Source organism: Neodiprion lecontei, chromosome 3 (assembly GCF_021901455.1).
Source record: "Neodiprion lecontei isolate iyNeoLeco1 chromosome 3, iyNeoLeco1.1, whole genome shotgun sequence".
NCBI classification, from domain to species: domain Eukaryota; kingdom Metazoa; phylum Arthropoda; class Insecta; order Hymenoptera; family Diprionidae; genus Neodiprion; species Neodiprion lecontei.
Window position 1 is genome coordinate 19846907 of NC_060262.1, and position 139730 is coordinate 19986636.

At 37.5% G+C, this 139730-nt stretch overlaps 1 protein-coding gene across 1 annotated transcript; it reads left to right on the forward strand.

The window, feature by feature from the left end:
* The first annotated feature begins 253 nt into the window (after positions 1–253).
* LOC107222865 (ras-specific guanine nucleotide-releasing factor 2-like) lies at positions 254–113682 on the forward strand. The gene is made up of 25 exons (XM_015662387.2): positions 254–1045; positions 7906–8036; positions 19008–19124; positions 58195–58301; positions 67315–67462; positions 74773–75095; positions 80967–81196; positions 84183–84379; positions 85000–85125; positions 85266–85368; positions 89245–89499; positions 90669–90838; positions 90938–91320; positions 92243–92355; positions 93285–93401; positions 94907–95122; positions 96250–96432; positions 97171–97463; positions 97781–97920; positions 99264–99284; positions 102142–102538; positions 102857–102954; positions 103027–103309; positions 103529–103726; positions 103905–113682. Exons 1-25 carry the CDS (start codon positions 1018–1020, stop codon positions 104124–104126), a joined length of 4599 nt encoding a protein of 1532 aa, XP_015517873.2. The 5' UTR covers positions 254–1017; the 3' UTR covers positions 104127–113682.
* The last annotated feature ends 26048 nt before the right edge of the window (positions 113683–139730 follow it).

Genomic DNA, 139730 nt, shown 5'->3' on the forward strand with positions numbered 1-139730 from the left:
AAAGGATGAAGAGTTCTGCCGTGGGGCGAATTGCCCTCCTCGCGCAAAGCAGAAGATGCGTGATGGTGAGTCGGGGGCGATTGCGGGGAGGGTTAGATACGGCCGTGTGCGCGCGCTCTTCCCGGTATCAGCCCCCCCCCCCCTCCCCCCCCCCCCTCAGCGCGACATCCCCTCCATCCCTCCTCCCCTCTCCGCGGCCTCGTCGGTTCGTCGCAAGCTCGTCGCTCACCGTTACTCGGATTCGGAGCACAGGCACGTCGCGAGCGCAAAGTTGACGAGCACCGCGACGATGGGATCAGAGAAGAACTCGGCTAACGGTCGATTCCGAAAATCATGGGAAAAAGCCGTCGTAACGCCTGCAAAATCGCTTCCCTCGTCCAGTTTTTAGTTTTTAAGTTAGAATATCCCACCATCGCTTGGAACCCGGCACGCTGGTTCTCTTGAAATCGCAACAGACGAACCGAAAACAAACGTAAACATATAACGAAATACTAGAAACAAACAAAAAACAAACAAACACGTGTATAAAAAACCGTACGAGAAAAAAAAAAATTTCGTCAGGGGTGTTAAAGCTTTCGGATGCAATTACGGTTCTGACTGTTGAGTTTCTCTATACTTTGTAATTGTTTGTTTTTTTTTTCTTCTTTCTCTCCAACGTTATATTCTTCGATCGTTCGTACAACGTTCGCTTTGTAAAAGCTCACCGGCAACGAGTATTTGGCGGGAGAATGAAGCAGACGACGGGGAGTAAAGTTGGCTTGAAATTCTGTGCCGGGAAATTGAAAGAAGGAGGACTGAGATCGAAGTGAATGACGAAGGCGCCGGGGAGAAGAAAACGTAAACAAACAAACGAGCAGGATAAACAGCGTTTGATCGACGCGTACGATGTCCGCGGGAGCTTTCGCTGAGCGTTCGAAAACTTTGACAAGTTAATCACTGACTGATAAATAAATCGATCGATTGATCCGAGTGAGAATTGTAGAATAAAATGAGCCCAGAGAACTACAGCGACTAACGATGCTCAGTCCAAAGATGCAACGGACCGGTGAGTATGTAAAAAGCACAAATTGTGCACCTGCCGCTCTATTTATGCGTGTGTCCATTTGTTTTTAATTTTTCTTCTCTTATTTATGCTCGAAACGGCAACGCGATTCTTGTCAGCGCCATATTCGTGAAACGACAAGAGAATGAAAGTAACACCCATTGAAATATTCACATCGCTCTTTGACAAATTGCCTTCGCTTCTGGCTGTCGCTAGTTTGTCGAATGAATTTTTGACAGAGTTGTAATTTCACCGAGACTTCCGTACCTGCTTGTTTTTGCGCACGAGCCTCTTAGGGGTGTAATATTATTCGGCCTTGAGTGTACGATATGTTTCGATAAGCGATTACCGTCCAGAGAGATAATGACGAGTCGGTGTCCGAAGTTTTATTTGACTAATGCAGCAAGTCACATAATGTCTGGGTTTTTTAATTGCAGAAAAAATATTCAGTCGCATGTACGTCGTTGAGAAAAGTGTGCGTTATTTTATTTTTTCTGTATCGGGCTGCGAACGTGAAAACACTTCCGATATTCCATCTTAGGATACAAATATTTTTTCTTCGTGTACTTATACAACGAACCGTAGAAAAGTCATTTGTTTTAACACGGAAATTTCGTTTATATTTAATCAAATCCTGAATTTTAAAGTTTATCGTTTAAGGTAAATCGATCAAACAACAGACCATTTTATCATCGCCGGTGATTTTTTTTACTGATCACGACGATGAAAACTTTGTGGTAGTAATATGGAAAGGAATTTTCTAATTAATCATGTATCTAAGGTTACGCGGGTAAAAATAATTTGATATTCAATTTATAACATTTGTATGAAATGCCGCTGTGTAGTCGTACATATGTGCCAAGTTAATATCAAACATCCGAACAAATATTTGTCAACTTCGAACCAATTTTTCTTCTCTGCACTCATTTCTCGTTTCTTACAGTTACTACAAAATTCTAGTAAAATCGGTATCGTTACAACAGCGGTTTGAATATTGTTGGAATTACATGAAATTCTACTACAAGTGACTATTTACTATGATTTCGGTTGTCAATACTACATTTTCAAGTATAATTGTGAAGTTGGTTCAATTTAACTACATTTTTCACTGGAATAAAACCTTAACATCAATTTCTTGTTGCAAATTGACAATATCAATACATTCAAACTATTGCTGTAGTTACAAGAAAATATAGTACGAGTGACCATAATCAAAAAGATTAGTTACCCGTAATTATACATATTTTGGTTGCAGTTACAAAACTCATATTAATTCCATAACCTTAACAATGTTTTTCATCTATGTCAATGAGTGAGAACGTATCGATGACTGTACAACATAGTAAACAAAACTAAAAATTTCTCTCGATACGATAATTCTAATCGAAGACAACTCTCCGAATTTTCACAGCAGTTTTGAGTAATGAAGTGGAATGTTTTACTCACCTGGAGTGTAAATACTGTATAAAAAATACAGAAGAGTCCGCAAAAGAGTGGAAAATTATTCTCGGGGAAGACGATGCGATTCTGATCGAATGAAGAAGCCTTTCTTTTCGCCGTGAGATTACACGGATAGAAGCGAGGGAGCGGTTAAGGACGAAAAAAAGGACGCGGGGTTAAGTGATCGGGGAAAACGTTAATCGGAAATTAAGGACCGGTATTTTAGCGACAAGTTGCGAATTCACAGGGTCCGACTGGCTCGACGCGAAGCCATCGGCCTTTCCGTCGGTCCGCAAACGGGACAGGTTCGTTTAATTAGAGTATTCAAGGGAGGGACAAAACGGTGATTACCGTAGCGCCAGTCAGTCGAGTATTTCAAGTTTCGCATTACCTGGCAGCCCACTCGCGTCTCATTTAGTCCATTAGCGTTAATCTGCGAAAAAGGCAACCGTGACGCCTGGAAACTTGATTTAGATTCGAGGCAGCTCTGAATCGCGGACCTCGAGGAGATTACTTTGCATTTATATCGAGAGAGATTTACCATCGTGGTTAATGAACGGTCTTTGGCTATTATATATCATTCCTTGGCGCGGCTGGAGAACTGCACTAGTGATTTGGATAAAAATTAAAAATATCAGTTTTGTCTAGGTTTGATCAGAAAATTCATAAAAACATTTGTCACTATTCTTTTTCATTGTTAAAAATTCCTATACGGAACCTCCCCCGCTGTATTCGAAGTTTAGAAATGAATTCACCGTACGTTTACTGTCAATTTACAAATTCAAATCACTTTTTTGTATTTTTATTACGAAGGGCGTAGCCGAGTAAGCATGCCAAAAGTGCCCTTTATCGAAACGGATTCTGCGGATGACCAACTGTTTTTTGTTGGTAAGTGAATTACCTGTACAAAATTTTAACCTTCTTGTTCCATTTCTCTCGAAATTATCGCAAAAAATATGATTGTCAGTTTTTTCGCGAGAATTCTGCTATTTCTAGCCGCATCTTTTTTTTTAAAAATCACATATCGAGGAATTGTCCAGATTTTTCGGGAGCATACTCGATCTTATAAAATTTTCTGAACAATTAGATCACCGGTTTCCGGTGGATTTTGAAGAGGTACCACCTTATTTTTTCACAGTACGAACACTTGCTTTTATATAATTTTCCGTAATTTTTTTCAGATTTTTTCAAATGGTGCGTCATTGTCAAAAAAATCAAAAACTGACACGTTAAACATACTTTTTCACCAAATGATTCGCGGACGTCGTTTTATTCCGAAGCAAGTGATGTACATATTTTTGCATGTATTTTGATCACGTCTTCTTTTGGTAATTTTTTTGAGGCCATAGCTCTGTCGTTAATACGGGAAAAACTGTATCAAACTTCTATCTTTCGTTGATTTTTCAATTGTTTCATTTGGATTATCATTTATTTTAGCTTAAATCACAATACATTAGGATGGTCCTTATTTGGGAGTCGGAAAATTTTTTATTGGGACGTTTCCCAGATCTGTTCTAAATCATTCCTAAAAAATCTGTGTGAAATTTTAAGCCGTTATGTCAACTGGAACACGTGCCGCTGAGCTCTGCAACTGTTAAATTTAAAATACACGTAGTTTTTATAAACAGTTATTCAGTTTTGTATAACTTTGATATAAATTGAGAGACCGATTTGAAATTTGGCAGAGTTGTTGCTTATAATCATGGGAGCAAACTCTGAAAATTCCGAAATTTTATAATTATTTTTCCCGTTTGTATAATAAAAGTAATGTTACTAAACGTATATATGAAAAGAAATCCATTATAAAATGATGATAAAATTTTGGAAATTTTGAGGGCTTGGTCCTGTCATTATAAGAAATAACTCTGCCAAGTTTCAAATCGCTCCCTCAATTTATACCAAAGTCATACAAAACTAAATAACTGGTTATAAAAAACTACATGTATTTTTCATTTCAAACTTTCAGACCTTGGCGGCACGTTTGCCGGTTGACGTAGAAACTTTACACAGATTTTTATTCAATGATTTGGAACAGATCTGGGGGGTTCCTGCAATGAAAATCTTTCCAACCGTCAAAGAAGGACTATCCTAATGTACTGTAATTTAAGCTAAAATAAATGTTAATCCAAATAAAAAAATTGAAAAATCAACGATAGAAATAGTTTGATACATTTTTCCCATATTAGCTATTGTGCTATGGCCTCGAAAAAAAAAAAAAAAAAAATTCTCAAAAGAGGAGGCGATCAAAATACATGCAAAAATATACGTATCACTTACTTCGGAATAAAACGACATCCGCGAATCATTTGGTGAGAGGGCACTTTTGACATGTCAGTTTTTTACTTTTTTCACAATGACGCACTATTTGGAAAAATCTGAAAAAATTGTTCATACAGTAAAATGAAGAAGATGATACTTCTTCAAATTCCATCGGAAACCCGTGTGATCTAAACGTTCAAAAAGTTTTACAAGGTCGAGGCTACTACCAACAAATCTGAAAAAATTTGAAAACTGCAAAATACTGAAAATTACATTTTTTGCGATATCTGCGAGAAAAATGGAGTTAGAAGGCTAACATTTGGTATAGATCAGTCAGTTACCAACAAAAAAACAGTTGGTCACCAGCAGAATTCGTTTCGAGAAAGGGAACTTTTGGCGTGCATACTCGCCTATGCCTTTTCATCAGAATCAAAAACTGTCAAGGTAAACTTAAGAAATATGCATGGTAATTAGGTAATTTACGTCACTGCGCGAAATTTGTAAATTTGCAACCTGATTTCTTAAATTGAAAATTCTTCTTCACAGTAAATGTGTAGTAAATTTACAATCATTTTTAATAGTGCTCGTTATCGTCACTCGTAACATATTTTCTTAAAACTATTGCGACAATTCAATGCTGGTACACCAATAAATTGATGATAAGACCAAATTTAAATCAAAAAATTTAGGAAACTGTAAAAAAACGAATCAATTTTACAATAACCAGAAAATTCATTATCGAGAACTTTGCATGTAATTACATGCCGAATATTTGTCTTGTTTTGATGTCATTTCAACAATATTTGGACCGTCGTTGAAACGATATCCATTTAACCAGAACTTCCTGGTAACTGTAACAAATAATAATTTTTTCTGGAATTCAGCGTACCTTTTTTCTGGAGGACTAGTTTACTCATGCATCGTAATTATGACCGATTTCTATTTACAGTTGCAAAATTAACCATTTTGTTAGATGTCTGGAATTTGACTTGCAGAAAAATGATTTTGTCGAATGTGAAAATTTCTTTGGGGAAAAGGTGAAAAGATTTTAGTGAAGAGTACGAAACTTGTGAATATTATTAATTAAATTCGTTCATTTATTTCATCGCAATGTTGCAGGGATTCCAGATTACATTTTTTCGTTCTTTTCAATAAATCTTTTTTTTTTTATTTTACGTGGTTAATCCATTTAGTAATATGAACATGAGACTGAAACGTGTGGCATTCCTTTTGTATTACATTTTTCTATCTCCAGATAGCATAAATCCGAAAAATTTAATTACGGAGATTTGCTAGAGAAATCCAATGGACCTGTTTCTTCGAATTATAGTCTTCTTAAAGTAAGATTCAAGCTCAATTCGAAACTGAATCCCATCTACCTCTCTTCGGACTTTTCATTTTTCACTTGCTAAAACCGTTTAATTTCATCCCCCTTTTTAAGAGTAGCTGAAAGCGTGGTTACTTCTCATTTGGAATGATGCACTGGAAATGCGCGACTTCCAATGTAACTGCACTTAATCCATAATCCGCTTTAATAACTCCAAGGAGCCCTCCTTTGCTGTTTATGGCACTAATCTGATTCAGCTTCTCTTTTCTGCTTTGAAATGAGAGATTAGAAAAGAGGGAGCAATGCGGTTAATCCGAACAGACCTATTGTTAACCGTATTGACCTCTTCGATTATTATCTAATCTCTGACGATTTTCGTTGTCAATACAAAAATTTGAATTACATTTAATTTTGCACTTCTGAAAGATTTACTGATATTATTTGTGATAAAGGGTACATCGCAACATCGCGGAAGCTTTCGTAATAAAAATTGTCTACTTTTTCATTCAGTTCAATCCAAGATTTGATACATAATTTCGTAGTATTTCTTTTCTATGGTTCACTACCTTAAATCGAGAGACACGTATTTTTTCAAAAGTGCCGATATTGACGCCGAACAATTTTTCACATAAACTTTTGCGTAAGAAGTGACAATTTCGGAACTCTGAATGATCGTCTTTAATTATAGATTCTTTTTTCAATTATACTTCAATGATGCAGAATATGATTGTTATTTTTAATTTTTCAACATAAACATGAATTGTAACAAAAGTGTTTTCACGATATAATTAATCTAAGAGAAATTGCACTATTCGAAAATAATTACAACAGGCATGCAAATTCAGTGATTTAAAGTTTGTAGCTAAAAGATTGCTAGAGCCTTAAAGTTGGTAAGAAATTGACGATCTATCGAACATGAAATCGGTTGGCGATTTAATTCAACGTGTGACCTGAATAAAGGCATCTGTCGGAAAAAGGGGGAAGGAAAAATTCAAGCAGACTGAATGTATTCATGAAATGATTAATCTTTAACTGGTTCATTTCCATTTTGAAGGGAAGAATTTCACGCACATTTTTCGTGTAAATTGAATACGTAATTATTCTTCCCGGTATATATCTGTATGTACATACGTACATAACTTTACTACCGCCCGAGGTAATGTGTTGAAATATTTCTCTGCATTAGATACTTCGCAAAATATGTACTAAAACCGTTATAGTGAGAGTTTTGTTAATTGCGAGACTGTAAACTGAAATGACTAATATATTTTTAGATATTCTAAGCAGACTTCTAAAATTTCCCGTTCATTAGTATAAATTTCCCTGGAGAATTTATGGAGTTTTAAAAATTTACTGAATTCTTGTGTGTGATTTGAAAAACTCCATCGATCATTTTCCAGAAATATAAGTTCAGCTTATGCGAGATTTGTTGCTCGAAATAAATTCACTAAATTGTGTAGTGAATAAAGTTACCGCGATAAAAACTGGCTAATAATAACACTAATCAATGTTAATAAAATATTTTCAAATTTCGCAGAGAAATGAAATGATATTCTTTGGGAAACTTTCTAGAGGAAAGTTTCACCATGTCAAAGAGTAATTAAAGTAAAAAAAACAAACTAAAGTCATCTTTTTTTTTTTTTTTTTCCTCATCAATTTTTTCGATTTTAGCTAGTAGCAAATTGCAGTATCGAAAGATTTTCGTAGCGAACCGTAATTTGTGTGTCACATAATTTTGAATCGAGCGAAGAGTCGTTCTGTATTTGCATCGTAAATATTGTCGTACGTCCGACAGGTTAATTGATACGAAACAAATCGATATCATTGCTTTTCCTAGTGAGGGTGAACGATGCCCAACTGGTGATGTTGTCGGAGAGGGCACATTTCGACCACTCGCTTGCCGGACACCTTCACAAGCGCACCGCCGATTCCGCCAAATGGCAGCTGCGATGGTTCGTCCTTTATCAGGTAAGCAATTAGCAGATAGACCACTCACTCACTCACTCACTCACTCATTCGACCGGGAGAAAATATTGCAGGGCGTGTCACGTGCGAAGGGGAGTTTTTTTTTTTTCTTTCTCCCAGAACACGAGTTCGTTCGAAAAAAATTCCATTTCTATTCCCAACAGAACCGAACAGATCGTGTGCAATTTAACTGTCTGTATTGAATAAGGTGTGTCAGCCAAATGAAACATGTGCGTGAATAATGAATCAGTGATTTTAGCTGTGGAGTTTACTTTACGTAACGCGAGGATGTTTTATGCGTCATGCGTGTTTTCCGTGCACAAAGTATCTGTTTCTGTGGCGGTAGAGTGAGTTTGCGAATGCGCATGCGCGGAGTACCGAAAAAACAACTTTTCAGTCTTAGGAGATAAAGGTTGTCTTTCTTGTACTGCGCGCACGCGCTGTGCAAACAAGTCTGACGTTACGCGATCCTAACCTCAATTTCGTGCTTCGTGAATAAACGCGTAACATACCCTTGTTATGTAAAGAATCGTGTGTAACAAGCGGGCAACGGTCTTTTCGCCTCGCGTATTTGCAATATTTGCCTTTGGCTCGCCTGCGACTCATATTGTAAACTTACGCTCGGCTCGAAAAGACCGAGTTTGCCTCTTTGTTACGCAGTAGGTATACTAATGTGCTTGAGAAGGTACATGTGAGTATTCAAGAAACGTTCTGATGCTAGTTTTCGGACCAATCCCGAACGGAGTAATGGATTAGATTTGAGTTTTGACATTCAACGACTTGCAACTGAAAATCAAAATATCGAGCTTGACATAGGAATTAGCAAATATTGAAAACACTTATCGCACAATAGTATATAAATGGCGTATTTTTACAGTGTTGTAATCGAATATGTGTATTCAGCAGCCGTCATTCTATAATATCTAAATTGTGGATCAGTGAGAAACAAATTCCATTTCATTCTTTCGTTCCGGAATAATTATCCGAAAACCTGAAATTTTGGTAATTTACTCGAGTACAGTATCGTTATTCGTTCTGAAAGTAATCGTCGCTTCAAAAGGGAATATTAAAAAACTTTAGAAAGTCAAGCGTCTCCTAAGTACAGTCTAGCCAAAAAAGTCCCAGAATAATACCAAGAAAACGTATGAAAGAAAGTGTAATTAGTAAAATCAGGGTCAGGGATTTTCAGAATATTATTCGTTTTGTTTCAAAATCTCTTACTTTATAATCTCGCATATCTCTCTTCATTTCTCACAGTCAACGCGAAGTCATTGAACTTCGTTGAATTTTTCTCTGTGGTTTAAAATAAGAGATCGATATCCAAGCTGTCGTCTTTGAGTAGAAAGACAAGAAGAGTTCTGGCTCGCTGTCAACCTGCGCATGCGCAACCGCGGGAAATTTGAAATCCCTGATGATGTCACAGCGATTGACCCGAAGGTTAAAAATGTTCAGGAATGTTCTGATTAACCTTGAGCCGCTTCCGGTGCGATATTAACCACCCTACATTCCACAATTAATGGTTCCGAGCATTGCTTTCGTCAAACCGGATGCTGGTGTGACATCAATCGCGAGACATTCTTTTCCCATGATATCAACCACGAAGCACTTTCCCCCCCCCCACCAGGTCAAAACTGGAAACTTCAGCGTTAGTCCAAAGCTGTTCTTCCTGCAAATGAAAAGCACTTTCCAACAATGTAAATTGAAGAACTATCGATGAAGGATATTGAAGAAGTGAAACGTCTACTGCGAATCAAATCTGAACTGAATCGTCTCACAAGAGAATTTGGTCAGATACATAGTAACCATTAGAATCACGGATTTCTTGAAATTGACCGAAGTGGCACGGTTCGAGACGATTCTTCCTTTTGAAGAAGGTTGCAGATCTTGAAGTCTACTTTGATTATCGAGTGAGCAGAATTCGTCGAGTTAAGACAGAATTTGGGGAAAAAACGGTGACGGATCGGGAGGACGCGTTTACGGTTTTGATCCCAAATCGGTTAGTGAAAGCCTTGGAAAAAGACGAAGGATTGTTCAAGAGGACGATGACGGCTAGCAGCGACAGTCGGTTGCATCCCGCTATCTGAGTGGATCGTACAACAACTTGAATTCGTTTACGTGTGAAAAATTTCAAAAAACCTTACACAACAAATTTTCCACTTGACACTTCTGATATCAAATAAAAACGATAAAAATTGTATGAGTTTGTCAGTTGGCGTTAAACCATCCAGTCCACCGTTATCTTACCACATGTATCAGTAAATCAACGATCCGAAATCTATGCAGGTTCTATTTCGTAAAATAAATTCAACTCCAAATTGAGTTTCAAATCTACGAAAGTATTAACAGCTAAAGTAAGGTGAGAAATTAATTCATGAATATTTTTGAAAAAAAGCTTTATTGAAAAATATTTTAGGATTCAGCTGAAATTACTCGATAACGTGAATACAATAAGTTTGTTTTCCTCAACACTATCGTAACCAGCTTCTACACAATTACATCAATCGCTCAGCATCGCCTTCCCAACAGCATGTTAATTCGGTAACCAATTTTAAAGTAAGATAGCGTTTTGAGCTGCACAGCTTGAGTTGGGTATTGTAAGCTCATCGCATCGTACAGGTGCAGCTGAATTGGCTTGCATGGCTTGGAGCGATGAATAGCCCAAGTCCAGTAAATCGATGTTTCGAACTTTGGGTACAATTTTGTGTAGCCAATCGCTTTTCTCTGCTCATTTCACGCACACAGTGTGAGCTTTGCACAGCTCGTATTCAATTGTCCAGGCGACTTTCTCGAACGGTATATTTCCACAGCTTCGAAGGAGACCGTGAGAATTGCATTGCAGGCATGAATCTTGGGTTTTATATTTAACGTGTAGACAATCCTATTCGTAAGTTGGCTTGAAAAGAAACGTCGAAGGTTGTACATCCGAGTCGAGTGAAATTACAGTCAATTCTTTCAACGCAAAGGTGTTGTTATTGGGTCTACGGAAGCCTTGTACGTAGACGATAAGCTCCATCTTTGAACTCTGTGAGATTGCAAGAATGGGTCAGCTTTTCTAAACGTTAGTAAATCTTTCGTAAACCTTTTCGGATCTTTTTATGACTTTTGAAAACTCTTATGAATTTTTTGGAACTTTTGAAAACTTCCGAATTACCGAATTATCATGCTGTGGGGAAGGCGATGCTGAGCGATTCATGTAATTGTGCAGAAGCTGGTTACGATAGTGTTGAGTAAAACAAACTTATTCTATTCACGTTATCGAGTAATTTCAGCTGAATCCTAAAATATTTTTCAATAAAGCTTTTTTTCAAAAATATTCATGAATTAATTTCTCACCTTATCTTAGCTGTTAATACTTTCGTAGATTTAAAGCTCAATTTGGAGTTGAATTTATTTCACGAAATAGAACCTGCATAGATTTCGGATCGTTGATTTACTGATACATGTGGTAAGATAACGGTGGACTGGATGGTCTAACGCCAACTGACAAACTCACACAATTTTTATCGTTTTTATTTGATATCAGAAGTATCAAGTGGAAAATTTGTTGTGTAAGGGTTTTTGAAATTTTTCACACGTAAACGAATTCAAGTTGTTGTACGATCCACTCAGATAGCGCGGATGCAACCGACTGTCGCTGCTAGCCGTCATCATCCTTCTGAACAACCCTTCGTCTTTTTCCAAGGCTTTCACTAACCGATTTGGGATCAAAACCGTAAACGCGTCCTCCCGATCCGTCACCGTTTTATCCTCAAATTCCGTCTTAACTCGACGAATTCCGCTCACTCGATAATCAAAGTAGACTTCAAGATCTGCAACCTTTTTCAAAGGAAGAATCGTCTCGAACCGTGCCACTTCGTTCAATTTCAAGAAATCCGTGATTCTAATGGTTACTATGTATCTGACCAAATTCTCTTGTGAGACGATTCAGTTCAAATTTGATTCGCAGTAGGCGTTTCGCTTTTTCAATATTTTTGAATAACAGTTCTAGTCACTTCTTTAATTAACGCAGTTGGCAAGTACTTTTCATTTGCAGGAAGAACAGCTTCGGACTAACGCTGAAGTTTCCAGTTTCGACTTTAATAACATCCTCACCCCATGCATTTGAAACCTGGTGGAGGGAATCTATATCAGGAATATCACTTAGTTGATATCACATCGGGCTTTCGACTCAGAAACAGTTCTTGGAATTAAGAGGCGTAGGAACATAATCTGGTATTGTTGATATCAGACCAGCATCCGGTTCGTCGAAAACAATTCTCGGAACCATCGATCGTGGAATATAGGGTGGTTGATGCCGCACCGGAAGCCGCTCAAGATTAACCAGAACATTTCTGAACGTTATTGACATTCGGGTCGATCGCTGTGGCGTCACTACGGATTTCAAATTTCCCGCGCATGCGCGGTAGGTCGAGAGTGGGCCAGAACTCCCCTTGTATTTCTACTTCTATAATTTTAGTACGTGTTATTTTTGTACGTTTGTAGAAATCATTCTGGATTACGAATGTGTCGATTCGTTGAATTCTTAATCCGTGATTGTCTCGCGGTAAGATTAATAAAACGCGTCGATTTTTGCTTCCACTCTCGTCCTGCTCATTTCTTGAAAATTTTCTCCATCGCGAAACTGGCAGTGGATAAATCGGGGTATCTAATTCGCGGTTATAAATTTCCGCGAACATATTTGGCACGTCAAGGTATCTGGAGAGAAAGAGTTACGATTACTGCATTAGAGGGGGGAGGGGGGGGGGGATAGAAGCCACTGCTGAAACCGAAGCTCGGATGAGAAGGGAAAGTTTGACGCACTAGTTACACGCGGAGCACACACGTATATAACGGTATAATACCGAGATATTCCACAATGGGAAAAGTTGCTGACGTGTTTCAAAGGCATTCATACTGTCCCTTTGGAACGAAGTCGAACCGCGGACAGAGAACGTTATGATCCACGCTTCCACTCCATAGTCCTTAGAACTAAGCGGTAATAGTGGTTTCACTGCGGACTCCAACATCGTGGATGTGAGACCGCAAACGATCGTTAAACACCGAACAATTCGGTCAGAGGAAACTCGAGGTAACGGAAACGGCATTAACAGAGAGAGTGAAAACCACTCGTGTTTTTTTTTCCCCCTTCTTTCATGCTGGTATGCAAAGAACGTGCTTTTGAATTACGCACAATTTCCATTTAAAAAAATTATGCAATTATTGCGCGATAAACGAATGAATTAATCATGAATCAAGTCGCTTGTGTAAAATTGTGTAGTAAAATTTCCATTACGCCTGGTTGAATATCTGTCGAATTAATTAACCAACTGACCTCGAATATTTGGCAAACTGATCAGAATGTCGTTGGTAATATAGAACGTGGGTGGTATCGTTCACCGAAGAATTAAACGCCATATGCATCGTGATGATGGCTGGGTAAGGGAAACAGCAAATGGACACTCGAAGCAGAAGTCAATTCCCAGTAAATTAACATAAAGGTTTCTGCGGTGAGTGTAGGTACAGGAATGTTTGTTCACTGCTCGGTGTTCATTTACCGCAGCCCTTATTCGACCGTGTCTCAGATGAAATATTCGAGTGATCGTGGTTGGGGATTTAGCACATCTGGCTGCTTCAGCTCCGTAATTGTTATTCAAAATTCAAGTATAAACAGCGTACTTCATCCCGTTGTCTCCTCGTCGTTATGCTTTACAAGTTCGCGAGTTTTCTATCTACTGCTTTTTATTGGCAGATATTTTTACTTCAAACGGCAGATGTAGCCGGTTCCGGCAGAACCTGGTAAAATTACACTGGTCTGCAAAAAAATTTTTATTCCATTCGCATGGGATGTTTTTGGTAAATATTACACTCTTATAAAATGGTTTTCGAATGTGCTGAATATAAAAATGACTTCCATTTCTCTCCGTCACGTACAGTATTTTTGTAAAATAGAAAGTGTTTGCGTAAGAGGAGCATAACAATAATGAAAAAACCAACATTTCATTACAACGAACTGTGGAATATTTCTTATAAAATTAAACTAACAATTTCGTCGTGAAACGTACGTAACATTCCGTGTTTATTCCTTTTGTCTATGAAACCCTTTCTTATTCTCTTTGATACTTCTACGAGCACGTTTAACTTTCCATTTTCTGCTCCACTGTTTGCATTTATTCTTGAGTCTTACTCTGACACATATTAAATGAAAGTAAGAAATCGCATTTGCATAGGATTTTCAGGATCAAGAATAGGATACCATATTTCGAGTTGAACGGGAGTTTCACTCTAAATGATACTATAAATTTATAAGATTTCAAGAAAAAACCTGACGTGATGGAATTTCTTGAGGATTTTTTCCCGGATTCAATGAGTGAAAACTTAAAATAAACAGTACAAAAAACCTGGGCAGTTTTTTGGTTGCAGATCTGTATTATTTTCAGAAATTTTTTCAAATGGCGAGAGAAAGAGAAAGAAAAAAAAAGAAAGAAATCTACATTGCAGCGAAGATTCAAGAATTTCCAATATCTCTTAAAATTGTAGGAGAAAAAAACTCGACTGTATCGTTAGAACATAGCAAAGTCTACTTTTTTTATTCAATCAAGCTGGTATTCAATTTTTACGAAATGCGAGAAAACGTTATTCACATTACTCGATCACGCCGTAAGAAATTGAAAGTGTTTTATGAAAGCTGATTCCGTAGTCACCATCTTGGAACAAAGGACAATTTCAGGGGTTCATGGACGATTCATTTCCATTTTTTTTTAACAAGACGGTCGGGTTCAATGATATTTATGGTTCTTGAATTTATATTATGAAGTATAACAGTATTATCTTCGTGATTTATCATAGAATGGAAGTCATTGTTGATTCAGCGACCCTTGATTAAGCTGTTCTCTGTAACCTCTTTTTCCCCTTTAATTCTAGTGGTGGGTGCGGGTCAAAATTCAGTTCGATCATAATGACTTCGAATTTTGTTTATCCGAAGGGTCGAAACTCCGAATGTTTTCAATTAGTTAGAAAAGTTTGCGTAACGCGTGAAGAGTGTGGAATTTTCGTGAAATTTAAAAAAATTGGAGCTTCGATTATTCGGAATTTGGATAAACTGGGCACGTGAGATTTGGCATCGTGGTCAGTTTTAGTTGAAAAAAGAATCGTTATTTTCGATGCGAGTGAGGTACAAAAATGCAAAACACCAAAAAGTCGACGGTATGAAATCCCGAAAGTTAGATTACCGATAATTAAAAACACAGAAAGATCGTAAATACGAAAAGTTGTCGTGTAGAGAAATAAGAGTTGAGAATGCAAAAATGTATGAATAAATTTATATCGATTTTTTCATTCGAAAACGGGCAAGACTGCGAAGTTCAAAATATTGAATTGCGAAATTACCGAACAGGCAGAAAGTCGAATTTTCAAACGTTCAGGCTCGGGCCTTTTTATAAAATTCACGAATCCGAATTTAAATCCGAAACGAATATGAACAAAGATTCGAAAGGTTGAAATTCCGAAACCCACTAATTGTAAGACAGAATGGACAAAATACCGAAAGCTTGCAAGGCGTTAGAAACACATTTATTCTTTCCATCGTCACCAGTTGCAGCTTGTTAAGTGACACGAGGGCGCGTACGTGAATGTGGAACAGGATTTAATGTAATAATGTCTTGAATAAATTGAACGTACGGGAAAAAGATGTACTGTATGAATATTATTAAAAATATGTTGCCTATTCCTTTGCGTTCTTGTTTTCTTCGATGACATTGACGATTGTTTAGACAATACAATGAGATAATTTTGATAAAACTAGCATCGAGTTGAAGAATTTCACAAATTCGAAATTTTCAGTAGATTCGGTATTTCGTCTTTTCGAAATTCTGGTCCTTCAGCATTTTAGGAATCGAAATTCGGCTCGTTCTGAACTCTAATTTTCGACAAGTAATTTTTGTGGTTTTTTTGTCTGTTTGAAGTATCAGCCGCACTAAATTTTTAATTTCGAAACTTACGTTTTTCCATGTCTCGACATTCCGCGCTTTGTTCATTCGGAATGCAGATTGTTCTAAGAATACTTGTTCGGTTGAAAGAGCGTTTGGTTAGATAAACTTTCAGGAAAACAGTTATTCCACTTGTTAATTTATCGAAAATCTCAATTTCCATACGCCGATCATTCGTTATTTCAAAAATCGTATATCGAAAATTTCGGTTTTGGACCGGTCAAATTTTTGGTATTTCATAATTTCCACCCCCACCCTTCGATGCCTCGGCTGCCGCGTTTTCTGCCAATCCGCATCTTGATTATAACTTACAGAAAAATGTCGCGTCGGTCGGGTTTCATCATCCACGGTATTTTCAATCGGATGATCGACGTCCCTCCATTTGACCACCGGTAAAACAACCACTCGTGTTTCGCGTCCGGATTGTTTCGGCTCGGACAACCGTGCGCGAGGCACTCGTGGCTATTTTTGTTTAGAAATTTTTCCCCAGGGGTCGTGACCCGTGCAAAGCGAGGGTGACGTAGGCGCGTATGTAAGCGCCTGACGTGTGCGGGGATTTCAAAAAGCGTTCTCCCGATGTATTCAGCCGTCTTTAGGGGCGAATATGGATCCCCTGAATGGCGGAGCACGGAGCGAGCGGATTTCTTCGGCACAAAGCCGACCGTCAAGCCTCTGCCTCAGGCCCGGATTACGGGGGCTGTTCTACAAAAAAATGCCGAATGTCGGTCCTGCAATATAGTTCAATAGGTTAGGTTTGAAAAGTGTTGACGGAAAATTATATATTATATAGTTGGGAAACATATTTTCTATTACGACATTGTGTAATTACATTTCATATTTGTTTTTTTTCTCACCTCAACGTTGGCAAAATCTTTTCATAATAAATTCAGGGAAAAAATTACGCGATTTTTTGATATTTTCTACACGTGTGTACAAAGTTTTCGAACTTTGTACAGGAAATTTTTTCGAATGGGATTGCAGCGGGACATTGATATTTATTCGATCCCTTATCGGTAAAGATAACGAGTTCGTATACCAGAATTTTGGTAAATTTAAGCGGTATTTTGAGAAATATGATTTTGATAATTGAAGACCCTTTTCACCCAACGCGAAAACGTCCACGCCTTCTTACCGCTCCTGCAGGACGTGCTCTACACATTTTGGCGCATAATTAAGAACGATGGGACGTAGAGTCGGGTCGAAAAAATGGGTGAAACGAAATTAGGACAAAAGAAAGGCTTAGAAAGTCTTACTCGAGCTAATCTCATTACGTTAATGACTAAAAAAAATTCTGGGACGCAGGAAAAACTATCTGAAACGTTGTAATGTGAGCTGAAACACGTTCTTTTTATTTTTATTTCTCATAATATATAATTTTACAACATTGCACTGATATTGACGTAGTATATTGTATCACGAGTGCGGAAAGTCGGCGATTTCGGACGAGTTCTGTATTCACACGAGACAGATATCGCGCATATGCGCGTGTGCACAAGATATTTTTTCCAACACCTGTAAAGGAACGTTTTATTTGCGAAGCAAACTAATGTGATATAATAATTTAAATCATCAAGGGAAATCAAGAGGGCCAGAGGCACAGGCCTTCACGAAACTGAGCCTGAATGCGCAAACTTTAGATCGAACTCAATGACGCCATTCGCTGTAAATAAAGTCCGAGCGTAAAAGTAAGTTATTGGAACGTGCGCATGCGTCAAGGAAGCTCTAGTGCGTAAAATTGAGAATTTGAGCCAAGCGCATACGCTAGCGTCGTTTTACCGCACTGTTCAGAAACGGGGCATTTCGCTTCGAGAATTTAACTTACTAAACAGGTGTTAAAAAAAATCTGCTTCGGTGAGTTTGTCGAAAATAGTCTTCCGAATAAAACGACCCGTCGTGGATATGAAATAGAACAAATTTACTATATCCCAAAGAATTTTGAAGTGTTTCGGAATGAAGCATCGGTATCCAAGTTTTTGTTTATTATTCCGGTACGATCTATTTTCACATATTTAAAGCGATTTTCGAGTCTCGCGAATACAATAGTCTTGTAGATATTTAATATACGACTATCTCGTGATGAAATTAATAAAAAGTATCGATTTTTGTCCCACCAGCCTCCTTAATATATCCTTATTAACGGGCTAAGGAGTAAAGCGTGCAGTTTTAATTCTCCCTGTAGCTTTTCCTCGCAAATTTCCACTAGCGTAATTTGACGAGCGTCAGCTTGCAGCTTACGGGTTGCCCTCGCTTCGAGGGGGGCAAACGGGGCAAGTTCACGACCTTGGGGAAATTCAGCTCCTTTGAGTAAGATGATGCTCGTACTCCAGAAATTTGTTTCTCGTCGTATGTTCGTATGGCAACGAAGTTCTGAAACTTCAAATTACTTGATCCTTGCGGTGTTTCCTTCCGAGCAAGCAAGTCAGGTTCGAAACTAGTTTATAATGATTGACTACATATAAGATTAGGTACTGTAAAAGTTTTCTAAAGTGATATTTTTTTGTAAATATGTTACACGGTTTTTTATTTCTATAATTCTGTTACCATTTTTACCGCGCTTAGTTAGGAAGTTTGTCGAGAAATTAGTCAAATCATTTCGATTTTTCTTAAAGTCTTTTTTTCCTAAATAACAGGTCTATTATTCTAATTTTTTTTTTTTTTGTTGTGAAATTTTGTTCCGTGAGCGGATACGCATTTGTCTTGATATTTACACTGAATTTGGAATTGGAATCGTACAGTCAAAAAATACCGTCTCAACGTTTCTCCAGGAAAACTTCTTTCCGTCCTAACTTGGTTTCCAACCTACCTCCCGTATTTTTATAACGTTTTTTCGCATCCGCGTACTTCTCTCACATCTTGTTCTTCTTTTCCTTCTCATCCATTTTAGCAAACCTCATTTCCCAGAGACTTTCCTGCGTGAGGCGGCACCGGCTAGTCATGCAACTTCGGCCGTCGTCCCATAAGCGATTTGCCGAAATTTATTCACGTGCGTTTATTCCTCTTCACCTTGCAGAATCTCCTCTTCTACTACGAGAGCGAAAGCTGCTCACGACCCAGCGGCGTCGTTCTCCTCGAAGGATGTTACTGCGAACGTCTTATCACAGCCAAAGGAAAGGAACCGGATAAACAGGTAAGTTCGTTGCAGTTTCACGTACTTTGGAAGGCGGTTAAGGGATACGTGCGAGCGTACACTCCGGTAAAAAATAAATCGTACCCGAACATTTGATACGACCAATTATCAAAACGATACGACAAAGGAATGAGTTGTAAACTAGCAAATTGGAACAGAGAATGTTCAGCTCTCGAATTGTTCGTAATATGTCCTTTGTATTTTCAAAATTGTGATTTGCTTTTGTAATTCTGATGGATCTGGGTTGATTTCGTTTTATCAATTACTCCAAATCACTTTAATCAAATTGTCACTTTTCTGTTTGGCAAAACCTAATTTTTATCAAATATAACCTACGCAATATTTGGTATTAAATGTGAGTGCACGGTACTTTGTAATCCGTTGATTGCTTGAAGAAAAAAAAATTATCTATGGCGATTTTATTTCAATTCAAGTTCAAAAAGGACAGTGACAGTTTTTGAATTATTGTTTTGTCTATTCTGTTCTGGTTCGGTACCATTTTTGTTCTGACTGTACGCCGGGGATACATCTTGAAGCCCATCGAATAGAATCGCGTGCGTGACAAGTAAAACGTCGATAACGAGCTGCGTGTGGCTCACATTACTGGATTTCAGCCACGATACGTGACCACTTGATGTGTTTACAAGATCCTGGAAAAGACGTGCCGAAGTCGGTTTCTCAAGAAAAATTTGCGGGATAGTGTTGATTTTTTTTTTTATCCCAGACACAGAGAAACGGTTCGTTTACTTTGGTAAATATGGCCAAAGAAGTGTATTCTTGATTCAGAGAAACGTCATCCTCTAAAATCAATTACAACCAAATTCATTTTAATTGATAGACATTTTTTTGCACACATTTTTTTCAGTCGCTTTATTACCTCTTCGGAGAAACATCCTGTTTCACTGGCCAATTTCTTCTGTAAGATACTTTTTCACATCGTAAATACGTCCTCGATTTATTGTTAGTCATTTTCCCGAAATAATCGCTCTTGTAGACAGAATTAATTGAAATACACTTTTCAATTAACTCGGATCCCTTTGATCGTAGGAAAGTGTACAAGGAACCTATAGAATGTTGTTGAAAAATTGTGAATGCGGTAAAATCAGAAAGATAATTAAAATCGTAGAGAAATCGGCATTTATTTTTATTTTTTTTTTTTTTTCCATACCTCGTTATCGACAATTCCAGAAAGCTTTTCGATTATCTTTGGAATTTTTCTCTTCGATACTTTTAATTCGTTACCAAAGTTCTTTGAAAAGTATTTTGCACAACTCCGTACGCGGATGAATTTTACGAGAGGAAAAAACTTTATCACCTTTCCTTTGAAGACGGAAGTGTAGGACAGGCGAGAGAAAAAGGATGAAATTACGAATTGAAAAGAAATTTTGTAGCAGGTATTATACGAACGTGATATTCTTCGTCGCGTAAGAGCTTTCGCGAAATTCTACCACGGCTTTGCGATGCGATGGTTTTAGTTGATGAATATTACTCGTCGAATAAGAGAGGAAAAGAGACGGAGAGTGAGACGGGAACGAGAGGAAGAATGATAACTTTCTCGGGTACATCCAACTAATTTACTTAGGAAAGTTTGCTCCGACTTGTTGAAAACTTTTACATCGTGCTTGCCTTATATCGTATATAACCTTGTGGTCGGTGACATCCATCGTTGCGGTAGCGTTATACGCGTGTATATATGTACATATATATATATATATATATATATATATATATATATATATATATATATATATATGTATATATATATATATATATATATATATATATATATATATATATATATATATATATATATATATATGTATATACTCTTATCTTAATTTTTAATTTTTAATTTTCAAAGAAAAAGAAAAAAATTATACCTAAATGAAATTTGTTTGGCTATATACGTAATCATGTAATGGGTATGTGATGGCATATACACGATACCCGAGCAGAGAATTTGGACTAAAGAGGGAAGATTTTAACGTAACTTCAATTTGGAATAACTGTATTTAAGGGGGTTTGACGGTTTGATGGTTTATTGAGATCTTTCCCATGGCAATGTTGGGAAATAACAAGAAAAGTATACAAAGTTCAGCTACATTCAGAGTCTCAAATCCAAAAACTTAGCCTAGTTTGATATCTAGTGTAAAGAGGAGCACAGAATAAAGACAGAGAACTACGACATAGACAGGAGTAGAAATATAGAGATAGAAGGATACGAAAATTGGAAGAGTGAAAGACGGTAAAGACAATGTTAGAAAAAAAAAAAACAAATAGAATAAAAAATAGAATATATAATTTGGGGTTGATGCCCAAAATTTGATGCTTTTTATTGATTTTACATATGACACGAGATAGTGTCATGTTGAGGACTCGTCAAATTTTTGTGTTCGTCAGCTGAAAAAATTTCTTCGAAAATACTGAAATTAGGTACAAGCAAAAGTTCAGATACCGATACTCCGTTTCAAATTGTTTGAAAATTGTCAAAAATCTGGCAGATTCGTTCGAATCTTTTCTACGATGACTGATTTTATTCTTCAGAAGATTATTCTGTCGATAGTCAGTGGAATAGATTTTTTTTTTATTTCGATAATAAGTGCGATATCGCTATTTTTTGATAGAATAAACTTTTGCCGGGGTGTTGTGAAATTGAATATTCAACAATGTTAACGTATTGAAAAAAAGCGTTTCAGTGACTTTGCAGAAAATAGTAGTCTGAATAAGACGAACCGTTGTACAGTGAAATCGAACGGATTCAATAAATTTCTAAGCATTTGTTTATAACTTCAAAACTATAGATATTTTACATTTTCAAAGAGATCATCGTAGCTTACGAATACAATATTTTAATCAACAGGCAACGTACGAATATATTTGTGTATTAAATTTCGAAATTTCCAGTACGTTGAATAATCATGATCTAGCATTGTAAATGAAAAGTGTTTTCCGAAATAAACTGTCGGAACGAAAAAAAAGTTTTACCCGGAAATATTAGCAAGTAAATGTGAGAACAGTTCTCTTGGTCAGTACTTTTGAATAATTCAATTTTTTCTTCACTTAAATTGGAGCGCAAAAATGATGGTAGGGTAAAAAATGTGACGTTTCAACAAACATGCAGATTCATCCTCTCGAACTTCCGTCCCTGGAGATTTAAATCGAAGATTCCTTTTGGGGGGAAAACGGTGTCTGGAATTGCACAGGTACTTGAATGTCTGAGCTTAAGGGCATTGGGAGAACACGATATTACGATCTTTCCGTATTTATAATACAACTCGTCCTTCGGTCTGAGATACTGGGAGCTGTAGGCAGGCCAGGCATACATATAGGCAACACATACATCGCTACACGTTTATTATATCCGTCTGTACGTTGCCAGGGGCGAAGAAGCAACGATAGCTAAACACGGGGATGAAAATTGGGAATCAATTCTTTCCCGGGACAAAGCCGAGACGAATGATATATTTTTATACCCCGTATCTCCGACTCCATTCTTGATACTTATTTTATATTTTTTCGAAAGAAATATTTCGTTATTTTCATACTGCAACAGCTATTATACATGCTATTAACCACGACGAATGCTCGAGGGTAAGAAATCCGAGTCGGTTCAGTATAAATCAGCCGGTACAACAGCTAATTAGCAGCGTTATAAAGTTAACGTTAGAAAGTAATTGGCGTAGGAAAACCTAAAATTGTAGCTGGAGAAATATCGAATCACTCACGTGTATGAAAGCTTGAAAGTTTGAACAGTACAAATTTGAAAAGGGTATAATTTCAATAAAGGCACATTTAAACAAAGTTTAGACACATTTAATTCGGTTCGAAATAAGCCAGAAATTTTAGAAGTTTAAATTTGTAATCTTGTAATGTGACAGAATTAGTTGAGAGTCAGAGTAAAAATAAAATAGGCCGGCTGATACGTAAAATTTCATTATGAAGCAAAATATTAAAAAATGGTAAGAATTCAGAATGGTAGTAGATAAAAAAAAAAAAAAAAATAAAGAGACAAGGATCTAAAATATCCAATTTCATAAAATGAATCCAAACGTTTTAAAAGTGAGCGTATCATCGACATGCTTATAATTGTAGATAGATTGATAAGAAAGATAGACTTCCACCATTTTTCGTTATTCGAAATTTGTTCGTAATACTGATATTTTACAATATGAATACATGATCACACGTGCAGTGACTATTCGACTATATCAATCTCTCCAAAATTCTAAGTGCACAATTTTATAGTAGTTAAATTATGTAACTACGGCGTTTCTGAGATCAGGAAGTCTGGATATCGTAAATTCCGTTATTTTCCTCTATTCCAAGCAACGTGAGGTACAAAAAAAAAAAAAAAATCGAAGCGGCGCATGAAATAAGAATAATGGAAATCCAGTGGTATGAAGGTTGAACTCGCTCTGATTTTACACAGCGATTTACGCCGCTCCATAGGACGAAAAGATGCGGCACGACGCTTATAACATGTATATGAGGTATTCCATACCATTTCGACCTGGGTCTGACCCTCGACCCCTCAAATCTGGTTCCCGATTTTTCCTATCATTACTCTCACTCTGTCGAGCAATTACAATTTTTTTCAGATTTTTCAAAATAAATTTGAGCGCGTCATGAATTTTTGAATTTTTTTTCGGAACACCTCGATGGCCGTAATCGAAAAATCTGAAAAAATTCCCAAAAATACAGTGTCAGATATAAAAAATATTGGTGCAAAATTCATAATGTCTGGGCTTTTGCTTCAACCTGTTTCTTAGGGTTTTTGTCAACCATGATAAAAAAAAAAAAAAAAAAATTCGAAAATTAAAATATACACTTTAGAAAAATCGGAGAAAATTTTTTTAAAATCTCGTACTATGCATACAAAATTTCAAGCAACGGTCTATAGTAAATTGACCTCTGCTTCTATTTTTTTACATTTATTTTTACTTAAAAAGCTAAAAAACAGGTTGAAACAAAAGCCCAGACATTATGAATCTTGCACCAATATTTTTATATCTGACACTGTATTTTTGGGAATTTTTCCAGATTTTTCGATCACGGCCATCGAGGTGTTCCAAAAAAATATTCAAAAACTCATGACGCGCTCAAATTCATTTTGAAAAATGTGAAAAAATTTGTAATTGCTCGACAGAGTGAGAGTAATGATAGGAAAAATCGGGAACCAGATTTGAGGGGTCGAGGGTCAGACCCAGGTCGAAATGGTATGGAATACCTCATATTATATACTCCCGAGTCTCGGGGTTGTAATTTCAACTCCTTCATTTCCCGGACGGCGTGCATGACAATTTTTTAATGAAACTTCATCTCGCTCTCGAGTCAACCGGGATAACAGGGAGGAGCGATTCGACGCTATCACATCCGCACCCGGTTCAATTATTCAGCTGGAGCCGAGTGGCAGTCTGTGCGGCGCAACTCGTCGGCCTACTTGTTGTCACTCGGAGACGTTGGGTAACTCGATTTTCCCTCGATTCCCTCAACGAGAACCACTACATTGAATTAACGGCGTCTCTTCCTCAGATATGCTCGCGGGGCTCACGGATTAACCTGTCGAAGCGGGAAATAAGCCAGCCGAGAGCCATTGCGATGTCAACTTGAATTTCAGGCCGTGTATCGATGGTTTTTTTTTGTTTTTTGTTTTTTTTTTTAAAATAAATTCCGCACATTCGGTTACATGTAACTTCTTCTTTTACGGTGAACGTTGTAGTGTGGAAAGATACAAGAAAATAGAGGTTTGGGATAGATCGAGTTTTCCGAAGAGGCGGAAATCTGTTTCATCGAATATCGTAATACAGATGTGTCAGACTTCTGACAATTTTATACTTTGACTTTTTGTACTTCGATCTTTCTACATTTTGACTTTTCTGCACATCGACTTTATGGATTTCTAAATCCTGTGGAATAAATTCCCGTACCTTTGAAAATCTGGTATTGTGACCCTTCTGTTGTACAGCCCTTCTACTTTTTTTTATACCGCACGAAAATTTTTGTTTCGAACGTATCAATTTTTTGATAGGGAGATTTGCATTTGAATTTATTCCTTTTCTGGGGGATATCACGATATCCGTGATCGTGAGAAAAGAGAGATCGAAGTACAAAAAGCCAGAGTATAAAATTGTCAGAAGTCTGACACATTTGTATTACGATATTCGATGAAACAGATTTCCGCGTCTTCGGAAAATTCGATGTATCGTAAACCTCCATGTTCTTATATCTTTCTATGCAATTACTGTTTTTCGTCTAAGTGTTCAAGGGTTTGAAAAAATAAATTTCAGTGTACAGGTGAAGTCTGATATCCGTGAGATGAGATGTAAGAAAGCTTTGCAACGAAATAATATTAATTCGGCATTACAGGCTGAAACGTGAATTAGAGCTTTATTAGGTATCCAAATGTCCGCTTGTTAACCTCTAGTACAACTCCACCATTAGAAATCTCATCGATTTTGTGGCGAAGAAATTTGGATCTCCAATGGATGTCCTTTCCGTCCGTTGTATTCATGTGCACCTCGATCTTATCCACGCGGAAAATTTACCTCCAGTGGAAATATCTTGAAAAATATTAGAAACTAACAGTTGCACATTTTCTTCTGTCCCAGATAAAAAGTCCAGGGCCTAGATAATATAGATTCGGCAGTCAATAACGAACCAAGTACGTGGATACTGGACGAATTTGGAGTAGTCGAAAGGACTGAATTGCTGGGGATTTGTATAATTTCGGTTTCTCTCTCGGAGCTTTCTTTTGTGGCGAGAAAGGTATTTGTCTTATTTATTTGTCTTATTTTCGATATGATTTTTATACGGTTGCATTGTTACGCGCAATTGAACATTAATTTTTCTGAGACCTTTTCAAATTCTACATAAATCACTAAAATCTCTCGGGATATGAGAGTAAAAACAAAAGGAGACGGTACGAAGGAAAGACTTTAAGACCTTTTACGAAATTGGCAACTTTTTTCGTTGTCTGAAAGAGATATTTGCATGATTTATTCTTTTAGAGATCCAGTTAGAGTTTATTCTGAAGTTTGTAGACTTCAAATAAACAAGTTTTATATATTTTTCACCTTCGATCAAAGTTTGGTGATAATAAAATTTTTTTTTAACTAATCTGAACTTCTGGCTAAGCTGTGACACATTTTACTCAAATGTGTTTGTGCATTTGAAATCCGATCCGCGGAAGTAATTGAAACGAGATCTCTTAGCTTTGTAAAATTATTGGATTGTAGTAATTTTAAATCAGGTGAAAGCTTCCGTATTTAAATGGAATAATTTTAAATTCTTTGAAATCTACGTAAGTCACGGAGAAGTTGTTAAAATTTATTCCAATTCCGTGAAACATTCGAAATTTGACGAAATCAGTGTTTTCACGTGAGGTTTACAGAAATTTCATGAATTATGCGAGTATCTTCTGCAACGTTTGAAAATTCCCTGAAATGTTCGATGGCATGAATCCTCGAAATACTGAAACATCGTTACTGAAATCACTGCAGAAAATATGGAAAACATGGCATGGAAGTTTTTTTAAAACATTTTTCAAAATCATTGCAAAGTCTGAAATCATGTAAAATAATTTGAAAATCTATGAAAATTTGCGATACTTCAACGAGATACGTTGATCATCGATCATATTATTATATTCTAATGTAACAAAGATGTTTGCAAGAATACAAAAATACAAATTACGGCAATTATTAACAAAAGCTTGGATATCAATGCTTTATTTGAAATGGATTTAAAATTGTTAAAAATCTAGTAAATAATGCATTCGATATTATTAGTGTACGATAGCTCATTCTATTTAGAAGACTATCTTTTACAAATTCACTGACACGCTTCTTATTTAACATTTAGTGTCGTTAAGTATTCAACTTTACAACATTGCTCCCCGATATCGATTATGATGGACAAATACGAGTAGCGGTATGGAATTGACTACCGAAAATAAAGAGAATCCGTTACATAGCAATTGCGGAAAATAGTGTCCTAAACAAAATTAACTCTCGTAGCGAGAGATCTAACGGATCTAATAAATTTCCAAACAGACTCACAAGAAAATTAATGAAAAGTAGGGATATTTGGCCGATCAACCTCTAAAACTGGCGGACATGAAAGAATTGGTAATTTGCAATTCCGTTCTCCAGTCTCCCGTCTCTTTGTAAAGTTGCCAAGTTATCAAATGTGCGCTTAAGGTCACGGAGTACTCCTACCCACCTTACCGATGGAGCAAACCGCTCCTCGTTCTTTCCAGAATAGCGCAAAGTATCGCAGCTATGTAATTTTTGGCCTGCGAAATGCGGGAAATGTGGGAATAGTAACACGCGTCAAAAAACGACACATTTTTTTTTGACGATTTACGGGATTTGAGTAACTTTCCTGAATTCCGCTGATAAATTAAAAAGTGATTCGCCGCCGTAATTTCAACCCTTTCCTTTCGTTTGCTCATTCAATATAGAAACAAAGAGGGTGAATTTGCTCGGTCGGTAAAGGTAGGAGTATTAGACGACCTCAACGTGTTGCTCTGACAACCAGTGCCGCAACGGAGAAGTTCTAGGCGAACATATGTGCCCGGAGGAACAAACGAACCTCGGGTAGTTAAAACTGTACGGATTATTAGCGAGAAAGACGATGCCATTACGCGGAGCTTAGAAATTCTGAAACTTTGCTGCCCCCCTTCGGCGATGTGGAGCCAGAGAGTGGTTGATCGAGGAAAGTGAGGTAAAAGTGTTGGTTTAAGAAACAAAACTGTCGGCGAACGAGCGAACACCAGGCTAAACAAAAAGTAATCTCAAAGTAAAGCTGCAGGCTCTCCGCCAGACGGTTATTTTACACCGCTTTAGATCCGTCCGCTGATTTTCGAGAGAGAATTTGTTCGCAATCGCGCTTGCGGAATTCCGAGCAGTCTGTTTTTTACGTTCGAAACTTCGCAGGACTCGGAATGTTGATGTTGGAATAATTTTTCCAAACGATTCAAAGACGTCCGGAATTGGAAAACAAATCTTTTAGATCAATGGTCTAGATTTATAGGAAGGAAAAACTGATACTCAAAGTTTTACTCTATTTTACAAATGTTTAAAAAATTCCATTAAATCACGATTCAGTTTGAAAATCATCGTCTGCGATTGATTGATACTGTTTTTGTACATAAGATGTTTTTACATGTAACAGGAAGTCTGAGGAATAATTGGTCAAAAAAATATAATATAAAAAAATAGAACAGATGAATATCCTCGAATATCTGTAGCTACCTACAAACGTATTCGTATTTTCGTCGAAAATAAGAATTTACTTTAAAAATGTTTTCACCAAAGTAGGTTTATTATATCATACATTATATGTGTTCATATCCGGTGTCGGAAACAACATTTAACATTACGTGGCCATAATCTTAATTTTCTGTTTTGTGTAAAAACGCGTAACAAACTCTTGTTATATAAAGAATCATGCGCAACAAGAAGGCAACGGTCTTTTCGCCTTACATTATATTTGCAATATTCGTTTTTGGCTTCCATACGACTCATGTTGCAAACTTATGCTCGGCCCGAAAAGACCGAGTTTGCCTCCTTGTTACATAATCTACTATTATTAAATCATTGGGAGAGGAAAAGCTTAGTAATGGAGATTGATTAAAAGAAGGACGACTGAAGACAAGGGTAGCTGGGAGGAATATTTTTTTTATTTACAAATATTTTGCAGCTGCAGAGTGCCGTTAGAGGATTTTTCCTCGTCGCCTGAGAGGCGCTTGTATCTTAAGTCACGTTAACGCCGTTGTATTGTAACTTTTTCCTTAGTTAATCTTCCTAATATTTACCGAAGCAGAAATTCCCATCAGGCTTGTCGATATAAATCTGAAGAGGGATGCGGAAGTAACGTGGGGGAATGGCTGCTTCAGAGTAGGTTATATATTTCTTCTTCGTGACTGTATTTGTTTAATTTTCTCTTGGTACCAATCCGAAAAAAACACTTTTGAGTCTACAGAGGCTCGCGTTTTTCGCTCGTGAGTCCGAAGAAGGGATGGAAGAGACTTGAACACTGACGAATTTTGTACCTTATCCGGGATCGGACTTCTCATTGTCGCTCTGATAAGAATTTTCTCTGAGCTATGTATTACAGTAATAGTTACTATAGATATATAGTTAGAACCAAAAAGAATAGTAACACCTATTACATCTTCTGCAGGTTGAAGCTAGAAACCTCACATTCATTTTCGACCAAGAACTACGTTTTTCGGTAATGCAAAAAATAAAAAGGATTCAAATCTCACCACGCGTGTTCGAGGCAAGCTCATCGGCATTTTCTTTTCCGGTAGATCTTAATGGCTCTTGGAAGATAATTCATTAAGGAACGACGAACCGCTCTGAACGAATTGGAAATTTGGTTTCGGCCTCGAGAATTGGCTCATTTTCGCCAAAGGGTTGCCTTTCTCTCTCTCTTTTCGCGTTAATGTAAAATTCGACTTCGGGGTCTGAAATAGAACCGAGGGTCTGACGCTTTGAAAAACTTGACTTTACCGACTGACGAGAAAATTTAACGACATTGATGAAGGACCTATTCATCCTCTGGTGAGAGAAATTCGTTTCGATGTTTCTTCCCTCAGACTCGACTTACTGCCATATATTTCAACACAAGCCAAGTTCGAAATACAGAATGACTAGACCGAGAAGAAAATGAATGTTACATCGAGGTTAATTGGTTTGATCACCGAGTTAATTAGCTGCTGTAAAATCGATGATAAAAATATGATCCTAATGATAAAGATGAAATATTGATGCCCAATGACAGAGAATTTTGTTTCGCACACATTTCTGTTGTTTTTTCATCCGAGTGTTATTTTCTACACCGAATCGGTGGAATTTTCTGCCCCACTTTGTTACTTTGATTACGGAAACTCCGAAGGATAAAACGAATCTGTAACCAGAAACCGCCGTCACGTGTAGCGAAAAAAAAACTCACTGTTTCATTCCCTCTAATTTCAAACACCGTATCTAATGTATCTCGCTTCGCTGGCAGTTCGTACATTTTAACAGTAATACCCAAGTCTCGACTCAAACTTCAAATGCGAATTCCCTGCAAACCTTTTCAGTGTCGACAGAAACATCCCTCCTTTACTGATTTGATTTCGTTTTCTCCATAATATAATAATATGCACTACAGATGTGTGTATTATACCCGATTGTAATATCATACAATATATTATACGGGTATGTAGCAAAATTTTATACAAAAAAGAGACGCGTCGACTTGAAACGTTCCGAAATCGTCTAATTCCGAATTATTTGACGGCGAAATTTGAAGTAAAGAAATCAAACTTTTACGAAAAAACAAAGTCTGAATGGTCGGAAAATCAAGTAAAAAAATCAAATAGAGCAAAATTCCGAAAATTAATGTATACTCATACAGCGAAGCGTACTCAACGAGTAGGTGTAAAAAATCAAAGCAATCGAAAATTACAATGACCAGGATTCCGAACGTGAAAATATCGAAAATCCGAAATAAAGAAAAATCAAAATGGAGAAATTTTATCAAGCCAGAAATTCGCAGAACTGAAAATCAATTATCATTCAGAATTTCGATGTCTGAGGTTTAGATTTTTAAATTTTCTTATTCTCGCACTTTCGGAAATTTGACTTGTCGGAGTTAACGCCCTTTTGGCATTTTATTCTTTCGGAATTTTTGCCTTTCGGAACTTTACACTTTCAAACCCTTGAGTTTCGACCCGTTAAGAATTTTGATGTTTCGTCAAACTTTGGTTTCTTTACCTTCGATTTCGCCACCAAAACATTCGAAATTCGCGGTTTCCTTATTCCAGTGTCAAAAACACATGTTTTGACGTCTATCTGTTCGAAATTGCATGTAGAATGGCGCTCTTATGCCCCATTCCGGATGAAAGATGCCTGGACTCGGATCCTAATGAACACACATGACACGCCCACATTTTAATATTAACACGATGCAAAATATCATCGATTTCGACCGATTTTACAATTTTATTGGATTCTATTCCTCAAGAAACCTGCAAAGCCGCAGGGACAATCGATTTGGATGCACACTGAGAGAAATTTTTAGTTCCGGCTACCGCTCAGTCCTTAACCAATTTCAATTCCTACCACAATCGAAAAATATAGTTCTAGGTAGAATATGAAAATTAGTTTTCTAGCTGTTACCGGAAAGTCTAGTATCCGTTACTATTCTTTCTCATTACGATCACCGTTACTGTATTTTCTTGTATAACTGTTGCGAAAATTTAACGCTTGTGCAACAATAAATTGAAATAATTGAATTGGCAAAATGGTCACGCGTATCTCGTTTTTCGTAATCCCAACAATATTCGAACAGTTTTTTCAACGATACCTGTTTTACTGAATTTTTCTAGTTACCGTAACAAATGAAATCTTTCTCAGTCCACCGTTTCGGTGATACTCGAAAAAATTGTGGGCCAGTAATTTTCGAGCCTGACACCCTCCTAATTGGTACGCTTCGGGCGATGAGCCAGGTGCGATATCCCAGAGGCAAATTTCAGGTACAGGGATCGCGATTCCAAATTTTCGGATGGCAGGCGAGGTTTTGCACAGACACGAGTTCATGGCCTTGACGTTTAGCGGCTGAGTGCCTCTCTAGGCGGTGTTAATTAACAACCCCAGCACGAAATCGTACGAGTCCTTTACTGTTACGCGTTAATTACACATTGTAGCGATTGTGTCTTCTGTGTTGTGCGAGGTCAGCCAGTGACCGGTGGCTCTTTTGTTCTCTGTTCTTTGTTGCAGATCGAGCTTTGTTCCTCGCCGTTCGTTCGACAATGAGAATGATTTCTCGAACGCAATTTTCCCTTCCCAGATAATCGTAATACACTCTGAGTTTCCTGCAGTGATCGTGGGAAAAATTTCATTTGTTTTCGTTGCTGGAGAATTCTGATAAAATTAGTATCGTTAAAGCAATGGTTCGAATGTTGTCAGAATTTGACAGTTGTGGAGATGGTAAATTTTCATCTTCAATTTTCGATAAATAAACGATCATTGTCAGTATTTTATGCAATGAGATTTATGGTTAAAAATTTGAAATTGTAGTAGTTGGGAAATTCGAAGTGCGCAACGCGAATTGTCAACAATCGAATGATTAAATCTGCGTTTGAGATGTTCAGTGAGAATATTGGAAAATTCGTAGATTGTTTTAATGAAAATCTTTAGAAATTTTCTGTAATGTTTAAAGAATCGAAAATTTTGAAACCTGTCAATGGTTATCAAAAAACTTTTCTACGTTTTGAATATAAATTGGAAATCAGATTACAAGCATGAAAGCAAGAAAATGGTAACGGAAAAAAAATCATGCAGAATTCAAAATTATTGTTACAGAACGCGTAGATTCTAATCGTTGTATTAATAAAATATCTTATGTAATATTGAGAAGTATGTAATATTGTTCTCGAAATTTTTATACAAGTCGTCTATTGTTAACATAATTCATTTATATCGTCGTTGTGTACATATTTGTTTTCGGTGATGCCAAATTTTTTAAGTAAAACAAAAACAAAAAAAAAATAGAAAATATTTGGCGCGTTTCTTTCCAAAGTAATTAGAAAAACTGAAAAGGAGAAATACGTAGAAAAAGACTGAAAGTCTATGGCCATAAACAGGGTTCTTTTCCGAATATGAGAGAACGAGGATATTTCGCGTTGAACGCGTGACAGCTTCAAGCATTTGTTGCGTGTATAAGGTCCTCGAAACAGTCCTCAAGAGAATTTCAATCAACGTTATAACAAACCGGTATGAAATTGCTTCGCGAACATTTCCACGTTTCCGGAATTCCGAGAGGTTGTCATGCGAATACGCAATTAACGTGTATCCGGCGTAAACGATGCACCTTGATATTTCGTATTTATGCCTGAATAATTGCCTAACTCCGTTTCCCATTTTTTATGCGATAGCTGCAAGCGCCGAAACTGCACTGAGAAAAATTTCATTTGTTACAGTAACTAGAAAAATTCAGTAAAACAGGTATCGTTAAAAAAACTCTTTGAATATTGTTGGAATTACGAAAAACGAGGCAATCGTAACCATTTTGCGCTATTCTCGATCCTTTTTTGGCAATTGCAACGAAAAATCAGTTTGTCCGGTTTACTCTACTTTTTTACTTAAACAAATTTTTAACGTCAATTTATTGTTGCACAAGCGTTAAATTTTCGCAACGGTTACAACAAAATATAGCAACAGTGATCGCAATGAGAAAGAATAGTAACGGATATTAGACTTTCTGGTAACAGCTATAAAACTAATTTTCATTTTGTACCTAGAACTATGTTTTTCGATTGTGGTAAAAAAATGAAAATATTTAAAGACTGAGCGGTAACCGGAACTAAAAATTTCTTTCAGCGTGCGGGAAGAATAAGAGAGGAATATTCTTACAAACGAAAGAAGTTTAGAATTTGTCGGAAAGGGAAATACATAGAAAATTGGATAAAGTAAATAAGTTCTTGGGGAAAACACTTTCTGCAAATGAATTGATCGATTTGAAGCAAAAATTGAAAAAGAGTTAACGATGTGATGTACTGAGCGGCAAAAAAGCGAAAATTGAACTCACGTTAGTCAATTTTGAACTGAACAAGAGTATAATGATATGAAATCTCCGATATTTACGAAATTCTTAAAAAAATTTCAGGCAATGTTATTGCGTAAGCCGGATGTATCATTAATTATAAAACAGAGTAAATTCTATGCCTGGAATCGGCACCAATATAATATCGCTACTGAATCAACGGAATTTGAAGGTTCATTAGGTCAACAAACATATTTCAACCTAAAAATAATCCTCGAATAACGAACTATTTCAATAATCTATTGGATTTGTAATACAGCTGTGAAGTAAGCATAAATTTCATGTTCGAACGATATTATGTGAGTGATTTGAAAAAAATGGATAGTGGGAAAAATGGAAAGCTTTTAGTTGGAAAGTATTAACGTGTAATGCATCAATATTGACCCAAGCATCAGAAACGAACACGTCTGCGTGTTGTATTTTCATGTTTTTTTAACAGTTGGATATTACCCTTGAATCAATGCGGTTTATCCTCCGTCTCGTGACGTTTTTTTATAAAAACTTTTGTTCGATCAGCCTTATTTCACTGGCTGGAATCCCATTTTCAGTTACACAAGCGAGACCCTTTAATCACAACTTATCACTGTACACGTATTAAATGAGCTTTTTTACCGATACCAAATCAATTTTATTTGCGTTAAAAAACTGTCTCTTTATCGGAGAGAATGAATAGAATGAAAATAAGACGAGTAATAAAAGCAAAAAAGTGTAAACTTGCCGGCAGCAGCGAGATGGATGCTGAGGAATCATTCGTTTCTTGGATTTCAATGAAACGTAACAAAGACAGGAGGGAAAGTGATGGTGGTACGTTTTCAAGGGTGGCTGCATTTTCACCCTCAGAATCAGGGATCTGTGCGTGCTTTGAACCCAGGTGCAGAATAGCGAAGAGAAAGGAGAGTGAGGAAAGAAAAAGAAGGGACAGACCAGAAGGAAAGGAAAGAGAAACGCGATCGAGACTAGAAAAAGTAAAAGGAAATTCCCCGTTGAGAAGCGAAGAATGACAGAGTTGAAGTTCTGCGGAAACTCCGAACTTGACTCGATGCTACGGACGGGAATATGAAATAACAAACTTTTTATAAAAGTATGAAATGTTTCGCAGAAGCTCTTGACATTCCGTTTGAATTCATTGTATTCAATACGTGTTCTCGGACATAATAGAGATATAATAATAATGTTCAACATATTGACGGTTTTTGGATTTCAACATTTTTATACTTCAGTCTTATAATTATTTCACGTAATTTCAATGATTTCTTGGGACTTTGTGGGATTCTCAAAGATTTTCCATCACGTGTGTTCGAGATGTTGCTGAAGATTCGATCTCGTTTGGATAGTTCTTGCAATAGTTCGAGAAATTTTACCTTGTTTCAATCTAAGATTTCTAAGATTTCAGGTGATTTTCTGGGATGAGATTTTGAAATGCTTCCAAAAGATTTTGTGTGTTTTTGAAAAGGTTTAACCAGACTTTAAAAGATTTCAACAATTATACGCATTTCAGAAGATTTGATAAAACTGCTTACCGTTCAATTAGTCGATTCCAAAAGATTTCGTACGATTTCAAATGATTTTCTTATTCTTCGACATTCCGGATGGCGCTTGGAAGGTCTAATGCGATTTCAAAGGATTACTCATGGGATTTAAAGAAATGTTTCTTTCGCTTAATTATTCATTTTTAAACTCATTTCTACAAGTACTTAAAAATTTGTTGAAATTTTACAGTTTGGGTGCCATAATCTGCGATTAAGATGTGGCGATTGTAGCTGTATTTTTCGAGTTACACTTCCGACGCTGTTAAAAAACGAGCACATTTGTAACCCTGAACAAAATAAATCCTACTGTAAAATTACAGAAGGGAAAATTCTTTACGCCAGAAAAGGCCAATTTTTATCCACGCAAAATATTCAAATCCGCGAGAGCTAATCGATGAAATCGTCCAAAAACTAGTTGAGTCATCGGTTAAATTTTAGAACATATTAATCAGTCAGTGCAAATGAATCGGAGTTCAATAAAAATTCCATCGATTATACTATTGATTAATTTTATTGCAAGATATCCGTATATCAAGTATTCATCAAATCATTACATTCCTAAGTTACAGAAAACTCTTTATAAACACAAAAATATAAAATACTGTAATTTTAACCAAAAACTGTAATATCGATGTTTCATTTCAAATCGCCTTAAAATAGTTAAGAATGATTAGTTTTATTCTGAAAACCATTTTCTTATACAAAGTCACTTGGGCAGATTTTCTTTTTTTCACTGTCAATTCAATACTGCTATTTGTTGATCAAAATAAATATCGATGCGACAGTGTCAAGTCTTGAAATAAAATTAAATATCCAACGATGCCAAGATGGGAAAGAAACGTGCCTCCTCGAATTCATAAAGAATAGTATTCAGAATGAAAATAACCAGCATAGACGAATTTTCTAGACGTTTAACAATTTCGAAGTGACTTGAAATCAAGTGCTGATATATCCGAGCTTTTGCTTATATTTTCAATATTTTTTATTTTCGTATTTCTCAGGAGATCTTGATCGTGGTTTCGAGCACAATAATATCACAATTAATACTCAACATGCGACTATCCGGTAACAAAATTATTAAAAAGTATCGATCAACCAACTTCCTTAGAGCTCGAGCGAGCGAGATTATCTATTTTTGGAGCGAAGAATTAATCAAATCAGGCGTGCGGAAGGCTATAGCTACTGAAATATTCGGGCGTTGGTTGGTAACGTCGCGGTGACGTGACGGGGATAAACTCTGACGGCGCGGTGATAACACCATAGCGATAAGAGAGCGCCCGGCAGTGGGAACGACAAACGGCGATAGCGACGCTCTGGTGGTTTTAATTCGCCGTATCGTAACGTGAAAATGATTGTCCCGGCTGTCGCTTGGTATTCTCACAGATCCGATCATTGATCGCGGCCGAATTTTTTTTACCGATTTTATCTCTCCCTTTCTCTCTTTCTTGACTGCCTATTTTTCCTCCTGCCGCACGAATCGACATCCCCATATTTTTCTTCGACTTTTCATCAAACGTGAAAGAAATAAACGTTAAACGGTCACACGGATAAGGGCTCGCTAACAAAGATTGTATTTTCTCGGGGATGCTTCAAGTTCGGTAATTAGAGGAACGAAAAAAAATTGGTGTCGATTTTTCTCTAGCTTCGCATTGCGACGAAGGTTGCAAGGAGCAAGTTATCGATGAGATAACTTTAAAACCCTGAGAACTGAAATCAGACCAACGTTCGAGTTGGAAATTGTCGATTTGTTTATTCTCACGCTGTTATTCTTATCATCGATTTTTTCCTCTTCCAGATCCTCAAAATTTGATTTTCTGATATAGAATTTCAGTGCGATTGAATCTGTTGGCGATTTTCACACGCATAAAACTTGACCGATAGTTTATTCGACGCATCAAAATTTGAACGGTGCTTAAACAAATAAAAAATAAAAATTCAACTTCCTGTTAATTTCTCTTTCGACTCGTTTGCAGGATCGATGATATCACGCTAAGAAATAACGATAACGATGAAAACAGCAATGATAATTTCTATGGACAGTAATTAATTTCCCTTAAGTATGAGGGCCACCGGAGATAATTATTAGGAAATAACGAAACAAGTGACGTACGAAATCATACCGCGCAGCGTATTACTCAGCGTATACGAAAATTTCCTACGTGTGAAGCGATGTGATTGATGATTTGCGAGATACGTCAGTGCATACGAACGGTACACCTAGGTAATAGATAACAATAATAAACGATCGTTTAACGAATCAGCCCTGAACAAATTTTACCGATTTCCCAGAATTTTTCATATCATATTGAACAGGTATATCTGGGCAATGAATTACAGGCGTTTAATATCCATTTCATTTATGGTTAGTTTTCAATATTTTTTCCTGACTGACGGAGAGCGCTTATATAACGATGGACCTTTCAAATCGGACGAACACTTGAAATAACGAGGTGACACCATCACGGCGCCGGAGTTTCGTTTCATTTACTTTTAATCTTCCGTCGCGGTAAATGAATTCCTATATTTTCTCGCAATTTTGTTCCGCCCTGCAGTCAGGGATTAAAAAGGTAGTCAGGATAGCTTATGTTTTGCTCTCGCAGCAATCTCGATCGCGTTTCTCTCTTTCTTGAAATTCGGTGAGTAAATACCTTTTTTTTTTGTCTCAAACAGAACTAAATCCTCAATAGCGTTTCACGGATTGCAATTCAAACACAAAAGTTTCTGATTCAACGGTCAGGCGTCCGATGGCGCTAAGCGATCGATTCTCTCGCGATAGAAGGGGTTTCCCCTACTATCATAATGTGTGTCAGATCGATAAAACAGAAATCTCTCTTTCCAGCTGTACAGAAATCCAAGTTTTTCGACAAGTTTTCCGGTTTCCCACTTTTCAATCTGCGGATTCGATGTACGTCCAATATGCAATAACCGTTAATAAAGGAGAATAATTCACGATGCCTGTAGAATCAGGGTCAGTCCTTTTCACAGCGTTAGGCGGGGGTCCGTTGGATCAACTTTTGAGCGGAGCTTCTCGTATTGAATTCTCGAGGTAGTGGGCGTTAACAGTTGGCACAGTGGCAAGGTGTTGCCCTGATTTGATTGAATACACGGTCCTGGACGATTTGCAGAAGCCGAGCACTCTCGGTTTGCCGGCACGTGCTGAGCACGTTTCCATCCTGATTGATCGACGAACTTTCGGGGCTGACAGGTGGCTCTCGCTCAGCTGGACCCGTTCTTCTGGTATGTATGTATATATTGTACGTACGTATGTTTTCAGCGGTTTCGTGACTCTAAATGATTCCGGGCCATTTCACGTAATTTATATTGCGTTATATATGGAATAACTACGCGTCTCCGAAACTCTCTGCGGTTACCTACCCACATTACACGGGGATCCCTGTACCTTGTATAATATATACATACATACATACATACATATATATATTATACATATACGTGTATAAAAGTGACATAGAGAAGGGGGAAAAAATGCGACGAGGGAGTGAAACCGGAGGAGGAGAAGCTTTTCTACCCCGGATTGACCGTAATGCCTGTCGTTTTCTCCATCGTTTGTTCGGGCAATTTTCTTTACTGTTTGCGTACGCGTTTGCAGGAACGAATCGCCGAGCGGAATACCTGCGTTATACGTAGTATATTACAAAGACTCGCGAAAGTGAAATATGTTGATTTAAAGGTAATTTTTTCATTTGGTACATGGTATTGGGTGTGTGTTTTTTTTTCTATTTTTTTACTTTATATTTGTTCTTTTTCCGGGTTTTATACTGAATTGTTGACGTATCATAGATATTCCGAAATTTGGTAAAATTGAAATGGTAAAATGACAGTCTTAGCACTTGATGTTATGTATAATATTGGGAATGATAAATCACGTGTGGAGCTGAACAACCCTTTCATATTCCTACCTTTAACCCTAGTCATTTACACATATGGAAAATTCCACATTAGTTACACGGGGTTGCCCAGATCACAGCCAATTTTGGAACGTTATGACTGTACACAACATTACGTTATGCATAATTATGACTTGAACAAAATTCCGAGACAATATTTAACCATTCAGAAATAGACTGCAATCTTAGTTTTAGCAAAACACGATGTAGGATGTGGGAAAAATTCGTGAAGCAAAAAGAGTAAAACAATATGCAATCATACACAGGGTCTATGAGACCCAAAAGTTTGTTCAATCATTCTTCATTTTATTTGCGCAAACAACCCTGATTCAAGCACGCTGACTTTAAAATTGTACGTTAAAATCGGTTCTGGGGTCAACTGAAACCCTTGTTAGTGACCAAGAACTTAGAATTTCTACCATCTTGAAATTGTGTATGTAGATCGAAATAATGATACATACAATATAACAATGATGAACTAGATATTCAAAAAATTAACAATTTGTTCTGAATTTTCGACGAATCTTCGTAGAGTTTCAGGGCTTCGGGGTAAACCTTTATTGAAATTGGGATGGGGTGATGAATTGTTCACTTACTGGAAGAGGGTGTTATAAGAATCAGCGTTCTGACAAATTTAGAAGTGTTGTGAAGTCATTTGAATCTGAATAAAGTAAGGAAATATTATATACCTCAGTTATGGTCATGAAACGTTCCGAAAAAATACCATGTATAAGTACAACTCAGCATTTTAGTGAAATTGAATATGATGGATTTAGTAACTTCAAGCAACAAAAAGAATAAGACTACACGGTGATATTAAAATCCTTAGTGATCTGAAACATTCAAAATCTTCAATAAATTTTGCAATTCGCGCGCACATCTCATTTTCTAGGAGTTGGAGGAAAAAATGATATAAATAATATGTTTGAAAGCTGGCAAAGATTTGAGTTTTACGCTCAGCTTGTGCTGAAGTTGAGTAAAGTTCAGTGAATTTTATTGAAAATACATAATCAGAAATGTAGCATTGATTGTTTGAAATGATATGATGGAAAAGATTAAAACTTATCTGGAGTACCTATAGACATCACGAAATTTCTAAAACAATACTATCTAACAAAGCCAAGTTCAGGTCATATGATTTTCCTTGTCATTTTATATTTTCTGAATCGTTCCACAATATTTCAGGAGATACGGGGTTTCAAACGTAGAATTTATCATTACTCTGAATCTCACCAGTCAACGGAATGCTCGATCCAGTTTGACAAAGCTAAAGGTTTGTTGCTGCAACAGTCGTGACTATTCGGAGATGTTAGAGGATTTAGTGGATCTCGCCTTTCAGGTTTGCACTCAGGCAACGAAATTAACACTTTTTTGGTGGAGCATATATCTGAAACGTAAGCAGTTGCCTATCTCTTGGCGTTGTGCGGTGAGATTCACCGAATCTGTTTTATAGAATGTCAATGTGACTATTAGCCATAATTGACTCGATGATTTTCGATTCCCTACACTTTGCCAGTAGATAGGCAACCGAAGTTAGATTCCAGGTCCGCACTGCCATTTCTGTAAAGATATCTCTCATATCCGATTCGGATTCCGCTAACCTCTGTTTGATGTATAACCTAACCTAAAAAATTGGATGGATTGAAAATAGCAAGAAAACTATCGGAGCGTTGAGTCAGAGTCCCTGTATGTTTGAGAATTTCCCTGTTGCATCCGATTTGCAGAAAGCCATATACTCCTATAATCCCGTGGGGCATATCTCGGTTGTTACTGACGCAAAAGAGTCAAAGCTCACACAGCCGCCGGCAGCCTAGTTTTAACATTTCCGCACCGCGTTCTCAACCGGCGGGCTCGCTCAGCCGTGGATTTATAGTCCACTAGCTGATCGCGAGGCATCAACCGACAGGGTTAATCCCGGTACCGGGCGGGGGCGGGGACGGATCGGGGTCACGGGGTTGCGAGGTCACGAGGGGATCCCGCTCCCGGGTCGGAAAGTGCTGCGCCTGTTGCGCGGCCACCCCACTGCAGGATACCGCGGGGTTCCCGCCAGCGCGGGTTTCGGTCTTGCAGGCGCGCTGCGGGCTTCGGGTGGCGAATCGATTCCACGTTTCGCTCTAAAAATAGCCCATCGCTCGACGGAGATGCGTGCCTAGCACCTGGACCGGCGGAAGAATCGCCGCCTCGAAGAGGGTGAGTGTCGAGATGCGTGCAGCCTCGGCCTCCGTTATGTATCGTTCAATTTTCACCTGATTCGCACGCTCTTATCTTTGTTCAATGGGTCGAAATCACGGCTCGGCTTATCGGCGGTCTTTAAATTTGTCAACATCCAGCGAGAACCGAAAGTTCCGATCTAGATCCATTGCCCAGCCAACGCGATATTCATCTCAAACCTTCAAGACGTCTCACAGCCAATTATATTGGTCACAGACGATTTCGGGTAAGCTGGGATAAATTGCTTTCATTTTTCGCTCTTCTATGTTATAGCTACTCATTCATCGTTCAATGTTATCCTTCGCGCCGTTCAACTAGTTCAAAAGCCATTAAAGCCTGCAGACAATGTTTAGATATGAAATGAGTATAACGTTAACGTAACGAAAAATTTAGAGGAAATCACATTTCGACATTTAAGAATCGATTTCAGGTAGTTGAGATTGCGAAATATGAGTATTTTTTGACTGAATTTCAGATAATCCGAAGGTAATAAAATGACGACTTGCCTGAAAATTGTATTGTGACACTGAAGTTGCGAACGCCGACATCTTAATTTTCGCCTAATTTTCTTACGGTGCCTAGACTATGTTTTTTGTACCAGAATTGGATTAGGCTTGCAAACGTAGATCCAATATTTGGCTGGACGATAGGCTGATGCGAAGCACAAATTCTGATTTCAGCGTATCTAGATAATTGTTGGTATTCTTTTGTCTTGTTATTTTTCATCGAATGCAAGTTTTTTTTATAATATATTGTTTTTTGTTTTCGCACATATCCGTATAGTTTCAGTTGATTATTACTTGCAAAGCTTCATGCAGTCTATGACAGTTCCCAAAATATTTGCAACTTGAATGAATACATCAATAAAAATGTCAATAAGACAAAGTAGGTATACGAAATAACAATAATTTGACAATTACAAGCTTTATCATACATAAATGTTCTTATAGGATCAGGTGTCAGATATTTTTTTATTATATCCAAAACGATTTTACGGGCATCGTGAAAACGTATCGAAATCTGATGCTTGACAAATCGTCCGAAGAACGTCCTATGCTACAACTACATAGATAGTAATATTGTACTGTAAACAGTAAATTTTGTCCGGTACAAGCAGCTGGGTAGTTTCTTATAATGCAGGTTTCTGTCTAGCACCAGAATGTCTCTACTGTAAAGCTTCTATCAAGCTCTCCTGAATAAGAAAGAAAAGAAAATACAAATTGATTGTAAGACGTCGAGTTTCTTTTAACCAAATTTCTGTCTAAGATATTTCCCACAGAATGATTGTTGAAACTAATCCATTGAATATGTTTATTTCAATCGAGTTCTATCGCATCTCGGGCAGAAGCGTTCGATCAACATAATTTGATCGTATAAAATTCAGGAACCTCCCCGATAACCGTCAACCCCTATTGATTCTGAATGGATCCAATTGTACCAAATAGGATTTTCACTTGTTTTCATCAGTTTCGACCGTTTTTCGTTATATTTTTTTTTCCACGCCAATAAGATTCTCCCACGACGAAGGTCGGGGCTCAGCTTTTCCGACTTGGAAAACTATAGGAATATCCAAATCAAGGGCGGCAGGGATCAGGGCGTGAATAGGGTCAGAAATGGAAAAGGGTTGGGCGGTCCTGCAGGTGTGCGCGGGTGTGCAGGGGGGCTTTTTCCCGGGCAGGTTTGGGTGGCCAATAAACAATCGCGGAAGGGAAGAGAGAGAGAGAGAGAGAGTGGCCTTGGCCGTTTAACCTCGGCTTTGGCCCCGGCGCAGGGATCTGCAGGAGATGGTGGTCGTGGCGGTGGTCTTTGCCACGTGTTCCTGCCTCCGACCATCCGCCCCCTCCCCTAATTTGCTGGTATCTCGCTGACGTCACCAGCCCAGACTGAATCACTTCCTCTCCCCCCCCTCTCTCTTCTCATAGGCAATTATTATATCTTAGATTTTCACGATACTCGGCCAATAATCGTTTCAACGTATTTTATTATGGGGATCTCTACGTGTCGTGGAAATTGATGATTATAGGATGCAAATAACAATTTTTTTTTTTCTATCGAGCAATTCAAATGCTGAAGTATTCGTTGGTTACGTTTGTTGTTTGAACATTGAAAACCATATTTTTCATAATTAGCTCATAGACATTATATAGAAAAGTGCTTTCCGAAGTTAAATTGAATTATGCGTGTAACTTTAACTGTACGACAATCATTTGGTTTTGCTGAAAAATGGAGCTATCAGCTAACCTATGTACCGTCTATGAATCTATCGCATGAACTTTAGTAATTTATGTTTAAACAGCGAACAATAACCATGAATTTTCACGAACTGCCAGAAGTTATGTGATTCAGATAAAAAACGGTATCCGTATCCCATAATAATCAGTTTGTGCGACATACTGGTTCCCTTAATCCTGGAGGGGTATGGAATGATTTATTCAAGCTCGGCTGCTGTACTAAAATAAAATGTATTCATTTGAATATGCAAAGCAATGGGGCATTCCACGTCAAACCAACGGATCATAGGCCTGACTTTTTGGGATTCTGATGTCCAATGTACTTTTTTTTTTTGTTTTTTTTCGACTCAAAATGATATTTCTAATTTTTTGATATTTTTTCGCCATTTTGTGAAAACGAGGCAACCTGAAATATCACCGACGTGAATATGGACATTTTTGTAAAATCAGGGATTCGAAAACATCTTTTTGTCATGATTTTTACACTTATGTTGCATGGTTCATTTATGGGTTGGATATAAGACGATGAAACGAAATTTAAAGATCGGGTGGAAATGACAAGAAGCGGTTTGAAAATTGAAGCTCTTATATAACAAGTTGATTGATGTTTTATTTATTCTTCCAGAAAGTTTCTGGGCTATTTTCTTGGTGAAGTGATTTGGTAATTCGAAAAAGCTATTTGACTGACATCAAGAACTACCCAAAGAGTATCCGTTTTCTTGATGGTATTTTCGTAAATCTCTTTGGCTCTTTAGAAAAAGTTATTTGACACTTTTTGAAAGATATTTTAGGGTTCCCAAAAAAAAATTTACTTTCCTATGTATAAAATAGAGGTATTTTACTAGTATAAAAAACTACTTATTGTCTAACATAGGTCTCCATGAAAGTATGTGTTTATTTGAATTTATGAAAGCTGCTTGGCTGATCTAAAAAGAAAAAGCTTTCGGGTAGTAGATTCCCCTATCGACCCTTTGTTGAAACGTGCTTTATATTTTTTTTACTAGATCCCGTTGTCTTCCACCTTTCAATGTTGGGGCTTCTGCTGCTACCTCATTACTACGGAGTTGTTGTATTTTTCATGGTATTTTTGACATAACTTGAGGCGACTTACAATTAGAAAATTAACGAGAAAGAGAAACCCATGTACCCATCCTTTTATCAAAGTTATAACAAACTGAGAAGCTTACAGTTCTCGCGGAGTTTCACGGGGCAGAAGCTGTTGTTGCGGACGGAATGTGAGTTCATCAACTATTCGAAAGGGTCGTTTCAGAAATGGCCGTTACACCGCGGTCTTCCACAATTCTCTGATATCTGGTATCCCATCTACTTACAAGGTTATTGTAAACAAACAAAAGATATACGACAGCTGTGATTTTGCATGAGAGATCTTTGTCATGAAGCCAATTACAAGCAAAATTCTACAACCACATGAAATTTTCTATTGGCGTTGATCTCCTTAAATGAAAAGAGAAATTCAAGACTTTCAATATTCCGCTTGACTTCAACTCAAGTCTTCAATCGGCAACATATATTTATTGATCTCAAACGATGCGATTCTCCTTAACTCAGAACTGATTATATTTTAGATTCCATCGTTCCAGGCGCTTTCGAGTAATTTGATTGTGAAAATTTGGGCAAACGGAAGAATTTATTTAATCAAGTTTTCTTAGCTCGGAACGGTTTTAAACAAGAAATTCTTAAACCAACCCGTCAAAGTCAAGCGAATCAACTGTTCGTTATGATCGAGGTGAAACCTAATTGAGCCCCGACCGGATGTGAGATGAGAATTCACGAGGGACGAGCGCTGGATCCATAAATCATTTCTTATTCGGCAAGCTCGGTCTGAAGATGCGTCCTGTTATATCCGAGGAACAGCTCTCGTGGGACTCCATCAAATTTAATTGTCACATCTAGGCCCAGTCTCGTGTGGCACACTTGTCGTGTTTCGACACGGCTCGGAAGATGCCAGCAAGCACTTGATCGGGGGATCAAACGTGCCAGGCATCAACCCTTGGCTGGAATTGCGGCTGTTGGTCTTTCCCGTGTCGCTTCGTCCTCGTCCCCCCTGAGTGGTCAAAGCGAAGCCTGAAAGCTCCTTCGTTAGGATATTATCACAGAAGGCGGATATGCCGCTTGTAATTACTCGACGACCGAGAGATTCCTCAACTTACCCAAAACTATTCTATTCGTATGCCACGAACAGGTCTTATCAAATACAAAAATATAAAATATCGGAATTATGAACGAAAACTTAGATACCGATCGATGCTTCATTCTACACCGTGTTTCAAAATGATTACGAATATTGTAGATCATTCGATTTCACTCTGCGAAGACTCATTTTGTCCGGAAGAATATTTTCTACCAAGTAACTGAAACAAATTTTCTTTTTCATCCCAGTAGTTAATTCAATATTGATATTTGTCAATCCTAATCAATATTCGTGTACTGTAAAATTTAACATTCAACGATGCCAACGTGATGAAAAAAGTGTTTCAATGAATTTGTGTGAAACAGTTATTTGGATAAAATTCACTTTTATGGAATAAAATAGAGCGAATCTACTAATCTACATTTTTTTTTAAACGGATCTCTGAAGATTGAAAATATAACGAAAATATGAATTGGAAGATTATTCCATTTTTTGCTTGATAACTGTATTTATTTCTGGCACATTATATAATTGTCGACAAAAACAAAGCATTTGTATAAACATGCCAATAATATATTCTAATTTGAGAGCAATATCCTCTTAATTCCGATGGAATCAATCGAATCATGTTTCCTTCATTTGAGATTGAGAATTTCAAAGTCTTCTAGTCTCCATTTTTTTATGACCAAAACCTTTTCAATTTGTAACTCTTCAATTTCGTATGTTGGAAAAGCGAAGAAGAATAAAACAATTCAGTTCTCTTAAAAATTCATACATCAAGCCAAAGTTATAAAACTTTATGTAACTAAATATATATATACGTTTTCTTCGTAGCTGTGAGATGTTTGTTCGAGGATTTCTCGAAAGGTTTCCCGAGGAAACTGAGAGAACCAGTTTCAACGGCACTCACGTTTATTAAACTGTGTACCCTGGGGATATTATTTTCCACGTCGGCATTGGAAATTGTGCCAATTTTAGAAACCTCCGATTTCGGTAAATATCCGCGCATCTGTTTCCAAAATTACTCACCATTGTTCATCAATGTTTGTCGTAACGAACATAACGTTGAATTGATTCGCGACGCGTTGAACGGTATTAAAAAATATTTTCATTCAAGATACTGGGAAAAATTAGGGGTGAAACAAGAAATAAAAAATTGTTCGATTCAGACAAAGAGTGCCAAAATGTTTGAAATTGTTAGTTGGAAAATTGTTGTGTGATTAAAAATATCCCCTCAACAAGATTTGACAATTTTTTAATAACGATCTGCTGTTCACTCAAGGCCGATTTTTGATACATCACAAATCAGCTGTTGAGAAAAAATCCGTCTGAGAATTACAGTGAATAATTTGAGCGGCATACATCGAAACCATACTTCGTTACTAAAACCTATGGGAATACAGGAGGTGATTTTTTAGCATGTCTTGTACATGCCATTAGAGCCGGAGAATTATTGCGCAAGCGAGTCTCCTTCGAGAGTTGAGGGCCATGTCCGTAATTCCGTCGCTAAGCATTATAGATTCTAATTAATTACGGGTATCCGAAAAGATGAGAAAATTGGAAAATAAAATTCCCGCGGGTTGAGGCATCCGGCCAATTACTTTTCTTCCTTCGGTTCCCTACGCCCAAGGGAATGTTATACATGTAGCCGATTTGCGCGTTCCTCTTAAATTCTTAAAGCTTTCAAAGTTACGTCGCGAGTTTCGCCGTCCAGGGAAAAGGCACTAATTAATTCGTAGATAATATACTTGCCACGCGGAGATAATTATCCGCAGGGTTGTATACGGAACGTATGGTTGGGAATCCGTAACTCTCTGGAACTACCGGATATTGTACACTTCTCAACCCCAGTCTCGTAGTTGTTTGCTAAATATTCACACGATGCCTCGATCGCAGACATCTATCATATGTTTCGCTGAATAATTTACTTCATCGGCACTGTTTATTGTCAGATTCGTGTTGCGCGATTAAATTTTCATCAAAATCGAGACTGATTGATGAGGTTGCGACATGTCGAATAAAAACAAAAAAGCCCCGAGGGGATTTCCTCTGCGAATTCAATTAGGGCGGGCTTGTTAATCAGGACAGAAATGTATTTCGTGTTTGGTAGATACATTCGATATTATACAGAGGGAATTCCCAACCAATGCGTGGCCCGTTGTTTGCTAAAATTCAATGCTCACGTACTGGAATCAGAGTGCGGCTGTTCACCAGGGCGACCAACGGTCATAAAAGTAACCTGATAAATTTTTACAGTTTTTGTTCGCAGTTGCGCCGAACAACGTAAACTGTTAAAATTTTTGTGGTTACATATTGGGACAATCTCTTGAAACTTGAAAATCAACTGCGCATGCGCGAGTTTTATCGGCTGTTCGCGCAGGATGGCCATCCCGAGTTTTCAGCTGTCAAACTGTTTCTGGCAGCGATGTAGTTGATACGAATGTTCGAGGTTAGAATCTCAAACAATTGAGGCAGTGACTCGAAAAGGTTTGGGAAGCATTTGTTATCGGGTCGGAAAGTTGATTCTTCAAAGAACGGTCGGAATTTAATGCTTATGCTCTTTGAAAATTCAATCGTACACATTTTGTGTACGTTGGCTCGCCTGCATCGCAGACAAGAATATCGCTGCGGAAAGATTTCGCCGACCAATGAGATTGAATTGTTTGGCGCATGCGCGGTTGATTTCCAAGTTTCAAGAGATTGTCTCGGTATATACAGCGGTGACCTGTCCTCTGAATTTATAACGGTTGGTCCTCCTGGCAAAACACAGCTCTCAGATCGTAACGCGTGCGCATTAAATTTTAGCAAACAAGGGAACGTGCAGTCGTTACAAAATCACTCTGTATACATGAATTGATTGGATCAATACATGTGTACTTTTTTTTTTATTGAAAATCACAAGTTTCGAAGCCTCTCATCTTTACTTTTGTTCTAAAAATGAAAAATTGAATATAATGTGTTTTCAACTAATATGTGAAATTTGATTTCGATCTTAAATTAATTAGGTTGTAATTTTTTTTTTTTAATTTCTCGAAAATACTTAAGTTGGTAAATAAAGAATTAAGTTGTGGGATATTCGAACTGACGGAAGTTTGAAATGTATTTCTTGAGTTTAATTTATACTGCCTGTATAATTTATTACCTGAAGTAAGCAGCAGTGCGGCAAGCAGTTTATTTTTCAAATATAGGTTTATATATATATATTTTAGGAGAAAAGTAGTTTTGAATTTTCATTAGGTTGCTACTCAATAAATTTGCCTACATCGATTTTTACTACCTTTGCATTAAAATGTTTTCGTCAGTCATCTTCAAACTACAAAATATTCACGATTCATCATCCGAAATGAAAAACTTGGATGTGTATAAAAACAGGATATCCATATATTCAATTAATCAGAATTAAAATTTGGCGAAAAGCATGGTAAATAGGCCTTGATGTAATTACACCGTGCGTTGAAAAGAAAAAAAATTTATCAAAGTGATGAAAATTTGTCTGTAAAACGGTAAAGTTGACGTGACATGGCGATTTAAATCTACACAATGTTTTGTTAATTGCAAAATTCCAACCAACTAAAAAATCGAGACCAATTTTTCTATCTACTTTCTTTTTTCTATCAATTTTCATCGATTATTGTTTTAATTGTCATTTCTCTTCTTCATTCAGTTTTTATCAATCAACTCTGCACAACGTTTCGTATGAAAAAAAATTCACCGATCAAGAGTTTAGAGTGGCAAAATTACTATAATTTCGTTACTAAACGTTGCAGCTGTCAAAAGTTACGATCAGAAATTGAGTTGATGTTTTGTTTTAGATTTTATCCGTGTGTAAAGTCTGTATAGATTTAATTTAACTTGTGTAAAGTTAAATTGAGACCGCGTCGATTTATGACTAGAAAGTTTTTCTGCGATGATTTATTTACTTTGCAGGCGGTTCGATGTAGGCGTAGAGTGTAATCGATTCGAATAATTGAGGCTTCCAGGCAAATTGGGAAAAGCCAGATTCGGTAACTTTTATGATTATTTCACAAGCAGGCGATTCTCCGGCAGAGAAAATGAAAAAATACATCGGACTCGTCAGAACAATTTTGTCACACACAAAAGTCATTTCAAACTTCCAACTCAGTGCATGGTAGGTAATAAATTTTTACCACAAAAACGTTTTATTTTTTGGTGCGAACATTTCCGAGGGAACGAAAATCTTTTCTAAATATATTTCTAACAGTATATTGCGCAATAAGAAGGCAAACTCGGTTTTTTCGGACCGAGTGTAAGTTTGCAATGTGAGTCGTAGTTGAGTCGAAGACGAATATTGCAAATACGTGAGGCAGTAAGTATGTTACACGTTATTTCACGAAATTGAGGTTAGGATCGCGTAATGTCAGATTTCTGTTCGCTAGCGCATGCGCGTAGTGCAGAAAATACCACTTTCAACTCCTAGGACTTAAAAGTAGGATTTTCTGTATTCCGCGCATGCGCAATCGCAGATTCACTCGACCGTCATAGAAACGGGTGCTTTGTGTACGGGAAAGAAGCATGGAAAAATGCTTAAAATATACTCACGTTGTATAAACGTCTTTGCCAACATTTTCCAGGGCTGGTTAGTCCTGCTAATACTGGTAGCCCTTAGGGCTCCGTAGGGATCAGTTTAGCTCATTTAATTCTTGTAAACGCACGTGCCTCCTCCAGATGTACGTTTAGCCTCAAGGTATACAACGTATGGGTCGTTCTGATAATTTTCGGTAAAAGACCCGGCATGCAAATTTCTATTTACCTCTTTGACTTTGACAACTTTTATCATGCCCCGAGAGTATCGGAGTTGAATGTAAACACCGAATTTCTCATTCTTTTCGATTACAAGAATTGCGAGAAGATTTATAAATTGAAACCCGGAACTCAGTGTTTCAATTCAGATCAATGCTTTCAGGGATTCAATTTTTTGTGTTTTGGTTCAGCAGATCATTTAGTTGACTAATTTTCATTACCCATCGGAATTCGATTATACATTAGATCGGGCTGTTTCATTAACATTTAAACGCCTGTCTTACTTTTCAAAAACCTTGGTACTAAAATCGCGTAATGCTTATTGTCGTTTTCCTCTCTTCTACAATTTTCACGCAATTAATTGACGAAAGAATTGCAGAACCTCCTGTTTTTATTTTTATTTTTTTTAATTACTAGAATCTGTTTAAAAAACAAATATTGAAACTATCTAGCAGAAAAATCTTGGCATGGAATTTATTTAACGCGAAATTTGTTGCTAGAAAATTCTCAACTTGAAATCTGATCTCTTCTTGAATTGTCGGTAATGAATGACGATGAAGATTTGAAACTTGTCAAACTCATGAAACGGATCAGATAGATTTCTAAATTCCAGATCATTTACAATGAATCTCGGTGGTTTTCTGAGAGTATCAGAAACGTTTTCATAGATCAACGTCACGCGAATAAATCTTTTTACTTTGTAACGGATGCAAAAATAGCAGTACTAAATTAAATTTTGAAACAAAACCGAAGCAAATAAATATATGCGTATATGTGCAGATTCGTGATCGCATAAAAAGCTCGAAACACACAGCTTTCGAAGAGTTAAAATCGACGAGGATCTCATCGAAGCACTTGCTCAAAATTTAGGTAAATTGGCCGAAATAGCTGGAGTCAAAATTTTTGCTTTTTTCAAAAATCTCGGTCCTGAAATTTTAAGGAATCGCCTATACGAAGGTAGAGATTTGAACGTAATATATTATGCAGTTGAAGCCTCTCTGTATCCGCCGCGTTGCTCGTGCCTCTGTTTCTCCATATTTTATTGGTTCTGGTTGCGCTCGGCCAATTCCCTCGAACATTCCATGAACATCACCGCGGGTAATGGGAAAAATAATCGTTGGCTCCACGGCCTTTGGGTGGAAACTGTGAAATAATGCATCGTTTCAATTCCCACCTGCAGTGATTTTGGTAATCAGCCAGCCGCTGGATATTCCTTGCGAATTTCACGTCGGTTTGCCACCGTTTCGCGTTAAGCAGAAATATCGCTGCCTGACAAAAATAAAAGTTGACGGAGGTTGACGGAAATCGGTCGTGAAGGCATTTCAACGCTCGAAATTGGCGGAAATTGAAAGAGTTATTGTTGAAAAGTTATTCCCTCGACGCTGTCAATTCCGAGCAGAAAATTCTGCGCTTTCAGAAAAGGTTGGTCTCCGTATTTGGAGTTTGATCGGTTTACTATTTACGAAGTCAATATTAGCTCATCACTTCTGATACCGTTATATTGAAAATGTTATTTATTGATAATATCAGCATCAGTTTCATTTCGCTTTTAATTACTATAATTTTGTTCACATTAATTGCCGTATTTGACGTAGCGACTTACGATTAGTATCTTTGATAATTACTCATACCGTTGATTTAGTGCCAATTAATTTAATTTAATAATTGCCAATAATTCAATCACAGTGGTTAGAGAACATATTTGAAACAGACAGGCGGAGATGTAAATTACAATTTTCACAGTATCGATGTCACCGTCACATCGTATTAACATTTATACAGAGATATCAAAGGGGCGAAACAGACCTTTTACTTCAACGTGTACAATGTACATACTCCCGTTTCATTGGCAAAACGTTGTATACGTTTAAAATACTCCGCTGAATGGGTGGAAGGGGTAAACAAATTTTCCATACTAAATGGAAACACCCAGCGTAATTGGATCTGTCGAATCTCCGACGGTGTGCAGATCGCTGTTTTGCTTTTACTGCCGATTGTTGTAAAAATTAAATTATACGGTGAATAAATGTGTTTTGAAAATGTTATTTTTTCATGATCAAAAAGCGTGGATCAAAGACTGAACCTTTGAATCGACTGCTAGGCTAATATTTTGTTAAACAAATTGGAAGAGAATAATTAATGAGAATGCACGTAGAGTACCAGAATCGTTGCTGCATATATAAATTTTTCCGCGGGTGGTTTAAATTGTTTTCGAAACCGTAGGATAAACTTTCAAGAAAAATAACGGATGTCGAGGAATCGGATCTGGTTAAGTTAACACACACAGCTTCTCGTATTATTCAAACATATTGCCGGAAGTAATAGCCAAGTAGGCCAATTAATAAACTCGTGTACAGGTAGCGAAAAGTGAACCTGCAAATATCAGGTCTTCAATCTACATTGTATGCATCGTTGCAGGTAAATTTGACTCGCAATTGTAGCGGCGGAGTCGCGTGTGATTTTAATTAACGCATAATTCTTTGGTTAATAACTAAGCAGGCGCAGCTGCTCCGACAGGTGGGAGGTAATTGCCTGGATGCAGTTGCATCACATGCGCGTGAATACAATGCACTTTGACGATATTACCTCGACGCGATACGGACAGACCTGCGATTCATAAAGTGGTTTTTGATTTTCAATCCAATGAGCGTCGGTTGCGGAGATATTGCGATTTGAAATTTTTGGATTTTCGGGCGGGTTTTGGCTCGTGTTTAGAGAATGTGGAGCAGAGCGATTCAGAAAAGGGCCTGTTTTTCAGATTTCGCTCTTATCCGAGGTTCTTACACTTTTCTACTAAAAAATGGCTCACGCAAGAAGGCTGGGTTAAATTTTTTTATTTCTCTCTTCTTGTAATAATAATTTGATGAGACGGTATTTAATATTGGATCACATTCCTCCGCTTTCGCGTGAGTTCTTATTCACTATGAAGCCAGAAGAGTAATAAAGAGCAGTGAAAATTTTCGCTTCAGCCGATTGCATAGTTTAAGGTCCACAGTTTTCGGTTTTGAAATGAACAGAATTATGCGTCATGTTTTCAAACGTAAAATTAAGATTTACTCTGATATTCTGACCTCGTTGGACTCTTTTTTCCCTTTTCCGTACTACTAGAACTTTTTTCAAAAATTACTTCATCACCCGAAGAAGTTTTTGGCGCATGCACAAACCTGTAAGAGTAAGTAAAGTTTGAAAATAGAACTTATATGACTAAAAAACAACTCAATTTGGTATTCCAATAATTACTATTCAGGTCACTTGACACAGCCGACAGAATTAGGTAGTACAAGTGAATTCGCAAATTCCGGTAAACTTTTTATATCCTATTACAATGGCGCAGGTACTCAAGATATTTTCTGGCGTTGTACCAATTATGCAAACCATTGCTTTGAAAGGATCGCTGTAATACCGTTACTCACTTTCGGTAACTTTCCTTGAAAAAATGGGAACTTTGAATAACGTCTTTTCAAATACAGTGTAATTTATTTTAAAGCTCACAATCCGCATGCGGTGTTATTGAAAACCGAAGCAGCCTGCAATCTTCGCAAAAAATTTCACCTCCCAATTTTTGCTGCTCATTCGAAGCAGACCGACGTTTTGTCGATTCTTTTTAAAAAGCACAAACTCTTTTGGCTCTTCACTGATCTAATTGGCCGCTGGTTTAAATTTTGAAGAATGTACAGATTCTTTTCACCGGAAAATAAATGGAACACTTCTCTTCAATACCTTAGCGAAATAACTCAGCCTTCCGAATTATTGCGAAATTTGATTTGGGAATTTAGAAGGCTTAACAACACAATACATGTGATGTAAGTCTGGTAATCCAGATACCTGCCTCCTATTTTTACTTTCACTTTTTGGACCATCCTTGTAAAGTTTTTTTCTTCTCCCCCTTGCCGGGACAGAGATTGTTGAATAATGAAACGCTAACAGAGGATAAAGGAAGCGCCGGAAAAGCTCCTTGCGCTTCGATCACATCGCTGAATTATTCACCCGTCCTTCGAGGAATGTAAAACAACGACTTCGGACCCGAGGATAAGTATAATATTCGAAGACGTCTTTTCCGCTGATTTTTTGGTAATTCTTTTCATTCTCCGCTTTGTCCTTGTGACGCTGTGAACTTACGTGCAAAACGAGTACTCGTTCAGTAACTATGTTATATTAGTATCTTTTCATAAATTTGGGCCGAGGGATTTATAATGAGGGTTTGAATTTATAATTTGTTTGAAGTTTAGGTATTTTGTTTTTTGGTATAACTTGACTAAGCGGGGTTTAAAAAATGATATATCTTGTCAACTTTGATATTTCAGTAGCCCACGGAAACGCGATCGGAACAGAAAAAAATGGACAAGTTATAATTTAGAAATAATAAATTCCTCCGATGACGGATTATATATTACGAAGGCGACAAGTATTTCATTTGCATATTCTGTTCAATACACGATCTGCGTCACTCGGATTTTCCGCACGATTTTCACCTTGTTGAATCGCCTCTCTCGAAATTGGATCACAGCATCGAATTTAGGGCTTTACTCCTGCAGTCCGGTATAATTATTTTATATATGACGTGCCGACGATGCGTCAACCGCGGAAATCGCTTCGGATTTTCTCGGATCATTATCCCTCGTGTCGAAATAATTTTTCGATAAACTATCGACGCGTATTCGACGGTGGATATTTATTAAATGAAAATTTTGAATTATTTCTGAACTTGGCAAAAGAACGTTTCGTCAAATATTTTCCGATTTTACACCCGGAATCAAACGAACATCCGCAATAGATTCGCAATTTACGGTGTGCGATATTAAAAGCCGAATGAAAGGCTTTTCGGACTGGAAAATTTCAATCTCGTCATATTCATCACAGTTTCGCACAAACGAACAGTAATTTTGGCACAAAAATTATATTGGAAAAAAGTTATTTCTTCTCTTTTTAAATTCTATTCTGACAATTTGGCGGATAGTTTTTTCTTCAAATCTTCCACTGTTCCTACAATAAACAGAGCGCAATAAAAATAATTATCGTTCATTAATGAGAAATTTTTAGAAAATATTGAAAGTGTGGTGGTTTCGTTTTCGATCAACGTCACTACAAAACTTGTAAAGAAAAGTTTTTCTGTGTGAAAAAAGCGTTTTCTATTTTATACAAACTTCGAAAGTGTTACAGGTTAATGGTTCATGTTGCAGAAAAACGATTAAATGAAAGGTATTAATCTTGGAACGGATAAACTCGCTTCCAAAAACTCAACAGTTTGTCTCTGAACCAAGCTTGAAATGTGTTAAAGCTACAAAAATTTACAATATGGCGATAACCTTATTTCACATTTTATTATTTTTTCGACGTTATTCCGAAAGCATTTTTCATTCGTGTAAGGATAAAAAAAATTTATCGACGCTAAGAAAATCGTTCAACGCGTTTATACTAGAATAAATCATTTTCTCGATGCATAAAGTCTGTAGATTTATTTTGCGTTTCTACAATTTTGCAAACGACACCGTCGAGGAGACAGAATTATTGGCTTTCAGCGATATATAGACATCTTTTTTGAACTTTACTCATAGTCTGATGAATTTCTTGTACAAAATACAAGGAATATAGTTGTTAAAAGTTTCGTGCAATTTAAGATGTAACTTTTTCTTTTATAAATTTTTGAGTTCATACAACATTTTTTAGACTTTGTATTAATAAGGTGGTGTGAAATTTGAAAAATTTAGGCTTGTTTTGAGTCGAATTCAACAATACCTCGAACATTTTTAACCACTTGCGTGGTAAATATTAAAATGGTAAGATATTCGCAGATATTCTTACAGTTCGCTAATTAGAACGAAAATTGATTCTTCATTTATTATGTTTGATTTTGTTTCTTTATTTTTTATATTTATGTTGTTCTTTTCTATTATTACCTGGAATCCTTCATCATTCTCGCGTGTAATTATCTTCTACTCAATTATAACATTTTTTTTTTTTTTTTTACCAATATGCAGATAGTGTGAGAAATAAATTTGAATTTTAGTGACTCCTATTTGTTCGTACATTTCTCAGTATTCATGTTTGACATTTTGTCTTGATTTTATACAGTTAAGAATAACAGAAAAGAAAAGATTCAACTTGTTACATGCAGCCAGAAGACAATGTGCTCGAGATGTCAAATTGAACCCCATCGAATCCCTAAAAATGAGATAAATTGAAAATTTCGCCTAAAATTTTTCCATGTACGGTCACGATGAATAATCAATTTTTTCAAATTCCAATCCAAATAACGAATTTCCTCCCAATTAAATATTCGCTTATTCAAATCTTTTTAACAGATATCACAGCATCTTTGGAGAGGAGTGTCTGGAGAAGGTCGAAGAAAATTTTTTTTCTTGATCTTGATATTTGCATTAGAGCGCAAGGCGTATGTACGATTAAAAATGAAATCTTACTCTTAGCTTTTACGCTGCCTATTTCCGGTAAAAGTAGAGGGGTGACCGAGCCGAGGTTGCACTGATCTGAAATGCAGATACCCTTGGCCTGGATCCTCGAGAAGACTTCGCTGCTCGCGTTCTCGTCAAAAGCGAGATCGAAATCCCTTGTGAATAGCCCCGCGCATCGTGGAATAAGTCTCTTGAGTCGCTCTCTCTCTTTCTTCAACATTCTGGGTAAAAAAGCGCTACCGCGGCCTCTTCACTCACTTAACTGATACCGAAGCGGCAAGGAATATATTCTGAATGATTTAACACCGCAAACGAGGTCCAGGGGATGCAGGAAATTTCGTTTTTAGGGGTCTAATACCAGGAAAAGCATGATTTTTTCAATCGTCGTGCTGTTTTCAACCTTCGAAACATTATACAAGCTTGCAGGTCTCGGAAGATTTTCATCTCGGAGAAGAGTTGAGATTTTTAATTTCAAGTTCTAAATCATCGATGTGTGAAAACTCCATATTGATTTCGCCGTCTTCGATCCCGTAGAAAAGTTTTCAACTTCGCTATCAGAGAAATTTTCAGGTTTCAGACAATTTAGTCGAACTTTTACATTAGCGATCTTGGAAAATACAAATTTTTTCGCCCAATGCTTTTGAAAAGAATTCAGAAATCCTTGTAAGTAAGTCCGAAATTTATAAGGGTGAAGGGACAATCCTTTGATTCTTACCTTTTGAGTACGTTTCGCGCAAAAAAAGACATAGTCTCGAAAAAGAAGTATAAGTACTTTGTTTTTAATCCAGGTCGATCTACAAAAACGTTTCTGAAATCTATACGAACTTTCAAGAGCAGATTGTGTTATATTGGCATCAGGTAGAGTTGGATTGACATCAGATAGTGTTAGAATGACATCCTGTTACAGTATTAAATCGATATCAAACGGAGAGTCTACCGTATGAGGTTGACATCGAATTACAGTGTTAGATCGATATAATATAATACCAGATTTACATTAGATCGCGTTACATTTGTAAAACTGATACCAGATAGTGTCAGATTGGCATCAGATCGTGTTAAATTGACATCAGATTAAAGTCTTATATCGTTACAATAGATAGTATCATATTAACGTCAGTCGGTCGTGTATTTACATAAAATAGTATCATAATTAATGGATTGGCTCTAAATTATGGTTAACGAAATTTGACGCCGCACGTTTTTCTTGCAGTGTAAGAATGATAAACGAAGTGTCAGCATTAAATATCTGTATGAATTCTTCTGATTCCAGCACTGTTTCGCCATCTCGTATCGTCGAGAAAATCAGCGTCAATACGAGCTTCGGGCAGCCACGGAAACGGATTGCCGTTTGTGGATAGACGCCATCCGTGAAGCAAGGTAAGGGGATCTTGAGGTGTTTACCACGTTGCGGCGTACACGTGAACTCAGAATCCGTGTGTAAGCACATCATATTCGATCTGTAAAGATTGTTCAGCCATCAGAAAATTCGCCTTGAATTTGTTGTGTCTCGCTGCTCAATTCGGTAGAAAAAAAACAGTCGCTTTTCGTTCCCATGGCTCGAGAAGCTCTGTTAAGCTGGTATGGAAACCGTAATGCCTTTATTTTCTTTGTTCCTGGAGGCAGACGGTCGACCCGATATAAGAGAAAAAAAAAAAGAAAAAAAAACGAAAAAGGACAGAAGCGGGCTAAACATTTTGTCGAAACAATTTACTCTCTGTTTCAGTCTGAACGAATCTTTCCCGACTATTCCCGCGATTTGGGTGCAGCTTTGCGTGCGTATTCGTCGATCCCACATTATATTCACCCGATCGGCCTCAGGCTGTATTGAAACTGGTTTGTTGTATTTAATATTAAAACAAAATAGCGCCTCGTACCGGCCTGGTTAATTACTTCATTAAATTGCGAGCGTGATCAAAATTCGCAGGATTCGGTAATTGAACGGTTTTCATGATTGTTTAAGCGGAGAGCAGAAAATTGTCGAATCGAATTACCCTGGTCTCAGAACGAGGGCTGGTTGATTGCTAATTACGATATTTCACGGTGGCAATTAATATTGTCGAAATATCGGGATGAGCTATGGTCCAATTCAAAATTTACTGTAATTGGTACGATTATTTTTGTGACGGTCCAATTTGCAATCCGCCGTGAACTGCGTACCGTAATGCACAGATTTCTCGTACAGCCCTAATTCGCGAAGCGTTCTCGATGATCATGATAATGAAACTTCAAGAAGGTGGATAGTTCAGGCTTTCGCGGCTGAAGATGCGAAGTGTTGTGCCAAGTTGTTCGTGTACAAGGCTCGGGCGCGCCTTCTTTGTATCTACACAGAGCTTAGTCGTCAAAAATGTTCAACGACATTCTACGATACGATGTCTAATCATCGTTTTATCAACTTTTGTAAAAACAAACATATTTACTTGGAAAACTTGGTAGATTTTATTTTATTTATCTTACTACAACTTTGAATTTTGCATTTTCATCGTTTCATCGTTGAAAAAAAATGTTCTACGAGCACATAGTGTTCATTTTTGGAGTTAGTTGATAATGTTTATTGCGATGGGTGTCAAACGACGGCTACTTTTTTCGCACTACGACTGTGTCCAATTCCAATTCAGTGTATCTATTCGCTCTAAACTCAGTTTATCTCTAGCGTTGAAAAATAGTATACATGCAAAAGTACTTTTCGATCAGGGTGCTTGAAACCGTGAAATCGAAACTCCTGTTCGGAACCGCGATACCAAGTGAGTGGAGACGTGCTTTCAGCTTGAAGAAGAAGCCTTTACCATCCAACCGAACTATAAGTTACACGAAATTTCGAAGAGGCCGTTAAAGCTAGCACTCGCAGTGACTCTGGGAAGGCACTTTGAGTTTGTACTGGCGTCGCAACCACGTATAAAGCATAACGTCCAATATCCATGGAGCATTATTTTGGGGGTGGCCTAAATAATGTACGTACACGTAAAGCGTGCTTTATAGGCTTCCATCGAAATTGGTCTGGTGTGGCTGTTCTCTGAATCCCAAGCTACACCTTGCGGTTCCCATGAAATTCCGGCATTCAATACTTGGGCTTCCAAGCTACGTGTGGCTTGTAGTGTACCGGGAGGAATCGGACAAACTTAGCAAACCGAGTTACCGGCTGAGCATGCGCAGAATAATTGAGCTTTATTGGTCGGTGAGATCGCGCGCCGGTTAATATCTTCGTATGCAAAGCAGGGCAGCCAACTTACTCAAAACAGAGTATGAGACGTCAAACCCACTAGCGTCGAGTAGCGAATTGAAATTATGTTGTCATGGTGACGCGTAGCAGTCATCAGTCGTCAGTTCGTTGACAATAACAGTTTGCCAAGCTTTCTCGAATTACTCCATCAACCGTTCGAGATCTGCCTTCGGTAAAAAAATGAGCATCACTTTCATAACCTTTACAAGATGCGTTTGACGGCTGATGCGTGGGTTGGTCAGCCTGCATCGAAATTCGACAAGGCTCGCGCATGCGCAGTCGAACGCTCAGTCTGCTAGATTCTGCTCTTGATTGTTCCCCTTTGGTATAATGCGCTTAATTCATGCGCTTTCAAATATTAAAATATTTCACTGCTATTAATTCTCTTGTTGCTTTAAAGTGAACAAGAGCTCACACGAAACCAGAGGAATGTGAGCCGATATTAAATACTGTCACATCGATTTATTATTAGAAGAAGAGAGAAATATTTTAATATTTGAAAGTTAAAAGAATTAGTTCTTACGAATATTCGACATATATTTTTCGGTAGTAAAAAGAATCACGCACATCTTAAGTTTTACAAAAACTTTTGTTACGTCGTACAAAACGTAGCCACCGACGGATTTAACGATATCTCAATTTTAAAGTTCCCAAACCTAGAATGTTTGGAAATTTCAACGTCGTTAAGATCGTAGTAAAAATGTTTACAGCCCAGCCCTACGCGTGTACTATATTTTAGTGGAAAAGTGTAATAATCTCGGAGAAGAGCGAAATCTAAGACAAAGACCCTTTTCTGAACTGCCCTACTCTACATACTCTAAGCGTGAGCCGAAACCCGCACGAAAATCCAAAAATTTCAAATCGAGATATCTATCTATTGTAAGTAGTTTTTTACTTCAGTACTTTGGACTTGAAAAGTAAAAATCACTGGTCATAGAAAGTGGTTAATTGTTTTTCTCCTACTGATAGTATGAAGACAAAAATTCATTCTAGACAAATTGTAATCTCATCAATGAATCCATTATTGATATCGGCAATTATTTTCAGCCGTAACAACGAAAGTCGTAATGAGTAGGATTATTTTTTTGTTTTCCAGTATTCAACATGATTTGATCGACCGTAAAATATACCAAAAAACGATCAAGTCAAATATTTCACAAATTCACAGTTAAAAATCAATCAATTGTGATATTTCAATACGATTTTCTTTAACTGATTCTATTTTGGACAGTAATCGCTTTTCATCGTATTTTTTGTTTATTGAAACGAATTCGAATTCATAAAAAAACGTTTGCCTTTGTTCAAAATTCAAATTAGGCTCATTCCATGTTTGTAAAAGATCAATTTAATACTCGGGCTTAATTGTGACATTTATTTTTTTAGACGTGATGTGTAATATACGTGCGTTTCTTTAATGATGGCCCCAATGGTCGATTCGAAGCGCTGAAAAATACGCTGTACAGATTCTCAATTTTCCAGTGGCTTCGTTTAGAGAAGAAAAAAGGAGAAAAAGCGAAGCATAACCTTGTCAACTTGTTGAGCATTCTCACGTGTAAAATGCGTAAAATTCTTTGCGTTAAATATGCTAAAAATAGAACCGCAGGGGGAAGGTGAATTCAATTTGCGATTCCGTTTTTAGCTACACGAGACAGCTAACAAGGGATGCGGGTGTTTCCCGATAATTAATAATTTATCGTGACAGAGTGTCTTTAAAAAAAATTAAACAAATGCCTCCGTTAGTCGTGGTCGACATGCTTTGACGAGGAAACAGATATTTGAAGGAATCAAATAATAACCGACTGCAATGTATCACGATACAGTATTTGAATACACATGACAATTGACCGTAAGTTTTCTGACTTACATTTCTAAAGGTTCTGTATTCAAGCTTAATTTCAGCGCACGCTTAATTTTTCACCATTATTGGTATTCCACACATTAAAAGAATAGACAATTACGGAAATCGAAAACGGAACTTGTCCAAATCGACAATTTCTATCAAAATTCTGGTAAAAAATAAACAAAAATTGGTGCGTGTACTTATGTACGCGCGTGAGAAGTTATACTTCTTTGGCATCATTAAAAAACAATAAAACAAATAACGGATGTCTTACATTATATTTAAATAATCTATTAAATTTTTGTCACGAACTTTTTATTAAATGTTCTATTAAATTTATTTCTTTATTTTGTAAATATTAAAAAACCAATAATAAATATTCAACATTGATAATTTAATAATATTTAGTATTAATTATATTAAATAATGATATTTTAATTTATATCAATAAATAATACATACGGATAACTAACCTCAATTATATTGGAGCACTTGAAAAAGTATTTTAGCACAATTTTTTCACTAATATTCACAAATTTTTCGAGACTTAATGAATTCGGTTGAGTGGGCAACTTCATCCTGTTAATTTTGTGTTACAGTGATGCGCGCGCATCTTGAAATTTCACTCTCATCAGTTTTTCATAACGCGCCTAAAGAAGTATAACTTCAAAAACAAAACATAATATATAAGACATGCACTGTCAATTTTCGTCCAAGTCGTCCCGAGGGAAAAATACAATAGCAAATATTTCAGTACCTCCTTTCTCCCCTCGCATTTAAAAGTCGATTATTCGCGCATCTTTTCGAATCGAAAGAACAAAGGCGCTAGTCTCTCTGTTTAGTTTTTCGCTTAAATTGTCTGGTCTTTTTTATCTAGTTATATTTAGTTTTATTTCGTTTTAATTATTTATTTATTCATTTATGCAATTTTTCTTTCTTTTACTTATTTTTTCACCCACTTAACAACTCGTCGATGCATTCATCTATTCATTTATTTTTTATTTCTCATTTTTATTTTTCATTTTATCCATTCATTTATTTAGTTACTTATTTATTTCTCTTCTATTATACTTTAGTTTTACTTTATTCTATTCGTATTTGTCATCTTTCTCTGTTGTAACATTCTACTTTTCCTTTACGTATTCACACTTTCGATGTCATTTAGATTCACCTCTTTTTATGTCCTGTTACTACTTTACTTGTGTTTCTGCTTTTTGTCCAACATTGCCATGGGCATAATAAACCTTATCTATCTATCTATCTCTCCGAGATATGATTCGATTCTGAGCATTTCAATGTCGGGACATCAGCTCGTTTGACGGCTATCACTTACCGCCGACGCTTGTCACATCCTCGGGCGAGTTTCGAATGGGGTTTACTTCTCCAACAGTAATCAATTCTGTTGCGGACGTTGATTTTTCGATATAATCAGACATAGGCATGGGGCTGGAAGCCTGCAGGATGAAAGTGTACCGTTCGAATAGTTTTTACGAATTATGAATTCAAATTGCGTTGAATGAATTTTATTCCGTTGTAAAATCATTATTATGGGTACTTATCGATGAAATGAGGCTTCGCTGATAAAGGTATTAACGACATGGAAATTAATTTAGAACTGATTTGTAGAGAAATTGATCTATTCACAAAAAAGAGACAGTCTCAGATATGTCGAAATTGGACAAACTACGCGCTCGTGACATGTAAAAGAACGCGATAGAAACGTGATACTTTTGAATTTATCAAAACTCGAACTTACGAGTTTGAATTTGCAATTTTTACAAATAATTAGATGCTTCACGGTATAAAATTCAACTCAATTCAACCAACTTCATTTTCATTTTTCAAACTCTGATTTCATATTATTTTTGCTTCATTCTTTGTATGACTCCTGACGTGATTTTAAGGGGTTTTATACCCAATCAAGAGGGCGAAAACAAGCGACTTTTCAAGGATTTTTCACGAAGAGACATTTCAATTTATTGATATAAAAATTTATACACATATTAGGGTAACATTGAATTTCATTCTGATGTTTTTTATTTCAACAAAGCTGATCCGCGGGAGGGAATAAAAAAAATTTAGTTAATATAAGGTATTATCTCGTCTTTAATCGAAGGAATAAGTTTCAAAAGCACTTTATACGCTGCAGGGCATCCCTGCGAATGTGCGTGCAACTTCGAGAATATTTGCTGGATCGTCATGAAATTTTCTGTGTATATACTCGAATATATGTTTATTAAGAAAATGTAATTAAAAAATCGATTTGTGAAAATTAAATAAAAATATTGGAAATTCAATAAGTTAGCATTTTTTGAGTAGAATGATTCATTTTCTGGTATTTTGTTGTTTAACGATTTTTTTTTCGTATTCAAATTTTCATTCTTCTAAAGATAACTAATTTGCCTTGAAATGTAATAGTTTAAGTGCACCCCGGAATTCCTTCTTTGTCTTCAGCAATCTCGGTGCTACACCAGTGTTATACACAGGAGATGGGAAGATGAGAAGGGTTAAATTGAAACTGCCATTTTTATTCAAAATTATTAGAGTTCAGTGCCCAAGCTTCAGAGAGTTAATTAAAAATCTGAGAAACGGGTTGATTCCTTATTTTCACAATACAGTTGGTCGGATCTTCCGCGCGACGAATTTTCCCGAGCTTGTTTTTCCCTTGAGGAAAACTGGCTAGTTCTAAGAGTTCACGCATGAACCCTGCAAACTTTTCCACACGGCTCAGTGTCTTTAGTTTCTGATAAGTTAACTGCTCACAGTGTTCCTTCTACCTGCTCAAGGAAACTGGTCTCAAAGTTTCAACGAAGTTTGAGCAACGATTGCTACTGCCAATGAATTTCATATCGTATCGCGAAACTTGTTATATCTTCATCCTTTTCCGATTTCAAACTACGAGCAACAATTAATTGCCAACAGCAAGTTAATTTCTCGCTATGGTTTTCCCTCGTCTGCGGGTTGGAATTGTGCAATACTGGCGTAGCTACGAACCATCAAAGTGGCGTTCAGGCTCAATTACACCTGAGCTATTCTATCGTTAATTGACGTAAATCGTCTATTGACCCGCGAGCCACTCTATGGATTCGAGGGTAACGCTGCAGGTAATTAATTTCATCCCAGTTAGAACCCAGTGTATTGCCCCTACGGTTTGATATAAAAATGTATATATATATATATATGCAGGGTGTTTTCGAGTAAACATCGCATTACATTTGGTTGCCTGACACTGAGGGGAACAAATATCGGTACGGTAGGTAGCGCGTTTAAAGTCCTCGCGACTTAACTGAAACTGCCCGTTGTTGGCAACCCATACCAATACATAGACAGAAAACAACAGCTGAAACTAGTGCTTTATGACCTATAATTTCGTAATCGGCCGTTGCCACAGACCGATTATTGCCCCATGTGATTAGTAAGTTATAATTCGATGTTTAACGCGATCTGAACCTGAGAGTGTGTGAAAAATTAAGAAGTGTACTCAATAACACTATAGTTTGGACGAGCATTACTCGAAAACATGTGTAATAACAGAGAGGTATGGTGAGGCGAGGGGATGAACGACCGCTATAGATCAGCTAGAGATTAGTAAGGGGACAGAATGTATTATAATACTACGATGTGTGTGTCAATGAATCCAAGTACGCTAATCTTACGCACACTACGGCGAGTGGTCAACAAGACAATACAGTCCAAAGTTCTCAAAATCACCGCGAGAGCAAGCGAGACGAGAATACGGTGAAGAATCCAAAACCAGATCAGTATTAGTCGAAACTCGGAAGTGAAAACACGTGAGTCTTGTTGACAGTAGCTCGTTATCTGTGCGAGAGTGATACAGTGAACTGTGTGAACGTGCGGATATCAACTCGACGAATCGGGGCTCGTAATGATCGATTTGATTATTAAATGACGTTGGATCGTGTTTCTAATGTATCAGTGATCGAGTAATTAGATGCGAGAGCAGAACTGGGTAGAACCGGTTGGGGATTTTCGCGCTGGCCTTCCCGGGGCCTCATGATTGAGGTTTGGACCGGGGTGGTTGACACGTTGGGAAACCAACGTGATTGTTACAGTTCGCGGATCAAGAACGTTTGAAAATAAATAACAAATCACACAAAATTGGTGTAGCAGCGTGGGCTGGCCTTGCCGGGGTAGCTAAGCTAAGCTACCCTGGGGTGGTTTCCGTGTCTGGAAATCGGCGCGGCTCGCAGTGCCCGGTTGAAATAGTACAGGTATTGACCATCGGGTGAGATGGTACCTGTACACGTCATCCTGGGGCCTACTCCGGTTCTTTGAATTGACCGGATGATGTGGTAAAGTTGAAATTTTGGTCTAGGATTCTTTACCAATAATTGAACAGTAGAATTAAATACGGCTGTGAGTTACAAATAAAATTTCTTTGAACTTGGGACACACATAATTTCTGAAGAAAAATTGACGAAAAAATGGCACTTACAGCGTTTTTCAATTCTTCTCTTCGATTGCTGGAATATGATTTTTAATATTTCATGATCTAGGGCTCAACACCAAAATCGATCGACTCAGTTTTTTTTCTTCAACCGCTTAGAATTGATGAAAAATAAACACTGTAAGTATTACAGTGGGAAGCGACAGGTTGTAAGCGATAAGCTTTATTGGAAAAACCGTGATCTTCACCGAAAACGTGTTTGCGAAGATTTATGAATAATTGCGATCAACAAACGAGACGAGCTGCACGGACTTTTCTTTTTTTATCTCTCCAAAATCGAAAATGCTTTCAGCTTTCCCCAGTAACTCAATTTTGTTCGTATCAGTTTCCTCATTAGGGGTTTTGGTAACGCTATAAAAACGCCTAATGACGCATGTGTGCGTCGCTTGCAATTGTACCGAAGTCTGTAATAAATTGCGTCTTATTAGTTGTAACTCCTACAGTTACAAGGGGAGAATTTGAAGCTTGTATTTTCATCCGCGAATTCCCAGGCGAGGGTTTCTACCGGCGGTAAATCTACTGGAATTTTCTCCTTAATTTTCCACCGTTTTTCTTTCTCTTCTATTTTCTGTTCATACATCCTCGTCTGTTTTATTCAGCCCACGTGTTTTTCTTCCCCGAGGCTTACAAGTGATGAATCTTTTTTCACCAACATAATCGTGGCGATGCTGTCCAATTATAGTTAACGTTCGTTGTTGTTCGTAGTCTTTACTTTTCTACCTTTTTACCCGAATGTCCGGAACTCGTCGAGAGCCAATTAGCATCATATGTCGTGCTTGAGAGATCAATTACGTATTCCGGTTGACAGTTCTTGTATTCGCATAAAAATATTGACTCTCAATTCAAATCATATCTTCTTGTACAGCTTCAACAAGCTGCTTTTGCAAAAGGAGGAACTCGAACAGAAGCATCTCCATCTGCTGCAGATCGTAGAGAGCGAGAAAACTGCAAAGTGGCAATACACTCAACAGTGCGAAGAGCTCGCTTCAGAGATCAAGAAACTGAGGGCTGAGGTACGTGCATTTTCACAAGAAACATTATCTCTATCAATTTTTTTTTCCTCACAAACCTGAATCAAAATTTTACAACTTTGACGTCTTTTGAAGGATTCTTGGATCTTTCGCTCTTCGAAATTTCATATACTTCTCTTACTCACTATCTGTAAAATCATCGATAAGTTCCTTTAATAATTTTTGCTCGTGGAATATGGAAATGTTGAAAGTAAAGTGATCAGATATCAAATTCAACCTATATTTTCCTACACTAAGTTTCAAAGAATTAGTCGGATTTACCAAAAATGTCGATCAAATATGACGATAGAAATATTCTTTCGATTCGAAAAAATCCTATTTGATCGTACGAATCATTGAACAGACCAGTGATTCGTGTTATCAATTGAAACCAAATTTATTTCAATTAAAAAAACATTTTTTTTATCATATTTGATCGCCATACTTCGTAAATTCGATAGATTTTCTCGCGTGTATTTTTACAGTCCTAAAAACAAAGCATTAAATAAGCTTCGATTGTTTTTTCTGTTTTGAATCGACCAACACTGCATTTCCACGGATAATTACCTGGAACCTTGAATCAATGATGTTTGAATCGACAAATATTTTTAAGAGTTTAATGTCATTCTGGGAAAAGAATCGAGGGTAATTACGGAACAAAATGTATTGGGTAATTATAAAACGTACATATCAATTTCCTCAGTGTTCACACCCACGCTTAAACCTTGTAAATTAGTGAGTGGGAGTAATTAGGCATTAAAAATTTTAAGGGTTTCTTCTTTTTCTAACGAATCACCTTAAAATTGCTAATCTTGTCCTATTTTTAAACAAAGAAAAAAGTTTCTTTTACAGAAAATCAGACTTGCTATTAGAACTGAAAAAAATAGATTTTTTAGAAAGGGATTGTAGCAGAAAATAAATATTTATGTTGTAAATGATTTTATTCGAAATCGCATGACGATCAAACAAGTAACGATTTCATCCAAAAAATTTAACTCTTGCATTAAAAATACGTTGGTATAAGGGAATATCAAAATTTTGGTCTCGTTATTGGCTCGTACCGATTAAAAACCGAACCGAAAATTGATTTTCTTAAGCACATTAAATGTAGATGTGTAAATGAAGTCCTTGCTCCCGGAAAGATTGTATTTCAACGTTACAATATCAATTTACTTCAAAGTCGAACGCTTACATTCAAAAATACGGCGTTCACAAGCAATAATCAATTCGTTCAGGTCCAAAATATTGCGGAAACAATTCTAAATGATACAATCTACATCTACTGGATAAGATCTTTTGAAATCAATTGGATCAATAGAATAAAAATGAAGCAAAGTCATCTTTAATTTACTTAGAATGGTAAATAAATATAAATTTTCGGCATGGGTGTTTAATCTTGTTCGGAAAAATGTTAAAAAAATTTGAAAAACTGAAAGTTTGTTTCTGATATCTGAAGCTGACTTCAATAAGGGCCCTTCAAAAAAATTAAATCTGAGATCGTTTGTTGAGAATAATTTAATTTGTTATAGGTATTAGAAAATTCCAGTGAAATCGCACAACGTTACAACAACGTTTTAAATTTTGTTGCAACTGCAAAAAAATCATGGTCAAAGTAGCTGTTTGGTGTCGTTATGGTTCGTCTACTACATTTTCTGGTTATTGCAACGTTAAATGTGTTGGTCTGTTTGTTTTTCATTTGAATAAAGTATTAACATCGATTTACTGTAGCGCCAACATTGGATCATCGCAATAGTTAAAAGAATAAATATATAGTAATCATAACCGTAATAAAAATGGATCATAACGGATAATAGATTTTCTTGTTATAACTGCCAGTAACCTGCACGAATGGGAATTTCTCTAGCAGCAGGATCGAATCTCATCTTCAGTCGAGTTTCCAGTAGGCCGCGATGCTGGTCTCCGTAATGAGTCAGGCTCACCGAACCATAAGCCTCGTTACAACATAACGCGGGTACAATGTCGGTTAATCAAAACTGTTATGGCCTCTAAATTAGAAAAGTCCCTTGTTGTGGCGGTGCGGTCAGGGCTCGTCCTTAAATTACGTAAAATTATCCAGGGGAATATTGTTTCATGAGTATTCACCATCTCTTTAGACTTTGCGGAGTGAAATGTCACGCTTATCAAGTGAAAACCGTACCATTTGGATATTAGCGAGATTTTACTCTAGAGAATTTAGAGTGCCGAGTAAAATTTCTCTCGTACTGGAGTGGCTCCATTTTCACTTCACAAAATTAACGGATATACAAGTAGGTAGCAAAGGCCGGTTCTGGATATAGATTCCTATACCGATATTAAGAAAACATTCCAGAAAAAGGTTTGCGTCTTGGCTAATTGTCGGTAAAATGTCGGTATGGGAATCTGCGTTAAGAAACGACTTGATCGACTTAATTTCACATCGTCGACGCAAATAAAAATACCGAAGGACAATTTCTACACCGAATTTCTTTTTATCTCTTCCTAACTTTCAATTCAATTATACTTATGTCACTTGAAGTTCCTCACGTCCCTCGTTTGCGTTATAAAATTCACTCAGCTCCATCCCTAATACAGATAAATCCAACAAGCTGGACGCAGATCGAATCAATCGAACGGTACTTCATACCTTCGCACGTCTGTTTAATGTTGACCCTGCGGAGGCCGGAAACCCAGTTGAGGGCGCAATCGAATCATGATTGATTATCGTTGAAACGGGTGACGTCCGACACCTCGGTTCACGTCTGGTGCTCGGGGAACCCCGCATCAATTTAACATCACTCACGAGTGACACCAGTGCCAGTCTAAATTTAAGATCCGGATGAAGGAAAGACTGAAACATGGAAGGTCATGATTGACGGCTGTTTATTTGCTTCCGAATTTTTAAACTTGTCAAATTATCGTTTCAGGAATCCGCTCGAAATTTAGTTACTTGTGAGAATTATCAATTATTTATGGTATACCTGCGGATGAAATCATAACTCTTATAAATTGGAGCAGGAAAAATGTATTGATCAGTTTCTTCGAGTGAAGCAAATATAAGTATAACTCGTGGTGATAGTTGAGTTGTTTTGGCATGTGATCGCCTGGTTTTTAGGTGCGAATACAAAGTTTTTCTCACAAAATGATGCAGCAGAATTGAGAGGTCATATTGCCTCATTACTTTATGATGGAAACGCATAGATACAGAGATGTTTACGAAGAGAGTAGGTGTAAAAGTGTGAAAAAAAACGACATGCCATATTTTATATAAGTCCTGTTGCAACGCATCTAAATTACTCCACAAAACATTTTTCCGAGAAGTTGTATAAATTTTCTGTGAAAAATTGTTTCTCGTTACGGGGTTTTGCTGTAGATGAAAATTCGCACACCGTGTTTGCGTCGCAGAACGTCTCGTATATTATTGTTGTGCATTTTATTGCGCCATGCGCATAACAAATTGCTCGTGATATTCCCCGATCACAAAGTGCGAAATAATGAGGGGTGAGAAATGGGTAAAAACGGGCGAGTACACTTTTGCAGCTTGTTTCCATAATCGTGAATCGATAGTTGACGTGAGGGATGGCAGGACAATTGCATTCGATTTCAAACGAAACATTTGAGCTTCTATACTGCAAAATTGAATCGTAATTGAGCCAAGACCCTGCGAACCGTAAAGCTTTGTAAGAAATCTTACGCACGTGTACACGAGGCGCGTATAACGTGAGCCTGGATGATCCTGAAGTTTATTCTCAGCTTGAATTGCCTTTCCACGTGCGAGTAACTCTGCTGTAGTCAATTCGCACAACGAGAGAAATTTCTAGACATGGTTACTATGCAGTCATTGACTATTCTTATTCTTTGTCATAACCGAAAAAGGAAAGCAGTTTTTAAACTGTAAACAGAAAACCCAATCTGTGTTACGATTTCGTTTGATTATGGTTACTCGTATCATATTTTCTTGTAATTGTTGGCACGAATTGATGTTAGTGCGATAATAAATTGACGTTAAGACCTTGTTTAATAAAAAACGTGCGGTCAATCAAACGAAATGCAGTGCTGTAACAAAGAGATAATTTTATATTGTAGTACACCTAGCAATGCGTTGCAAATTGTTTAAAAACCATCCCGACAGTGACAAAAAGAATTTGTTACCTGCAAATGGCTATAACTATTTGTAATTTATTCAGTCACGTGAGAACTGAAAATTTGAATCGGCAGTTCCTATTGTTTCTTCACAGTCGTTTTATCCTAGTTAAACACTAAGAGAGACTACAAATCGAAAATATAAGACGTCGAATGAAAATTCAACATTGAAAGCGCTATCGATCATTTTTTTATCACGTATTTCGTCTAGTAAAATTTTTTTTCGATTTTCTTTCGCCGCTAAATAAGTAAGGCAGCGTGGATGTAAATACAAGGGATTGATTAACGTCTCGACGAAAAGTTTCGGAAGGAGTGTAGCTGCTAATTATTGCCGTTGAACAGTTACTTATAAAGCGTTTAGCTAAGCTTGGCGATAAGGGAGGTACGAACGGGAGTTAAGAGCGAGTTGCGTGTTTATTTTTCCCACTCCCCCGCGGTCGCTGGTTGCCTTTTGCTCGAGACTTGAAACTTGAGTCACATTTTTTTTTACCTCCAACATCGCGCCACCTAATTATCCGGTTGATTAAAAATTCAGCGTCGCCTAGTGCCTCGGCCACTTTCGCGGACGCTAAAAAATTCAGCTCATTTCTCCTTTTAGACGCTGTTCAGTTGCCGAGAATTCCTGAAACTCGTTTCAGCTCATTAATCTCGCAAATTGTTGTTCACCGTCTTCGCATTATCAATATTTAACTAACCTTCTGCGAAGTCATCCGTTTGTATTAAATGTCGAATGGAGGAAACTTGGATGGCAGAGTTTTGGCAAACAGTATGTTTCAGTTTTAATGTAAAAAATATACAAGATACGAAATAACTAAGAAGAATCTCACTTTCTCGATGCGACAACCTGCCAAAAAAATGTTCGATCCATATTTCTGTTCATGTTTTTGCGGAAAGTGAAGATTGACTATTAAGATCAGGCCAATTTCTAAATTTTAAACCTCAAGAAAACAAAAATTTTTCCGTCGAAGAATCGTCGCTAGTTTGTTTTTGTGCCGTCAGCCCGTGAATGATTTTTTTCAATAGAACCCTAGTCAGTCACAGAAATTTTGCACTCAAAGTCGTGAAATTCGATTATATAAATGGTTTACATAAATTAATGAACGTATGTTTTATTAAAACATATATTGCCGATATTGAAAATTAATTCCAGTCAATTGGTACAGAATGTACGTATAATATTCGTAAGCAAAGTTGGTCTTAAGCCATCATAGCATTAAAAACAGTATGATTTTAGCATTGAAAAAATTAGAAAACAAAACGTTCGTTCTGAAGGCATGCGAAGTTTCTTTGATTTAATTTGTGCCGGTGAACGTTTTCTACTTAAATCGAGAGATTTTTCTTTGTTCATATCACATCAGTCAATTACAGTTCAACTTTTTGAGTTTTCGTGGCATCATTTTTTTGCGCAAGTTCATTTGTCGATAAATTTTAGCCAGTTCATCCTCCAAATCGTTATTTATATCCTCTCGGAATCGGAACGTGTGTATCATGCGATCCTCCTGCATTGCGTACCGAAAACTTTCCGAAAGGATTTTGTTACATCACGAAATAATAGCTTTCACGCGAATCGCGAGGGTTTTGGTACGGAGATGGATACATGGATATAGACAGATGGATAGACGTGCCCAGATGGCGATCTACAAAAGAAAGTGGTCGATAGAGCGCAAGAATCGATCGAAACGCAGTGAAAAAGCCATGTTTGATTCAACGGCATCAGTTGAAGTTCCAAATTTGAAAAGTTCCGACAGCGCTTAATTCCAAATTATTTGGTGGTGAAACTTGAACGTAAAGAAATCAAACTTTTACGAATCAACAAAGTTTCGTATGGGTTGAAACTCGACGGCTCAAGGTTCCGAAATACAAAATTCCGAAAATTCAAGTAACGATAGAAAATAGTTCCAAAAAATAGAGTTTCGATAGAGTAAACTTCCGAAAATTACAATATACTCACGCGTCGTAGTTTCTTCTACGAGTAGGTGTAAAAAATTTTAAAAACTGAAAACCAGAATGACCAGGATTCCGAACGTAAAAATATCAAAAATCAAAAACAAAGAAACTTTGATAAGTGTTGAAATTCCACCAAGCCAGAAATTCATCGAACTGAGAATCTGCGATCACTCAGAATTTCGATGTCTCAGAATTTTAAAATTTCTCATTTTCGCACTTTCGGAAGTTTGATTTGTCAGAGTTATACCCTTTCAGCATTTTGTCCTTTCGGAATCCTGAACTTTTAGAACCTTCAGCGTGGCGTTTCGGACCATTCGAAACTTTGATGTTTCGTCAAAGTTTGATTTCTTGACTTTAAGTTTCACCAGCAAAACATTCAGAATTTGTCGCTTTCGGAATGTTAACCACATCTCCGAAATGTTTTAGCTGAACCAACGCAATGACTCTGTAGTAAGTATCAAACACTATCTATCTTGATCAGTTGAAAAATAAATTGCAATGTTTTTGTTAAATAGAGTGGCCACTTCAATTCGTTTTCGAAACTCACTATGTTTTCCCTGACTTCGTTGCTCGAGGCATATGGCATTTCCCAAGAATTTTTTATAAATTTTTAAATTTGCTGAAATTTAATAGTTCATTAGTAAATATAGAAAAAAACAAAAAATAAAATAAATAACAGAAGACTGGAAGTACTATTGAATATAAATATTGAAATTAACATTGATAAAAACACAGACACTTAGGCGCAGTAAATGAAATAAGAATTTGAATAATATTGGAGCCAGCGTAATGATCAAGAAATATTGTTAACAGCTAGTTCAAATTATGAGTATAATAGTTAACAAAATCGAGAGATCATATACAACCCTATATTTCGCAGAACTTTTTATAAGACTGCAAATTATATGTTTGATAAAACTTCTAGATCCATATAGTGAATATCGCTTCCTCTGACAGCTTCTTGCCTTTTTCGTGCCGAACAAAGTTCTCTGACATTCCCCGTTTTTCTAGACGATTTTCTAGGCCACTCTGAAAAAATTGGAGTTTTATTTTTTTTTTTATTTTTTATTATTATAAAAATAAAACTCTATAAGACTTGCTCGAGAACCCAAATAACGCGTTTATCACACTTAAGAAAAACTTTGTGTGATATTTATGACGCTGTCTGCACTTCCGGCGATTGTTTCCAAGTTATCAAAAAAGCTCTGTCCTTGAAAAATGTTCACAAATCAACTCAAACATTGCAGCTATGCGCTCTGAAGAGGGAGTTGCGTCCGGCGACAGTCGCAGCTCCGACTTATATCGGGTCCAGCGAAATTGCCGCGGGACTTCGAGCACTCGCAGGATGCGGAAGTGGCGTCGGAGGGTCAGGGCCGGCTGCTTCCGGGGCCGCATTGGGGTCCGGGGGTGATTCGAGGGGCGGCGAAGCTTCGGAGGAATCTGTTGAAGTACGGAAGATCCTGAAGGTTCAGAGCTTCTTCAGGGGTTGGCTTTGCCGCAGGAGGTGGAAGCAGATCGTCGAACAGTATATAAAGAGTCCCCACGCAGAGAGCATGCGGAAAAGAAACAGGTGCGTCTTTTAAATATTGAGGGAGGTGCAGTTGACTCAGAAGTAATAACCCGGAAGAGAATAACACGTGTGAAATTTAATTTTATTGAATTGAATTTTTTGTCGATTCTTTTCTCATGGGTTATGTATTTCTATTTTTCTTTAAGGCTGCTCGAAGAGATGGATTATTTTTACGGTTGCATCAAAACGCGTTTTTCCGTTGAGTGAAATACTGCGTAGTTTTTTTGCTCTTTGAAACTAGATGACTACAACGTGGAAGCGAACACGCGAACTTTCATTTGAGTAATGTTGGAGGGTCATGTTGTCTGGATGATAAATTGGGCTGGAAATGAGATAATAATTACGCGGGGCAAGAGGCTGAAATTGTGGTTAAATTTGATTAGAAAAATTTCTCCTTGATACCGGGAAAGACTGAAGAACCGCGAATTTAAAGTGGAAAAGTTTCGATATTAACGATTGTGAGAAAGTGACTTTCTTCCCAGGTGAAATCTTGTTTACCGGAGTGTAGGCAATTCTTGAAAAAATTATGCGCACAAGTTGACTGAAAATTGTGCCGAGGAGTTTGGAAGGTAAAAATATTCACCATGGTTGAATTGATATTTTTTAGCATGTAACGTACAAAACTTGTGACAAATGAATTTCTAAATACTTTCGCTTCGTTATGGATGTATCTTGTATTCTAAACGGCAATCATTTCGTATTCGGCCAAAGAAAACGTTTTCAACTTGATGAAAAACCTGAAAATGCATAAAAAGCTGTTTTTTAATAATCGTTGATAAATTCACATATTTCAGCCCCAACATACGATTTTTTTTCGCCATCAACTTCGCATGAGCAAAACGTGATCAGAAATTAATTTCGTTTAGAACTCAGCGGCGAGCTTGAAAATTCTTTTTTTTCTCTTGCAATTTTTGAACGGTGATTATTTTTCTCAGCTGATGTTTTTTATTGTATTCGATGCGCCAGATTTGAGAAAAAATTTCCTGCTTTTTTCCTAAATTATATTTTTTGCTACGAACTATTTATTCCTGTATTATATTATACATTTCGTGACGATCCGAACACGGAGATTCAACTGTCGTACCGGTTTCATTGCACATTCAATAAAAATTACTGTTCAAGGATTAACGACTTGCCCAAGGATTAAACTCGCGCTCCCTGATTTCGCATACGATTCAAACAAACAGTGGGACGAGTTGTTGCGATTACAGATTACGTTTCAAACAACGTGTGCAGAATATATGAGGCATTCCCCATGTAATCGACACACGTGAATTTATTTACTGGGCTGAATTTAATTTAGAAGCTTTGAATTTTTCTCTATCATAATTTTTGTAAAAATTCTCACGTCACGTCACGTTGTCATGAAATCGTACGAAATAGTTCTAAAACATAAATGTTAATTTATTGCATTGCATAATTTTATTTTATATTGTATACTTAACATTTTATAGGTACCTATGTGACAATATTACACTGGTAATGTTTGCAAAAATCTAACGAACTGAGATCGTTTGCATTCTTCCTCGACTTTCAGGGGCATTGAATGTTCTTTCGATACTATAACTTCAAAATTTGTTAAAAACTCAACCTTTTTTGCCCCCAAATTTTCTTCTCATGATTCATAATTTTCAATCTACATTTATTTAAAACTCGGCAATTGCAGATTTTCGCACACATTTTATCAACCCTTCGCATTTAATCTTCTTTGAATAAAAATCTATAAAAAATCACCCACAATTTTATGAACTGACAAAAAAAAAAAAATAGTATACAAAGTATGTACCGGTTTTGAGCGGGTCATTGCTTCGGTCCGGTAATTGATTACACGCGGAATGTCTCATATATGTATACCACAAATAATTGCCAATTATCTTTTCCGATCTTGCGATTAATTTTCAGAACTAGCTTCGAAAAATTTAGTCTCTTTTGTTTTGTTTTTCACACAGGCATAATTGAATCGGCACGTTGAACTCGACACGCGTGAAAACCGGCACGGAAATCCTGTGAAAAATGAATCCTGCTTAATACTTGGAAACCCCGTTTTGCGTTAATCTTGCACTCGCGGGAAATCACACTTCGCGGGGTGAAAGTTGCGCAAGAGTTGTCATTTGCCCTATTCGTACGCCTTATTCGGAGACTTGTTCTACTTCTGCAGTTTATTTGCACCCCGATTCGCAATATAAGCTTCGCGTTATACGTGTGAAAACTTTTTCCTTTAACGTCACAAGTTGCGAACTGTTTTACCGATATACTTATGGATGCTGTACTTTTCTAACAATTCTCGTAATTTTCACAGTTTTCAACACCTGATAGTATAAGACGCTATACCGTAAAAAATGTCCAGTTTATACTTGCGGAAGATTCTCGGGATGGTTTAACTTCTCTCAAAATCGATTTCGGGCATTTCTTCATGGGATCGTAAATTCTGTACTATTTTTCTATAGTTTGTATGCTTATTTTTCATCCGTTTCATAAAAAGAAATTCTCTGTCTTACCTTTGAATTTGAACTTTTGCCTCATTTGCGAAGGGATAAAAAATTGAAACCTGTTTCCAGAGGATAAATAAAATCTTTGAATATCGCTAACGGTGTTCTGAAATGAAATTTTAATCCCCACGGTGGAAGCCATCAATGACGTTGAGGGTGTTAAACGTAACCCTGGTTACAATTTGCCTTCAGAAACCTTAAGAGAAGGGCCAAGACGTTTACTTTGAAATTTTTTTTTAAAGACTTCGAAAAATTATTGTCGGTCAAGAATTGACAGCATTATTCGGAAAAACAGGTATCCCTAAATTCCTGAAACAAAATTTCAGTAAAATTCCAAACTTTTCAAGATTTATAAAATATTTACCGAGACAACTTGAGAAGTGGTAAAATAAATAAATGAACTAAAAACTTTTCGATAAAAATTAGTATCTTCATTTTTTTCAGTATCTGTAGTTGATGTTGTCTCGAACTTTTTCTTGATTAGTGGCACATGGAAACATGAACTTCTACAATCCATGAAATAAGGGTTATGAGAGTGGATGAGAGAATTCAATTTGTAACCTGAAGATTGAAAAGTTGATTTGAGAATTTTCACAATTCATTTGACGTGTTCATTCTTGAATTAAGTGTGGGTTTCCATGCGCTCAGTCCTGCTGGGCCAATGTGCCCGGGCCGTTAGGGCATTCAAAAGTGTAAGAAAAGACGTGAGGCCAGGCAGCTTGGCAAACTGAAGCAACCTGCTTACCCCTATTTTCGCGACTTTCTCCTTGCCGGTGTAACTGGCCCCAAGGCCTTCTTTGCGTGGGTCCTCGAGTTCATCATGCCGCGTGATCAGGTGGGATGAAGTATTCTGCTCTTCTCCACATCTCAAGCACTGGGACTTTGTTCTGAGCCCCAGGTACTCATAGAAGGCTCACGTGATTGTCTTGTGCCAGCTGTGTTAGTAAAGTAACGCAGTTCCATGCCAGCACTAATCTTATGACGTATGCGTCCGAGGATTGTAAGTGCAGACGGGCTGTCACTACAAATGTATATGTGCTTGCCTTTGCAGCCTCTGCTCAGGATATCCCTGGCACAGGCTATTAAAGCATACACTTCGGCTTAAAGTACTGAGGCTATGGGTCCCAGGGCGAGCGAAATGTTCAACCTGGGTCCCCCGCACCAGATGCCGGCCCCAATGTCCGTTTCTGATTTGGACCCTTCTGTGTACCACGCGAGTCCGTTTGGTGAGACTAATTCGTCTGGATTGTTCATCTAGGTCTCTCTGTGGGGGTAGGTTTCTCTAAAAGTTTGGCCAAATTGGAATCTGCTGGGGCAGCGGTCCTCGCTCATGGCCAGGATAGTCCGTGGTGCCCCTATCCGGTATGGTACTACCTGTGCCCTAAACCGATGTATCTCCAAGGCACTAGATGCTAGTGACAGGTCCAGAAGAGCTCCCATGGCAATTGTGTGTGCGGTCCCAAGAGTCCCGTGCTGCCTAGGATCGCCATCCTTTAGATTCGGTTACATGCCTTGTGTGTGTACCTAGAGAGGGTCAGTCTTGACCGGAAGATCTCGATACGTCCCATCGTAAGGTTGCATCTTCGGTGAAGAGTACCATGTCAGTTTTGCTGGAATTAATCCTTAGCAACTGAGATGTGCAAGAATTCTGAACAAAGTCAAGGGCTTTCTGCATCTTGATTGTCATGGAAGGGAGATGGTCGCCTGGCAGTATGAGGCCATCTAGTCGGTGGCCTCCGTTTTTGATCTTTTGATCAGTTTCTTGTACGCTTTTTGGGTAGCCTTGTAGGCCGTCCAGTCCGGAGCCTCGTTTGTCTGAAGGGCCCTGTTTAAGAGTTTACGGGAACTGAATCTGAGTTTGTTCAGCTCTCTACTCCACCAGGAAACCTTGGACTTGCTGATCTTGAGCGTTGCGGGACACGCTGCCTCGAAGGCCTGAATTATGGAGGATCGTAAGTGTGTTATCTCACTCTACACCAGGCTTGTGCTGCTCAGACGGCTACAGGGTCCTTGGAGCCTCCAATCAAGCTACTCCTTGTAGGAGGGCCAGCCTGTAGCCTTGGGGTTCCAGGACATCCATGTCGGTTTCACCTCAGAATCTGTGGCAAGGGAGAACGTGATGCACCTGTGGTCTGAGAGTGTATTCTTTCTGCACCCGCCAGTTGCGAATTAAGTTCAACAGCCTGGGGCTGCAGAGTGTCAAGTTGAGCACTTCCTGCCTGTGGGGGGTGACGAAGGTTTGTCTTGAGCCCTTATTGAGTATATCTACTTTGACTGTTCGTAGGTAATCCAGCAGAGCTGTTCCCCACTTGTTGGTTTCGGAGCTACCCCAGACGGTGTGGTGCGAATTAGTGTCGCAGCCAATCACCAGGAGCAGTTTCCTGTCGGTACAGTACCTAATTAGCTTCCTGGATTCCTTCGTGGGTGATGGTTCCACGGAATCCTAGGGGAGGCAGGCCGAACACACGACGAAATCAATAGTCCTATCCTTCATCCGTCTCAGTTTGATCGATGCAGCTGCTAGGTCTCTGCTACAGAACTGACTGAGCCTTAGTGCGCGATCCTTGTTGTTTATGTAGACCGCAGCCCTGAGGGTAGGTCCAGCCGTGCCTTCCTTGTACACCAGTACGCCGTTCCTTCAGTCTAGTCTTCAAACAAGTCCCTTGTTAATCCATGGTTCATGTATGATTGATACGTCTGTTTGCTCTACCGCTAAATGTCAATACCGTCCGACGCAGCCAAGTTAGAGCCCCTTGTTGGAGCACGAGACCCACAGGACGCCTTAGTCGCACCGGTACTGATCGAAGCCGGGAATCTCTTCCCCTTCCGAGATGGAATTCATCACTTCTTTCAGCATCCATACCATCAGGTCACCCTGCTCAGAGCTGAGAGTGTCTTCGGGGCAGCCAGTGGGTGTAATAACGACCCTCCGGCCCCCCCGTAGCTCCTAGATCTGAGCACTTCCCGGTTCCTTTTCGGGGCCGAATAGACTACCGGGAGCCTGCTGTTGGAGGGCTTGAGTCTTTTCAGACCCATTCCCTCCGCTGGTGTCTGGCCACTTATCTGTCGCACTTCACTGGCAGTTGCTCAGTAATTGAGCCCCCCTTCACGGAGTGCGCGAGAGTGGAAGAAGGCCTCGCCTCAGGGTTCGTCTCGGAGGAGGTCTCCGAGACCAGTTTAGTCTTCCTAGCCCTCCTTCTCGACGTTCCACTACGGTGGGCCCTGCCTCCTGTTGCTGTCGAAGGGACGACAGGAATAAAAGTCGACTTTACTCCCTTGTTACATAATGTAGTATTATTCACGAAAAGAGATGATAAAGATGCGAGGGTAACTTTTTACTAACGATTATGTACAAGTATCTGTAGAAAATTTGTATTCTCAGCCTGGTATTCCAAATGGTCGAGGCTGAGGAAGAATACATGGAACAAATGGAGGCATTAGTTAGCTGCTTTTTGCGCCCCTTCAAAATGGCCGCAAGCTCCAAGAAGCCACCGTGCAGTCACGAAGACGTCAATAGCATCTTCCTGAACAGCGAGACAGTCCTTTTCCTCCATCAGATATTCCTCAAGGGTCTCACCTCTCGAATGGAGAGTTGGCCCACCCTCGTCTTAGGTAAGTAGAAACGCTTATTGTCCGCGAAGACAAAGAGGCTTTGCTTTTTTGAAGGAAGCCCGGTACATAACATTAATGGAATGAATTATTCCAAAAGTCCTGCAAAACTAGAGAAATTTAGTACTCGAGATAATTATATTTTCAGTTGTATCGTACGAAGCTACTAAACATGAAATGACAGTCAAGAAATGTGCTGAGTCAAATTTTATAACGAGATAATATTCTATGGTTTTTGGGATCGCTGTTAACGGATCACAAATCGGATTTAAAGAATTCCGGACCGTGAGTTCAATGTTGCAGATAAAAATTTCAAATTTTACCAAATACAATAAAAAAACTTTAAGAAAGGGTTTTCGGGGTCATTGATTAGATTCGCCATACTAAATTTTGAAAATCTGATTTATTTTCGTAATCAGCGATGCCAAGAACTTATAATTTATTTTTACGTGTAGGGGGGTAACTTTCTCGGAAATCAATTATACCTTCAATTTTCACAATTTTTTTTAATCAATTTATTTCCAACAATAATAATTTGCATAATATTGCAATAATTACTCTTGAGTATTGAAAACCTGCTAGTGTACTACTAGAAATAGCAAAAAATCACAAAGAAACATGTTGAATTTCATTCACTCACATTCTCTAAATATACAAAAAATGGATTTAAAATGGGTCGTAATACTTACCGTTATGACTCAAAGGGTTAAAGTAGGTTTATACATATACAGGTCATATTTACTCACTTCGAGATTTTATTTACCGGGTATCTGTCTCTTGTAATTAATTAATCCGATACGTATAATTTTCTTTTTGAGATTTATCTCAATCGACTGAAGAGCTTCGTCGTTTTGAATACGGCCGAAAACCAATATTGAAATAATCGTAAAGGGTTTTCTTTCAATTGGTGCTCAGAAATCGCGTGACAATTCTTTGGAAATTTGTTAAAAATCGTTGATTACAGATTTCGAATATTTTAGCCACCCACGCATCATTTTGCCGCCAGGAATTGCAGAAAATTGAACTTCACTATTAACTAAAATTTTGTTCGGGTCGATTAAACCATTTTTCTGTTATTCAAAATATACGTAATAATCAATTTTGGCAGTTGAGGCATTTTACATTTTATTATAACCGAAATTGATGTAACAGCATTGCAGAATTGAGAATTCTCCTGAGTAATAATATTTGTTTAGTGAGTCATTTTGCATCCAAATTCGTCCTAATCGGTGTATAAGTTGTTTTTTTCAAATATTCATAGAACTTCATTGATGGATATGCAACAATTTTTTCCAAACTTTTGACACATTGGGGCGGGGGGGGGGGGGGGGGGGAGGACTTGGACGGTCTAAAGTCATGTCTGTTTTTAAGATTTTTTTTTTTTGAAAGAAAATGAAAACAGTTAGAGCAATTTGAGTTTCAGGGCTTTACTAATTATAGTTTCAAGAACATTTTAGCATTTATTCATTAAAATTAATAACAAAATGTCGGTATGGCCCATATAAGTAGCGAACAACTCCGAACTCGGGGGTTTTTGCCGTCGTGCATCTCCTGACGTCACTGTCCATCTTGTAAGCAATTGAAAAAATTTTACGAGCTAAAAATACGTTTGCGGGATTAAGCTCGTGGCCGTAATGTTTTCAAAAATAGTTAAATATATACGATTGTGAACAAAAAATGTCATTATTCGACCAAAAAACTGTTCAACTATTAATTTCAATGAAGAACTTCTAATATATTCTTGAAACTATAAATAATAAAGCCATCGAACTTAAATTGTTCTAAGTGTACCCGCCACCTTAAGAAAAGAACAATATCATATTCAGTTTACTTATTAGAATTTCTCCTCCCATATGCAGTGGGACTTTTCGCAACAGAGGAAAATATTGCTGATATAGCGTAAAATTATACCTGTGTACGTTAAAAGAGCTGCGATGGCGGAAAAATTTTCGGCCGCTTTTATGATGTTACTTTTGGCGAAAGCAGGAAAATTCCGTTCTTTTTCACCCGTGGGATACGAGTTTCGAGTTGGGGTCGCGTACAAGAGCTTCTCATGCTAATCATATGTACACAGGGAATAGTATATGCGATATGTATATACAGGGCGTGTGTCTGTTTTTATTTCATACCTCTTGAATTGGAGGTGAAAGCGAGTTTTGAATGGAATGCGTATGCGCTTAAACTCGGCGAAATTTGGAGTCTAGCTTCTTCTTATTTGACGCCTCGTAGTGGCGTTTTCTTACACGCAAAATATTACACTCCGTATCAAATCAACTCGCGAAATTGGGTGGCTGAATATATTATTGCGGGTGTCGATGAAGGGTGGAATGTAGGTCAGAAAATATTCTGCTGAGATGAGTGTAAAGAATTCTGTGCGCTTTTCTAAAATTGGAAAAATTAACAATGAACGGTATTTTAGCAACGCAATCATTTCATTTGCTCAAATGATGGACAATACGTTTAATGAATTAAAGAGAACAATTAAAAGAAGCTGTAGGTGCCATTTGTTTGTTTTTTTTTTGCATATTTGAAAAACGCTTCCATCTCTCGCAACAATTCACACAATTAAACGATGTTTAATAAAACGATGTTTTGTATTATCAAACAAATTGTAAAATAATTTTGCCGATATACAGACAAATTTGTTTTCTGATACAGCAAGCCCGTCGTTTTATACCCCAAGAAAAATTTAATATGTTGGTCATACATGAGGCAATAGTTATGTATTGTATAACAAGGAGGTAAATAATAGTAGATCTCGAAACGAGTACGGATACGGTTTTTTAATGAGACGTGAGTCAAAAAATCTTACACGCACGAGTTTCGATCTGTCATTTTTATCACGCAAGGTCAGAGCGCTAAAAATTCATTTCTGCTAAGTGTGTATTATAATTCGCGAGATTTTTCTTCACCAGAGAATCCTTCTCACCGTCTGTTACGCGTAGCTGCATAATTTCGTTATTGAATATTGAAATTACTCGGTGTACAGGGGATTTGTTCAACATGCTGCTACCCATGCTGTCCATCTATCAAGAGTACGTTCGCAACCATCACTACAGTCTGCAGGTTCTCACCGAATGCAAACAGTCGTCGCCCTCCTTTGCAGCTCTCCTTGCGAGATTGGAGAACAAACCGTCCTGCCACGGTCGATCTCTTGAAACTTTTCTCACCTACCCGATGCATCAGGTAGTGATTCTCCCACAAAGTGGAATTTGGTACCTCGATCGTCATTTTTCGTAGAGTAAAATGCTTTCACAAACGCTTTCTACGACTGGTACTATTTTTTTTTAAAATTATTCCTGTACTTTAAAGTTCTTGGGAAGTGAAATTTTTTATATTTTTATGATTAATAATTAGAAGGACAACTTCAGACTTCATCATAAAAATGAGTAATTTATCGACCAAATGTTTCTGCTATCGATTTAACGTAAATGAGATATTAGTATTGACGAAATAAATAAGTCAGGACAGTAATCTTGTTTTCAAAAATTGAATCACAATATTACGTTTAAATCGATTTTTTTACATAAAAATTTTCATTCCATATTTTTTTTGCCTCTTCATACATTTTCCATGATCAAATAATCTCAGCTATTTTGAAATTTTTTCCATTATTCTCCGTTATAGAAATTATTTGTCACAAAATTTCTTTGTATTTCTTAAATTTACCGAACGAACGTAAGATTTCGTAAATTATCGTCCCAGATATTGCTGCTTACGTCGAGAAATTCGCATGCAAAAATTTAATCAGTCTGAATTTCTTTCAATTCACGTGTTTTATGATTCGGCTTCGTAATTGATCACAGATTCCGAGGTATATCATCACGCTGCACGAGTTACTGGCTCACACGCCCCACGATCACGTGGAGCGAAAGAGTTTGCAGAATGCTAGACAACAGCTGGAGGATTTATCGCGACAGATGCATGACGAGGTTGGGACCAAATTCATCGAATGATTATTGAACGATTTTTACCGTCAGTCTTTTCTTCTACTTTTCGCGATATTCGCTCCCGAATAGGTGGCGAAAATTTATTATTTACGCAGTTGACTAATCGTTGTTTCATTTTCCAGGTGAGCGAGACCGAGAATCTGCGCAAGAACTTGGCAGTGGAAAGAATGATCGTCGAAGGTTGCGACATTCTACTGGACGTCAATCAAGTTTTCGTTAGACAGGGTGAGTCTTCACCGGTTAAATCTTCAAGTCGGGGGTGGAGGAAGCTCTGGATTTAAAGAGCTCTTGTATGTATGAAGAGAATTTTATGATATGCTGGTTTTACTGCCACGTAGTTCGCTACTTTTTTTAAAGCACCCACAAATACGTTAAAGTTGGGACTTTTATGGGGTGTAACCCCCTCCGCAACGTTATACTTCGATCGAAATAGACCCAATCGACGAGCGAAATTGGGTTCAAGTCTCGAAAATTAGCGAGGTCTTATGCGGAACATTTACAACTTCAATGATTCGGTGCTAGATTTGATACATTGACGATTCAGAAATTATACATAGAAAGATGATAAAAAGGTGTCAAAGTAATGTTTCCATATACGTGCGAAAATTCTGATACCCAGTTGTACATATCAATCGAAATTGGGAAAGTAAAAATATATGCATGTGATTCGTAAAGTAATATCGAAGTTTTTTTCCATCGTAAAGTTTTGGAACTTGAAATGACGTCATTGCACAGTCACACAAATCTGGTTGTTGCATTAAATGAGATATAAAAGACGCAGCACATTCTGCTACAGGGCCATTTAGCGTTTTACGACTCGCCAAAGTACCGTATCAAGCATTTTTAGAGCAGTTAAATTATTAACAAGCAAGTGAAAGTTCTGGGGAAAATCAGAAAATTTTAAATACCAAGATCCCTGTCCAGAATGATAAAATTCGTCGTCCGAATTTCTAGTCCAGAGATGTACTTAGTTCTCAATTTTCTCCAAGCAACGATCATGCTCCAAAAACTTGAATGGGAATTTTAAATAAACGAAGCTTTTTTAAACAGTGAGAACTCAAGCGTTTACAAAAGAAAGTAAGCAGTCGTCGAAATAGACTATCTGAGGAATGAAAACTTCAAAATTTTGATTTTCATGCAATTATGTTTTACTGTGTTATTCTTCATAGAAATCTAAGCGACTCGTGTTCTTGTTTTATCGGCGGGAAAACGATTTAAACGAGTGAAATCAACACTTATACAAATCTACATACAGCATCCCTAGTGTTAGTTAAAATATAAGCAATAGTTTTCTAGTAATATATAATTAGTAACTTTCCACCCCTATAATTTTTCACCATTCAACCCCATCGTAATCGGACAAAATGCATTTTTCCTTATTCACCATGAGAATTGTCCTCCAATTGGTTTTATTCAAATATCTCACCTGGAAGCATGCGAAACTGCGAAACTACCACTGGGCATGCGCAAATTTGGGGGTTGATTTCACCCCTTCGAACGGTTTTACCGCCGATAAAAAAAAAAATACGTGCTGCTCAGATTTCGATGAAGAATAACTTATTCTGAAATGAACGAAATCGGGGGGAGACACCTTAACACCTTAATACCTTTCCTTGTAAGACTGTCGTAAATCCCAATCATCTGAAAACATGAATAAAGGGCTTTAGAGTAATCTAAAAAGATTGCAATAGATTGAGTTTATCGCACGAAGTAGAATAACTGCAAATCATTTTCCTCGACGATGTTCAAATTCAGATTTGATTGTATTTTATGTTGTAAAATTACGTATATCTAACGGCAATCTATAGAAAAATTCGGAAGAACAATGGTTACTATACTGCTCAAAGATTCATTAGGCATGTAGCAGTTTCGTAAGGAAAAAATAGTACAATCAAGGTTGAAAAAGTATAACTAAAGTTGTTTGAGTTGAACTTTGTTGGGCAAATATTTCCTGTTCATGTCGAAACATATTGAAACATTGAATTCAATAGAAAAAGTTCAATTGTTTGTCATTTTCAGAAAAATTTGCAAATTTGAAAATGGATACTAACGACTTTCGTGAAATATACTTTCATTAAGAAGTTAGTTTATTTTCCGTTAAAGCCTGCATAATAATTTTGCATGCAACGTCTTTATTATTAGGTCAAGTCTTACGAAAAATAGTCGTCGGACTTGAATTAAGGTAGGCCGTATGTCATTGAAATTTGTCGAAGAATTATATTTTGATCTAATAACTCCAAGTAGCGATAAATAATAAAAGTTTCTTAATCGGAATTCTTGTCTTTCAAATTTTTCTCTACGTTAAGGAGCATCTGTTTTCAATCATATTGAGCTAGATTGACCTTGGTCGCAGCTTTTGTACTTCATTTCACCGTATTTTCAACATTAATTTGTCTTGACTACAACTTCGACGAATCCTTCAGGCACTAGCAAAAGGATTTGGTTGAAAAAAACATATCGATTTTCCAAATATTGTTTTACTTGAGTAATAGACGGACAAAGCCGGATTTTTACACGAAGTTAATACAAAGTTTTCTAAAGTTTGATTTTTTTTTATTAAACAATATTTACAAGACTTATTGTTAATACTAAAAAGATATTCGGTCACGGTGTGTATCAACGACTTGAATCGAATCTCAAAATCTATTCGTCTGATTGACTTGAAATTTGGCCATATCTTTGATTATAACATGTTCAATAAAATGACCGGCTGCTATAAAAAGAAAAAAAGATTGTAATTGGGAAAATGATCACTCGGCGAAAGAAAACTTCGATTTTTATCGTTTGTTATTAACAAATGAATCCACATTTTTTATAATCATTCGGCCTTTGCCCAATCAAATTTCTTCATTCGAAGCGTTATAAATGCCTTGACCCTCAGAACGAGGTCAATGTAACAAAGAACGTTGCACCCTGACGTTCAACCTCCGAAGTTCACCCCCAACTTCGCCGAAGGCGTCGCGATATCGAAGCGACGTACCGGAGGTGGAAAATTCTGTTTTAGCAACAGTCGGTAACCGTTTTTCAATTTCGTACAACTCGAAGGCGGGACAAAAGTGCGTTTGCGCAAATCTCGCTGTGCCTCGTTCAAATCGATGGTGTTTCTCGCAGGCGCACTCGACTCGCCATCCGCGTCGGCGCCGCGGGTTCGTTTCCTCTTGGACGCGTGATCGCGCGTCACATGGCTTCCATGCAAACGTCAGGCGCCTATCTGCCCTTGAAAAAAACTCGCATCGTGCCAAGTTTCGGGGTTTTAATTTTTGGCCGAAATTTACCCCGGCCGATCGTATCCCTCGATTTAAAAACTGGTAACTTCGAATCGGCGCGCGGTTGAGTCGTTTTACGGCGAACTTCAAACGTCTCGGTTCGAACCGAGCGTCTGGGTGGCTGGCGGACAAAAACAACGCCTTGACTTAGTTGCCATTTTGATACTTAATCATTATCGTGATATGTACGTTACATTGTGATATCGCCGGGAGTGTGTTTTTCACCTCGGGTCAACACCGAGGAGACCTCGTTTATTTAGCGTTTCGGAAAAGGACCATACCGTCACGTTCTTCACAGTGCTTTGAATAGCAACATACTGGGACCAAATACCGAAGGACCACTTATGGTTCGCGGGATCAACTTCCAAGCCGTTGTGGTCAGGCCAAATTGAACACCGTTTTTAACAGTGGGTTTGAATCACATCCCCTCAGGATTTGTCACTATTTGAGACCAGAGCATCGTCCTCCACTCCACGAAACCTTGACTATGGACTCTTTAAAATCATTTCTAGTCCCGATGAAGCTAATTAATTGGCGGCACTGACGCCATATTTTTGCCAGTCTACCCCGTCGGTAGACTTGATCCACTGCATTTAACAACCGCTCCGGTGACCCTGATCGTAAGAACGCGAAAGAACGTATGCAATTTGCATTTTGTACGGTGACGAAGATTCGAAGTACCAATTTGTGGCCTTCCAAAACGCGAAACCAACATTACTTTAGATTTCTCGCTTCACTCGTGGCTCGCAGATATTGTGGTTTACCGTTTTCTCTGTTTGTCAACAAACTGACTGGAATGAGTTCGGATTTCTAATCGTGAGTCGGCGTCTTGCAGGCTCCCTAGTCCAGATACTGGGCGAGAAGCCACGTGGGGCACGGAGCAGGCTGAGCACGACCTTCGGAGGGAATTGGGGTGGCGGCGACAAGGAGGCTCTCAGACAGTGTTTCCTGTTCTCGAATCACCTGATCCTCACCACGCGCCAGTCCAGCGGCGGACGTCTTCATCTCGTACCTGAAGTCGGCAAGATTCCACTTGCCGATGCTCTTCTAATAGAGGACCCGAGCGACCAGGGTGTCGTCGACGATGACGGTGAGCTGACATGACAGAAATCCTGCTCTTGAAGGTGCTCTAAATGTCGTTCAAAACTCTTTCGTATTTGTGATATTTTCATTACTCTAGACCAACCTTAAGGGAAAAGAACTTTGGTTTATTGTAGTTTTCAGAAGCAGATTGGAATGATGTTTTAATGTATGATGATCCGTTTTTGAAGTAATCACAACACTATCGTCTAACGTGATTAGAGAATGGTACCAAGTAATTAAGGGAAGGTGGTCACCTTGCACGTTTGATTTTTGAGGGAAATATACTAGTATAAGATGCCTCAATGACTAGGTGACTTTTGAGAATTGATAACTCAACAATCCATTATTCTATTTGATTGAGGTTCGTTTTATTCAAAAGAATTAATCAGAGGTTTGGATGTCGATATACATTGCTGTGCTCATGACATCTCGAAAATAATTCAGATTCACTTGAAATTTGGAAACAACATTCTTGGATAGTTTATTCTCTTTCCCATGATCCATTTTTTTTTTCCTACTAAATGGTGATTGTTTGAAGCTGAAATTTGACTTTTGGTTCAAAATTCATTCAACTAACCAGGTGGTCAACCTATCGAGGTGTCGTGGCAGAGAGGGTAAATTATCCAAGAATAGTATTTCCAAATTTGAAGAAAATTGTTTTCGACATTTTCGAGAAAACGTGGGCACCGTTATTAAACATGTCTTCGAGTAAAATCGTTGACGTCATGGTAGAAAAGAATGCTTCTGTTAATTTATTCTAATGAAAAAATATACAAGTGAAGCTGAATTTAAATTTTTTTTAGTAAAATAAGTCCCAATCGAATTGAACAATTGGTTGTGAAGATATAAATTTCCAAAAGTTACCAAATTTTTCAGCCGTTTACTCGTATTTCATCCGCTTATAAGGTTGATAATTTCAATGAAAATATTCCAAAATATTTTTGAATCTATAAATAATAAAGCCCTGAAACTCAAATTTCTTCAAGTATTTCATTATATTGAAAAAAAAATCCTAAAAATAGGTGTGATTTTAGACTGTCCAAGCTGTAACCCCTCCCTTAATACCTATCGCAAAGTTTCCAAGCTCAAGACTGTGAGCACCGTTATTTCATTACCTATTGGCCACTGTTCTCCGAACTTTCGAACGATTCGCATAACGTTCATTTTCCGAAACAGAGTCGTCGGTGTGTTCGATCTCGAGCCTGTCCAGTGGCATCAGTGAGAGTAGCTGCAGTGGCAGCGGAAGCGGTAGCTCACAGCTCCAAACTCGAGACTTCAAGATCATTCTGGACGTAAAATCCGGTGGACCGGAGGTTTCGGTTCACTTGATAGCGCCTACTATGCAGGTAAGGTTTGAATTGCCGCTGGTCCCGATGAATTGAATTCCATCGACGATTCCCTCTGAAACGACTAACGCCGCTGCCTTGCTTTCTTCACCATTTCAGGAAAAGGCCGCCTGGATAACGGACATCAGCCAATGCATGGATAACGTCCATTTCAATGACCTTCTCCACGGTTCGTTGTCGGACACAAGTTCCGTCACGATGCCGCAGTCGATACGGAACGACCCGAAGCTCTTCAAGGACGACGTTGACATCCGGTTCAGCCGGACCCTCAACTCCTGTAAGGTTCCTCAGATACGTTACGCCACTCCGGAACGTCTTCTGCAACGACTAACCGACCTCAGATTCCTCAGCATTGATTTTCTCAACACCTTCCTCCTCACCTATCGCGTCTTCACCGACGGCGTCACTGTTCTCGAGGCCCTGAAGAAGGTCTTCTACAACAGCGAGCCGCCCGAATGTCAGATTGGAACCGGATCCGTCATGTAAGTTCCTACCTTCAATTCTTTATGCTTGATCCTTCGAGGCAAATGATCTTTTATCTCCTGTAAAATCTGAACAATATTCGAACAGTTGAATTTCAATTCCTCTTCCAAGCAATGATGCGGTCCTGATATTTCAAGAAATCGCTTTAGATTTTTTTATTGGCGTTCTTGAAACTTTTCAAGATCAGAAATCACGAATAGTTTTTTAATCCATCAACGAAAACGGATCAATTTAAATGATGATTTTTCTTCACGAATGTGTCCCAATTTCCCGAAAACCATTTCCGAAAGGTTTTTCGATTGGTCGATTACAAATTTCGAAAAGAATGAATTCTCAATATTTTCAAAATTCTAAATGACAGGCTTAACGACTGATTAAAATTACCAGAAGTAGGCAACTATTCGTAAAAATTGGCTTTTAGAGATATTTGGGTTAATTTAATCGTCAAAAGTTATTAAAAGACGTGGAATTGTATATAAGACAGTGAATTCAACACGGGGATTCAAAATTGTGAAAAATTGGTATGTTTTCATGAAAATCTATTGACGGAGGGTCTTTTTTGCTCTCCACTTTCGACTAATCAGGAAAATGGTGGATTTGAAGTCGAAGATACTATCAGGCAACTTGTGAATCGTTTCTGGAAAATAATTATCTTCCAATGTACGAATGAATATCCGAAACGCAAAGAGTTTAGGAAATCATGTGCAAATGCAAAAGCAACCAGCACTGCTCGGCGACTTTGTTGCAACGTTGTAAATGATTCTTTTTATCAATGTTTTAAACCTTTCACGTAAAATATTGATACTTGAATATTTAAACGTAAAAAAACCGTGAAAATTTCGACGCGATCATTTTACTTTCGATCGTTGTTTTAAGAATAGAAGTCCATGTTCCAAATAAGAAACTTTTGCCTTATTCCAGGTCCCTGGATGTCCTGGGCAGCACTTCGGGAGACTCGCCTCTTCAGCCTCTCGACGAACGTCGACGAAACAGCGTCAGTCCAAGACGCACAAGCGGTGCAAGCTCAGTATCCGGTAAGATAATCTCGTGTGGCTCGGTGACTGATCTCTGTACCTCGGGTAAATCGTTTCATTTTGCGAAATGCGCGTTATTGACGCTTTTGCGTAAAGACCGAATTACAGATACATTCTCGCATGGTGGCCAGAGGCTGAAGAGCATCTGCCAGTATATAAATTCTCTGTAATGGAAGCCAGGAACATACTGATTGGATGTCTGATCTGAGTGCTTGCCACAATTAATCCATTTATAGCACGTATAAGTTACGTGAGGAATTCTGAAAGTATTCGTCTCTGGATTTTACAAAAAGTCGTTTTGACTGTTCATCACCTATGTTGATGTTAGAAAGTTATTGGTTTTGGTTGAAAATCACTTTTTCTAAGTTTTCGGGCCTCTTATATCCGTAAAACAGGTTCTTAGAAAGATGTCCAGTCTGTCTGTTCCGTGATAATCCTGGAAAAAATCTGAAATTTACTGAACTCTGCACATCACAGGCATGAAAAATCTCCATAGCTATAGTTTTTATACAAAAACCTCGATCAACATTATGCCGTCACAAAACCATGTAACAGACATAGCGAAGTATCAGTGCATTGTCGGTTTTGATGAATTAATGAGTCAAATTGTAGAATTCGTACAGCAGTTAAAATTTCCAAACATTACAGACACCTTACAATTGAACTCGTACATTTATCGATTAAAACAAGAACTTTTACACAGTTTTTACAACGATAGCAAAAAATTTTCTAAGGATTATTACATGATTAAAAGGATTATACACTTTTGGAATACCAGGCTTACAATTAAAGTTTTTCGTGGAGAATGTCTTTCAGATACCAATGGCCGCCATGCTCCACAGCTCGTTGAGTCCTGACGATTGTTTTATACCGTTTTCCTTTATGTCTCTCGAGTTTTGTGTAATTCCGCATCGTGTATACGTGTGTAGGGTACGGGTCTGAGGTGAGCGATAGCCAAGGGGCGCGGGGCCACATCCTCCACGATTCCAACCTAGGAGGCCTTAATTCCAACACAAAGGCCTACTGGCGGTCTGGCTACCGAAAGCGTGAGCTCCCTCTCATCGCCCTCATTTTAAAATTTTTTTTTAAAAATTATGCATTATTATGTTCGTTTCGTATCGAACCACGTTGGTGCAATGTTCCTTTTCCGGCAACACAGGTTGACAAAATACAAATTCTTTACAATCATCCGAAGAACGATTTGAACGTTTGGTAGATTTTTTGACGCAGGATTTAAATCATTTCAAGTGCGTCTTAATTGGTTCTTCATAAATGGAGTTTGAAATTACGAGACATGCATCCCTGTTTTCAAAATTATTTAGGAATGACGCAGATTACACAATTCCAACAAGGTTCAAGTCGCAAAAAATTCTCTTTTCGACTGTTTTTGAGAGACTATAACTATGGAGAATAAAAAAGGAATAATGTTTGTTTTGATCTTGATATTTACATTATGATTGAGGCCAAAATTTGAGGTTTATTTGAAATCGTTATTAAAATACTGGGTCCAATTACAGTCTATGAAACAATTCATAGATCGTATTTTTTTTTCGGATTTCAAACTAAATTGTAAAGAAGAGTTAAAGCTTCAAGTAGTTCTCATGGTCGGATTCGGATGCGGTGGCTAAATTTTATTCAAGGATACCTGTGCTTGATTTTGGGATGATTTTTGGTTGTTGGCCTGTGTAATAATGATTTGCACGTGGTCCGAACGGCATCGCATTGTAAACAATCATACCATTTCCTCATGATCGCTACACCTCACCTCGGTCGTAGTCCCTTTCTAGTTTCCCTCGAAAACGCCGAAGGAGCATTTTCATTAAAGGATATTTATAGTTAATTTTGCATTCATCGGCGAGTTCGCGTGAACAGGATCAATCAATATCTAACCAAGGTTTCAGAAATTGCCCGTAACGAATTTTGCGATGAACTTATTTTAAACAAAGTGTTAAATTTTTTGGAATATCTGATATTTTCTCTGGTCATCAAGTGAATAAACGCTTGATTTAGAATAATATTCGTCGCAGAGTCGAATACTTGTGAAATTTGCAAACTACTTGGTAGACTTTAGTAGACCGTAAGAAGGATCCCTTTTCCTCAAAATGAGAATGTTAAGAATCTTAATCTAAACGCAAAATTGAAAAAATTTCTTTGAACACGCAGGGTATTAATCACAATAAATTGATATAAAAAAAATGTACCAATCCTTCTCGAAATTTTAATTCCGTTTCTCGAGTACAATATTGCAAGGGCTGCGAGCGAATTTCGTCACATTATTCGTCAAATTGCATATATGGATATTCTCATGAATTACACCAAAGCAACCGCATACCCATAGCGGGAAGAACTATCGGCAGTGCGAAAAGTCGTTTCTAAAGTACGGGACGGCACTTTAAACTGAAACAGCTAAAATAGTTTCCAAAAGCCTTCAGCATTGCGGATAGTTTTTCTTTGCTGTGAGGGTGATTTCGTCTTATCATTTTTTTTTTTCTTACGGACGTTCAGTCCGGCGGCAACTTGGCCGATCGTTACCTCAATTCTTACTGTCCAGTCGAAGACGACCAACACCTGGGACTCATCTCGGAAGCTCCACCGATAATCAGACGCAGTCCCACCCTGCAATCCCCCGGACCTTCGTCTGGCAGGCAATCCCCGGCAACCCCACGCAGGGTCAGCGTACGCGTGGATACCAATCCCGAAGACGACAGGAGTCACCTAACGATTCCGAAAGTCATCGCCGTCTCGTCCAGCGCAGAGACCCTGACAGGTTGGTGTTGTGAGAATATATTGATATTTAAAATTATTTTTAATTAACGAATAAACATCACGCATATTTCATAAAGTACGACGAACGGAGCACAAATCCTTTTCTATATCGATGTATAAAACACGAGCCGTTCTTAAGTTTAAAATTTATTCGTTCATCCATTCCATCATTCATTCATTCCGTGTGCAAATTCTTGAAAATGGTGTATATTGTTGAAATTGTAAGTAATTATCTTTCATCGGTGCACTTTACTCTTGGATTTCACTTGGTTTATTTTGTTTCTTCCGTTTAAATCGTCTCTCTCTGAGTTTGATATGTATTTTGGAGTTTTTAGTGTTTGAGTTTTAAATATCTATTTTTATGGTAACTTTGCTTTGATAAGACGTTCGTCGATCTTCGGTATCTCATGTTCGATCATGGGAGACGGGAACCTTTGTACCTCCTTCCTCCAAGAGACTCCTTGACCAAGAGCTCTGCTTCTTATGAATATATTCGAAATTGGTGAAGACACACACCACGTGTCCCACACTCCATGGGTCAATTCTCATCTGCTCTGGTTGTGTTTATTTAGCGGGTGTATTCGAATCATTACAGTGTTGAGAACGGAATTTGGTTTGGCGAAGAAGGAATGAAGTGGTTCTTTGACACATTAAAGATTGACCTTGCAGTTAGGAAAGTTCATTCTATTTGTGAAACATTTCAAGAATGCCCGTTACATTGTCTTTGGGATCAATGAGCCAACCATTTGAATCCAAAGTTAGGATAACAGAAAAAACGTTACGATTATAAAACCTTTTCTCAAATTATCGATATCTTGGTTTGTGTTATTCGAAATTGGTCAGATTCGTTTCAATATTACATGGTAGGAATGTTGTTTGATTCATGTCCACCATCATTGGCAGGAATAGTATTTTTCGAGAATTTTTAAAGTGGTTTCTTCTCTTTTTCTAACTATCGAGTCATACGGTGTGAACCATTCATCATCGAGTACCCAAGGCATAATTGTCGGAACATTCTGTCGAGATATGAAATAAAAAATGTTCATCCCCATTTAATTCATGTTCGTTTCATTGATGTTCAAACTGTTCCCTGGTTTGTTCGCATTCAACATTGAACGCACGTTTCAGACATCACGGTGATAAGCGCACCGTCCTCCCCGAGCAACCTTAGTTCCGTTACTCTTGTGGGATCAACGGGGTCAGGATCTGGTTCAGGTTCGGACCCAAGTTCCCACGAGGGTGGAATGTACTCTCGGGGAGTGTCAGAGGAGACGGACACTCCGGTGGCATCGGAGTCATGCTCAAAAAATGGTGAGTGATTCGAATAATTACGATAGAATTGTGCCGTCACGACAATTTAAACGATGGTCGAGCAGTGGAAACAAGTGTTGAGTATACCCCAAAACGTAAAAATTCGAGGGACGCACAATTTATTCACTTCTCACCCAGTAATTTTGATTCGCAACTTTCGGAGCTTGAAACAAAATGAATGTTAAAGAAATGTTTTCAAATTAAATATACCGGTCGAACTTTACAGTTATGACACGGAAATGGTTTTGGATTCTTCGACAGATGAATTCATTGTACATACAGTAACTAGAAAAATTCAGTAACACAAGTATCGTTGAAAAAACTGTTTGAATATTGTTGGAATTACGAAAAACGAGGTACGCGCAACCATTTTACCCTATTGTCGATCTTTTTTTGGTTCTTGCAACGCAAAATCATTTTGTTCGGTTTACTCTACTTTTTTAATTAAACAAGGCTTTGACATCAATTTATCGTTGCACAAGCGTTAAATTTTCTCAACAGTTACAAGAAAATATAGCAACGGTGATCCTAATGAGAAAGAATAGTAACGGATACTAGACTTTCTAGTAACAGCTAGAAAACTAATTTTCATTTTGTACCTAGAACTATATTTTGTCGATTGTGGTAAAAAATGAACATAGTTGAGGACCGAGCGGTAACCGGGACTAAAAATTTCTCTCAGTGTACTAATTGACGTTCTGGGAATGTACAAAATATTGAAATCCGTCAATTTCACAGAGGTACAATTCACCTACGACGATCCTCCGCCACCGTCGCCGAAATCATCAATGCGATCCGAGTGTCCCTCAAAATCCCCAAAGTCTCCGAGAGGCAGACGGTTCTGCTTGGAAAAAGACGACTCAAACTGGACTGACGAAGAGTCGACCCCTCCGGCTGATCTTTATCAACACCACTGTCAGCATAACAATCATCACAATCATCACAGTCATCACTACTCGGAACACCGGGCGTCGATCGCCTCCGCACCTCCGGCTTCGATGCGGAGTGGATCTATTTCGACGATTACAGGGGCGAGTTTGACATTTGTTGCTCATTTGTTATTTCAATTTGCATCGTACTGTTCTTATTGGATGTTCATATCGATTTTCAACTCGAATCCTAGTCCTTTCAGATTTTAAAATTTTCTTTTTTTGTGTTGATAATTATGAGGTCATCAAAATCAAATGTATCATGAAATCATCATATCAATCAAAATACTCACAATATATTGTGGATTTCGAGAAAATACTCGGAAGAACGGTTTCGATCTATTCGTTTGATTTTGCCTTATCACTTTCGAGAGGTTGATCAGTTAATCTTATCTCGTTGTTCCTAAATCTGCTTTCAGAATTATCTCATGGGGAGGCGATCGATACAGGATAACGAAATGGGCTCGGGATCCCAGAGGCCGAGTTTCCAGCACGACAGTCAGCAGATTTCGAGCAAGGCGGGAGTTGTGATTACTAGTTTTCGGAAGAGCCAACGAAGGTTGGTCGCATTGTCTCCTATCAGCTCTTTATCCTCTCGGGAATATTTTCTGAAGAATTTGAACCAAAAATAAGAGGATACATTATCGCAATCGTCATGTTTCCTCGGTAAATTCTAATGTCATTTGGTCCTTGTGAGGTGATCGGAAACACAGATTCGCTTTAAAAAAAAAATATCGCCGTTACCGCCGTAAAGAATTGCGATCGTTTGAGGAAAGCTTTGACCGAATATTGCGATTTTCGAGTATACCTTATGACGACAAAAACGTGACTAACGCTTTTGCTTTAGTAGAGCAGGCCGGATAAACACGAACACAATTAGGGACTGTCTGTTCAGTTACAAGATTTAACGCTGATATTTTGCTATGCAGTTTTAATTATCGAAACAGAATTTTGGAAGTTAATACGTCTAAATCTGAGTAAAGTTGAACGAAGAACACCGCGAAGATGAATGTTTTAGATCTGCGCTTGTTTGTTGAAAGTGAAAATTTTTCAGGAACGTTACAAGGCGGGTTTTATTCGTGAACTTAAACAGTGCTGAAATGTATAATAGTTCAGTTTTTGAATATATGTTCCTTTTTTTGCGCGACATTTGTTAAACTGCCATCAGTAAATTCTAAATATTCCATTTTATTTACTAGGATAATTCGAAAACTATAACGTGCAGCATAAAAAAAAAAAATACCACGCAGGAGTTTTGAAATCGTGATCGTGCCTACTCGACTTATACTGCTTGAAAATAGACCGCAGTTTACAAAGTGACTATTCGCATTACAATACATATAACATACATCCATACGCGGTGGAATAAAAGAAAATTTTGCCAGTTTTTAACTCGCTACTAAATGTTGAATGTCGTAAAGAGTTGACCCACCTGTCGAGCATGGATGATTTGTGTCCGTTGTTTAAAATTCTATACTACCTATCATTATATATCTCTACACTGCCGTCTTTATATATTCGCATATTATTATATACTGTATTATTATTACGATAACGATTATTATCACTACTATTATTGTTATACTGTTACATACACGTACAGAATCACCATCGTAGCTTTTTGTTGGCTTATTTACGAGTTCTTGCGTTTTCTCTGTGGCAGAAGATGTATGAGAAACCGTTATTCTTCCGAGGCTTAGTGCCTCAAGTGCATCACGCATATTGTGATATAAGTGTGCAAAATTTTGGTGAACGTGTGAATTATTTTTCTTCTTCTAAATTTATAACAACCAACCGCAATCCGGTAAATACTATTAACCGATACCGATATATACGAATGATTTTCGATGTTCTTTACTATTAAACTGTATATTCGTGTGTTGTGTTTTGCGTCATTCATAGCATTGGACACGAACCTTTGTGGTAAGTAATCTCATTCGAAATGTCATTAATACTATTTTCATCTCGCACGTTTGTAACTCTGCATGATTACGGACCCTGGACTTCTTCTGCAGTATGTATTCAATGTCAAGATCGTTAAACCTACTCAACCACGCGTAAGCGTACAGCATCAACGAAGGTTGGATTCAATCGAACCGATAATTTTCTGCGGTAAAGATATTGAGTGAAAAAATGCACCTCTTAAGCGATACGATGAAGTCATTAGAAATTGATGGGTATTCGAGTTGTTTCCACGCCAAGGAAAAATTCATTCGACAAGACTCAAATCGATCAATCTCAGCTTCACGTTCTGAACCCTGATTCTACTTTTTTTTCATTCCCGTATAATTTTCCACTGAGCTGTACACTTGGCGCGTTCCGAAGATGATATCCTCAAAATAGCGAAGCATCTCTGCCTCATCGTCGCGATTTTTGCACGAGCTGAGAATGACGCCTGTCTGTATTATCGCATCGTCGTGATGGAGATAGACTAGAATTACGGAAACAGCATATGGGGAATACGATTAAGAAATTAGATATTTATGGGAACCTGAATCAATTGATGAAAATAACGAGAATGTCAGCATTTTTGAAAACGATCGCATATGTTTGATAGAAGAATTGATCGATGAAAATTGTAGAGATATAATCGTGAACTAAATTGTATACAAATAAATGGTACGTATGTGGTAGCGAACGTAGAGGATGCAACTTATGCTAGTATATAGATTAGGGTGGTTCTTACTCGCCCGATGATCTAATTTTTATGGTGCCAACCCCTTATTTGTTTCTAAATAAAAAAAAAAACAAAAATTTTGAGCAAAATATAAATGTCCTATGTAACTTCATTTTTACTATCCACTGTAACGACGCGAAGTTTTCAATTTAAAATAGACGTGATTTTTTATCCTCTGCTGTTATTATTTTACTAAAACATCTAATCTTTGACGAAATAAATTAATTTTATATGGAATTGACGAGGATTGATAGTACTTTCAACGGGAAAATACATAAAAATGCATTGGCCATTCTAAGACAATTTTATTATCCTTATTTTAATATTTTCCTTTGTTTTAATTGAGAATGGTGAGAAAAAAGCGAGATATCAGTCATATCTGACGCTTATTACGTATTCAGGTTATCCAGAAATATAATATGAAGAATTTTAGGTTTCAACGAAGTCACCAAAAAGATATTTAGGTAACAATCATCCGCTTTTAACGTGAAAAAAGTGAAATATTCAATTAAGCTGGGTAAAAATGCCTTAGGACGGACAATACATGTTTTCTTTTTTTCCCCCTTGAAAGTACCCTGTAAATTATACACAAAATTAATTTTTTTCGTCAAAGATTAAATGTTTCAGTAAAATAGTAACATTAGAACACATGAAAATCACGTGTACTTTCAATGGAAAACTTCCTGTAGTTACAGCGGATAGTAAAGATCAAGTTAGAACAATCGTATTCACTTCGTAATTTTCGTTTTTTTATTCAGAAACAAATGAGGGGCGGTATAATTGAAATTCCGACATCGGTCAAATGAGAACCACCCTAATATAGCTAGATTGATAAATAAATAGATAGTATCAGTATTTTGGGTGTTATTCGCAATGTAGGTTGATTTTTACTGAAAAACTTATTCGAAATATCCTGCGTTCGAATCTTCAAAACGGTTTTCTTTAATCGTTCACTTCCAAAAGTCCAGTTATATAAACTCCGGTGAAAGTTTCCTCCAACAAAAAAAAAAAAAAAGAAAATAATCCAGTACAAAATATCTGTTGGAGATTTAAAAAGGGAAACTTATAAATATACGATTGACATTCATTCTTTCTGAGATATTCAATAATTTTTTTACTTAGTTTAACAGTTTTGAATCATTTCGATAAACGTTAACCTGTGCGGAAAAAATATCAGATATCTCTGCTGGAATCTTTATTTCAACGTTTAGCAATTCTTTGATTTTTTCTGTCAGCATTTGACTTGCCGAAGAGTCTAACTTTGCAAGAATATTTTTTACGGACGATTTGCTTTCACCAAGTTTCAATTGAAATAAAAGAAACAAACTAGTTAATTCATTGTATAAAGAAAATTAACATTTCTTCAACATTTTGAAACACAGAGATTCACATCTTTCGTGCAGTTTTTTCGCATCCCCCAGGCTTCCAGTTTACAATTGTTTAATTTCAATCATTTTTTAATCTGCAGTTCTTGAGACCGAAACATCTTTAAACGTATCAAATTGGGTCAGAAGTTCGTTTTTAGTCAGTGATTAAAACGGACGCACGATGTGTCCAAGTGACATGATCAAGGTGACCCTGGTTCACTGGTCACTGAGGGTTTGAAACAAAGTAGCCTTTCGATAATAGCCTACTTTTGGGGCTGTAAAGTTGGTTACCGCTGATCTGGCTTATAATAAATTCCTTAATAACGAGGATCGGAAAAATAACAAGCTCGAAAACAACGAGCAGGCTAATATCGATGTATATGTATATATTATTATTATTATTATTATTATTGTTGAATAATTGATCCAAGGTCAAATAGTCTGGTTATTAGAATGATACGTTATAGAACCCGACCCATAAACGCTTGCGGTTTTAGTGTTACCATGCTTGCTTGGTCGCTGGGCTCGTTTATTGGATGAAGAATGACGATAAGCCTGGTACATCTTGGAAAGAATGAAGTAGCTACCTATATCGAATAAGTTGAAAGAACGAGCAAACGGAAGAAAAAGAGTAGATAAACAACTAATCGAACAAGTATATAAAATCGTCGAAAGATGAAGACCCCTCACCTCAACCGTATTAACTCACCCATCAATCAATGATCTTGCATAACAGGAGCAGCACTTCAACGGCGGCCGCGGCTTTCGCGATCGCTACTTCAGCATCAAGCAACCCACCTGATAAGGCGCCGGGACGCTGTAGCGTCGGTGACGTAAGCGTCAGAAGCGGGTCCTGCCGTGAGACGAATAGACGCAAGGAGTCCGTCATGTCGACGGCGGCGACGATGCGCGTCCTCAACGTTCTCAGGCACTGGGTCTCCAAGCACGCCCAGGACTTCGAGCTCGACCAGCGACTGAAGGACCTGACCATCGAGTTCCTCGACGACATTACTTACAGCCCAAACCTTCTGCCCGCCGAGCACAAGGCTGCCAGTCAACTACTCAGGCTCATCACCAAGGAGGAACCCGAGAGCAGCAAAGTCAATTTGGAGAAGCTGCTCGCACCACCGAAGGTGCGTGAATTTGGATGGATTAAGACGTGCCTGTTTCGTTCTGCGGCATGCTTTGCTGGGTCCTAAATATCTCACAAACAGCTCAAGCGAGTTACATCTAATTTAGTTCAGCATTCTTGGCTAGTTTATTCTCTCTACCACTATCCCCATTCCATTTAATGATTAGATTTTTTCGTTCATTTGAATAAAAATGTTGTACATTGGCTTGAAATCGAGAGGTCTGATTACAATCATGGATGGACTTATCTACAGAGAAAATGATGTTTCTTAGCCACTTGGCAGGTTTTTTTCCTCTTAATTTCTGCTTTCTGTTTTCAGAGACCAAGTGAAGACAGTATCGAGACCCTGTCGGCGCTGGAAATAGCCGAACAGATGACGTACCTGGACCATCAGATCTTTGTCGCGATTGCAAGCGAGTAAGCATCGAGTCAAAAGTACATTCGAAAAAACGAATAACCTGGTTCCTAATCAACGAAAAATCGTTGCAGGGAATTCTTGGGCCAGGCTTGGATGAAGACTGACAAAGCGACGCGGGCACCGCACATCATCCTGATGACCAGACGGTTCAACAAATTTTCCCAGCTCGTCGTGTCCGAGATCATTCGGCGGTCCAGCATGGCCTCCAGGGTTGCGGCCATCGAGAAATGGGCCACTGTTGCCGACATTAGCAGGGTCCTTCACAATTACAATGGAGTTCTTCAGATATGCGCAGCGTTCACCAACAGCAGTGTTTATAGGCTCAAAAAGACCTGGGAGAAGGTCTCAAAGATGGTAAGGCGAGAAAATTTCTGGTCACCGAGCAAAGCGAGCTTGAGACACCTTTTGATAACATTTTCAAATCCTGACTTTGAATGAACGATGCAACAAAATAACGATATGTTTGAATCGTACCGAGCTTGAACGAGTCTGTCTCAGTTCCGTCACGAATCACAACCATTGTTCAACGAATTTCTTCCATTGAATTTCCGTGAGCCCTGCACCAATTTTCAGACGAAGCAAACCATCGAGCGACTTCAGGCCATCGTCTCTTCGGATGGCCGGTTCAGAAACCTCCGAGACGCCTTGCATCGTTGCGATCCACCCTGCATCCCTTACTTGGGCCTTTACTTGACAGATCTGTCCTTCATCGAGGAGGGAACGCCGAACTTCACCGAAGACGGTCTTCTGAATTTCTCGAAGATGCGAATGGTGGGTAAACAGAGGTCAAATATCGGGCATTCCATGCCAACTTAACCAACGATTGAACTTTATGCCGTTGTTCTATTCTACGACAATGATATGAAGCGATGCACGGTATACTTTCTTGGGTTCCAATTCGTCGCTGTTTCTGATGTGAATTACAAATTGGTCGAATACTTTTTCGCAGATCGCTCACGTTATCCGCGAGATACGACACTTCCAGCAGACGCCGTACAAGATCGAGGTGATCACGAAGGTGACCGACTACCTGTTGGACCCATCTCTGCTCCTCGAAGAGGAGGACATGTATCGAATGTCCCTTGAGATCGAGCCCCGCACCTCGAGGCTCAGCAGCTCCACTTTCGTCGGGCTCCCATCGTCTCTAAGCCAGACCCCGCCAAAGAATTAATTCGGCTTCAACCAGCCCTCGGCATTCCATTTTCTACTTACCTCTCGTTATCACTATTATCTGCTAATTCGTCCTGCACTTTTATCCTAGATTCAACGTGTCGACGGTTCTCGAAGTGGGAGAATCAGGAGCCACGATAGAAACAAGATATATTACAATGTAAAATGTATTTTCTCAGGGCGTGATCGGTCGATGATCGGATCTGTTTTTTTTTTTTTTCTTTCTTTTTGTTTTTATTTTATCCATTGCTGCAGGTTACTCTTCAGTAATTTTTTTTTTTCAGCAGCTGAGAGTATCCTGATGAAAATTAGTTCAGTCAAATTCTCCGCAGGATATCTCGCAAAAGATTTATGAATTTCTCAACGGTATTATTAATCGAGTTATTCAGACAAGTATTTTCGCTTCTTCTGCCAATATTTGTGATAAAAATCTATAGTTTTTAATGTATTTTTTTTTCTGAATTCGTAACGAACGATTTGAGTGATTCAGAAATCTTGTGCGAGTTTCTCGTCGAAGCGTAATTTGGTCATAAAATTCTGAAAGTTTCCACCGTGATAAATAAATTGAATTTCTTTCGAGAAATAACCAAGTTCAGAATTTTTTTTAAGAGATGATCAAATGACGGGCAGTTCCACTTCGAGTGAGCGTACGACAATCATATACTAGATGTACATACATAGGTAAAGTAGGCACAATTTCTCGAGCATGATTTATAACCAGCTTGATCAGCCGTAAAATTAAACTTGGTTAAAACTGATCGGGAGATTCCCGTGAGACGTATTCTAACGCATTAAAATCAGGGCGTTGTTTTTCGTACAAAATAATTATTTTCCATAATTAATCGATTAATTGATTGTCTGTGATTTTCAATATACCTATACTTACATGCGTATAACTTTTACTCGCTATACATTATAATATAAGATACAAATAATAAACAATAAAAATTTGCCGCGATCACTCGCGGTGGGATCAAAGATTTGAGAAGAGTTATTACGGAGCAAAAGCAAAGGGAGCTACAGAAGACGCGGTTAGAATTCGTATTTTCAATTATGGTTAAAATTTATCGACGTGGGTATTCGCAGTAAATATGCCCGGTTTGTTCCAAGTAAACTTAAGTATAAATTGAAGGTAATCGTGTCAAGGGGATATCCAAAAATGCCTGATTATTATGTGGAGCACGTAAGATAATTCAAACGTTGAATTCGTAGCCATTAATTCAGGGGTAGAATTATAGAGACATTCTGCAAGGCGGAGAAATTTCACACTTTTTCCATCTATCATAGATATAGGGATTTTAATGTGAAAAAACAAAAACGTTATATGTAAAGACGACTTTAATTCTTAGTGTGAGTGTTGTTTAAACACTATTCCTAACAATTCGTATAATGTCGGATTGAAGAATACTACAAAGCGTAAATATTTTCATCGCTTATCACTCAAACTTTGTTTAACTTGTTCGAAATTCAAGATTACTCCGACAATTGACCCTATTTCCCATCATTTTTAGTCAGAACGAATGCTGGATTGAAAAAAACAAATCCAAAAAAAAAAAAAAAGAAAAACGGGAAACAGTATTGAAGTTTTTTTCCGAATTATAAGGGTTGTTTCGAACAAGAGGAGAATGGCTATACAACTGTTACAGTTGGTAGTGATTCGACTCAGTGTCTTGAAATCGTTAGGAAATTTTAGAGAAGATTGCCGATAGAAAAATGTGAGAATATTCTGGTACATACAAGTGACGAGATTGGCCAGTCACTGCAATAAGACAAACCTTTATTAATTCAATAATATTTCAAACAGTGGACGATTTTTGAACAAGGTTCGATAATGATTATTTTCAATCTTTGCCAAGCTTGAAAATAAGATTAAAAATGATGGAAAAAATGCAGGGAAAGCGTGGTCTGTGTTTTCGATCTCTGTAGAACAGTTGTTAAAATGTAAACTTTCGGATTCAAATAAATTGATCATTGTAATTGGAAGGAATTTCTCCGTCGCAGAGTGAGAGCAACTATTATAGGTGTGTAATATCTCGTGATTTAACATATTTTCGATCGATAGATATTCGAAAATTATCTGTAATGAATGATACACATTTACGTCGTATACACTATGAAAAAAAATTTGGGGGGGTTACCTCATATATGTGCATCAGAGGAAAGTCCTTTGTTTGGAGTCGGAAATTTTTTTATCAGTGACACAGCTCAAATTTATTGCAAATATGAAAAAATACACGTTTTATTTGCTTAAAGCAAATTTCAAAGAAGTGGTTTTGTTTGTGGAAATTGTGGAAAGAAAAAAATTTCAGTCGCAAATTGATTTTATTTTCGAATAAAAAATTTAAATTCTCACGATATTCTCATGGAATTTTTTTTCTACAGAAAGAAATGTTACTCATATCACAGTTATTTTTTTACGCTAGAATCAGTTTCTCCGATAGTGGATTGTTTTGCGTGAGTGAAAGTATCCAAACTTTTCTTCAATGCGTTTTCATCGACAGAAGATCCTGAAACTTTGGATGTGTTTTTTTAAAATTATTTGCAATCAGTTTGGGATGCTTCAAGTTGAAGTTTTTTTTGGACACAAGATTAACGACCACCCTAATATACATACCGTTATAGGATATGATATGAATTATATTGCGCGTCTTGATAATATATATCGTGTTTGAATAATTTACGTGGTTTGCGTGGAGTGTAGACATAAGCATATATGTAGATTAAGCAGAGTGATTTCCTAACTACTGCACGTATCGCAGTTTGGTAAAATTTAATGCGCACGTGCTACAATCCGAGAGCAGTTATTTGCCAGGGTGACCAACCGTTACAAATTCAAAGGACAGTTCGTCGCGACGTACGTAACCTTAAAAATTTTGACAATTGTCGGTTATCAGCATAATTACCAGCGAAAGCTGAAAAATTTTCGAGTTTACGCTTATGAAGGTTGGTCACCATGGCAAACAACTGCTCTCAGATTGCAGCGCATGCGTATTAGGCTATAGATGACGACGGAACATGCAGTCGTTAGGAATTTATTCTGTATCAAATTACTCAAAGTCGGAATATTTCCACTGGTTTTCAGTTAACAGTAGCTCAACTGACAGTATTATTACACGAGTTATATATACGAAGATATACGTATGAATATGCAGAGTTATTATCTAAGGACGGAATGATCCGTCGTCTGCTGTGGTTGAATTCGCATGCGCTACAATCTGAGTGCAGTTGTTTACCAGGGTGACCAACCGTCATAAATTTAGACAATAGTTCACCGCGATGTATGTAACCTCAAAAATTTTGACAACTGTCAGTATTGAACGCAACTGCCAGCGATAATTGTTAACATTTCTGAGATTATGTTCATGACTGTTGGTCGCCCTGGCAAATAACTGCTTTAGGATTGTAACGCATGTGCATTAAACTGTAGCAGATGACGGAACATTCTGTCGTTAGATATTCACTCTGTATATGGGTAATTCCATGCGAAATCGACCAACTTCCGATCCTCGTTATTTCCGATTGTGTTTAAAACTTTTTCTGTAATTTTCCTAACTCTGATACAGTACCCGGAATTGTTTCAGATTTTTTTATTCAACTGCTTAATTACTTACAAATATTTAAAGCAATTTTGACAAGGAACTTTTTTAAAATTCTTGAAACGTTCTCAGAAACTGTATTTTATATTTTAAACATTTCAAGACCGAGCTTGAATTCCCATTTCTCCCATTTTTTCCCATTTGTTTCTAACACTTTTAATCTTTTTGCTTAGCTGCAACACTGTTTGAACGGTCTGAAAATTTCCCAAAAAATTTTTGGAACTTTTATTTTTCACTTATTGTTAGAAATATTCTAGACATTTTTCAATATGGAGCGGTTTCTGTCTCTTTTTTGGCGCATTGAACTTTTCTCATCACCTTCATAATGAAACCAGTCTAGAAATGTTCTAACTGAAAAATAAAAGTTTTGAGAATTTCCAGAGAATTTTCAAACCGTTCAAACAACGTTTTAGTTGATCAAGAAATTGAATGTGCTAAAAAAAATTAACAAGGAATCAGTCCATCACGGGCCCAGTCTTGAGATATTTGGAAAGGAAAATACAGTTTTTGCAAATTTTTTGATAATTTTAAATAAGGTCCTTTTCAAAGTCACTCTCAGTACTTATAAACAATCAATCGGTTCATTAAAAAATCCGAAAAAATTCAAGGTATTGTTTCAGATTTGTGAAAATTGCTGAAACTATTTTGAACAAAATCAAAAATGATGAGGGTCAGATGTTGGTAGGGTTTCGCATTGAATTCCCTACATATACAGATACATATATAAAACAAATAGAAATATACATATATATATATATATATATATATATATATATATATATATATATATATATATATATATATATATATATATATACATGTATATATAAGTGTATATTTATCCGGAAATATATACGTAGTGTATGTATATATACATAACATACTGAAGTTATAACAATAAGACTAATCGAATAAAAAACAAAAAAAAAAACTAAAAAAAAAAGCGGAGATTGTGTTTGACAATCGATTATGTGTACGGCTTGACAAAGACGGCGTACACGTAGAAAAATCTCCTCACTCTAGTCACTCTTTCGCGAATGCTATTGCAGAAGAAAAAAAAAAGAATTAAGAATAAACGAAACAAAAACAACCATACACAAAAACACATATTGTATTAAAAAGAAGTAACGATCAAAAGAAATTAAGGAATTTGAAACCGTCATCGCGAAGCAAATATAGCTTCTACTAGAATTTATAATTGCATTATTCGCACCTGTTCAAATAATAATTGAAAACCGTATAATCTAGTTGGACTGCGATGACCGTTATTAAAACATATCAAATTTTGTCTGACAATTCGACACATATATAGATAAATAATATTTAAATTACTGACGGTGTGTAACATGTTTGAAAAAAAAAAGTATATTTATATATTATACATATATGGTATACATGGACATAAGTACGTTTTAATGTATATATTTACGAATGTCGTACCCATGCAGTTACGGCTAACATAACGTGTGTAAATGAAATTATATCTTAAGATGATAATATAAATTCCTAAATTCGCCACAAATCTTACATTATACATACATTATGCAAGCATAAATATCTATGTATATTTCATTGCTGGTATCGTCTGCTGTTTGTACATCTTATAATTAGTTTTCTTCAATTACGATGATCAATTTAACAGCTGATGAATCAGGAATATGTAAGATATTAGATACGGCTTTAGTACGGCCTGCCTTCATCTTGTCTTCGATCCTTCATGCAACAGCAAAGAATTGACGACAGTTGGCAGCAGTGATTATGAAACGGAGTGAAGAAATGACAACACAGTGATTACAATATCCTCGACGAGTTCTTTACGTTGGCACGGCAGAATCAGACTGCAGCGCCACCGCTTGTCGGTTACAGAACAGGTTTCAGGCTCAATATTTGTAAATGTAATGTACTCTATAACTGTCGAATCTAACCAAAAAATACAAAATTCGATTACACGTATGAAACAGAGAAAACATTTTAATAATCTAAGTCAAAAATAAAAAATTTGTAAGTCATGGGTTATGTTATGTTTACAATGATTCGGATAGTTTCGCGGCCGGCCGGCGGTGGCGCTGCGGACTGATTATGCATTGCCAACTTAACCGACTCGTAGAAATAATTAGACGTCTCAGAATCACTGCGGCCGAGTGTATCCGTAACGAATTCGCGTTCTTAGAGGTGAGGAGCTAGTTTACGTTCAAACGGCAGACAGATGGAATCTGTAATCACAGCTAGACGAAAGAGAAAACCAAAGAATATTTTCCTAAACTTGTCTTTTCTTAAATAAGAATGTAAAAAATAGAAAAAAAAAAAAAACACGACAAAGAAATACGTAATCAAATGAATTTGTACAATTGCGTAATACGTTATGCATCCAGCAGTAGGCCGTACTATATTTTACTGTCTAAAAATAACTGAGGAGATTTTTGAGATAGGTAATCGAAACTGTTGCGGGTCAATGGAATGGAGTTGGTGTACAATTTGAAAATATAAAAAGTTGATTTCACAATTTGTGCAAGAATTAGTGAACTCAATAGTAATTTGCAATTTTTAAAAGAGTTCACGCATAACAGAGATGAAAAATCAAAGCCTGTTTTCCGTCTTCATTCGATTGAATTTTATGAAAAGAATGTTTTCTGAATAACGAGAGAGAAAGAAAAAATGAAATGGACAACTGCAAATATAATTATACCGAAAGTTTAAGTACTGATAACTTTTCGGAAATCAAATTGAAACAAGGAGACAATGATCTAATTGCTCTGGAATTATTGCTCATCTGGCTTAGCAATTTAAATTTTGTTGATTGCAGTTTTTCTTTTTTTTACCAGTTGAAAGGATACAAGTTTAAATCAAGTTCTACATAATTGACTTGTGATCTTAGGTTTTGAATTTTAGCTAACACTAGAACTACCAGACCAATAAAAATGACTGCTTTTACAATTTCATTTCAAAATTCCTATTTCATGTTAGATTTTAACTCGGTAATTCTAGTGTTAAATAGATTATATCGAGGTAAAATCAATTTCCGCAAACGCCTCCAGGATACGTTAAGTCCTACCCGTGTGATTGAAAAAATTGTAAAAAGGTGAGAAGGAACAGGAAAAAATAAATAGTTAATACCAAGAAAAAAAAACACGTACACACGACAAACACAATCATAGACAGAAAATTATTCTTATTTGTACATATAAAATATATTATCGAATGATTATACGTATAGTATATATATATATATATATACGTATGTGTGTGCTGTAAAATGATTATTACTTATACATATGGTACACATATAGTATGTATAAATATGTATACATATATATATATATATACCGTTGTTGATCCTTTTCAGAGCACGCATTATACATATATACTTATAAAAACTATAACTAACTATTATAGTACATAAAAAAGAGAACAATTATTAACGTTACGCCCGTATAAAATGCTGTATTGTGGCATTTAGAGATTTTAGAATACGTAATTAGGAACTTCATCTTGCTGGTTACACTGTAGTGTTACATTATTTAATTTATTTTTTTTTTTTATAGGCAAAAAGAGAGGAACTTTTCTTAGATCAGAATATATTTGGTGCCTATTGAAATTCGGTTCGCAGGACGTGCAGAATCAAAGTAAAAAAAAAAAAACAAAAAACTTGGATCAGATTTACAGAAAATCACGGTACAATTACGGATAAACTGAATCGTATTACAAACTTGTGCAACAAAAACAATTTTTTTTTAATACATCGCGTCGCGTCGTTGGATCATTGACATTATAAGAATGTGTAAGTTAAGATATCGGGATATATTATTTTATTTAATTTCGATTTTCTAAGATTGATTTTCAAATATTGTAACGTGCACGAGAAACGGCTTTGATCATTAAAAACACGCGAGCCTAGTGATATAATCGTTTGTCGTATGTAAAAATTGAAGCGGAATGTGCAGTATGCAAATACATGAATATACAAGAACTGGCGCCGAGCGATTCGTAATCCTGCCAGACATCTGCAGCGTCGATCCGACGCCACTCGCATCGGTTTGCAAAAACGCGTTGTGGGAAATGATCCTGCTGGTCAATAAGTTTATTGCAAAATTCGTGAAGGAGACTTTCTTCCGACTTTCAAATTTTCTGTGTTTTTAAATTCATCGACTTTTGGGAAATTGACAGAAAAAATGTCGACGATTAAGCACGATAACTTCATCCGCGCGCGTAGGAAAAAAAACGCAAGGTTTTCAATTAAATTTACACTCATCAATAATTTTTAGCGGATTTGAAAAGCAGTAATTCCTATAGAAACTCCGTGAGCGTTAATGGGAATGGATTAGTCTACGATTACTTCATTAAGAATTGATTATGATGTTAAACTCGTTACTGAATTTATAGAAAAAAAAAATCAAATCACTTTGAACAAAAAAAAAAAAAAAACAAAAAAAACAATAATGAACGTTGGGTGTAACAAGTTGGAACGTTACGATTGGTGTAATTTCTTCGTCGTGAAAAATTTTCACAATGTAAGTTTAATCTCGTCAATATTGTCAATGACATGAATTTGTGAATCGAATTCAGCAGCTTCAAAAGCTTTTTCAATGGTACTCATTAAATTAGTTCGATCGCATATTTTAATCCTGCAATTTGCGATTTCTTATTCGGAGTCTTCTCCTTATCGTTAGTTTGTCTAACTTCATCTTCGTGTGACCTTGTAATTCGCGTCATACAAAATCCACCCTCATTTTCGCGGAGCTTATTGTCAACGCGGTAATGTACGTAAGGCAGTTACCGTTAACGAGTTATTTCACGGCTCGCAATATCCGTTTTATAGGTACGTGCCGCACTTTGGAAACACGTGGCTTTGGAAGTAAGCCAGTGGAACCATATCCGCAAAATTACCGAACCCCTAAAGTCGTGTTTTCGGGAGCGTGACTAACGTGAACGTCGATTTATCACATTGACATACTTAATTTTTCAACTTGTTTGCGGAAAGTGAGGTAATCATCGAACGATTCTGAAGAAATTTGCAAACTGAACATCTTTAATTATACGTTCTTAAGCACGAATTTTCGACGGTTCGCAACGAGCTCGAAATTTTACAAAATTTAAAGGCTCTCCGATTCAGCAGCCAAATCTCAGACCGCGGTTAAAGTTCACACACACACACACACACACACACACCTAATTACTGTTGAAATATAAAATTAAAACTAAGCGTTGTTGGGAAATCACCATTTTACGCTGTAATATTTAATATAACTATTACCGCTACACAAGTAAGATTATATGTGTATAAATGTCAGAAGAGAAGGAAGAAAAAAAAAAAAATTCATCTGTGCATGTGTCGGTTTTTTCATTATAGCCGTTAAAGAAAATAGATATCACAAATCATCAGCTGGTTGTGAATAAATGTTAATATAATAAAAATTGAAGGGAAAAACGGTAAGAAAAAAAAAAAAAAAAATATAAAAGAAAATTACGATCGAGAGGATAAAGAAATGTCTATATTATATTTACGAGGCAAATACGAATGCCGGTTGATTCTGGCACGCGGGGCGGTGAAAACTTTTGAAAATTTTGCCAAAAATGGGTAAAACATTTATTAAACACCAAACTTGTCTCGTATTGGTATTTCTATATGGAATATTTTGATGGGAATTTTTTCGCCTATGAACATACATAAAATTACGAACATACAAAAGTATTGAAAAGCATTTCTGATTCTCGGAATTATTTAAAAGTGATACGAAGTGATATAAAAATAAAAGAATAGAATATTTTTAATAAGATTTTAATTATTATTTTGAATAATCTCACGTGCCAGGCGCATATGTCGTGTCTTGTCCCATAAATACTTCCTCGGCATGCAATATTATAGCTATTATTGTTATCTATTTTGATTATCATTTCTATTGTAACGTGGTGTCATTATTATGCGAGGATGATATCGATCATCATCGTGCACCGTCTTTATAATTGAATAACATAGCTAAGTATAATGTGTACGATACCTAATGCCATTATTGCCCATATAATACGACCCATTGAATTTTCACCGTGCGCCCAGGTTATCGTGATTGTCATAATTATAATTATACAACGGTTACTTCATCGTTATGATTACATTACTGGACGATAAATATATACAATATATGTATAATACCACTGCTGACCTCGTCCGGAACAAATTAAAACTGAATAAACTAAGGGTCAAGGAATTGAAAATAGTTTGGTGATTTATTATATATACGAATATGAGACAGAGGGTTTTGAAAATCGTAATAAATGTTACACATGCTATACACACACACACACACACACATATATATATATATATATATATATATATATATATATATATATGGGGCATTCCACGCCAACTCAGTAAACGGTTGACCATAACATGTTTTAATTTCACCAAGAATTTTTCATACGTTACTAAGACCCTTGAAAATTTTCCCTAAAAGTTTTCAAATATTTGCAATTACTAGTCTTCACCTTACGATTTTTTAAACCCATCCCAAGTTTACCCCATCGATGTTTTTTTTTTTTTTTTTGTTTCATAAAAATCGATCAGAGTATTTTTGAGATGGGTTTAACAAATCATAAGGTAAAGACGATTGATTACAAATATTTGAACATTTTTTTGGAAGCTCTTCAGGAGTAACGTTGGAAAAATCCTTGATGAAATTTTAAAATGTGTCATGGTAAACCATTTCCTGAATTGGCGTGGAATGTCCCATATATACATATATGTGTGTGTGTATATATATACATATAATATATAAATAATTATTATATAATATCGAAGCAAAAAGTTGAATGTTACATAAGGATTTTAGAATAATTATAAGGAGACTTTAAAAAAATATACAAAGACATAAAAGCTATAAACACAGACACACAGATGCATGCATAAAAACATGATATACGTATACATACGTACTTGACATAGTTTAAGGTATATTTCATTGTATCTATCACTCTTTTAATATGTATATACACACACACACACACACACACACACGCACACACAGACATACACATACATACACACACGCATAAATGAAATATATTATTATAACAATAAAATATTCTGTTAAATCTACGCGAAGCTGTACACTATACATATATATATGTATATACACATATGCATATACATATGCATATATATACAACGACTAATAGCGATAACACTATATCGTCAATACTGTCGTCTTTTGTCTATTACCTATCAAACGTTTTATATTTCTCGTCTGTATAAATTTAATAGAAAATATTCTTCTGTATAATTCCGGTGTTTTACGTTACAACGTCACGCTACCCTGTTAATACCTGTCTCGTTTGAATTGCCCACACCCACCCCTCACTATTCCTGCATGCTACTGAAAACTGAAAATTGAGGGAAAAAAAAATGATTTTTAAAAGTAACAACAACATTGACGATGCATAATTTCTAAGCTAATTCCGCACAGGACGAATCACCAGCTGAATATTTATTCAGCCGTGCGTTCGATCCTTGATTAGTTAAGACTGTAACGGAAGAGGCATCTGGGGTGTGTTTTGGAAAGGGTACGACGAGCATTCGAAGAGTCGGTAACAAGTCGATGCTGCGAACGAGCATCTGCCAGCCATGAATTCGGAAGAACAATGGTTGAACGCAATAGAAATCCTCGACACCCTTTCAAGTGGCTTGTGAAAAAAACACAGCAACTGCGGTCCCTAGACGAGATATGCTTTTAAAGTTATTAAAACAATCCATTTACCCGAGAGTGGTTCAATGCATCAGGCTCCACTCAGCATCTTTTGCAGTATGGGATATACGAGAAGAGTGAGTCTCTGCAGGCTGTTACCAAGGCCCGAATCATTTTCCGCACGCGTTCCAACCGCGCGCATTGTTTCCCCTTACGAGGTACGTTTTCATTATGGATGTGTACCTCGTACCCGGGACAATCGACTATCTCGTTATTACGACACGACCTCGTTGGGTATCAAAAGAACCCTTTAAGACTGCCAAGAGACAACGCAAAACTGTCGACTCCCTGATTCTCGGCTTTGTCCTCCTGGACTGGCTTGTAACTTGTCTTCGGATCTACACTATCTAGGGACATTCGATGTACCGAAGCTGTCGGCAGACTTTACATTCGAGTTACTAATGATGCGTCGTGTTGGACGGTGGAACGGTGCTGACGCCGAATGTCAATTATCTACCTTCGTGAATTTGCTAATCACTTCCAAAATACATATTGTGATGTCAGTGCCGAAACAGTAACTGCTGTGAAGGGTGTTCAACACTCTTTATTCTGACCTATTGCATCTATTGTACTATTTCTCTGATATATGTCGCGAATATAGAGTGACACAATCTTGAACTGGCATTTAATCAAAGCACGAGTCGACACCATCGACAGTTGACAGGTTCTCTTCAGAAACCGGATTCCACAGAAAAACACATGAATTATTGTAACGATATGAAACGTTTCTAGAGTCATTCGCTCCAAGTTCTTCATTTCCTCAAAAAACTTGAGCGAATATGAGAGAGATATGAGGTTCGTGAATGTGTATGGAACAATATTGACGATGAATTCTTACCACTGCGTTAAGAGATTGGATCCTGTGTTGTCCATGTAAAAAAGTTAATTCAATAAGAAACTACCCGAGATGTACATCATGGATTTCCTTAATTGTATGATATGTTGTACTACATTAAGGGGGGAGCCTGCTTTAGAGGCTTCAAAAAATCTATTTTTTTTTTTTGCATAAATGTCTTCCCAAACTATCCAAGAATGTGTCCCTAAAATTTCAGACGCAAATTCGAAATATTTTCGGAGTTACAGAAGAAATAGTGAGCAAGCGTCGAGCAGGTATACGAGCGGTTTTTTGAAGAGTCTGAACCAGTTTTTTGAAGTTTTGAAGCAGTTTTTGAAGAGTCTGAAGGGCAACTCTATGGACCAGGAATCGCTGATTAGCATATTAATGCGGTAAGTTCAAGAAAATTACAATTTATTATGTACGAAAACTTTGACGCACGATTTCTCCGTTTTTCATTTTTACGCTTTTTCCTAATTGGCGGGAAAGATAGGGAAAAAACTAAACGTCCTATCGAAACGAGACAAATTGCATTGTACTCGGGATGAAATTCTCTTCTAGTTGAACCGAAAAAACCTTAATAAAAGTTAAGATTAACCCACTTTTTAAACAATCTAAAGTGAATTCTTTTCCCAAGAAAAATGAATTTTTTTTTTTAATTTGCGAAAAATTGTTGAATTTTTCACTTTTTGTGGAATTTTCTTGGTTTAACTAGAAGCTATACTATTGAGAAGTAAAAATTTTTTTGGTTCCTTTGTTTCAGATGGAAATTGCGACCTGCACCTTTCCCGCCGCACGACAAATGCATACTCGAGACGCCTTGGTGAAATGCTTGTACCAGGCATAATATGACTGTATCCTAATGAAAAAATTCGAGAAGACTGTTGAAATACGTAACAATTAACCCTGAAAGTTTCCTTATTAATCGGATATTTCTTTCCTTCCCAAAAAAATCCTCGAAAAAACCGATTTTTTGAAGCCTCTAAAACAGCCTCCCCCCTTAAAAACATTGGACTCACATTCTTTCGTACGTGCCAATTTGCCCATTTCAGGGTTAAGGTCCCCGCCCCTGAAATTTACCCCTATAAATCAATTTCTAAAACACTTTTTTTGTAAAACCAATCACATGTTATGCACTGTTAACACAGGATAACATGCGCAGTGCTTTTACCCCGAGTGGTAGCATCCCTCAGTATTGGGGGTTAAACTTCAGGGGTAAAACGAAATGAGTCTTTTTTTTTCATATAATACAACATATCAGATAGTAAAGAAAATTGGTGAGGTATATCTCGAGTACTTTCCTTGTCAGTGCTCACTCGATTCAGAAGTTGAAGACAGTGTATACTTGCCAAAGGTGACAACGAGTGTTATTCGGTGAATAAAGTTACATCCCATCTTATCCCCCACTTTGTCCCGCGCAGGCTACGATAACGCGAAGTGCTTTCCCGGTGTGAGAGAAAGAAAAAACAATCTTGTTTCAAGAACCTCACGACCGAATCGAAAGTTTCCCTAAAGAAAAAGTTGTTGCAAGAGACCATGAATTATTTCTACTTCAAAGCACAGGTGTTTTGAATTTTCTTTTGCTTAGCAAAAGACTTTGAACCCGAAGGGCGACGCGATCGTTGGCTCTGGGCGACGGATGTGACGGTGAGAGCGATTTTCCACCCCTCATGTCGTGGTAGTGAACCTCATTTTCCGCCGGCGTTCCCGCCAGATGATGGCTCTTCCGATGCAACGGGTGCCGCAGAGATCTTCAGAATGTGTGACTGAGCCGTTCGGCCAGCTCCCGCGGTGTTGGCTCGGTTGAATAATTTCGCAATATCCGGTGGGGGGCGGGTCATTGTAATTCACCCGGTAGTACAAGATCGAATTATTTCCGGTCAAGCTGACCGTTGCTCGCCGGGCAGCCGGCCCAATTTCCTAAAACGATTCGTACGCGATGACCGGCAGTCCGTTGCCCCGACGGACGCGTGGCTTACTCCGTCTGCGAGAAACAGCCCCCGATCGAGAAAATATCCGCAAACCCTGGGGCGACGCAGCTCTCGAACGATTCCAGACAACAGAACAAATTGATGCTGCTCGGATCAGGCGGTAGATTGGAAATACTGAGGGGACGTCTATTAATTGGAGGTGGAATCGGTCGGGCCTGAACCACCCCAACTTCCTTCCATCTCAACCCAGTCAACCCCCAGCTGACGTTTGTCAATCCCACGCTAGGCTCCGCTAATTGATCTCTCCGCAATCCTTACCCCATCGCTCTTCTCCCACCAATCAATAGTTATGTGCCGAAAACTCTGCCGCTACCTGATATCCTGATTCTGTAACCGAGGCTCGCTTAGACTCTCAAGAAAATAACCTTGAATCGTTTTTTGCCGCCGGGACATTTTTCTCAACACCCAACGGGCACGGAGAAAATATCTCTAGTTACGTGCTCAACGCTCAGTCTTTGAATATTTCTTTTTTTTTTTACCATAACCGAGAGACGCAGTTCCGTTGTAAATTTATTTTCATTTTTGTAATTTGAAAAATGATCTGTAATAATTAACCGTTCAAGTTATGACACCTTTGACAGATAACAGAATTTTTGATGAATTTTCAATTTTCACGCTATTGTAATGTCGTTCATTATCGACACTGATTACTTCGTATCAGAACAGAATGTGTACCGAATATCAAAATCGTTCGAACGGATTCGTAATTATCTGGTAAAAAGTGTTGAGAAATGCCCTTTCAAGTATAACGAGCGCATTCGAACCGTTTCGGACCATTTTTCAAAATTCAAACTTATAATTTTTGGATATTTGCAGACCTTCCCATATTTACAGCAGCTATTAGACGTTAATTTGAAAATTAAGTGCTATTGGGTGACGGTGACCTCATTGAAGACACATTTCTAAAATATCTAGGCAAATTCTGTCGAATAATTCTGTGATAATATTCGATTGAAAATAACCGTAAAAAGTTTTTCCTACGTTAAACGCGAAGGTATTTTGTAAGAGACATTGAATTGCGTGTTTCATGGAGACATTTCGAAAAAAAGTTATCTTCGTTTTATAACGACTTCGATGATATCGTTTCGCATCACCTGCCAGCAATTTTCACGAGAATTTGAGCCATTGGAGGTAATATTTCGGTCCATTGTGGATAAGCGATGCGGTGGAGGATGTTCAGATACGCGAATCTTGTCCATTTAACCCTCCGCAATTGTTCGAACGGCCGTGAACATATAGCGGGTGGAACAACGTCGAGTATAACAACTGTGCAAGGTATTGTTGGCCGGAATTGAGCCCTCGAGCGTAACCTCCATTATAATTCATACCCGAAGCGTTGCATTTGCTCATTAACGGAGCCGATCCGTATTTCCTCCGCAGCATCCACTTTGCCTGGTCGAAGAGTTGGGGTTAAACTTTGCACCTCGACAGGTACGTACTCGCGTATTTAGTTGTCGTGTAATTGAATAAGACATTCAAGTCCACCTCAATTGACCGCACATACCTATGTATATTATTGTCACGAATGAATAATTTCAAACTCTGTGTTGTCGAGGTATAATTGTACCATTCAGTCCCGCTTTTGCTTCGCAAATAATATTCTATGCGTGTACCGTGTGGCGGTGAATTAAATTCTCCCATGCTAGTTTGTGGGGGATTCCGAGTTTGTGCTCAACTCTGAAATGTATCGTTGTTATATTGTTGGCTTTGAATGATAAATGATAAAACGAAGGTATGTTCGTATATGATTTAAATAATTTATAGATTAACTGTTTACAGGTCATTTTCTCCCCCGATAAAATTATTCACGTATCGTCTGACTTGAATTTTTTTTCTTACAGATGCTCAATTACAGAAACCTGTTACGGAAGATTTGTGATAAACTTATTTACGAATTGAACTGGCTGTTGTTTATTGAAATTGGTCGAGCGATTCGGTCTAGGAGATGAAAAATCATTCAATAATGTGTTCCCTGTCTGGAATTAACGATGAATGAGCTTTTAGTCATTTCAAATTGGTGATTTTTTAATTTTTCATGCACAAATTTCCATTGAATTGATTCTTTTTGATCGAAGGATAGCGCTCAATTATCTCCAAAGGGGCTTAGCTTTTTCGACAATAATGATAAAAAAAAATTTTTTCATTAGTCTTAATGATATATGAAGTTATCGTTGAAGTTTTATGGTTTTTCGGAAGCTCCGTGGAGAGTAAATCGAATTTAAAACTCTTTGTGTCGGAGTTAGAGAAGTTTCTCTGCCATGGGAATACGTGTAGTACAATTTCAAAAGTTTCACAACTTTCAACTTAACTTCGTGAATGCTTAAAAAGATATGCGGCAACCCTAAATTACTGATCGCAGACCTGATATAACTTTTTTTTTGTAATTTTCGTTTCTTGTGTTTTCTAACGATAAGATTATTCATTATGTCGAATTGATTCTACAGAACAAAAAGCCTCTGGTTTTACGTTAATAAAAAGTACAATTACATTTGTTTTCGAACATTATCCACGACCCCAAATGTCCCTGTAATAATCATCATACATCATACATAGTATTAATATTAAAGTTCGCAACCAAAGTTTGGATGTTCGGATGGTCCGATGTTCAGAAAGTGACGTCACCCAAAATTTTTTTTCTCCTGACGCCATCGATCTAGAATCAGCTAGCCGAATTCCTCCTCAGTCTGGAAACAACCGTGCAGTAGAGAAGACCTATGAGAATCGCGATACGCAGATTTCGAGTATCGGGTTCTCTACCTCCTGGATCCTGCGCTACGGGTCCGATTCCTGGTGCCACTCGAGTTCCAGGACAAGCGCTCCGTAGTTCTGGCTGTCCAGGTCCTTGACCTAACGTCTTTTGATCTTCCGGACTAATTTTCAAGTTTACAAGTTTGATTATTGAAAACGTAATGTTTTGTACTATCAAATTAAATATGGATGTTCAGATAACATTTTGAATAGGAAAAAATAACCGAACGACCAGGATCAACAAATTGAAATTGGTGAGTAGTTGGCATTGTATACATAGGAATACATGACAATAACGTCGTTCAATTAGAGCTAAAATTGATGTGCGTAGTGTTTCAAATCTGTCAGAACTTAGCTGATTGTTCTGTGGTATTTTTTGACGAGATTTATTATCATAAAATTTCAATACGTTATACTTACATGCATGTGTAAACGTGATTTGTAGCATTATATAGAAAAAATCTTACGAGAAGATTCGGTTTGCGTCACATGCGCAAAGACAGTGTTCATTCTGTATACTGTGAAGCAAATGCCACAATTTTTTGGAGAGTCATCGTGTCCCAGTCCCACCTGTAACTGTGTCATCTGGTAAAACACTGACACCGAGCAAGCCAGCGCACGAACACAAAATCCAGTTACACTAGGCATCCGACCCGGAGCGAGGATTAGCGAGCGAGTGTTTTAAAACTAGTGATATTTTAATTTCAATTCTTTTGCTGAGGTCTAAAGAGAAATTGACAGCATTTGTTTCCCATAGAAAGAATGCACTTTAGTTCTGCAGGCATCCCTCTGAAATCCCGAATTGGCGCTAATTTCTACTCCGCGAATTGACGATTAAGATCTGATTTGCTTGGATTGAGATGCAACAGTTGAGGGTTACAACTTAATAGTGCAGCCAATCGGACTAAGTTTGCAACTTGGCTGTTTATTAGTCTACGATTTGTGACGAATCGTCGTGAAACTTTCCAACAATGATCGGAAACCCAAGTTTTACCTGACCAAGGAACTTAGAGACAACTCTCTAGTTTATAGTATCGCTATTTACACCGCTTAGATGAACGGAAAAAGCTATCTGACCGTCTGTCCGATACCAAAAACGTTATGGTACGTACTCCCTATTCTTTAAACTCCAATTTCGGCGATGCATGAATATGTCAGTTAGTTCAACTCTGCACTGTGGATTGCTGTCCACCTCGTTGTCACACCTGTTTGAGTATTTGTACGTTTGTTTCCTGTAATTCCATTCAGCGAAAAGGCAGACATCATTCAAGTAATAGCATTAGGTCCTTGCCGAGCACTAGCACGATGAATTGCGGATGGAATGACCCGTCCTAACAGTCAAAGTCTAGGTGTGTTTCAATTACGATTTCGCAAGTCAGTTTAAACCGTCTAGCACTTCGTCCTGGCAGAGCATTTGCTGCATGGTCAGCGGGTGTGTTGGATGTGTCTGAGGTCATGGCTGTCAGGATTCCCAGTCGTAGCATCCTCTAATAAACGTAGTTCGAACTGTACATACGAGCATCCGCATCCCGGCCCGAAGAGCTGCCTGTTTGGAATCGGGGTGAAATATCGATCCCTGTCTCTCTGACCCCGCGCGAATCTTCCTATCCATCCATTCAGCCTTTTTCGTCGCCTGGAATTGAATAAAACTGATTTTGCAGTGCCTGAGACAAGCCTCTGGATCTACGGTGCGGGGATATAGATCAAAGCGACGCTTGGGAACATCTCCGAAATTTGAGCCCATAATCATACCTGGCCTCAGTATGGATTTCCGGCATCTAAAGCAAGCCAAAATGTTGCAACGGAAAGTTGAGTGTAGAAAAATTTAGAAGTTGAAGGCTCTGGTCTGCTGTATCCCACCGCTAACATCAATATCGTAATATTATACCGCGTCGCTGAACGTATGAGGATGGGAAGTCGATACCAGAGGTGAATTATCATTCAGGCCTCAGCTGCGACGAATGGATTTAGTTCATTCATGCAAGTAGGTACTAACAGTGTAGGACATTTGTCTTGATTCTGACTCTTACACAACTTAGCACATTGTCATTTTATGACTGGTTGTGTTTTGATTGATTGTAACCTTTATTAGGCTGGATGATGAGTTGTTGTCTGTACGATACAACTTGACACAGCCTATTAAAGTCATAATGTGACCACATTAAAATATTGACTAAGAATTGGCAAAAAGTTGGCAAGATGGTGAACTGTCAATGTCATGACCATAAATGTATCTAATAATGTCGAGATCAAGACGGGTAGAAGAAAAAAAAGCAACCAAATTTCGCACGCAACTCGCCATAGAGAATGTAACAGGATCGACAAATTCTGTTGATCATGTAAATGTGAAAGAATCAACTGACTACCTTTTAACAATGCCAAGTCAGTGTGCAATCAATTTGTCAACTCTTGGTTGTATAAATTGACAACCCAGTAGACATTTGCGAATGTAATAAAAAATTGGCTTTAAACCCACCCTTTCCACAGATCTCCGATGGATGGATTTCATTTCCAACTGGCAGTCATTCAAATATGCATGTAATATCATACGAGTCGCTCAATCGCAGCTTGATTACAACAGATTCGATCCATCAGTTTCACATACCGAAACTCCATGTCACGAGTGACAACCCTGCGCATCTGCAAATCCCAGATTCGATTCTAGACCTAGGCCACGACCTAGTCTGTAGGTGTAAAAACAGCACCAGGTCGCAGCTGAGCGGAGGTTCAAAGAGGGGTTGATTCAATTTGGCACCGGACCAACCTATCACTGATGGAATGCCTCGCGATGTAGGCTGAAAGCACGACGTTATTTTGGACGTTGAGAAGATCATGATGATCAAGATCATCGTGATGTTATGTTCCGGAACAGGAAGTGAATTGTCTTTGTCCAACACGGAGCCTGGGGGTATTGCGTTACGATGTAACGCGATTCGTTATCCGGGGCTGCTCGACGCGACGCGGGGTGAAGGTACGTTTAACATTACCTGTGCCTCAGAAGTGTGTCAGCTCCGGCATTTTGCGGTTGTGAAATTAGAACCGCTCCGAGGCTAGCGTAGGGTGCCAGAGGTTTCCACAAAGCTCTATCCTCCGGTGAATATCTCAACGTGTTAAATCCATTGTTAACTAGACAAGGGTAAAGTCCACCTGAAGAGATTTATCGATTCTCCGAAGTGGAAGGATGCGTGTCTCCTACTTTTCCGGTTTCAGTCAACTTCCTACCGGAAATAAAGCTCGTTCCTGTATTCTGGTAGTCTTGGACCGAACACTGGAAACTGATCGGCAAAACGAGATCCGAGCCAGTTGTTGGGGATTTAGGTTTTTAAGGAATTCAACTTTTTTGCAATTTTAAAATTTCTCAAGTGCTTCTGTAAAATTCGACTGTCGGGAATCGCCGGTAAATTGCTGTACCGAGACGAAATTTTATTTCATCGATACATATGCCGTTTAACATTATCGTGGAGTTTTCATTGTGAATTACCATCACCCTTAACCGCTTTCCCAATTCCCCAATTGGGGTGGCCACAAGCTCAACGTAGTAAATATCAATAATTAAATGGCAAAAATCTCATTTGCGAAATCGCCGGTCGTTGCAAAGCAATATCGTAATTTGTTAATAAAAATCGAGGGTGCGTGTAAAAACGGAGGTTTTTTCGATGGGTCGAGGGTTCGAAAAAAACGAGCAAAGAATGGCCGTGCTAATTAGCATTTAGAAAGGGTTTTTAATAAAGAGTTTCCAACGCGTGCCTCGGGCGTTCTGTAGTTGAATGCCCGCAAAGTTTGCCATAGGTTACACATACATATACTCGTTCAGCTTTGAGCACCACGAAGATACACCTGCAGGTATCCCCCTCGGATCCAGTTCATTGCATCAGGAAGAGTGGAAAAAAATGTTGTGAAACAAAATGAATTGCCAGTATAAGTTAAGATGAACTGATAATTTTTTTTCTCTATCTACGTTACGTTCAAAAATTCAATCAGGCAATCGACTTTATCAAAATTTATTTTGATAAAAAAAACATGAAATTTTTATTCGAAATTCGGTACAAAAACTATCCACCGCCAAAATTTGTTGATTTATTCAGTTTGGAAAATCTCTGCTTTCGTAATCAGCGTTGATAGTTGTGAGGTTAAGAAATAGTTAATAATACATTATCTCCCGAATTTTGATGGAATCATTTGTTGTATTGAAGTGTAAATAAAATTTTGATCCATATCTTTACACTGACGAATAAAAATAATCAACACCATACATTAACGCATTTTCAGAGGTCAGTTCAAGAAAATTTTTAAAATCTGACAAACTTGAAATTCCTTTATTCAAACAATATTGTGTATCTACGCAACTTCGATCCAAAAATGATTTTTCCGACTGTACAATAGAACCCTTTGCATTTCTTCAGTTCAAAATGGAGGCTCATCCATGAATTGATCCATCGAATCCCACGCTTTTGCGAAAAAGCCAAAATGCAGTTCACCGAGAAACCGATGCCCGCAGCAAAGGATGCGGTGAGTCTGCGGGACGTGTTAGAATTAGAGAAACGTTTCCGTAGCTCGAGAATTTCCCATTAACTTTTTCACCGTAAAAGTTGTTGGTAGAAAGAAGCTACGCCACGGTGTTTATCTTCCCCGGTCCAAGCGGTGCTACCACCTCCCCTTACCCCCGCACCTCTCGTTAATTTAACGCCGCGAACAGCATCCGGCGAATAAGCTTTTTCCCACCCGTTTCCTCGATCTCTTCCCGCTTTCCTCGCCTCGGGAACCAGGTGCAATCCTTTTGATGCCTCGGTCAGGTTCCACCGGGATTCAAGTCTCGACCAAATGACGTGGCGTCCCGATTGAAGGCAACAATTTTAAATTCTATAACGGGCCGATCAATCATCAATCATCAAGCCTTCGAAACGTGTGAGATGAAAAACGGGAGTCTAACGCCACTGATTCGACGCCTAAGCCAAGTAACTGAATAATTGACACAACGAAGTTTCCTTTTCAACAGAACTACTTTCCAGCGACTCGTTTTGCATGTTTTATATAAGGTCGTTAGTCAGCCAGCCATTGATCACGAAGCACGGTTTTTATCGGCTTCATTTACCGAATACAGTAGTCCATGGGATTCACTCGCCAGCTCACTTTAATGCGGTGAGTACTGAAAATATAATACATAAAAACGATGTTCACAAAAGATGTCTGAAAAGAGTTTTGTCCAAGTTTTAGGACATGTCAAAGGACTCGATTGAAAAACCTTAATCTTCTTTTATTGACCTAAGCCTTAAGCATCCTTCACGGGAATCCTGACAAAAACTCGACGAAAACGCTTCAAAACTTTACATAAATGTCTCTTGAGTATAATCTGGGTAAGTTTTTAATTCATTCAAGTGGGTGAAATTTAAGAAATAAACGGATCGCTTAAATATGTGTATAACCTATTAAAAAGTTCAGGCTCACTCAGTTAAAACATGTTTGAAAAAAAAACCATGCGATGCTTGCAGATGAAAGTTTTACCAATCTTTTTTGTAATTGTAAATACTTTTAATACGGGCGACTTTACACCGTGGGTTCTCGAAAAAACACGGGTTTCAAAATCGTTTCCAATCGAACCTTGCCAAGTCGTTTTCCATTACGTAATACCGCATGAAACGAGAATTCCGCCTAAATGGAGAAGAGAGGGAGGGGGAAAAAACTCCGCAGGGAGTGAGAAATAAATACACCGGAAAAACTGTTTTTCGCGATACTTTTCATCAGCTTGAAAAGGTAAGAGTTTGTCGGTCTGTTCGACGAACTTCCACGATGATCTCGAAAACGGCCGAGTGAAAAATCAGAAACTGATAGTACTTGGCAGCCAAATGAGAAAGTTTCGAATGTAAAATTGAAAAAATAAACGTTTCAAATCAAGCTTTTCATATTTTTTTAAAAAATAAATATATAAACTGAGAAAAACGTGATTGTTCATTCAGAAAAAGTATAAGTTTGTCGGTTAAACATTGAGAATCGATTAATTTTCGGTTTTACCGGAATTTCAAATTAAACGCGATATGTAAATTTTTCACGTCCATCCATTGATTGTGAAATGCTGTTAGTTTCAAATTTTTTCAACAATTCATATCCGAGATCATCGCGGGAGTTTGTCGATCAGACCAACAGACCGACATTTAAAAACGTGTTTTTCGGATTCTCGAGGTTCGAAAACGTAGAAATTCGTTGAAATTAGAAAAAGTGATTTTCCAACGAAAGCAATACTACTCTTACACCGCCAAGGGCGATGAAAAGTAAAACCGGACCAAGGTCCGAATCAGTGGGATAATCGGATGCAGATCCGATCGACGTTACATATCAATTACTCGATATCCGTCGTTGCGAAGTATTCAGATGGGCAGATTGGATCGCGGAAGTCGTAGCTGCGGGGGGCAGGGCGTAACGAGTGGAACTTCCGGGAAGAAGGGATCGAGCCCTGTTCATCGAGCGAAGGGCGTAGTGGATCGGAAAGACGGAGCGAGGCGAAGGAGCAATGAAATGTATCTGGTCACCCGGATTATGGGGCGAATTAAGGGTCGAGCAATAAAGGAAAGAGAAATGTTAAACGGGCCGAGGCGAACGGCCGATTTCGAATCTCAACCCCCGGCGGCTCATCCGGACTTTTCGACCCTTCGGCGACGCAGCTTGACGATCAGGAGACTAGGAAGTCGGCGGGTGAAGAGACGACGAGCGGAGATGAGCTTGCGCTTCGAAAGCTCGCATTGTCATGCACGTCACACGCGGAATTGTGGGATTTACCCAGGTGCGTACCATCCCCTGATATAATTACAACCACCTGCCTATTCCGAGGCTACGCTCAGTGTCAGTCGGCTAGACGTTTCCCCGTGCAGCCCACTTACCAACTCTGTGCTTGATTTTGCCCACAGTGGAAAGACGTGCCTCCATGGAGCCTGGGAGAGGCTTGGATGGAGTCACGAAATCGCGCCTCTCTCAACGGAGACGGTTAATGGACTGGAATATGAATTTCACGAGGTTTCGGGAGTCTTCGTATATTGAAATGAATTGCCTTTTGCAGTGGTTACTTTACGGCAGACCTTTATTTCCGGTCTGCCTTTGTGGTTATGGAACTTCTCGCGTGGAAATTACTAATCAGAAGGGGTTTGTCACTTAGGAAAAAGTCACGCACCGTGATTGCGTATTTCATAACTGATTACATTTTATAGAGCGATTATCAGAGATTACTTGTCAAGTAATGTGACTGTTATCAGATGATGTGTCACGATTTATAAAATTTCATGTAATCGTAGATGATTTCTCATGACTACCGATGATTACTAATCAAGAATTTTATTTTAATATTGCTGATTATGGTATGATTTTGAAGTTTACGAAATCACTTAGAATAATACGAGTACCATGCTTCCTTGAGTTAAACAGCCCTTGATATGGCAAAAAACCTCAACGCCTATCTTTGTTGTAATACGTAATTGTTTCGTATGGTTCTCCTTTCTTTGAAACAATATTCTGAATTATTTTAGAATGTTGAGAATTTTTTCAATTGCAAAATTATGCACCTGTCAACTGCTGTGAAGGTATTTACAAAAATTGTAAAACCCGACGCCAAACATTTTTCGAAAAAACTTAATAAATAGGAATAAAACTAAAATAAAATATAAAAAACTCTTACCAATTGTAACTTTGTTGCTAAATGATTGTCTTGGATCATATAATTTTGGAGAATTTTTAAAGACAGTCGGTGAAGGTGCAATTTGGAACTTGAAGAAAATTAGGATTCTAAAGTTATCAGCAGGCACGATGCTGATTTCAAAAATGCAAGTTACTCTATCAATACATTGAATATGGTGAAAAAAAATTAATTTTCTATGTTCCATTTACATCTTTCTAGCAAGTCGTTTGTTCGAGACATTTCAAAGTAATTCTTTAATAAAAAAACTTAGTTTTTTCGCAATCCTCTGATTTTTTTTCACCAACTAATATGATAGGTATATTTTTATTTTATTTCTCTTGATAATGTATTCTATAAAAAATTCAACTGTATTGTTTTTTTCTATTCATCACTTTCTATGATGTACAAATAAATTGACGAACCTTCTTGTGAACTGTTTTGATTATTGGTCATTACTGGTAAATAAAATTAAGATAAATAGGATGAATTATGAGATTAAGAATGAAATTCAATTTTCGAAAGAAAAGTATATGAATCAACATATGTGCTTACAATCGTATTACATGAAAAGTTTTTACGTATAAAACTGTGACTAATTTTTTAGTTCTCGTAGCTCTTTGCTTTTAACACAGATTTTGCCAATGCTTCATTTGTATTGAAGCCTAACGCCAATTCTTTTCACGTCAATTGTAATTCCTTGCGTTATTTTATGAGGCTCAAATTCTTCCGCCTCCATACGGTTTGTTAATGTAATCTCAATAATAAAAAGGACAAAGAAACGAGTAATTACCACACTAGCATTTACTTAAACGATGATGTGTTTGAGTATTTCGCTCCGTAGGATTACTATCATTCTTTTCCGTGAACATTAGACGAAGTATGTAAGACGATCATTAACGTCTCGTTTGCGCTATCGAAGGAATTAGACTGCCGAGCGTTGAGCGAGGCGTAATAACGATCCCCTGAAGTTTAACGAGCGTCAATATTCCGTCGAGGATACGAGATAATTAATGAATCGTCGACGGTACAACATATGTAGAGGAAAAGAAAGTGAGATAGCGAATAGCAGCAGTGAGATTTGACATCGAAGCACACAGTTCGCATAATCCAGTCGGAATGTACGTGACTTACATCGAGAAAGAACGCATCTCTGAAACTTTTTTTTATAGGTAAATTGGATGGCCAGGAAGGTATACTGAAGTTTTCTACAAAAGTTAGGTCCGGGTTTGGACACTAAGTATCATTAAAAATTGAAAAAGCGGTGAATCGGCGAATTTTTTTTTTCCTTAGGTTTCAGAGACTAATGGATCCCACAAGAGTCTTGCGCCGTGTTCTCTTCTACAAGATAAAGTCTCTACAAAAATCACGTAGCATTGTTAGTTTAACCGTAAACTGCAAATAAACAAAAGAATCGATTGTTTTCTTTATTGTAAGTGATTGGGTCAATAATTAACGCATTGTCTTTTACCCGGAAAACGTGCTCAATGTTTCCGCACCTACGCTGCATAGTTTAGCAACCATAAGTGATCTGCGAAAATCCGCTCTTCGTCGATCGCTACTGATCTGTAAGTCGCACAGGCTGCTAAAAAATCACGGTGAGAGTTTTAAATACTCATTTTCAAAATGTACTGTACAAAAAGTTTCAAAGATGTTTGTCATTTTTTCTTAGACCTTCCCTGCCCTCCCCCCCTTCCGGCAAACTCGACTACAAACAAGTGAAAAACAATTCCCTGAAAGTTTCAGACTTCAATCCTGACTCGTGATGATGTCCCACGAGGTTTTCGTTCCACCCTAGAAGTAACATGGGATTTTATGATTACTTTACACTTTATTTTGTTTTTCTGCCGCAATTTTCGTGTGACAGATTTTAATCGAATGAAGATATATCAAGTATAAAGTGAAGGGCCAATTCTAGGATTTTTTTCTTGATGATGGATCGACTGTTTAATCATTTCCGGTGGATTTTGACTTGAAAATTTTTTAAATCGTGTTTGAAATATACGAATCAAACGGTATAGATAATTCAGTTATGATAAAAAAGAAATACTTGCAAGATGTTTACCATGGTCGCGATCATTTTTGGTGAAATAAATTTCTTATGATGCAACTGTGTAAACAAATTCTCCGAAAATCTATTTCACATTAATGTTATTCGATATGTTTACCATATATACTGCAAAATTCACGATCATAAATATGTTGTCTTATGGTATTATAGCATAAGGACTTGGAATAGAGTTTGGGAATCTGCAAGAATTTTATTTTAATTATTTGGATTCGATTTTTGGGAGAGGGGCTTAGGAAAAAAACTTGAACGACTCGTTTAAGGACCACCTTTGTATGCATAAATCAACCGTTCGAATTTATTCCCCCCGAACAATCCGGCCGAAAGTTTGAAGTACGCGTATACCTGGATGTGTATAATTCGATGGGGAATTCCCACAAGCCGTGGATGCTTGATGTTTGCAAATTTCGATTTATATCTAACTAGTGAGTAAAAAATTGCACAATTCTTGCGACGAGAAGCGTGACTCGTCATTTAAATTACGTGCCTCTTCAATTTTTATACACGAGCTATGGTATTCTCCTGGGTATGCAGATAAGCGGCGGGCTGGAAAATGGCGGGTGAAAGTCTTTACCGCAAAATCCTACGCCGAAGAACTGCTATCAACCGATAACAGGCTTAGCGCGAATCTACAATGCGCTGATCCGATGTGACTGCATATTACGCAACTGGTCAAAAGGATGAGAAAGAGCTGCACGAATTCCGGAGTAAAAGAGACGATCATTTCGCGATGAAATAGAACAATTTGCAAAAATTGATGCTTGTTGAATATTTAATACATTAGGTGGACGTAAAATTTATGTATCGTAAAGATGGAAGGGATGAGGTTTAATTGCTCTTGAAATTCGAAGATTAATGAAATCTGGGAAGTTATCTGAACTGAGCGAAATCCGATTGAAGTTTATCAAGTCCAAAGTTTCACTTCCGTAAAATGAAAATGAAATATTCATATTGATTTACGTCGATCACAATTTCCTTGAAAACTTGACGACATGATAATATATGAAATTCAGCGTTTGTTTCAATGCTCGTCTGTTATCCAGTTTCTAATCTATGTATATTAGAATTATATTGCCTTAGATCTATTTTGGTCTGAATTACAAAATGGTTCGAAACTGACTCATTCTACACAGCTTTGGAGAAAAGAACCGGCGTTATTCAACCATTACTCCTATTTTATATATTATGCGTATAGATGTTTCTTTTTTGGCACATATGAGGCTTCACTGAGTCTAGGAAAGAGCGTACAAATAAAACCCAAGGAAAATGATTTTGATTTCCAGAATGCGAAGGACGTAAGGCCTGGTTTTTCCAGATTTTGAACATTGTTGGAATCAGTTCATGGGGGAACTATTTGGACGTAATTTTGCGACAGAAATGGGTTGCGGGCAGTCGATACACGCTGCAACAAACGGATCAAAAGTTGCAGCCATGAACGAGAGAAAAAATTCCTCGATTTTCGGCTGCTGCTCTTTTCTTCGTGATTGTTCCGCTATTTAATTTAAGTTCCTGGTAATCATTATCACAAAGGGAAGAGTAATGAAAATCCATTCTAAGTCGAAAAATTTTTTGCACGGAAAGAATGTAAGATTGTCCCGATTGCGAGTTTTGCGGAAATTCAGAGATTCTGAAGAGTGATGAAATACATTATTTGATGAACTGTTCCTATGTAATTTTCCGAGAGAAATCGATTGGGAGCAGTTCCAATACGCTGCGATCAACTGATCAAAAGTTACAGCCGAAACACGAAAGATTTCTCTCCTCATCTTTCCGCTGTTGGTCTCACGCACTTTCCGAGCGTTTTCTGACATCCTTAGGGCCCAATTAGACAAGAAAGGGTTATACAATTCGAATCTGAGACCTAAAATTTTTTGCCCCGAAAAAGGTAAGGCTAAAAAAAAAAAAAAAAAAAAAATGCAATTATACGGATTGATTTTAGAACAGGGCATAATTTCCTACAATAGCCTAAACATCATATGAAAATGAAGCAGGATTGCGAACAAGATGAGAATGTATAAATATGATGACGAAACAGAAAGTAAAAAAGAAAAAAAACAGTTTAGTGAGTAACGAACTGAGTTATACATGAGTAGTGGAATGACAATATATATAAGTGTAATTTAAGGACAAAACGCACACATGAAACTATGATGTAAATCTTAGGCTATGATTTGCTATTGGTATAAAATTTTGATATGATAGAAAGTGAAAAAAAAACGACTCCATTAAACACAAACATACCTATAAACGCTCAGAAATGAAGAACTGTCGAAATAATCGAAAAAAAATAATATACAATGTACAAGGAAAAAGTAAGAATGATGTTTTAGATAAATCTGAATCTAATCCCTTTCCATTTCTGTCGAAAATTTACGAGATTTTAAAAAGTGCTGGAACGAACTCTTTGCCGCACTATTCCGACGGGATTTTGCGAGAGCAATCGATTGAGGTTCTTCAGCTCAGGGACTTATTACGTGGGTGTCCACCATGGGCCCAATGTCAAATTAAGACTTTACGCATAATTCTCACTAAATCGATACGAATATGAACTATAAATATGTTATGAATAATATTGTACTCAGTATTTCTGAATTCGACAAACAAAAATTGTCATATAAAATTGGTCTTGTTTTATGCGTTGATACGTTCCTGGGAAGTGAGAAATGTGGCAGCGTTGCCATCTTCCTTCTCCGTCTAAACACCTGATTTATATCTGTCCAGTTTGTATGCGTTGTTTACGTCCTGGAAATTGTATTTTTGGTGGAAGTAATATTGTATTTATCATGGAATAAAAATGTTATTTTATACTAGAAGCCATTTAATGAGCACGTTTTCCCTATCGCCACGCGGAACACGAAATCTCGTGACACTGTCATCCTTCCCTATGCACGTCTCCTGAAGCTAATACGTTGGCTGAGGAATATAAAGATGAAGTCCTAATGTGCTTGAGTGTGACAACGGAAATTCGTCGTGCGCTTGCGCCCCCTGAGATGATCCGACGGAAGAGTTGAGAGATTACTGCAGAACATCAGAGAGTTACCCATTTCGACGTGATGCTATCTGAATTCACGATCCAAGAAACACAGTCTTCGCAATTGTGTCAGTACTTAGCCCGTGTGTACTTACCGACTTGTCGGCGATACTTGAAGTTATAGATTAGAATAAATTTCTTTCAAACTTCGTAGCAAGACAGTGATTCGATTGAAGTATCGGTACCCGAGAAATGAATGTATACATAGATCATGAATAATAATCAGATGTAACACTGATACAGAGACCAAAGAGTGTATATGTATATGCGGTCCGTGTATGATATGCATATACCTATTTGATGCATTCCCGTTTACTACGTGATGCATACTATAAATTTTATAATTGTTCGAGACACAAACTAGATTATCTACATTGATACGGTTGTAATATGAAAATAGGAGAAATATTCATATCGAAATGGAATTCTATTCGAAACGCGCTCGATGTATCCCATAACATTATTATTCATAACAATTCCAACAACTTTTCATTTGCGCTCTCGATCTTGAATTTTCGCAGGCATAGAATCGGAAAGCTGTTTTAGTTAGTTGCAAGTGAAGTATCTACGTTGGGGACGGAAGCAGAATTGTTTTTCGGAAAGTGTTGGTATGGAATAAAATTCAGAGTAACTGTAATACATCACGGATGCGCTAATTTTGATCGAGATGGAATGGATGCTCCGTATATGAGACGGTATTTAACGCACTGTCCTGATTTGAAGACCTAGAAAAGTAATCGTCGGCGATTTTCGTTTTTTTTATTATCGGGAGAGATAGAACGAAGTTTCTTAAGACTTCGTGTGTATTTTAACACACATTCGGAAGGTACGAGCAAAAAGTTTATCATCCAACTGTCGGAGAACGGCAGCGTTATTAGCTGACCCGTTAACTGAAGAATATATCTTTAGTCAACATCTGACTATCGAAGGGCCTGGCCGCTTGAGTCTGGAATCGACAACAAAGATGAAGTTCGTATTTCTTGTATGTAATGTGAGATCTGCAATCATTATACATCATGTATCATTGTATATCATACATCATACATCATACATCATCATAGATAGTATCAAAGTTCGAATCAATAGTTTTGATGTCGGATGTCCAGAAAGTGACGTCACCAATCTGAAATCAGCTAGCCGAATTCCTCAGTCGGGAAACAACCGCGCAGTAGAGCGGACGGATGAGAGTCGCGCTCCGCAAATTTCGAGTACCGGGTTCTCAACCTCACGGATACCGCGCTTCGGGTCCGCTACGTATTTCGAGTAACGGGTTCTCAACCTCCCAGATCCCGCGCTTCGGGTCCGCTACGCGGTGAAACTCGACTTCCAGGATAAGCGCTCCGTGGTTCCTGGTTCACGTTGACAATAAATTATTTCAATTCGTTTTTCGCGCAAGCCCAAATTCAGTAGCTGTCAGTGCGCTAATGAAATTTCTATAACTTTACAATCTTCTCATAATCTTTTCGGTGAAATATGTCGATGAAAAAATTATATCAAACCTCACACATTATTTTTGATTTGTTCTCACGCTGAAAATATTTATTAGTATTCGAGGTATAACTCGAGGGGGTTGGCGGTTTTCGTTGGAGGTGGTTAGGGGTGGTTGCGGGTAATCTCGGTGATTCAGGAGGAGGGGGACGAGGATTTGTGCTCGGTGAGTAAAACACTTTTATAATATTTGATGGCAATTGTAATTATATTTTATCTAAAATATTTCAAACTTGTCATGTTTACATTAAATTATTTCAATTCATTTTTAGCGCAAGCACAAATTCAGTAGCTATGAATAAGCTCATACAATTTATTATATTATTAATTGATTAATTATTATTCTTATAATATTTAATGGCAATTGTAATTATGTTGTATTTAAAATTTTTCAAACGAGTCATGCTTACAATAAATTATTTCAATTCGTTTTTCGCGCAAGCACAAATTCAGTAGCTATGAATACGCTTATACAATTTATTATATTATTAATTAATTAATTAATCAATTACTCAATTATATTAATCCTTACACAATATTTTCGATGTGTTCTTATAGTGAAAATATTTATTACTATTCAAGGTATAACCTGAGGTGGTTGAAGGTGGTCGGAGGTGGACGAGGAGGAGGACAAGGAGGACGAGGATTTGTGCTGGGTGAGTAAAACACTTTTATAATATTTGATGGCAATTGTAATTATATTTCACCTGAAATATTACAAACTTGTTGCGGTTACAATAAATTATTTCAATTCATTTTTCGTGCACGCACAAATTCAGTAGCTACGAATAATCTTATACAATTTATTACATTATTAATTGATTAATTAATATTCTTATAATATTTGATGGCAATTGTAATCATATTTCATCTGAAATATTACAAACTTGTTGCGGTTACAATAAATTATTTCAATTCATTTTTCGTGCACGCACAAATTCAGTAGCTATGAATAATCTTATAGAATTTATTACATTATTAATTGATTAATTAGTATTCTTATGATATTTGATGGCAATTGTAATCATATTTCATCTGAAATATTACAAACTTGTCGCGGTTACAATAAATTAGTTCAATTCATTTTTCGTGCAAGCACATATTCAGTAGCTATGAATAATCTTATACAATTTATTTCATTATTAATTAATTAATTAATATTGTTATAATATTTGATGGCAATTGTAATTATATTTCATCTGAAATATTACAAACTTGTCACGCTTACAATAAATTATTTCAATTCATTTTTCGTGCAAGCACATATTCAGTAGCTATGAATAATCTTATACAATTTATTACATTATTAATTGATTAATTAATATTCTTATAATATTTGATGGCAATTGTAATCATATTTCATCTGAAATATTACAAACTTGTTGCGGTTACAATAAATTATTTCAATTCATTTTTCGTGCACGCACAAATTCAGTAGCTATGAATAATCTTATAGAATTTATTACATTATTAATTGATTAATTAGTATTCTTATAATATTTGATGGCAATTGTAATCATATTTCATCTGAAATATTACAAACTTGTCGCGGTTACAATGAATTATTTCAATTCATTTTTCGTGCAAGCACATATTCAGTAGCTATGAATAATCTTATACAACTTATTACATTATTAATTAATTAATTAATATTGTTATAATATTTGATGGCAATTGTAATTATATTTCATCTGAAATATTACAAACTTGTCACGTTTACAATAAATTATTTCAATTCATTTTTCGTGCAAGCACAAATTCAGTAGCTATGAATAATCTTATACAATTTATTACATTATTAATTAATTAATTGATATTTTTTTAATATTTGACGGCAATCGTAATTATATTTTATCTGAAATATTACAAACTTGTTGCGGTTACAATAAATTATTTCAATTCATTTTTCGTGCACGCACAAATTCAGTAGCTATGAATAATCTTATAGAATTTATTACATTATTAATTGATTAATTAGTATTCTTATAATATTTGATGGCAATTGTAATCATATTTCATCTGAAATATTACAAACTTGTCGCGGTTACAATAAATTATTTCAATTCATTTTTCGTGCAAGCACATATTCAGTAGCTATGAATAATCTTATACAGCTTATTACATTATTAATTAATTGATTAATATCGTTATAATATTTGATGGCAATTGTAATTATATTTCACCTGAAATATTACAAACTTGTCACGTTTACAATAAATTATTTCAATTCATTTTTCGTGCAAGCACAAATTCAGTAGCTATGAATAATCTTATACAATTTATTACATGATTAATTAATTGATTAATATTCTTATAATATTTGTTGGCAATTGTAATTATATTTCATCTGAAATATTACAAACTTGTCACGTTTACAATAAATTATTTCGATTCATTTTTCGTGCAAGCACATATTCAGTAGCTGTGAATAATCTTGTACAATTTATTATATTATTAATAAATTGATTAATTATATTAATCCTTACACAATATTTTTGATGTGTTCCTATATTAAAAATATTCATTACTATTCCAGGTATTACCCGAGGTGGTCGGAGGTGGACGAGGAGGAGGACGAGCTGGACGAGGAGGAGGACCAGGTGGACGAGGAGGAGGACGAGGTGGACGAGGAGGAGGCGGGGTGGGTCGTGGGAGAGGACCTCTCCTCTCCTCAGAGGAGGGGAGGGGGAGGGGCTGGGAAGGGGCCGAGGTGGGCGGGGAGGGGGAAGGGAAGGGAGGGGAAGGGAAGGGAAGGGAAGGGAAGGGAAGGGAAGGGAAGGGAAGGGGTGGGAAGGGAAGGGAAGGGGTGGGGAGGGAAGGGGCGGGGAGGGAAGGGGCGGGCGGGCGGGCGGGAGGGAGGGCGGGAGGGAGGGAGGGCGGGCGGGAGGGAGGGAGGGAGGGAGGGGCGGGGCGGGCGGGGGGGGGTGTGTGTTCTGCTCTATTAACTCTAACGGGCTCGCATCGACATCCGTCCTCCACTCCCCCCCCCCCCGCCCGCCCGCCCGCCCCTCCCACCCTCCCTCCCTCCCTCCCTCCCTCCCTCCCTCCCTCCCTCCCGCCCGCCCGCCCCTTCCCTCCCCGCCCCTTCCCTTCCCACCCCTTCCCTTCCCTTCCCTTCCCTTCCCTTCCCTTCCCTTCCCTTCCCTTCCCTTCCCTTCCCCTCCCTTCCCTTCCCTTCCCTTCCCCCTCCCCGCCCACCTCGGCCCCTTCCCAGCCCCTCCCCCTCCCCTCCTCTGAGGAGAGGAGAGGTCCTCTCCCACGACCCACCCCGCCTCCTCCTCGTCCACCTCGTCCTCCTCCTCGTCCACCTGGTCCTCCTCCTCGTCCAGCTCGTCCTCCTCCTCGTCCACCTCCGACCACCTCGGGTAATACCTGGAATAGTAATGAATATTTTTAATATAGGAACACATCAAAAATATTGTGTAAGGATTAATATAATTAATCAATTTATTAATAATATAATAAATTGTACAAGATTATTCACAGCTACTGAATATGTGCTTGCACGAAAAATGAATCGAAATAATTTATTGTAAACGTGACAAGTTTGTAATATTTCAGATGAAATATAATTACAATTGCCAACAAATATTATAAGAATATTAATCAATTAATTAATCATGTAATAAATTGTATAAGATTATTCATAGCTACTGAATTTGTGCTTGCACGAAAAATGAATTGAAATAATTTATTGTAAACGTGACAAGTTTGTAATATTTCAGGTGAAATATAATTACAATTGCCATCAAATATTATAACGATATTAATCAATTAATTAATAATGTAATAAGCTGTATAAGATTATTCATAGCTACTGAATATGTGCTTGCACGAAAAATGAATTGAAATAATTTATTGTAACCGCGACAAGTTTGTAATATTTCAGATGAAATATGATTACAATTGCCATCAAATATTATAAGAATACTAATTAATCAATTAATAATGTAATAAATTCTATAAGATTATTCATAGCTACTGAATTTGTGCGTGCACGAAAAATGAATTGAAATAATTTATTGTAACCGCAACAAGTTTGTAATATTTCAGATAAAATATAATTACGATTGCCGTCAAATATTAAAAAAATATCAATTAATTAATTAATAATGTAATAAATTGTATAAGATTATTCATAGCTACTGAATTTGTGCTTGCACGAAAAATGAATTGAAATAATTTATTGTAAACGTGACAAGTTTGTAATATTTCAGATGAAATATAATTACAATTGCCATCAAATATTATAACAATATTAATTAATTAATTAATAATGTAATAAGTTGTATAAGATTATTCATAGCTACTGAATATGTGCTTGCACGAAAAATGAATTGAAATAATTCATTGTAACCGCGACAAGTTTGTAATATTTCAGATGAAATATGATTACAATTGCCATCAAATATTATAAGAATACTAATTAATCAATTAATAATGTAATAAATT

What these genes read in the sequence shown, in the direction of transcription:
- LOC107222865 (XM_015662387.2), top strand. Translation starts at nt 1,018, where the DNA reads ATGCTCAGTCCAAAGATGCAACGGACCG. An exon ending in GATGGTTCGTCCTTTATCAG is followed by an intron (nt 8,037 to 19,007) that starts GTAAGCAATTAG and finishes TTCACCTTGCAG; the next exon opens with AATCTCCTCTTCTACTACGA. An exon ending in TCAAGAAACTGAGGGCTGAG is followed by an intron (nt 67,463 to 74,772) that starts GTACGTGCATTT and finishes CAAACATTGCAG; the next exon opens with CTATGCGCTCTGAAGAGGGA.